Source organism: Amphiura filiformis, chromosome 10, assembly GCF_039555335.1.
Source record: "Amphiura filiformis chromosome 10, Afil_fr2py, whole genome shotgun sequence".
Lineage (NCBI taxonomy): Eukaryota > Metazoa > Echinodermata > Ophiuroidea > Amphilepidida > Amphiuridae > Amphiura > Amphiura filiformis.
The window spans coordinates 31,585,172-31,729,350 of NC_092637.1; positions in this window are offsets into that span (position 1 = coordinate 31,585,172).

Below are 144,179 nucleotides of genomic sequence, written 5' to 3' on the forward strand. Positions count from 1 at the left end.
CCGCAGGCCACGCCGCGCAAGATGTACAAATCAGCTCCCGGCGATACACTGCAGATCGCAGAATTGTGTGCATGGTTTACCACCACTCTGCCTAGCTATATAGTTGTGTACAATACTGTATGAGTTTCTTGTGAGTGCATGTCCATCTTAATAATAAGTCGGTTCGTACTTTTCATAAATTACTTTTTGAATCATAACTATCGTGACCGAGGATATCTTGCAACTACGTGAAGCTCGTCTGGCAAATTCTTAATGACTAAATTCGCTTCACGTAATGAGTAAGTCGTACTTGATTGGTCAGTTTTACCTCCGAGTAATGAAAAACTCTAACATGATTGGTCAATTTGGCTCCACGGAGCAAAAGTCAGCTACGCGTAGCAGCTCCACGTTGTGGCGGTTGCGGCCTACCATATCAGTATCCCATATGATATTTCTATTGTAAGAAAATTTTATTTGTTGTCACGTAAATCACAGGTTTCGTTTAAATTAACTACCTGGAAATTAAATTAACTAATTAGTGAGGACCGGTATTTTGCTGTGGATATGTTTAACTGCAATTTTGATATAAAACATTTGAAATCCGCTGTAAAAATTTTGATAATATTCAACTCTTTGAGAAAATTATTTTATAAAGGAATGCTGGTAAAACCAGGTGCAATACAATGTACATTATTGACACACTATCACTCTCTTTATCTTCGTCAATAATAGAATAATCGATTTCAATCGAATTGAATACATGAGTTTGTAGTTGACTACTGAGCGACCTAAGCGATCGATTGCTAGCCAATCAGATAGAACTCCTTTTCTTGCGTTCAGTGAAATACCACTCGCCTGTCGCTCACTACCACTCGCCCGTCGCTCACCAACGGAGTATTAAATTTATATTTATCGTATACGACGTCGACACTGTGTAGTGCATATTACTGTCTGTTCAATTAGCTTAGATTCTTGAATTTTTAAGATATTTGAAAAAATACAAAATTGCGGTCAAAGTCATCAAAGAAAAGTGTTAGCACAGCCTTAGACCTAACGTGATTTATACTTTTCAAATTCTAAAGTTCAATTTAAAACCCCATTTCTTTTCAATTTTGGTCTTTTCCCGCGATATTTTCAAAACAAGCCGTAGAACGTCGGGTACCATAAACTTTTTTGAATCAATCCATTTAGAGCAATGGGGACGCCGGACGATATGTCACAATGCGCTGAGATAGTATTTATTCGACCATCCGCATCAAGAATTGTCCAGCAAAATAGCTATATTTGTCAGTAGGCCTATTTCAGATTTGTGTTAAAATCCTACTGTTGAAACATTACCTTATTATTTATGAACTACATGTAAGTTTTCTAAAATAGACCCAGCTTATATAAATACATGCCTTGCGTATTTATTTATTTATTTATTTATTTATTTATTTATCTATTTATTTATTTATTTATTTATTTATTTATTTATTTATTTATTTATTTATTTATTTATTTATTTATTTATTTATTTATTTATTTATTTATTTATTTATACTTATTTATTTATTTATTTCCTTTGCGAATTTATTTTGCGAATGGATCTGAGAAGGTGTGGGCATTTAGGCCTATTATAAAACTACACATTTATGTTCAATTAGTTATTTCGTTTTGTTTGTTGAATACAAACTATGAGAAGGACAAAAGAACTTTTGTACAAGAAAATATTATTCAAAATAATCAGGTTACAGAAAGCAATTTTTGAAAAGTCACTGTATCTGAAAATGTCAAGCGAATGCTGATTCTTGGGAAGGAATGATGGTATTAAACAAAACTCAATTTACATTGTAAACCAGTTGAAATAAGATGGAAAAAATGTTTAGGAAAAAATAATGCTCAGAATAATGTTATGCATAAAACGTAATCGCGCCATATAATTTCGTGTAACAAAAACCGGTGGACCATCATCACCTATAGAACCTATCCAATAACCGGAACGGTATAACAATAGAGGCCCTGCATCATTTTATCGACTGGCTCCAAACAAAGGATTTGAACCGGTGTCCTTCACCGTAGTTATGGCGGAGTGCAGTTCATTCAATCAAATGTTGTCATCAACCTATTTGATCGTAGTGCAGGGTTATGTGTGTGAGACGAACTGTCACGGTAGATTGCAATCATGCTTTTGTTGAATGCATTTGAGTAGTCCGCCATATTTACGGGATGATACGTCACATGCAAGGCCTCTATTGAAATGACAGGACAGATTGGTGAACAGGTTGTTTTGCTATATTGGATAGGGTCTATGCCCTAAGTTGAGAATGGACCGTCCCACTCGATTTGTAAAAAGGTCGCGAACCCTTTGGGTGGACCCAAGTAACTGCCTAAAATGAAGCAAAATTGAAAAGAAATCGTGTTTTAAATTGAACTTGGGAATTTGAAAAGTATAAATCACGTTGGGTCTAAGGCTGTGCTAACACTTTTCTTTGATGACTTTGGCAGCATTTTTTAATTTTTTCAAATATCTTAAAAATTCAAGAATCTAAGCTAATTGAACAGACAGTAGTACAGTAATCGAAACCCAAGTCAATTGCTTACGTATTTTATTCTGAGCACATACCTGATACATTTGGGAAATTGAATTCTTAAAAACTTACGTATAACATGAAATGTTGTCCCTTTCAAACATTCATGTAAAAAGAACCCATAAATGTTCCTTGTAAATGTGACTGATTCATTAATAAATATCGGTATTTATATAGCTCCTTACTACAGATCACGGAGTGTTCAAAGCGCTGTAATTTCGCTGCCATGGTGAATCATCACAATCAGATCGCATCATATAGACCACTTGACATCACTGTTTATCAACAAAGGCGAGGGACTCATCTGTCGATATGGTCGAACGAGTCGCTACACTGTTCAATGGCTTTCCTGTACTATATGAAATGTGGCGGGCGATTTAAAATGCACGTGCCCTTAGCAGACTACGATGCGTACGCACACTGCAGGGCAAAGAACAATGGAAATTGCCATGATGCGCGCGCATACTGCCGGGCAATGACGTCACATAGCAAGTGGTCTATAGGCATTGTGCAGCCGGAATAGCGCAAACCTATCCGCACTTAGATTGTAACATGCACAATTTTATCTATGCAGCTCCCCAAATACCATTGGGTGAAGGAAGTTTTTGTTAACCAAACAACTAATCACCGATTTTTTGAAAGCAGGAGGAAACCGGAGATCTCGGAGAAAACCTGCGAGAGTGAGCATGGAATCGGGATAAACGAAGTGCACATGAGTCCTTGGGCCGCGCCGGGGCTTGAACCCGGGACCTCAGTGGTGCAAAGTGAGGGAACTATCGCCCAGTGTCATCGCCCGATATCTTCATGGCAGAAATCGCCATGGTAGGTTGAATCCACCGCCACGAATGGCCATTTTGTTCCGACCTGTTTAATAGGTTTAAGACGCATATTGGCCCGAAGGACATCTGACTAAGGCTACTGACAATAGCCCGGTGTTACTGACCTCGCTGTGTGTGAGGTTTGCACTTCCCTGGTGTGAGTTAGCATGGTACGCCATAGGTCACTGCTTTTAGACTATCTCCACGATTGGCCTATACACTGCGCTATAAGCTGCTGTATAATTCGGCACATATAAAATCAGAATTATTGTCAGTTTTTGAGTTCAAGACGCAAGCTTCTTTCTCAAGACGCTAGCTAACGACTATCATATCTGTTCAACACGTATATTCAAGTTCAAGGAACCACATCTGGCTTCTTCAGACGAAATCATTTACGGGAGATATTTATCATTTTCTACCCCGGTATCCAAAGATTTTCGTCTGAATATCAAAATCGTGCATATCACATTCATGTGTATCGATCCCGGGTATTTATTTTAGTATCTCTGCTGTACCAAGTAATTATTAGCCAGGCGATGTCGGTGTGTAGGGGTGCGCTAACTTGCCCTCCCATTGATTATGGAATTACGGACACGTACACAGTTTGATACTGGTAGTCTATAAGACTTCTACAGTGTTTTATTAATGATCGTGTAATAAATTGATATCAAATGAGAGATCCTACTTTTCTCATTGACATATTGAAATTAAAAGTTCCAAATTACTGTATTTCAAATTAAGATATCTTCAAAAAACTGTTAAATTGTCTCGAGACATCAGGAAAACACAACAAAGCAAGGAATCGACTCAGCATTGCCCTCACGATCATGAGGACCATTTAACATGTTTAATAAGCTATTTATAGCCATTCAACAATATCCATTAAGACATATAAATATAATTGAGATAAATAATGATAGATTTCATAGCACTTTCATAGCATTTAAGACGTGATATAAATAGAGATAACCAATGACAGCAAGAATAATAAAAATTTTATTTTCCAATAAATATTATTAATAATACAATACAAAAATTATTGGAAAAATGTGTACAAGCTAGCCATATACGCTGGACAACATGGTGATAATCAGTGGTGGCGCCAGGATTTATTATTGGGGGGGGGGAGGTTGAGTGATATCAGGGGGGCAAAATCAACAAATCTTACGCAAAATCAAAAATTGCAGCAAAAAGTGGACATTTTCGTAATTGTGGGTTTTTACGGGGGGGTGGGTGAGGGCAAGAGTTCTGACTGAGGGCATTTCCCCAATGCCCCTATCAATATATGTTTTCCAGTTTTTTTTTTTCTTTGTTAGTGACAAAAATTCTAATGCGCAAAATAAGCCGTCAAAAACGTAAAGCGCGCGCTACACACCTTTCTTTGTTCCATAACCATTAAGGTACAGGACATTTTTTGTTTTTGCTATAGCCCCCGAATGAAATGTGTTTAATTATGTTTGTACTCACTCAGGTAGCATTGTGTGTGAATTTATCATCTGAACTAGGTGCTATTCTTTTTTATAGTCATTTTAGTGTCTAAAATGCCCCAAAATGAGGGTTTTTCAATATTGCCGTCCATTTCTAATCGTCACCCCATAGAATTTACATGTAAAATATAAAGGCTCGTAAAAATTGAATAGCACTTAGTTCGGATGTAAAATTCACACAAAATGCTTTTTGAGTAATTACAAAGGTAATTAAATACTTTTCATTCGAGGGCTATGTGGATTTTTTTAATTGTATTAATGACATATAGGTACGTCCTTTCACAATAAAATGTCCATCTGAAACAAAGGTGTACAGGAAACAAACTTTTTTTTTCGGCCTTATCTTTCCTATAGGTAAATTACACTGTGAGTTGTTACTTATAATATTTTATATTATTATTTATATCAGCTTTCTGAGTGGTACAATAAATCTGTGTATCGCAGTGTGTCTTCAAAGAAGCTGGATGACTACAATATTTATAGAAAATTGCATGTGCAGATGATGAGCCTGTAAGCGCCTTCAAACGAGCCCAATCTTAAGTTTACACACCTTCAACCGATGACACACTTCCAACCGTGGACGTCCACGGTTCCTAAGGGGTGCAATATGATGAAAATGACGTTAAAAGGCTATTTAGCGCATGATCATATTGTGACCTCTCTTGTAGGTATAGAGTATGTCCCCGATTGGATAGTACCATGTCACAGTGCGTCCACATTTGTCCTCCAATGTTAATCCAGATTTTGAAATGTTAATGTAAAGTCTCATTGTAAATGAATTTTTATTTTTACTTTTCGGATTTGGTTTTGAACAATAGTGATACATACCATGTTTACAGAACAAATTGAAAATTCTATTATCCCCAGACACTGAAATGACGAAAACGCTCACACCAAAGTTTGGGCCTCTTGTCAGCCATTCAGAAAGAACGCATAATTTATTCAAGCAATGTTTTTAGAAAATTCCCTGGAATCAGCCAAATAATAATGATTTCTGCATCCGTTCTTGCTGAAAACTGACAGAGAATGACCTTAGCCAACAAAATGGCCACCGACGGCCACGAGCAAGGATGCCCGTGATTGGCCCTCCTGATACCAAACAAGGCACCCAATTGGCTCCCCATGAAAACATCGCGTGACCTCACGAGGGCGATCCCATTTCAGCCGCAGGGATAATTTCGTGTTTCATTTGATGTACAAATTAAATTGCATTCCGAACATCGTAAAAATGTCAATCTATTCACTGCAGTTTCTTTATTCAATTACTTGACTAATTTACGATGTATGAATAGAACATTCATTAATATTGAAAACGGCCAAAATTACACATGCCCAATTTACATAATAATAACATGAATACATAATTAGCTGTAATTAAAGAACATGTTTCTGCTGTGCTTATCTTTGATGCGATATGCGATATAGACGAATCTCACGAGCCAAGTTATGGTCGATCAGGATTTGATCGGCCATTACTGGGTCCCAGCTGCACCAAACTGGTGTTTTGACTGCCCAATTGGGCAGGGGCTATTTTAGGCGAAAAAAGTCACTGCACGTTGGCGATGTAAAGTCTCAGTGATCAACCAGCGGCGACGAGCTTGGGGGAGGGGGAGTTGGAGGCAGGGGCGTAGGTAGGGATGTTCCCCCCTCTAATCATCAAAGACCCGAAAAAAAAACTTTGCGAGCGTAGCGAGCGAAAAAACCCATGTTTTTTTAATGGTTTTTCGGTCAAAAAGGTCCAAATTTGCCCAACTGCGAGGGAAAAAATTAGGTTCTTTTTTTTGCTTTTTTGATCAAAAATTTCCAAAAATGTGAGAAATTTTCAAAAAAGGTCCCCCTTTTCAAAATCAGCCACCCCCTCCCAAAAATAAATCCTTAAATAAATCCTTAAATAATTAAAAAAAGGTAAATTGGCCGAAGGGTGGAAATTACTGCAGTCCAACGTTTTGCTGACTTGTAGGGATTATAGGAGTATTTTTATTGGCAATTTGTCAATGCTGGGATCCGCCTTATAATATTAGATCCCCTGCTGGAGCCGAGGGTAAAACCCCTGGTCCAGGGGGTAGAACCCCAAGCTCACAAGTTTTTACATTTAGGCCTTTTCAAGGCATCGGACCGGAGAGTTTTCCCTGCACTCATATTCATGAATTATGTAACTTAGAATTAAAATCTCTGAATTTTGAAGAAGTTCCAGGATAAAAAATTCATTTTCAAAAAGGTAGAAATTACAATGTACCGATGACTGCGCGAAGCGCAAAAAAAAAAAATTGCTATTAAATTGCAAATGTTTGTAAATTTTATCTTGGCATTACGAGCAGGGGTGCAACTTTCCCCTTTCCCCAGGATGTAAGTAGGTCACTGGCGGTGACGAATGGTGAGGTGCGTGTTGCTAATCTTGCATAAGCACGCATTTCTTTTCCATATTGAAGCTAAAATGGTCAATAAAGTGGAACAAATACGCGAGGAGAACGCAAAACTTGGCACTTTTTTTCGATAAAATGGCCAGTGAGTCATTAATGAGTCATAAATTTGTCAGACACCCACATACGGGCGTCGGGGTGTGTGTGTGTGTGTGGGGGGGGGGGTGATTGCATGGACCATCCCCCATATAAAATATTTGGTGGATCACCAGGGATCTACGCCTGTTGTCGCACCACCACCCCATATAGCACGCACGTTAGCAAATTGAAAGCTGCCAGACTTTGTTTAGGTTGTAAACACTGTCGCTAGCAAAGCGTGCAGGGAGTTGATGATACTAGCGAATCGCAAACTATGTGTATAATATGCATGAGGCCCTTTGAAAATTCGGAGTTTTTGAGAAACATGAGGAAAGGGGTGAAGAAGTGTTACGTGCGCACAGCGCGAAAATTTTGAAATTTTACCTGAAAGTGACCATACGGTAGGTGCATCCCTATTGAGTTTGTCAAAATGTATAGAAATATTTTAAGCACGGATTTTTAATTCTCACTGCACGGAATTTTGATCTCACTGCACAAACGTGCCAGGAGGCACGTTAAAATAGTCCCTGCAATTGGGTGAATTAAAGCCGCTTAAAAATCGATATTATTATATTGTGTTACAAACTTTCATCATTCGTTTGTATTCGTGTATAGCACGGGTGATGGAATGCAGTTCAGAATTCCCGCCAAGGCCGAATCATATCACATTTTGGGTGCATTGTAGCCGACGGGGACCCAGTTATGGCTGCCAGTGAGGTGTAGGAATGCGTAAAATGAGATTCGTCTATATACTTCTTTTTAAACCTAATTCCTCACAGTCTTGATAAGTTTGGTAAACTCTAGTTTAAATATTGATGTCATGAAGCTATACACCACAGGGTTAATAGCATGATTCAATCTTGGAAATTTGCCTACAAATATCACAAAAACAAAGAGACTATAGTTGTTTTCATAGAGACTTACCATCATATCATATGATATACTGGATACAACAAGCCCTGGAATCCACAATAGAGTTAAGATAATAGTTCTTAAGAAAAGTGACTTTGTCATGCGCATCAGTGTTGCCTGAAGAAAATTCTTCGGCAATTTTCTAATCTGCCGCTGCTGAACAAATGTATTGATTGAGGTTACTTTTGAGATGCCAGAACTTCCAGTACTAGTAATTGAAAATGGAGTGATGGGTTCATTCTCCTGCCGAGATTCGGTAACAGGGTTTTGCCAACCTCCAGGAAAGAAGGAATTAGAGTCATCAGTTTGAGAGGCTGATGATATTGGGCTTTGCCATGGTGGTGCAATGGTGCTACACGAAGGGGTCACATTGAACACTGGTACGCTGTTTGAAGACAAAGAAGGTGAAGCATTAATACTGGATGGACCATTTATGCTGTGTGTGTTGATAGAGTTTGGTATGTCTAGTTTTACTGGTCTTTTGAGCAATGTGGGCTTTCTGTAGTTAGCATTTTGCTGTTCACGTTTTGGTGTAGGTATGCTGGGCCGGGTTGGTGGAAAGAAGCTAGAGCTGCTCGCTTGTGATATTCCTTGTGTTGGAAGGCTCGATACAGTTGCACTGATTGGAGACACCAAAGAAGGACCAGAGCTGTATATATCTATAGAGGTTGGTGTTTCCACTTTTACAGAACTGCTGGATGGAAATGGAAGCCCAGGTGCAGCTACTCTCCTGAATAAAGGTGATTTTGTGAGGTTAGAATCTTCCTGCTGACTCTGTGCTTTTGGCATGCCTGGGATTGAATTTGGTGCTGGTGGAGCATGGTCCTGATAACAATGTTCATGAAGAGAAAAATCTCCCACTTTGCATTGTTTGCGGACTTTCAGCACCATTTTGATATTGAGGACAACGATTACTGAAAAAGTAGATAGAACAGATGAGATCCAAAAGATCAGCAGAATAACTTTAAAGTGTTGTGTTTCACAGGGTCCAATGATGCTGCTTGGGCTAAAATCACTTGCTGTACCACTGATAACACCGAAGACAAAGCTTATGAAAAAGGTGACTGTCACAAGTAATAATACGCGGCGTTTGGTCAATCTTCTTGAGCGAGTTCTGTGTACTGTGCAGTACTGATTAAAAGCATTCAGGCTATGAAGAAAAAGTGTAAAATACTGGGAGAAAGACCAAATACCTTGTGATGATTGACATAACAAATGAACATCCAGAGATTGAAGTTTTGTGTCATTGCTAGAGTTTAATGGTGCAGAATAGAAAAGAGAAGTTACATCCAATGAAGCAGCGAGTAGACACGTTGCAATATCACTTAGGGCAAGAGTTAATGCCAAGATTACTGTAGGTGACTTCAATACAGATCTTCTTGTGTATGTCAACAGTACTGTAGCATTACTGACGACACCCCAGGTTAAAAGTAAGATGTCATACATGAGAAAGATGATTCCGTATGCCCTCATCTTTGCATATTGCCAAAACACTGTTATTAAAAAATTGTTTGGAAGCATATTACAGATGATGCCATTATTCAAGTAATTTAACATCAAACTCACCAATATTTCGAAGCTCTTTTCGGAGAAAAGTTTCTTATTACCATGGTTACCCGATACACTGCTCAGAATTTAATAGCTGTGTACACTGCGCATACGTGGTGTATGACCCCAAAGCTCAATCACCTACATTCAAGATTTATCATAATTTTTCATTGATGGCTTCAAAATTGTTAATAGGGCTATTCCTGTTAAAATCATATTTCAGATGATGACATTCCAGGTATTCAAACAAAACATCAATTTTCAAACTGAACTCACCAATATTTCTATGCTATTTTCAAAGAAAAGATTCTTATTATTAGGAACACCTAGCACATAATTTGATAGCCGTGTACACTACACATGTGTGTAGGACCCGAAGCTTAATCACCTACATACAAGATTTTACCATAGCAGATGGCTTGATGGGATTGCCTGAATTGGCAATTCCCATTTGAAACCTGCACCCCTGTGTAGGAGATTCAGGTTGTGTCTTCCATAGGGTTGTATCGATTTCAATCGGAATAGCCAATTTCAGAGATAGAACAATAGAGAGTAATTCACCTGCCTAGTGCCAGAAGTGGGTAAGTGCAATTGCTGCCTTGTGAACATTTGGCAACTTACATACAGTATATTGTACTCATCTGACACATGGCAGCTATTGCACTTAAAACCTTAATGTACGATTTCCTTCAAATTTTAAATATGTTATTATATACTCAAAATGCTGAAAAGATGCTAGTAATAATTATCGGGAAGGGCTTTGATCCATTTTGAGATGAAATAACAAGGTGAAGTGAAAAAATCCCTGTTGGTTATTTTGGACGTTTAACACGCAGTTCTATAGGAGGACATAATGTCATAATTCTTTGACTATGACATTATGTCGAACTTTGCTCTGTTGACTTACAACAGGTAAGAGATGATTCATTTTAGTTTATTGTTGAAGTTGCCTGGCAGCATGAACAATCTCTACTGGAATTTCAAGAATAGACATTAATAAGGCCAAAAAAAAGGTCAAAAAAGTCAAATGCGAAATGCGTTTTTTTTATTCCATGCCTTTAAATGACAAAAATACAGTCTAATCAATCCGACAATTATACATACCTCTTAAAGAAAATACTGAAATTAAATAATAATAACTTGTTAATACTCCCTAATTCCTGATGTATTGTCGTTCTAAGGCAGTGGCATACGCAGGTTTTCAAAAGGGGGCACGGGTCTCAATTCCCACGACTGTTCAAAAATTTTTGGTCCACTTTTTTTCCTTAAATAAATAATGTGTGATTTGCATAAAGAATAGACTCCTATTTAAATGTGTGTTTTCACTGATCACATTATCCCCTTTTAATTTCGAGCCAAACAAATGAAGAATAACGCAGAACATTGCGATTTCATTCCAGCCCCTACAATGCGTGTACTACGCTCGTCGATAGTAACATGTAATACTGCACGGGTAAATTGTTTATCAATTTGTAACTGGTAACCGGTGGGATGTGCCCTGAGTAATTTAATTTGATTATCAAATTTAAAATTTAAAATTTAAAATGGTATAATGGAATAACCCCTTGTAAGAATGTGAAATGACATCATATTGCAATTCCCCCCGGAAGTGTTGTAATGTGAAATGTTAATGTTTAGAATTCAGGCTTGGGAATTTCCAGATTACATAATATGTTGTGAAATTAGTAATTGGCTATGCCTTCAAAGGAAGGAAATTGCGAACTAGACAAATCATATGTAATCAATATACTACTATCCAGTAATATTGGAGAAGATTTAAAATACGTCAAAGTACGTACCTTTTCCACGAAATGAATATGTATTCTTCTATCGACTTGCTGAAGTCTGGGTTATGAAACAACACATCTGTCAATGTCAGTGGAAATAGGGCGGATATGGAGGCAGTTCTGTTTTCCTGAAGAAATTGTGTGAAAGGTGAAAAGAGCACCATTTTGGAGATTGTGCGAGGATTTTATATGCAAATAATATAAAACTAAATCTTCACAGGACAAGTGAATCAGGATAATCAAGAACATTTGGAAATATATAGAACATAACAATCTACAACAAGAAGAAGGCTGCTGGATAAGTAACATTAATAAAGAGTGTATTTGATTTATTCTGATTGATTGTATTTGTTTATGTTCACTTACAAAATTCTTGTAATCATACATTTGATTAAAGATACAGATAGTGTTAACTTAATCAAACAGTGCGTTATGCTGTGCATTCTGAAGTGAATATGAGAAAAAGGTGTCTTTGGCCTTGAGTCATTATTAGCGAGTCTTAACAGTATGCTGCAGAGGATGATTTAAGCACTTCCCACCACGCCACTGTGTTGACTTGCGGTTAGCACAGCTGTGTGAGTGAACATGACACCACTGCTCGCACATTGCATTGACGGGCATGGTTAAATTTGAATTTGGACTGATATATTTACAATAAAACGCATTCAAAATGCTAGTCGATTTCACATTTTATGTTACCTACAGAAGGTTTGAATTATCCTTTATGCATACATCACTTTTGTTCTGAAATCAACCAAGTAATAATGACACACGCACAATTCTTAAACAACATCTTTTGCACAGAATTCAATGGGATTTGAAAAGTAAAGTGACAGTTGAAACTCTAGTGATAACACGTTTGCAGTGCATGATGGGGCTTCCTTAAATCATCCTCTGACTATGCTGTAAACTTTTTAGTTTCGTCAGCCTCGTACGTCACGTGTCGCGTGTACTATAAGCACGGATGACTATATGACCAGAATTTTGAATGCTAATCTGTTTTTGATTATAAGCCAGTGGAGCTGTTTGATGAGATTCTGCCTGCAGCTTCTTTATATTCTTACAAGAAAAAAATAACCTAAGCCTTAATATTAAGCGAAGGTGTAGCAACGTAAAAACATGCGGATCACGTAAATGACGTCTAATTGCACATTACATTAGTCTTGAAATACATTATATTACTCTTATTTTTTTATGTCATGATTTACGGAATTTACCGATCGGCTCCTGAAAAGGTCTATTCAGACACATGACATAAAAAAATCAATACATGCAACACGTACGCAGTGCTGTGTCTCTGCTGCAGGTATGCGTACCTTCAAAGTCGGCACAATGTGTGCGTCCGCGTCGATACTTTGTACTTCATAGTAGATAGACTGTAGTGCGCCTTTGTCTGCACTGTTTATAACTTCTTAAGGCATCCGGAATGAGCGTTTTAAGCATTTCGACAGTATTTTTGTGGAACATGAGAGCACATCAGACATATCGAATTGCATTCTGAATACAAAGAATGTCTTTCTGATATCAAATAATTTTCATTTTTTGAATTTCACGATATAATACAAATTTTATGACAAATTATCAAAATTTGTTTTTCAAATATTTGATATATTACAGTCCTCGAAGTTAATTTTATAAATCTAATAATATATTCTTAAAGTGAATGTAGCTGGGGGGAAAAGTCGACGATCAATTGAAAATTGTGAAAATTTTGACCTTTCATATTGAAGATATGGATTTTTTCCCCAAAAGACCTAATTGTTTTTGGTGTTTTGGGAAAAAAAATCCATATCTTCAATACGAAAGGTCAAAATTTTCAATTGATCGTCGGCTTTTCATCCCACCTACATACACTTTAAGTATAAATCAATAATATCAATTTTTAATCATTTGCCATAAAATGTGTATTACATTATGAATTTCAAAAAATCAAAATTATTTGATATTAGAAGGACATTCTTCGTATTCAGAATGCAATTCGATATGTCTGATGTGCTCTAATGTCCCACAATAAATACTGTCCAAACGTTCATACCCCACCCTCAAACGCTCAGTTCTACGACCATACTTATAAACATTACTAATACGACTCCATATGTTTCCCGTGAACAACATTTTGAAATGCATTAATTCATACAAGATTAGTATACGTTTACATACTTCACCACACTTACCGGACAGTGTGCAGCTTTCATTATTTAAAAGGTTATTAGAAAATAAGTTACCTGTTTGTGTTTTTTGAAAGTAGACTAATCCGTATTCTTCTTCGATATACGCTGTATCCCACAATGCACCGCGTGACTTTGACCTTTCAAAAGTCCTTTTTCTCGATTCAACACAAACACCTGCAAGTTTACTCTCAAATCAATACGCGAATTTGTGCCGAAATTCCTTCCCACAATGCAATAAGCGTTTTGCATAACAATATAAAAAAAATGTTGAAATCGGTTTAGACTCAAATTCATACTAATTTTTAGAACGTTCTGTTAAAATATTAGGTAAAAAGCCGTGAGTGCCATATAATAATAATAATAATAATAATAATAATAATAATAATAATAATAATGATAATGATAATAATAATAATAATAATACAAATAATACTAGTAATAACACTAATAATAACACTAATACTACTACTACTACTACTAATAATAATGATAATAATAACTATAATAATAATAATAATAATAATAATAATAATAATAATAATAATACTAATAATAACACTAATAATAATAATAATAACACTAATAATAATAATAATAATAATAATAATAATAATAATAATAATAATAATAATAATAATAATAATAATAACAATAATAATAATAATAGTAATAATAATAATAATAATAATAATAATAATAATAATAATAATAATAATAATAATAATAATTTTGGGACTACCATGATACTCAAACACCCACACACCACCCAATAATACCCCCAATTTTCAGTAGCCCACACAAAATGACCCCTCTTTCGTTAAAAGTTTCACACTGGTGACTGAATGACCCACTATTTTAGACAATTAAAATCCTACACCGGTAGATCCCTAAACTCCGATAGGGGACAGTATGTCATTTTAATACGAGTGCCCTTGTGCACCGCGGTGGTTCAAACAAGTGAATGATTTCGACATCTTGTTCCGGAGTAACCTTAACATCGTTCACTCTCTGTCAAATAAGTTATATCATCGGACATTTATTGAACATAAACATTGATGATGTTATGACTAGCGAACTCAGAGAAATAAATTATTTAAAAATGCTGACAAGATTGTATCCTAATTATTTATATGTTTTCACACATTGTCATAATTATTTGCATGAAATTTTAGGATTAGTTATTTATTGACTAACCCATCAGAGCGAATTGTCAAAATTCTTATTTGACCAATTTTAGTGATTACCAATGCAAGCTGTTACACAACTAAAGGTTGTTTGAGTGCAGGTATTGGTGACGTTATAAAATCATCCTGGAAGCAAGTAGCCTAAGGGGCATGACATGACCTTTATCAAATATTTACTTTTCGCACTAAACTTTCCACTCAGTTTGTTCGTCTTATTATACCCTAAGTTGGCTACTATTCACAAATAGTTCTTACTTTCAAATTTCCAGTGTATAAACGTACAAACTAAACATGCTACTTCCCAGCAAACACAAAAACGTTTTAAAAACATTTTAAATAAGTTATATTTTGGCTGTTGGTTTAGGTTTTATGTTTAATAACATTAAAATGTCGGGTTATATAAAGGTCGATGACGTTTTAAAACGTTTTATATGAAAACACACTACAACAATATTCTTAAATGTTTACAAAAATGTTATTGTAAACTATTTTTGCAAACATTTTTGCCAAATATTGTGTCAATACTTAAATAACATTATGTTAAAATATTTGAACCCAGCAAACACAAAACGTTTTAATAACATTTAAATGTCGGGTTATATAAAGGTCATGAAAACGTTTTTAAAACGTTATTGAAAATATTTTGGGTAAACAGTTTTCGCAAAATATTTTTTCAACCCCAAAATAACATGATGTTTAGAATGCTTTTGTATCAAGTTTTCAAGAATATTTTTGGAATGTTATTAAAACGTTTTTATACTCTTTATATAACATTTAAACGTTTTCTGTAAAACATTTTCGTTTGCTGAGCAGTAGATTATCAAAAAATGTTTTTAAGGTTATGAAAACGTTTTATACTCTTAATATACCCTTTATATAACCCGACATTTAGACGTTTTCTGACAACCTTTTATAACCTTTTGCGAATTATTTCGATTGCTTGTTTGATTTGAGAATCGTGGGTAGTGATTTACTGAAAGAGACGATACAAAGTAGAATTTTGGACTGGGAGCTATACAGCATTGATTTTGCATTCTCCATAGAGTTGTACACATTTTTGATTTCGCATGTATAATGACTTATGTACAACTCTATGGAGAATGCAAACCTACTGATGTGTTGAAGCCATCGAGTCCCAAAGCCAATATCTCTCAGAAATGTTGTCCAAGGACATATTTTCAACATACCTGAAGTTGATGGTGGATCAAAATGCCTGACATTGGTTTTCAGGGGGTCAAAATGTACAAAAATGTACAATTGGGGTTTTGCATGGGTAATATGTCAGCTAAAAATATTCTAATAGTATAGGCTCAATATTGGTTAAGAGTAATGTCCTACCAAAGGGCTCTTACTAGCAAAAAAATGGACAGTAAAATTATTTTTACTTTTGGAGTTTTGACCCCCCCGGTTGGTCCCGGATGGACGAAGTTGCATTTTGAGGGCCCTATATCTTTTAAAGTAAAGGAGTTACAAGTTTTCTGATGCCAGATTTGAATTCTACACAAATAAGTACCCCAGGATACATACTTTTCAAAGTTGTAAATGGTTCCCTTTATACATTTATGGACCTCCAAACGTTGTCTTTCGCGTTGCGACACATTTTTTACGCTGACCCCTCTCAATTTCAAATTGATGCCACGGGAAAACGAAATGGAGTATGAAGCTCAAATTTTCGGGATTTTACTTTCTCATCAATATCTACCACCACACAGAAAAAGAAAAAAATTGAAGAGGTGCTGCGGTGCACATCCCTGGAGTTGACATGGAATGGGCCAGCAAGGAAAAGGAGAAAGGAGAGAAGGGACGTTCAGACGTTGGTCTGGTGTACAGGAGAGCCATAATACTTGTACATGTAGTTCGCAGTCACTCTTAAGAAGAGCAAGGTGTTAACCTCCGACTATTCCCAAACCGTCATAGTCTTTGTCAAGAACTACTTACGATTGAGGGGGCACGAGCCCCATTCGCGACGCCCTTGAATAGCGAGAGAAGCGTGGTTTCCAAGAGAGTGTGGTTCCCAGTAGTTTATCTCCCTATGGGTAATATATCAAGGGTTGTCAGCAATGGCGTATCCAAGATTTTAGTGTGTGGGGGTGTGTGTGTGTGGAAGGGGGGGGGGGTGCAAAGTCCAATTTCCGTCCCCATTTGCATTTGTTGTCCCAATTTTAGTCATTTTAATGACACCTTACTCTTTGTCGTCCCCATGTCATCCCTGAAGTGGGGGGGGGGGGCCCCCCTGATTACGCCACTGGCTGTGAAGACGAGCAAATCAAATACAAACACCCACGGCGTGTCTGATAAAAACAGAAAGCAGTGACAATAGTTTGCTTGCATTGATTTGACTACAATTTGTTTTATATAGCATTACTCGAAACACCCCTTGACGTATCTAGTCCAATGTAATAAGCTGTCTGCACATTCGACAGTCCCTGGTACTAATCCGCCACCTTCAATCATGTTTTTTATGTCGTCTCCGGATTTAACCCGAAGTTTGTACTTGAACAGCAATGACGAGTAATCACATATAACCCAATGATCTATTTCTTATATAAAATAGATCAATATGTTACTCGGACAAAATGGCTTTACTAGCCCTCAGTAAAGTTGCGCGTTGCCTAGGGTATTGAAGTTACTAAGTGAGTTTCCATTAAACAAATGCAGCTCTAAGGCATATCAAACATGTCACAAAATCTGACCAGTCCGAGTGAAGTGCTTATGGGAATTTGAACAGATGCTTCAACCCAAATGCTATGAGCAAAATAATATTTGTAATGTAAGTGGCCTTACTTTCGTTATCCTCTTTCTTTGCTTTCTCTCGTGTTATAAATACGCACGTGATCACCTCCGCGCTGCCATAACAGCTTGTAGACAGTAAGTCTCGAAGTGACCGTCTACCTAGCGAGTGGTCTTCCTATACATTTGAATGCAAAGAATGCGGAACAACATGAGACTACTGTGCAGCAACAGTCTATTTTGTTCAACTTTGTGATGATATTGTAAACGTTTCCGTAGTTGAATATTTTTTTCTGTCATTAAATACTTTCAAAATGTTGTTTTGATAACATATGTGACCGTCCACGGCGAATGAGCCGTAAATTCCTCCCCGGTCAATTTTGTTTTATTTCGTGTTTAAAAATAAACATCATAAACTTAAAAATGGTATATCATTTGACTTCAAACGATATCCAGAAGCGGGGTTATGGTTTGTTAAACTTTGCTCCGTCAACAAAATTATAGCTTTTTACGTTTTTACATGCGTCTCTTTTTCCACATTGTTGGCAATAAATATCAAACAGTCATAATTGGCGGTCATTTCAAATCATCCCCAAGTCAACGAGGTTTAAGAAAGTTCTCTCATTGTTAATTGTTGGTTATGCATACCTGTACAAAATACAATGCCTGGTAACCCACCACTTGAACAGGATTTAGCAATATAAGCAAACAAAGACCAGAGCTATTAAAAGTTCTATAGCCATCTAAGGTAGAAGCTTATTATCCACTTCAACAATAGGATTATTGATTAGTTTTTGACTATCGAAATGAGACGGATGTCGGGCCAGCTTAAGTTACCGATGCATATGACCTTCGTACACATTTTACACCGTAACTCAGAATACAATTTAGGGAATTTACGGCTCATTTGTGCTGCCGGGTCACATATTACAAATTCGGTATCCCTCCGTGTGTAATAATTTTGCTATTCAATTAATACTTAAATTAGATGCTATTTATCTACAGAGTTCCTATCCTTTTCTGTATAGTGTTCAATGCACGAGGATTTGGTCACGCTTGTTGGTCATGGTATGTCGTGCCCATGGGTCATGTGCGTATTTATAAATACGTATTTATAAATATAGTCGAAGCACACTGTTATAATAAACTGACTTTGAGCCTGGTCATATTAGGACTTAAGCGTTTTATTCATACGATCAAAATATTAGTCGAACGCATAAGCGCTAACACTGTACGTTTATGGCGTATGGGATGGTCACAACACAATAACAGGACCATCCCCAGTCACGATATTAGGAGTGGCACGCATTGGCGAAATTTTCTTTGTTTTGCCTCATTTGTTCGGCTCATAATAAATAGAGGACATTTTAAAGAGTGAAAACTAACATTTTGAGCAAAAGTAATACAAATCTATTTCTTATGGAAATGTTGCAACATGGCTTAAGACGAACTCTGCGTGGTACCGAAAGCAAATACTTACGCTAGACGGTAGAATTACGAAGATAAGCTGCTGGTAGCGTGTCTATAAATGTGAACATTTTCTTTCCGGTTTTGCGCTTTGGGAATGTACCCATAACGCGAACAGGAAATTTATATCACGCGAGATGTATCAGTGCTATTCCGTTTTTTAAATACTTTAATCATATCGATGTAGATTTATTTTTTCAAAAGGTATCATTCAACTTGTATAAAAACAAAGCAACATATCTTTTTTACGGGATTTAATAAAACGGAGAGGTTAAAATAAGTAACATAATCTTAATCTTGTATGTATTTGTAAAATTGAGATGTCATACAAAGCAACATATCTTTTAGGAGATTTAATAAACCGGAGAGGTTAAAATAAGTAACATAATCTTAATCTTGTAAGTCAAGAAACGGTTGCAAATGGGAAATGATGCCAACATTGGCGCAATGCAGTAGATAAGACATGTCATGTCAAAGATACCGTATCGTGTATGCGTTCGACTTCTTCTTGCTTATAACTTAAAGAGGTCTGACATCCTACGCAGAAACATTGAAACTTTACAATCTACGTACCACAATTCTTTGTACAAGAATAATAAGGAGAAGAAAGAATCGAGCATCTAATCGCATGCACGCTATGTTTTCTTCAGTTGCAAATTTTGTATGTCGGAAGTTTTAACTGAATTTGTCTTGACTAGTATTGTCTGCAATGCACACGGTTGTTTGATGTGATCGTTTATTGTTTGTTCGAACAAAACGTTATATATAATGTTCAATTCTAGATCTGAATAATACCCATAGCCTTCACACTAACAAACTATTCTGTAGTAACTTTTTTTCTATAAATTGTATATTTGTGTGCAAATTGAGGGCGCTATTTACACATGAGTTACTCATTATATGAGTTATACCTTACATTTCATGATAAAACGTTTTTTGAACGTTCCTTTGTCATTTGTTAGTCTTTTTGATGATGTTCCAATACCATTATACAAGTGTCTACCCCTTGAAAAGATGGAAACAAGATTTAAGATAAATAGCGCCATCATTGTTCAACTTTTCTTATTTTTTAAAAATGTTTTACATACCACCAAACAACCATCCAATAGAGAGAACACAATTTTGTTGTTGTTGAAGACATCGTATATAGACTAAGCAATGATGAATAATAACTGTTGTATTTTTTCATGAAAAGAGCACAATTTCCGGCTGTACAGAGGTGCCTAAAATTTGGGCATAAAAGTCATGTGATTCAAAATTTATATTCAAAGCCATTGTTCCGGAACTATACTAATAGCCCAGAAGTGACATAGCGTGACTCAGAGTGCAAATATGGTGCAGAAAATGGCCCAAAAGAATTGGGGGAAAACCAAAGAGAATAACAGCAATATATAAGCAAATTTTATAGAGCTTTAATGCTTTGCTTGCTTCAACATAAGAAGTCAGAAGTGAGATATTTTCTCAAAATATCAAGAACTATCTAAAGTACCATTAAGCCAATACTAGGCTTGTTTGTACTCAATTTAATGCATTGTTCATGCTATTCCAAATATGGTATACAAATATTGCCTGCTATGAGGGGCCTGGTTAAGATTATAGGCCCAATGTGATCTCAAAACCATGCTATGACCCGAGGCGCAGCCATGGTTTTGAGATCACCGCAGGCCTATAATCTTAACCATGTCCCGAATATAGCAGTCAATATTTGTTTTATAAACCGAATGGATACGTGGATGTTGCGATTGCGCAGTTTGATCGGAACGCACGTGACCGGTCCATAGTTCATTTCCATGGACCGGTCCATAGTTCATTTTGCGGGCATGGTTATTTCAATGACTGCACTTTCAACCAATCAGATGACAGGAATCTATATAATTATGAGGTATATAATTTTGAATATTTACAATTTTTAAACAAAAATTGAAACTTGTCGTCTGTAGTCAACAACCGTGTGCAAAGAGGGGTAATATCCAAAGCTTGAAATCCCTTTCGGGACTATTTTTAGAACATAGATGTTTTTATTTGGCCTCTTGTCTTAGGGAGTGAATTATAGATGATAATAGATGTTCACCATGAATAATAACATACTTTTTTATTAATATCAAATATCGACTATGGCAAAGTCTCCATTGATACGTATTATCGTCTTTTTACATTTGAAACGCGTTTGAAAGCCTTAATAGATTTATAAGATACCTGTTTTAAAATATACATGAGAAAGTACATACGATGAATGAGATGGTGGATGATGACACTGCTAAATGCTGGCGTGAGATACAGTGCCCTTGGCTCAAAATAAATTACAAATAAATAATATGAAATCAAGCACTGTACAGGTACACACAGGTGCCATAATTAAAAGTCCATTTATATTTGTACTGTTTTTGTACTGTTTTTGTACGAATCACTGAAATCCTATTTTGTTCTGGCATGCATAAATTAACTTGACATGTTTTTTTCTTTCTCTCTTTTCATGCCCCCGTCAGACTTTCCTGCCGCTTACCGCTGCGGCAAGCGGCAGGACGTATCAACCAATGACAAGCCTTGGTTGTGTCCGTTTGTCTGCAATGCGCGTGCGCCACACCGCTCAGCGGCAAGCGGCATGGTAGTATGAAACCAGCATTAAAGTCCACGCATTAACCTAAATCGGTTTACAGATAATCTCTTACTCTCCTTCTTCTTATTCATGAAAGTGTTATTAGTCATACTGGACACTTAATAGTCCAGTTCTAGAATTTGCCCCCATATTAACCAGGACAGGAATACGATTGATTTACAAATAACATATTATTTATCTTCTGTTGTTTATCACTTTGTAGCCCGCATTATGGGATTTATAGGACAAAATTGACATTGAAAAACAAAAAACAACAAAACAAATGTATAGGACATAATATGGAGCAAAGTGCATCTTTTAAATTGGCATCTTCCTTGGGTTTTTGAATCGCCGTGTCTTTATTTCTTGAACATTTTTCAACTTAAATTTGAGCTAGAAGATGCAGCTATTAGCTGCTGGTTCCAATTATGACATATCTGTCTTTGTTTAAGAACTGGTACCTTAATTGTTTTGGCTTACTGTATTACTTGATATCGTCAGCCTGCTACGCTAATTGCCTAAGTCATTTTTACATGTTTCGCATTTGAAATTTTGATTTTCGGAGTAATAAACCCATAATTAATCAAATTTCCAGCCGCATTTTTCATTAACTTGTAGAATACATCTCTTTAGAGTTAATCTGTCACATGGTTGGGATCGGGTCAACAAGCAACCTCCTCATCGAATGACCTCGGATGACCCTAAATCATCCACCCAGCTGAAGGTTTTGGCCGCAACGTCGGTGATTCCATCTAGCCAAAAAGTTAGTTTTTCTGGTTGACTAGATTTAATTCAGAGTGCAGTTATGTCCACGGCAAATTCACCGTGACCTTTCCAGCCATAAACCTACTCAGTGAAGTTTAAACCGAGATATGCAGTACTAAACCATTATAGTAATCGATTGTCCAATGCAAATTTTTTACCACGTGATAATATTAATCCAATGAACGATCGAATTGTCCGCTACGGTCGACTAATCCAATCGATAATGACGCTATTGACATTTACGGGCGGAACTCCACTGACTGAGTTTTGGGGTATTTTCACTGGTTTGCTGTCATCAAGGCGCTCCACCGTTATTATAAGGACTATGCTAATGATTTAAAGATTGACATGTAGAGAATAAAACATACTTGATTGACAGAAAGTACTAAATTTGTACCTTTTACAGTTTCGTGGTACCACTCTTGCAAATGCGACCAAGCCAGGGCGGCCCGGTGAAGCAAAATGTGTAATAACACGGGAGTTTGGATATAGATGGTATATTTCTTTCTCGTACAAATGTATGGTCCCCCGTTATTAAAGCTTGTACCGGGTTGAAAATTCAGATATTATGAAAAGAATAAGCAATTGAAATATAGAGCAAGTACTAAAATCATAGCTTTTATACTTTTTCATATATGACGCTAACTAGTTCATCTCCTATATCTACAACACAGCGCTACCAATAGGGGTCAATTGCCTATTGTGAGTGGCCCTGTGTTGTGTGCATACATGTATATAACAATAACTGCATGATGTATACAGTAATTGATCAAATTCCAGATGACTGAAAGTATACACACTCTTATTCATTCAATAATTTGCGTTCGGTATTATGTAGGATCTTCTCTGCTCGCGATCCTTTGATCGTAGATTGTAATCTGGCGCTACGGGGTATTACATCGGCATGTAGGCACCGTAGAGAAAAACCCAAATGGTTGCGATAGTTAGCAACTTTCCTCGATGTTTTCTCGAAATCCTTGGTTAGTTTAAGGCAATCCTTGCCTTATTCCACATTTAGTTAACTTTGAAAAATTGGGAAACGGCTAACTATTTCATCGGGATTTTCTATTTGTCAATGAGGTAACCGAATAATAATAGCCAAAGTTAATAATTTGATTAATGTTATAAACAGGGTTAACTTGGAATCTATAATTCAATAATGTCTAGCTTTCACTTCAGCTATGCACATAGATGTTAAAGAGTTCATAGATATCAAGCAATATTTTTATAACGAAATAATATACCCATTCATTAACAGTAAATTATTTAACTGTGTATTTAACCTAAGCTTTTAAGGAGCTGTACTTTTAAAAGTAATTTTTAAAGTACTCGATGAAATTCTAGAAAATATAGCTTTGTAACATGTCCTAAATGTTTAGCTAATTTAGGTGTTTGGAAATATTCGTACTTTGGTGTTTTAGGAAGTATATGTAAACGACAGATAACACCAAAAATATGAAGATATTATTTTCAAACCGTGTTAAGTCTACAACCATTATGTTTCTCATTTTCAAGTATGCTGGTTAACAATATGCAGACTATTGTCTAAGGCCCACACAGTATTGTTACCTTGCGTTTGCTTTATAATCGTCCACCCGACTGAAACTATAATACCAGTTCATTGCAATATCGCACAGGTAAAACAGAAACATGTGTAGTGTGGATTTAACCAGAGAAGATCTGATTTAACATAGTTGAGCTGTTTTCAATGAGTGTTATCTTGGTTTAATAGCTTTTAATGGGGTTTAAGTCCTGCAAAGGTCGTGGTGAATTCTACTGTAGACCATGACCGCATCATGACATAAGTTTATAACATTTGATCCCAGGGGACCATTCAAACTTTCTGAGTGCGTATCACTTTTAAGAGCCATATTTTTTAAAGCTCCTCCCACTTTCAAAACTGGTAGATCACAGGTGCATTTCAGTTCAGACGAACACTTATTGGCATTCAGGTTCAGTAAAATCGCCTCAAACCCCAATGAATTTGATAATATCAGAATAATGTTTGTCAAATTCAGAAATTTTACCCCCACAAAAATCAAATTCAGTCTCCTTAAATCCGCCATTTTAGGCTAATTCACTACATTATGGGCGCAATAATGTAAACTAATAGAAAGCACGTTTTCTGTCATACAATTATTTTACACCATCTCCCGACACACCCCAATTAATATTTAGCCCGTGCCGTTTATGCAGACCTCTACCAGACCAGTCTTGGAATTTTGCGAAAAAGTATTCCATATTAAATGTCAAGTCTGTAGTACCAAAATTCATACGCACGGCTTCGGTTTTTAGTAAATATTCGCCCTACCTTATTGTAACTTTCAGCTTCGAGGGCGCACTGCCATTTTAATGTGTTTACGGTTCAGTGCGTTAAAACAAGAAAAGTCTCAGGTCAACCTATGTTGAGTTTTTGATCATTTGGCATCTAAATCATATAGTTTCACCTGATATTAGTGGCATTTAACTGTGATAGTTCTGAATATGAGAAACTCCCACCCGAAATTAGCTATTTTCCCATTGAATACATAATTAGTGGTATTTAACCGACAGCATATTTACGCTTCTCCTAGGAGGTAACTGTCAATAAGTGATGAATAGAAAGGTATGTGTTAGCACGACACTTGAGAAAGTGGTACCATTGTTCTTTTATGAGGCCGGTCGATTGCAGATCCGTCGGAACACGCTTTTCAATCAAACCTAACCCTAACCCTAACCTCATCGTGACATCATCCAAGCAACAAAGTTCATTTCCCATTGGAAAAGCGTTATCCGACGGATCTGCAGTCGACCATTCTGCTATGTATCCCAGTGGTGTGTTTGTGCGGTCTCAATCCTATAAATCAGTGCACAGCGTCATCATCCTATATCTTCGTGTCAAAAATTGCCGTGATAGTACGGCGAGTCCACTTTTTCTTCAAAAGCTACGCATGGCGATTTTGTTCGCGATAGGCCGAGCGACTCAGGCTAAGCATATCAATTACACTATATGAGATACCACAGCGTTTCCATTCATACACGTTTATGCAATCTGTGCATGCTCAGTACCTCATATGGTGTTTACTATTACAAGAAAATTTGATTTGTTGTCAGGTAAAACGCAGGATTTGTTTCCAATACACTAACTTGAAATGCAATACACTAATAAGCGGGGATAGCTGTTTGGTGTAGACATATTTGTGACGTGTCATGTCAAAAGGAGACACTTTTGGGCAGCATCGTAAATGTAGAAATAGCCAAAAATCTACCGGTGGATGTTTTTTTTTCCACAATTTGGGTTTGTTGCGAATTTGTGATGTTAACAATGTTAAAATTATTGTCTGATAGATTCAGACCGGAATATAACTGGCATCTTGTATTTTTTGAGACATTTTTCAAGTTAATTCCTACTCTCAACATTGTCAATAATATTTTTAGAGGTCGATATCTCAATTTCCAATTTTATAATACCATAACTTCCGCTTAGGAAAGTCCGATTTCATTGGAAAAAACGGCGTTGTGGAGCAAAATATCTCTATATTTAAGATATGTAAAAACCTCAAAATTCATAACCTGCCCAAAAGTGTCTCCTTTTAACATGAAACGTCACATTTTACTGCATTTTCAGCGTAAAGATTTTAAATCGACCGTAAAAATTGTGATATATTAAACTGTTTGAGAATATTATTTATGAAAAGAACGAAATCAAAGCCCATTCAGCTAAGACCACGGTGCTGTACACTTGCTATAGAATATGATCACAAATCTATAATTCGAGGGCCCCTGTGGAAAGCAGTGCTTGCACTGATCAGGGTTTACCCTCGTTAAAGATGTCATTAAATAAATAAAATAAATAATACAATACAGCACAGTATATAAAACTTTCTTTATCTGCGTCAATAATATAATATTGATTGAAATGGAATTGAATACATGAGTTTGTACACTCGTCATTGAGCGATCTAGCAATATTTTTCTAGCCAATCACATAGGACTCCCTTTCTTGCGTTCGGAAAGGCGAGGTCTCTTATTGGTGAAATACCAATCGCCCGTCGCTCACCAACGGAGTATTAGGACGTGATTCATTTCAGGGAAAAAGTATTTATTTAGACGCTGTCGACACTGTGGTGTTCAGTTGTCGATACACATTTCTTTATCACCCACCTAGGCGCTTCATTTGAATAAATTGAATGACCTTGCTGATCGATTACACATCAGAATCAATTAAGGCTTCCAGGTCCATAATGTCTATAGTACAGAGGGGAGGGGAAATGGAGCGTAAGTAGGCCGGCGCCTGGTGGAAGAGAGAAGAAAAAGAAACGAAGAGGAAGAAATTCAGAGAAAGAAAAAGGTTTTATTAAAAATAATAGCATTGTTATTTAAGTGATATTGATGGAGAAGCTTGTTTTTCTTTTTTGCTGCTGTTATTGAAATTAAGTGGCTGTCAGCGACACTGTAAAGTGTACTTAATAATGACAGATATTTGGTCAGCAAAATGTAGTGAATTGTTAGTTTCAAAACCCTGAGACTTATTCATTGGTTTAGGCATATTTGCATAAAATTATATTAAATTATATCTATGTTTGCAATCCTTTATGGTTTTCATATGGCTAGTTACAACGTTCAAATTTACTACAATTTCCAAGTATTACATACTGACGTCTTGGACATTTTTAACATTTTGAGAAAATTAGTATATTAGTTTGTTATGTGCTACTCTATATATTCACCAAAAACCATGCCTCAAAGTGGCTTAATTAGTAAGATATTAATTGATCTAATTATGTCGTATTTACAAGACCTTGAAATGTCTGCATCACATAACGACGTATTTGCCGATCACGTATACTGCAATTTGACGAATTTGCCGTTTCACATACTGACGTATTTGCGCTACGTATTTGCGCGAATCTCTCATTGAACGGCAAAATTGCTGTTTTGTCCTTTTCACATACTGACGTATTTGCGCAGCTTTTTCACATACTGACGTATTTGCGTGACGTTTGTCATTTGAACGGCGAAATTGACATTAGTCCTTTTCACATAGTGACGTATTTGATATAATATTGAATTTTTGCAGAATAAGTTATGCTCTGATAGTGATCACCCACCTAGGCGCTTCATTTGAATAAATTGAATGACCTTGCTGATCGATTACACATCAGAATCAATTAAGGCTTCCAGGTCCATAATGTCTATAGTACAGAGGGGAGGGGAAATGGAGCGTAAGTAGGCCGGCGCCTGGTGGAAGAGAGAAGAAAAAGAAACGAAGAGGAAGAAATTCAGAGAAAGAAAAAGGTTTTATTAAAAATAATAGCATTGTTATTTAAGTGATATTGATGGAGAAGCTTGTTTTTTCTTTTTTTGCTGCTGTTATTGAAATTAAGTGGCTGTCAGCGACACTGTAAAGTGTACTTAATAATGACAGATATTTGGTCAGCAAAATGTAGTGAATTGTTAGTTTCAAAACCCTGAGACTTATTCATTGGTTTAGGCATATTTGCATAAAATTATATTAAATTATATCTATGTTTGCAATCCTTTATGGTTTTCATATGGCTAGTTACAACGTTCAAATTTACTACAATTTCCAAGTATTACATACTGACGTCTTGGACATTTTTAACATTTTTGAGAAAATTAGTATATTAGTTTGTTATGTGCTACTCTATATATTCACCAAAAACCATGCCTCAAAGTGGCTTAATTAGTAAGATATTAATTGATCTAATTATGTCGTATTTACAAGACCTTGAAATGTCTGCATCACATAACGACGTATTTGCCGATCACGTATACTGCAATTTGACGAATTTGCCGTTTCACATACTGACGTATTTGCGCTACGTATTTGCGCGAATCTGTCATTGCACAGCAAAATTGCTGTTTTGTCCTTTTCACATACTGACGTATTTGCGCAGCTTTTTCACATACTGACGTATTTGCGTGACGTTTGTCATTTGAACGGCGAAATTGACATTAGTCCTTTTCACATAGTGACGTATTTGATCTAATATTGAATTTTTGCAGAATAAGTTATGCTCTGATAGTGATCACCCACCTAGGCGCTTCATTTGAATACATTGAATGACCTTGCTGATCGATTACACATCAGAATCAATTAAGGCTTCCAGGTCCATAATGTCTATAGTACAGAGGGGAGGGGAAATGGAGCGTAAGTAGGCCGGCGCCTGGAGGAAGAGAGAAGAAAAAGAAACGAAGAGGAAGAAATTCAGAGAAAGAAAAAGGTTTTATTAAAAATAAGAGCGTTGTTATTTAAGTGATATTGATGGAGAAGCTTGTTTTTTCTTTTTTTGCTGCTGTTATTGAAATTAAGTGGCTGTCAGCGACACTGTAAAGTGTACTTAATGTAACGGGTATTTTGTGGCCTTTAAATTACTTGTTGTTTAGATTTTACCAAATTTCAACCATGGGACTTTCTCGCGTTGTTGCACGTAAAATGTACTGGGTACTTGTTAACAATAGTAATCAAACGTCAGTTCAATCCAATAATAATGTTCAGATGCATGTACACTACGCTTTATTTTCAGTCCAGGTTTTACTCATAGTCATATACATGTTGTAGGTTAATTTTGCTGAGGTAGGGTACCAGTACCAAGGACAACCTGCAAAGGGAGAGAAGATGGTGGTTAAGTGTGTCCTTGGTGCTGACTATAGAGGTACTGCCCTTAAAGACGAGATTTGGTAAAAATATGAACTGTATTTGAAAAGATTTAATTTACAATAAAGCACGTATACCAAAAGTCAGAAACATAACTAACGCACGAGCAATAATAAAGCTAATCCTGGTTATGGCCAATTAATAAAACACTTCGCCAAAATAAACATAGAAAAGTTTAACTAGATAACTATCTAAACTAAGGATAAGTTGATAATAATAATTTCCACATGATGGAATAGATAAACATAATGTTTCATCAAACTTCTTGGAAATACAAATCAAAAGGAACTTTATGATCAAAAACAAGAAAATCATTTCAGAAATAGCCAAAACAAATTAGTTAAGATCAACAATAATCATTTTGGAAATAGCCAAAACTAATTATTAAGATAAACAATATGCATTGCCAAAACAAATAAACGATGATATGCATTTTATAGCACTCAATCAATAAAAATCATTGAGGTGAAGAGGTGTGCCTTTGTTCACACAAACCTCTAAACATGCACACATGGCTATGGATAGGCAGAGAAACAAAGCAAACATGTCTCTTATCAGTGCACATGGTCCTTATCCAAACATTGGCCAGATAGTTTGAAAGGACTTATCTTAACTTTCTTTAAGGAAAATAATTTATGTATTCCACCCTGTACGCTTCAATGCCAGGTTAAACTTAAAGTGATCAGTTAATTTTATACTATTAGTGACTGGTTTCGCTTGAGCTGCGTAACACAAAATGAATGGCAAAAATAAAACTAACATGACTCTGTCACTTTGTCAATTTTACAAAAACTTAAAATACTGTTAGTAAACTTAAAAGTACCAGGTATGATACTCTCATTCCTAGATAGAATAACAAAATATTTATGTCACATGCCTTTTAGAACACTTTGTTAAATGTCCTAATTTGCCCTGAGTGACACCGAGTATACACCAATTCTATCTATAAAAGTATCATGGACATAATGGGTGACCTGCATGTATATTGTGCTCAAGCACATAGTTCACAAAATAGTAACTCAATTATGAGTTAAATCAAAGATACCAACATTTTGAGAAAATAAGAATAAGAAACATGAATGTGAGTAATTTTGAGAAAATCTCTGGACATCTTTTAATGCACAGGAAAGTTTCATAATTCAGAAGCTTAAACATGTTGAATCAAATCAACTATTAATTCTCAAAATATTACATGCAAATCTTAAATGGTGTTAGTACAATAATATTATGAACATCTAAGTAATACTCTTAACTCAATACCTTTAAAATCAGATATCATCAGGTTTAGGAATAGTTTCCATAATAATAGCTCATCACACAAATTTAAGAAATTTTGTGAATAGGAAAACTTTTGAAGAACTTTTAGACAATAAAAATCAGTCCGAAACTTATTAAGATCTTCACCAAATTCCAGATCATGAAACCTTAGATATGGTAATATCCAAAAATGAGCTTGACTTTCTGAAGAAATCAAACAAAAGCAGTAAAATAAAGACAATAAACTGTTTTGACATACCTGCAAAGGGAGAGAAGATGGTGGTTAAGTGTGTCCTTGGTGCTGACTATAGAGGTACTGCCCAAGGAGCACACCACCAGTAATAAATTGATTGTTATGCAAATTAGCACAGATAGAGGGCAGCTATCCATGTAGGCTAATTTCCATGCAGGTTACACTCTCCCCCGCTACAAGAAAATGGCGTCCCGACATTTAGCGCTCGGAATCGGACTGGGCCAGTTTGATTTCGTGGGCACGTTGAAGCAGCTTCTGGGTGAATTCTTGAAGTCTTGCACTGGTCTTACGTAGAGCCTTACCCCGCGCTTGAAGTTGGAGGGCGTGGGCAACAATGCCTGACTGCACCGTAGTTGTATGGTTGCTTGAGGCATCTGGTGCATCTGGTTGCCGTTGTTGTATTCGTGCTGACCGTCTTGGTGGTGTAGCAGCTTCAGGATCGGTGTCTTTCTCTGTACTTGCAGAAGCTGTAGTAGATGGCAGATGGTTACAAGGCAGCAACATGTTTCGGTGCAAAGTGCGAAGAGGGCCTGAAGCGGTCTCTGGTCTAACATCATACACTGGTAGATCCGGGTTTACACGTCGCACCACAACATATATATCTGCATCCCATCTGTCGCCGATCTTGTGCTTTCCCTGGATGCCAACCTTCTTCACCAACACTCTGTCATCAGGTTGAAGGGCGTTCTCCCTTGACTTAATGTCATATCTGGCCTTGTTCGTGGCTGCTGCATTTGTGACTCCTTTGGACGCCAGATCGTACGCATATTCCAACCGCTCTTGAAGTTTTGCTGCATAGCTGGTTGAAGTCACTGGCTTGGTTGGTGGCGAAATGGGTTTCAGGCCAAACAACACATCAACTGGCAGGCGTGGATGACGGCCGAACATCAAGAAGTAGGGTGCAAAACCGGTGGCCTCATGTTTGGTAGCATTGTATGCATGAACCAGAGGGCGTACATAGGTCTTCCAGTCTGTCTTCTGATCAGATGTCAGTGTCCCAAGCATATTCAGCAATGTGCGGTTAAAACGTTCGCACTGCCCATTGCCTTGAGGATGATAGGGCGTCGTCCTGGTCTTGGTGATGTTGGCGATCCGGCAAAGGTCAGCGATGACTTTGCTCTCAAAATTGCGGCCTTGGTCTGAGTGCAATCTGGTTGGAAACCCATAATGAACTAAAAAGTTGTCCCATAGAGCTTTAGCAGTAGTCTGGGCAGTCTGGTTCTTCGTTGGAACTGCCACGGCATACTTGGTGAAATGATCTGTGATCACCAGTATGTTCTCGATTCCGCCTTTGGACAGTTCCAAGGTCAGATAATCCATGCTGACAAGCTCTAAGGGCGCAGTAGTCAATATGGGAACCAACGGAGCTACATGATGTTGTGTTGGCGCTTTCCGACGTATGCAACGACCACATGTCTTAATTCTGTTGGTCACATCTTGGAACATCCCAGGCCAATAGAAGCGTTGACGGGCCAGCTCCAGAGTGCGTTCCCGGCCAAAGTGACCAACATCATCATGGACGCCACATAGTGCTTGGTCGCGATGAGAGGAAGGGACGACGAGCTGATATGTAGTCTTCCCATCAACTTTCCTCACGCGATGGAGAACATCATGATGAAACTGCAGTTTGTCCCATTGCCGGATGAAACACTTGAAGTCAGGAGACTCATCTCTTGAAGATAAGCGTTTGCCACTTATCTTCATGTCTATGATTCTCTTGATGAGTGGGTCTCCTTCTTGTAAGCGGCGCCATTCTTCCATGGAGGTTGCTGGCAATGCAGGTTGTCCGTCAGATAAGGGAGTCTCAGATTGGTCTGGCACGTCTAGAGATGGAGTAACAACCTGAGGGTTGCAGCAAACAGACTCAATAGGAGGATGGCTAGATTCATCATGGGTGTCTACTAAATGATGGTTGCAGAGAACTCTGATGACTTCACTGGTCACCTCAACTGGCAAGCTCACAGCAGGCTGGGTCTTATCCGCCGATGAAGGATGAGGCCGTCTTGACAGGCCATCAGCATCGCCATTTCTTTTGCCGGGGCGGTAAGACAGACTAAAGTCATAGGCTGATAGGGCTGCCAGCCAGCGATGACCAGTAGCATCTAGTTTGGCAGATGTGGTGACATAAGTAAGTGGATTGTTGTCGGTAACTACTTGAAATGGTCGACCGTATAGGTAATCATGGAACTTGTCTGTGACTGACCATTTCAACGCCAAGAATTCCAGTTTGTGTGCTGGATAGTTCCGTTCACTAGGCTTAAGTCCTCTGCTGGCATAGGCGATGACTCGCTCCTGACCTTCCTGCATTTGATAGAGGGCAGCACCTAAGCCGGCAGTGCTGGCATCGGTGTGCACGATGAAAGGCTGGGAAAAATCAGCAAAGGCCAACACAGGAGGATGACAAAGTTTGTCTTTGATCGTCTCGAATGCTTGCTGGCAGTCACCTGTCCACTTCCACTCTGGTGTTTCTCTGGCAGCAATCTCCTTCTGCTTCTTCCGTCCTTTCCGTTTTGTTCCACCTAGGAGGGCATTCAGAGGCATGGCTATCTTGGAGTAATCTTTCACAAATTTCCTGTAGTACCCAGCGAAGCCGAGAAAAGAACGCAGATCAGTGACTGTCGTAGGCTCTGGCCACTCGCGTAGTGCTTCTGTCTTCTTTGGATCTGTAGAGACTCCTTCTGAAGAGATAACATGGCCAAGATATCCAACTCGAGGTTGAAACAGGGTGCACTTCGTCGGCTTCAACTTGAGGTGATATTGCTGAAGTCGCTCTAGGACTGATGCAAGGCGCTGAAGATGTTCCTCGAAGGTCGCAGAGTATACGATGATGTCATCGAGATATACCAAACACTGCTTCAGGTTAAGATCACCCATGCATCTCTCCATGAGCCGCTGGAATGTGGCTGGAGCGTTGGTTAAACCGAATGGCATCCGATTGCACTCGAAGAAGCCCAATGGCGTTGTGAAAGCAGTTTTCGGCTTGTCTTCTTCGTCCATTTCAATTTGCCAGTAGCCACTCTTCAGATCCAGAGAACTGAACCACTTGGCACCGTAGAGGGCATCTATTGTGTCGTCAATTCTGGGTAATGGAAAGTTGTCCTTGATGGTCTTTTTGTTCAAGGTTCGGAAGTCAATGCAGAGGCGAAGAGTGTTGTCTTTCTTTCTGACTAAGACGATTGGTTGTGCAAATGGACTGTGCGATTCCCTGATGGCACCAGCATCCAACATTTCTTTGAGCAGACACCTGACTTCGTCATACTGCGATGGCGGGATCCGTCGGTGACGCTGTTTGAATGGTGTGTCATCAGTAAGGCGGATTTGGTGGCGCACAGCCGTCACATGTCCAAGGTCATGTTCGGATTGCGAGAAGACATCTTCAAACTTGTGTAGAAGTTCTCGAACTTGTTGTCGTTGATCATTTGTCAAATTGGCATCTTCCAGACCGATGGCTCTACTGCCATACTTTTCTTTTGCTGTGGTAGGAGGAGCGGTAGCATCGTCTGGAAGTTTTGTTGTCATATTTTGGAGTTGAACTGTAGTGGCTGCAGACTGCGTATGAAGTCTATCAGGTGGCCCTACCCAATCTGCAGGCTGAAGACTGCAAAGCACAGACTTCGGATGGATGGTGAGTTGTTTTCTGGATGAGTTGGTTATCTGAACTGGTATATATTGTAGAGGCTCTTTAATAGTCACTGCACTTGGCATGATCGTCAGACTGCTGGAGATACCGGCACGTTGACTCGGTTCAGTGACTGCATCGTAGACACCAATCCCCGGGGTTGACCTCACCATTCCCCACACAACAGTAGTCTGCTGAGCTTCTATAGTCATTGGCTTTTTGTTCATACTCCGGACTTGATTTGGTTGGTCACGCTGTAAGAATCTGCCTCTCTTGACAAGTTGCTGAAAAGCCAAGTTCCAGGCAGTTGAGGATGTTTGTTTTGAGCCAACTTGTTTGTGACATGGTCTGATTAGATTAGTACCAATCACAACTGGAACTTTCTGGTTGTATCTGGTGTCTTCCACCACCAGAACCAAAACACTGAGGGCGACAGGTGGTTGATGTGGAATTATTTTTGCAGCAATCGAGGCTTCAATGTATCCAATATAGGGAACTTTCTGTCCTCCAGCGCCTTCAACTTCTAACAAATCATCTACAGGATATATTGGTAGATCAGACAGCTGGCTCTTCAGAAAAGACTGGCTGATGGTGGTCACCTGAGATCCAGTGTCAATTAGTGCAAGACAGGAAGTCCCTCAATTTCAATTTCATCTTCATTCGCTGCTCCCACAAGTCTGTCTAAGATAGAGGCTTTGCTATATTTGGTTGATGGTCCTACTGCTCGCCTCCTGGCAGAGGAACTTGTCCGTTTAAATCAGCTTGCTGTGAAAAACTGCGTCCCTGATAAGCAGAATGTCGTTGAGGTGGTGGCTGGTTCATTTGTGATTTAGGTGCTGGCTGGTTATCACCATATGGAGCGGAATGGTGTGAACTGGTATTTCTGTATCCACCACGATAGCTACCTCTGGAGTTGTAACCATTATACCCATTGTTACCATGGTAACGAGATCGATACTGGGAGTTCTGGTTCCTTTGCCATGTTTGCGGTTGGTACTTGCCGTTCCAGTGCCCTTTATCATTGTGATGAGAGTTTTGGTTATGAGAGTTGTACTGATGAGAGTTTTGCTGATGAGAGTTTTGCTGATGAGAGTTTTGCTGATGAGAGTTTTGCTGATGAGAGTTTTGCTGATGAGAGTTTTGCTGATGAGAGTTTTGCTGATGAGAGTTTTGCTGATGAGAGTTGTGCTGATGAGAGTTTTGCTGATGAGAGTTGTGCTGATGAGAGTTCGAAACCGGGGAGTGTGATTGATTCTGCATCTTCTGCGGTGGCTGTGGTTGTGGCTGTTGCTCATCACATGTGTTGGCACACACCATAGCAGGGTGCCCTGGCTGCCAGCATAATGCACACGCTAGGATGTATCCAGGTGGCGGTTCATAAATGGACACTGACTTCTTTGGCTGGTCGACCTGAAGCTGTGCCATGCTTTCTACCAACTGGGCCTGGCTTTGTTTTGGTATCTTCTTGAGTCTCTCCTCCTCTTTGGACACCGCCTTCATCAAATCGGCTGCTGGGCATGCGCTATCATACTTGTAGTGAAGCGTAGCTCTCAACTGTGCGTTGTGTAGGCCCTCGTAGAAAACTCGTCTTAAGCTTGATGAGAGTTGTGGTGCCAAGGTTGAATCCACAGTGCAGATTTCCTTCAGTAGGGTCAGAAGTCGCATGTAATATTCCTTAGCTGATTCGGACTTCACTTGTTTGTTTGAGTAAAATTGGGATAATAAGGTGTCCCTGTCAGCTGTGTCATCAAAGAGTTCATCCAGGCGGTAAATAATATCATGTACATTGCGACAGTCTTCCACATGCAGTTGAGGAGTGCCTCGTAGAGAGTTTCGGATGATAGCTACGGGATATGTGGGGTCATCCAGGATTAGTTGACGTACCATCCGCTTCCATTCTTGGTAGGTGACCTCTCCAGACTTGGGGCGATCGCTGCCAGAAAAGTGTGGTGGCCTACAGGGTACTGGAGGGCGCTGCACTATCATAGGTTGACTTGAGAGTGACCCAAATGGTGAGCGGTCTGATAATCTTGCTGATGAAGACATGTCTGGTCGCCGAGGGGTATCCGGAGTTGACATCGGCTGGCATGTAGGCCTATCTGGAATTTGTGGTCTTTGGCGAGGTCTAACTGACTCGGGGTGCTCAGGACTCAAAGTCGGCATGAGTGGTGTGGTGTCGTAGCTACCAGGTGGTGGAGGCTGTTGGGAGTAGTGTGCCATGTTGACCAGCAAATGAAGGATTAGGAAAGTAGAATTGAACAGAGCCAAAGATAAAGCTGCAGGTATGCCAGAACAATTTGAAACCAAAATTCGGAAACAACTGGATTAAGTATAATTTGTTAAAGTGATTAAAAACAAATAAAAATAACAAAAAATCTAGTAAATGTGCAATGTTCTCAATATGCGCATCCAATTAAGCAAAATTAGGGTCAAATAAATATGCAAGTTCAAACTTTCACTTAGTATGGTAAATATACCTTATAAACTTAAACTACACATTTCAAATGCAATTATGAAAGAGTTTTTCAAAAGAGTTCAAAATGCTAATGGTTGTCGCATCCATTGAAAAGTTGCAAGTCGTCAAGTTCAGAATTCTCCCAAGTTCATGCACGGATTCAAATGCAGAAAGTTAGCGAATAGCTAGCAGAAAGTTTGCATGCAAAATTCAGATGTAAAAGCGTTGCAGGAGTAAGAGAAATATGCACATATATGTATGCGGTTGCAGTTGTGAAAGTTTAGGTAAAAAGTGCGAAATTGCAAGTGCAGCAAAAATATGTCTGGATTCTCTTGTGAAGATAATTGGCAAGTCTAAAAGCATGTAGTGTACAGCACAAGGTGACAACTTAAGATGCAGATATGAGCATGCAAATAGTAGAAAGGTTATCAGCTCGGCGATGAGTTGCAGTGCTATCATCAATGCAATTATTATCAGCGTGCATGCATGAAAATGCGGCAAATGTTAAAATGCAGATACATGTATATGAATCATACCAAACAGAAAAGTAGAAGCAGCTTTCCAAATTCACCAATGAGTTGCAATGTTTTCAATATAGGCAGCGTGCATGCAGTGTGCAACAAAATTTAAACAATAAAGTCATTTCTATGCTCCGGCTAGCGTGGGTGCCCAGGCAAAATTTGGAAATCTATACAACAAGGCCTATAATATTATCAAATTAAGAGAAGTATAAATAACTTCAATTTGTAATTTAAAAAAAATATAATAAATCAAATGCTTTGCACCTTAAATAGGCAAATACAAAATAAATATATGGAAATAGATATTTCTTAAAGTAAAACATACAAATATATTATGTGCAAAGCCCCACGTTGGGCGCCAATTATGTAACGGGTATTTTGTGGCCTTTAAATTACTTGTTGTTTAGATTTTACCAAATTTCAACCATGGGACTTTCTCGCGTTGTTGCACGTAAAATGTACTGGGTACTTGTTAACAATAGTAATCAAACGTCAGTTCAATCCAATAATAATGTTCAGATGCATGTACACTACGCTTTATTTTCAGTCCAGGTTTTACTCATAGTCATATACATGTTGTAGGTTAATTTTGCTGAGGTAGGGTACCAGTACCAAGGACAACCTGCAAAGGAGAGAAGATGGTGGTTAAGTGTGTCCTTGGTGCTGACTATAGAGGTACTGCCCTTAAAGACGAGATTTGGTAAAAATATGAACTGTATTTGAAAAGATTTAATTTACAATAAAGCACGTATACCAAAAGTCAGAAACATAACTAACGCACGAGCAATAATAAAGCTAATCCTGGTTATGGCCAATTAATAAAACACTTCGCCAAAATAAACATAGAAAAGTTTAACTAGATAACTATCTAAACTAAGGATAAGTTGATAATAATAATTTCCACATGATGGAATAGATAAACATAATGTTTCATCAAACTTCTTGGAAATACAAATCAAAAGGAACTTTATGATCAAAAACAAGAAAATCATTTCAGAAATAGCCAAAACAAATTAGTTAAGATCAACAATAATCATTTTGGAAATAGCCAAAACTAATTATTAAGATAAACAATATGCATTGCCAAAACAAATAAACGATGATATGCATTTTTATAGCACTCAATCAATAAAAATCATTGAGGTGAAGAGGTGTGCCTTTGTTCACACAAACCTCTAAACATGCACACATGGCTATGGATAGGCAGAGAAACAAAGCAAACATGTCTCTTATCAGTGCACATGGTCCTTATCCAAACATTGGCCAGATAGTTTGAAAGGACTTATCTTAACTTTCTTTAAGGAAAATAATTTATGTATTCCACCCTGTACGCTTCAATGCCAGGTTAAACTTAAAGTGATCAGTTAATTTTATACTATTAGTGACTGGTTTCGCTTGAGCTGCGTAACACAAAATGAATGGCAAAAATAAAACTAACATGACTCTGTCACTTTGTCAATTTTACAAAAACTTAAAATACTGTTAGTAAACTTAAAAGTACAAGGTATGATACTCTCATTCCTAGATAGAATAACAAAATATTTATGTCACATGCCTTTTAGAACACTTTGTTAAATGTCCTAATTTGCCCTGAGTGACACCGAGTATACACCAATTCTATCTATAAAAGTATCATGGACATAATGGGTGACCTGCATGTATATTGTGCTCAAGCACATAGTTCACAAAATAGTAACTCAATTATGAGTTAAATCAAAGATACCAACATTTTGAGAAAATAAGAATAAGAAACATGAATGTGAGTAATTTTGAGAAAATCTCTGGACATCTTTTAATGCACAGGAAAGTTTCATAATTCAGAAGCTTAAACATGTTGAATCAAATCAACTATTAATTCTCAAAATATTACATGCAAATCTTAAATGGTGTTAGTACAATAATATTATGAACATCTAAGTAATACTCTTAACTCAATACCTTTAAAATCAGATATCATCAGGTTTAGGAATAGTTTCCATAATAATAGCTCATCACACAAATTTAAGAAATTTTGTGAATAGGAAAACTTTGAAGAACTTTTAGACAATAAAAATCAGTCCGAAACTTATTAAGATCTTCACCAAATTCCAGATCATGAAACCTTAGATATGGTAATATCCAAAAATGAGCTTGACTTTCTGAAGAAATCAAACAAAAGCAGTAAAATAAAGACAATAAACTGTTTTGACATACCTGCAAAGGGAGAGAAGATGGTGGTTAAGTGTGTCCTTGGTGCTGACTATAGAGGTACTGCCCAAGGAGCACACCACCAGTAATAAATTGATTGTTATGCAAATTAGCACAGATAGAGGGCAGCTATCCATGTAGGCTAATTTCCATGCAGGTTACACTAATAATGACAGATATTTGGTCAGCAAAATGTAGTGAATTGTTAGTTTCAAAACCCTGAGACTTATTCATTGGTTTAGGCATATTTGCATAAAATTATATTAAATTATATCTATGTTTGCAATCCTTTATGGTTTTCATATGGCTAGTTACAACGTTCAAATTTACTACAATTTCCAAGTATTACATACTGACGTCTTGGACATTTTTAACATTTTTGAGAAAATTAGTATATTAGTTTGTTATGTTCTGCTCTATATATTCACCAAAAACCATGCCTCAAAGTGGCTTAATTAGTAAGATATTAATTGATCTAATTATGTCGTATTTACAAGACCTTGAAATGTCTGCATCACATAACGACGTATTTGCCGATCACGTATACTGCAATTTGACGAATTTTGTTTCACATACTGACGTATTTGCGCTACGTATTTGCGCGAATCTCTCATTGAACGGCAAAATTGCTGTTTTGTCCTTTTCACATACTGACGTATTTGCGCAACTTTTTCACATACTGACGTATTTGCGTGACGTTTGTCATTTGAACGGCGAAATTGACATTAGTCCTTTTCACATAGTGACGTATTTGATCTAATATTGAATTTTTGCAGAATAAGTTATGCTCTGATAGTGATAAGTGAATTATATTGAAAATATGGTATATTTGCATTACTGTCAACCTGGTTTTAATCAAAAATAATATTTTAATCAAGATTATGCAGTAAATGAAAATCGCTAGATTTTCAAGTTCGATTTTCTCGAAATGCGTATTTTGCAAAATTAATACGTTAGTATGTGATACGAATGACGATATATTGCATTACGTATATCCCAAGGTAGTGCAGCCTACGTAATCTTGACTGAGTTTAAGGGATTTGTGAAACCTTGTTTGTTTCAATTTTGGACGTATGAAATTGTTGTTTTTAAAAGGACATGGACTCCAAACTTAGTATTTTGATTAGAATACTCAGTTTGTTTCTTATTAGCACAAAAAGTCACATTTTAACACTCAATAGATCATGGCTCATTATACACTAACTTAGAAAAATATCAGATTTATACAAGTTTATATGGACGTAGCATATTCTGTACACAAATATAAATGCGCTTTGAGTAACGGACATATAGTTCGATTATTGGCCCATTCTCCGTTAAAGCGTCCAAGTTTGGTCTCAGGAATGACAAAATGCCAACCACAAAGAATTCATAAAATTCATTCAGAATCGTAAACTCTAATAGTTTAAGAACACAAAACAATGCATGGGTGATTTTTCAACAATATTTCATTTTTGATCAATATTACTTGTACGTATTGGGGGTAACGTATCAGTGGTAACGTATCTGTGAAACCCTTTCCCATCTTTGTCTTAATCGTGCAAGTGTAAAAACTGACCGACTTAATACCCATACTTGATCAGTCATCACCCAATGTACTAAAGTCTGGTATGGTATTTGGCTTAATTTATCACATCGTTTTTTCCGAGAGGAGTAGAATTTAGGTAACGTATCTGTGAAGGCATGAACGTAACGTCAGGACTTTTTGCCATTAATAGACCTGATTTTTTTTACTTTGAAACCATTGTGTTTTGTTCCATATATATAATATAACTATGGAGCCTGCTTGATCCATCACATATGAGAACATTCATCTAGCCAATTATTTTCACAGATTGTTATCCATTAGAAATATGGTAACGTATCTGTGAACAATATTGGCGACATAGTCTGAAAGACCTGGTGGATAAATTTAATAATCTGTGTTGTGATGATTTATACTTTATAATTAGGGCATGATACCAGCTAATGAAAAGTACCTATAATCCATTATGTGCGCGCATGTTTAGAGAGCAGGGACACGTTATACTGAACACACCTTGGCTGGCGACATGAAGGAAAACAATGGACATGCATAATCAGCTTTATTGTTTTATACTTTCTAGGCATGTTACAACCTCTAGCCTCACACATTTAAAAAAGCAACTCCTAAGTATAAGTTATATTAATAAAAGTTATTTCTTTCTGAAGAAACAAGTCTGAATACGACTTGAAACTATGGGCGACACATATTTGGCATTTTGAACACTTTATCGGAGAATGTGCCTATTAAGCCATCACACTAGTGCGTTATGTTATATGCAATGATACCAATGGAAAACCTGTTATAACTCAAGTAGTTTGTTACGACAGTAACTGAACGGATTTATTTGTTAGTTGTTTTGCAAAATATCTACTGTCACTTTTATCAGATGGAGTCTGGAGGGTTTTGGTTAAAGATTCCGTGGTATTTTTTTTGGAAACAAATGAATATCTTCAATACGAAAGGTCAAAATTGTCAAATGATATGGACGGTTTTCCTTCCAGCTACAACCACTTAAAGTGTATGTACATATCATTAGATTTATAAAATTTACTTCGGGGACCGTTAAATATATAAAAAAGGAATTAACAAATTCAAAGTATAGACCTCTGGCAAGGCAACCGTTACTTAAAGTTTCACGGAATTATTTATTTATTTTTAATTTGTATTATATCGCGAATTAAAAAAAAAAATCAAAATTATTTGATATCAGAAGAATGTAATTTGGTGTATCAGATGTGCCCTCAGTCCCCCTCTAAAAATAATGTGTAAACGTTGCTATCTGGTCACTTAACAAACAACCATATTTTTCATATATTATTTTTAAAAGTCAAATTTTTGTTCTCAGAAAAGTGAATCAACTTTTGTTATTCCCGTTTTTGTACACTTACCTACTTCAGATGAACATCCACTGAACATATCAGAAATCAAAAACACCTTTATCAAGAATATCTTTCGCAAACATCTCAAAAAAAGTAACTAACCCCCTTAAATAATGGACTTTATTAAAAAGAGGGCTATTGTATTACAAATCTGTAAAATGCGTCGGAAGCAGAAATTATTTCTGCGCATTTTGACACCTCATTTGATACGATAGCCCAGAAAACAATAAAGCACCGGTCAATTTAACGTAGTAAGGTCCAGATTTGAAAGTTGCACTTAGATACAAATTTTTATAATACAAAAACACTTAGATATTATTACACAGATTTCTTTCCATGTCACTGAATACCATACCAAATCAATACAACTTACTGCAACTTTCAAATCTTTGGTTACATTGCTTTAAATATTTAGTCAATTGCTGCAAATGAGGTGTCAAAATGTACAAAAATAAATTCTGCTTCAAACGCATTTTACAGATTTGTAATATATGTACAATCACCCGTTTTTTAATAATGGTCATTATTTAAGGGGCGATTAGTTACTTTTTTTGAGATGTTTATTATTTTCATCATCATCATTACAGAATCCAAACGCACTTTAAATCTCAAGTTTACAAAATGATTGATTTCGTTTATATTAACACGTAAAGAATTCATGAATAAATGTTATAATGGCATGCATTTTCGCTTCTTCACAACACCCAGTCATGGGCGTTAACTGTGAAATGAGACAAGGGGTGTTTCATTCTTTGCTTTCGTATAAATTTGTATTATTTTGTCTCAGTGATTTGTTTCTAAAACCTCTCTTGTGATAAATCAAGTTGGTTTTCTTCACAAGATAGTGAAAATGAAGTGTTTAAATGACATTTTGAGAAGTCATTCCGACGCGTCGCGACGTGCCGATCACATCAAGGAGACACTTGTGAGAATACGCTTCAGATTATTTCGCATTGTGTATACACTATCTATCAAATGGTTGTTTTTACTATATAAAACACAAAAAGCTGATTGTCATTACAAACTTAGCAACTTTAGTTTAAAATACAGCTTAAAAGCCATTTATAATTTACAAGGGCGAGAAACTGAGAAAGACCCGTTCTGTTCCCTTTTAGCTTTTAAGGGGGAAAGTAGTTCGGGCTCTTTAGGTTAAGCTAACAGATTTACAACTGAACCGGTTCAAAGCGTGATAATAGTTTTAGTAGATTTTCATCACTGTTCGCAAATATAAATAGACGGCAAAAGAAGCTATTTTCGCCCCGTGTATATACTAAACAAAGAGACAGTTATGTCATAATTCCCAAGGAAGTGGGAAATTCTGAAGTTTGATGCCCTGTTGATTTCTACACAAAACATTCTTAAACAAGAAAACTAGCGCCGTGCTTTCAATTGATTGGCACATTATTTAATTCTCAACCGATTTTTAAAAATCAGGTCTTAATTTAGAGGTAAGGTTACAGGTTGTTAAATAAATCAATCTGTATAAACTCAGCAAGCAAAATACATACAAGCAGGTAAAACAACAAAAATTGTATACAAATGCCTTGGTCATGTACCAGCCCAGCAAACAATTTTAAGTTATTACAACGTCGTAAAAAGTACACAATTACACTTTGTTCGGCGCCAAACCTCCCGTACATATTGTTGTCATACGCTACCATCCATTTCTGCTCTACTAATGGCGCCATCTTGGATTTGTTGATGAAAATTATGTCATAACGTCAAACTAATGTTAGAATCGGAATCCTTGTGCACGACATACCCGAAAAAGTGTCATTTACATGATTATAGGTGCTTTGGTTTCTAGCGAAAAATGGCGGGAATTTTACGAGGAACATGGGTATTAATTTCTTTCTAAAGGTCCATATAAGTCAAACTAATCGTCAAACCTCAATAGCCAGAGAATGGTCACAATAAGGTTTTGGGCCTTACTACCATGTTCATTATGTAAAAAAATACCAAGTATAATGATGTTGTGTATAATTTCGACAATGTTTTACACAGGTTAAGTAAACTTTTATCAAAATGTTTTACCAGTTGTTATGTAATTTTAAAATGCACCTATTCGAAAGGCAAAACATACATTGGCCAGATATTTTGCCGAGTTTATGTATTTTTTACCTATTTCAGGTACGAATAAAGCGCCGACCGAAAACAATCATGGCGGACACGACGTGTATGTGATCGTGTAGCGCATGCCTCCTGAAACATCATTCAAATAGGTAGGTTTCGAAGTCATAAGTTGGAACCAAACTGGAGATTCGTTCGATAAGCTCATGTATGGATATCTTTGAGACATTAAAAATTGCTATTTATGGGTTCATTTACTAGATTTATCAACATTGGAATTGACATTGCAGCGTACGTATTGCCGCGATCATGATTACGTGCTACGACATTCATTACAGTACACGATACTGTACGTATGTAAGAGCCCAGTACGTAACAAAATCCCAGTACGTATCAATTTGATACGTATTGGGCTCAACCTCTTCTACCTAGAACAAAAAGTGGCAAAAAATAATTCATCCCGCCCAATACGTAACAAAACTAAAATTTGATTAAAATTACTTTATTCATACTCCCTCCCTCTGTAGTGGTTTTTGTTACGTATTGGGCTCTATACATTTTTTTTTGTTACGTATTGGGCTCCGGTTGTTTTTCAAGCAAATTATGGATATTATGTGCATGTGTTTTTATAGAAGTACTTTATATTGACCCAGTAACTCATTTTGAGTCTTTCTAGAACAAAATATTTGACAGTGTTTTATCTCTAGACTTGGAATTTATTTGTTACGTATTGGCCTCTGGTTATTTTAAAAGGACATTATCATGATTAAATGCATGTTTTTGTTATAGAATTACTTTATATTGACTCAGTAAATCCTTTTGAGTCATTTTGAGTCTTTCTAGAAAAAAAAATTGACAGTGTTTTTTCTCTAGACTTAGAATTTTTTTGTTACGTATTGGGCTCTGGTTATTTTTAAAGCAAATTATGGGTTTTAGGTGCATGTTTTTGTTATAGAATTACTTTATATTGACTCAGTAAATCCTTTTGAGTCATTTTGATTCTTTCTAGAAAAAAAATTTTGACAGTGTTTTTCTCTAGACTTAGAATTTTTTGTTACGTATTGGGCTCTGGTTATTTTTAAAGCAAATTATGGGTTTTAGGTGCATGTTTTTGTTATAGAATTACTTTATATTGACTCAGTAAATCCTTTTGAGTCATTTTGAGTCTTTCTAGAAAAAAAATTTTGACAGTGTTTTTTCTCTAGACTTAGAATTTTTTTGGTTACGTATTGGGCTCTGGTTATTTTTAAAGCAAATTATGGGTTTTAGGTGCATGTTTTTGTTATAGAATTACTTTATATTGACTCAGTAAATCCTTTTGAGTCATTTTGAGTCGTTCTAGAAAATTATTTTTTACAGTGTTTTTTCTCTAGACTTAGAATTGTTTTATTATGTATTGGTCTCTGGTTATTGTGGTGATTAGTTGCATTTTTTGTTTGCTATAAACTTACTTTATATTGACCCGGTAACTCATTTTGAGTCATTTTGAATAATTCTAGAACAAAGCTGATTATGGTTATTAGGTGCATGTTTTTGTTATAGAATTACTTTATATTGACTCAGTAACTCATTTTGAGTCATTTTGAGTCTTCTAGAAAAAAATTTGACAGTGTTTTTTTCTTTAGACATAGAATTGTTCTTGTTACGTATTTGGCTCTGGTTATTTTTAAAGCAAATTATGGTTATTAGTGCGTGTTTTTGTTATAGAATTACTTTATATTGACCCAGTAACTCATTTTGAGTCATTTGTGACTCTTTCTAGAGTCATTTTGAGTATTTTTAGAACAAAATATTTGTCAGTGTTTTTCGATTGGATTTTTTTTTGTTACGTAATTGGGCTCTATACATTTTTATGTGTTTTGGAGGTTACACTGTCGGTAAAGCTCTTTTATCCGGATTTTTTCGCATATATGGAAATGACTTGACCTCCGGTTAATATTTATCGAAGAAAGAAAAAATTCGAGTGGGTCTAATTTTTGTTACGTATTGGGCTCTTTACATTTTTTATGCGTTTTGGAGGTTACACTGTCGGAAAAGCTCTTTTATCCGGATTTTTTCGCATATATGGACATGACCTGACCTCCATTTAATATTTATCGAAGAAAGAAAAAAAAAAAAATCGAGTGGGTCTAATTTTTTGTTACGTATTGGGCTCTATACATTCTTTATGCGTTACACTGTCGGTAAAGCTCTTTTATCCGGATTGTTCGCATATATGGACATGACCTGACCTCCAGTTAATATTTATCGAGCAAAGAAAAAAATTCGAGTGGGTCTAATTTTTTTGTTACGTATTGGGCGGGCTCTTTACATTTTTTATGTGTTTTGGAGGTTACACTGTCGGAAAAGCTCTTTTATCCGGATTTTTTCGCATATATGGAAATGACTTGACCTCCGGTTAATATTTATCGAAGAAAGAAAAAAAATTCGAATGGGTCTAACTTTTTGTTACGTATTGGGCTCTTTACATTTTTTATGCGTTTTGGAGGTTACACTGTCGTAAAAGCTCTTTTATCCGGATTTTTTTGCATATATGGACATGACCTGACCTCCATTTAATATTTATCGAAGAAAGAAAAAAAATTGAGTGGGTCTAATTTTTTGTTACGTATTGGGCTCTATACATTCTGTATGCGTTACACGGTCGGTAAAGCTCTTTTATCCGGATTTTTCGCATATATGGACATGACCTGACCTCCAGTTAATATTTATCGAAGAAAGAAAAAAATTCGAGTGGGTCTGATTTTTTGTTACGTATTGGGCTCTATAAAAATGTGTTATGTGTTTTGGAGGTTACACTGTCGGTAAAGCTCTTTTATCCGGATTTTTTCGCATATATGGACATGAGCTGACCTCCAGTTAATATTTATCGAAGAAAGAAAAAAATTCGAGTGGGTCTAATTTTTTTGCTACGTATTGGGCTCTTTACATTTTTTATGCGTTTTGGAGGTTACACTGTCGGAAAAGCTCTTTTATCCGGATTTTTTCGCATATATGGACATGACCTGATCTCCATTTAATATTTATCGAAGAAAGAAAAAAATTCGAGTGGGTCTAATTTTTTGTTACGTATTGGGCTCTATACATTTTTATTCGTTTTGGAGGTTACACTGTCGGAAAAACTCTTTTATCCGGATTTTTTTGTATATATGGACATGACCTGACCTCCGGTTAATATTTATCAAAGAAAGAAAAAAATTCGAGTGGGTCTAATTTTTTGTTACGTATTGGGCTCTTTACATTTTTATGCGTTTTGGAGGTTACACTGTCGGAAAGCTCTTTTATCCGGATTTTTTCGCATATATGGACATGACTTGACCTCCGGTTAATATTTATCTAAGAAAGAAAAAATTCGAGTGGGTCTAATTTTTTGTTACGTTTTGAGTTTTGGAGGTTACGCTGTCGGAAAAGCTTCCTTTATCCGGATTTTTTCGCATATATGGACATGACCTGACCTCCAGTTAATATTTATCGAAGAAAGAAAAAATTTGAGTGGGTCTAATTTTTGTTACGTATTGGGCTTTTATGCGTTTTAGAGGTTACACCGTCGGAAAAGCTCTTTTATCCGGATTTTTTCGCATATATGGACATGACCTGACCTCCAGTTAATATTTATCGAAGAAAGAAAAAAATTCGAGTGGTTGTAATTTTTTGTTACGTATTGGGCTCAAAACATTTTTTAATGCTTTTTGGTGGTTACACTGTCGGAAAAACTCTTTTATCCGGATTTTTTCGCATATATGGACATGACTTGACCTCCGGTTAATATTTATCGAAGAAAGAAAAAATTCGAGTGGTTCTAATTTTTTTGTTACGTATTGGGCTCTATACATTTTTATGCTTTTTGGTGGTTACACTGTCGGAAAAACTCTTTTATCCGGATTTTTTCGCATATATGGACATGACTTGACCTCCGGTTACTATTTATCGAAGAAAGAAAAAAATTCGAGTGGGTCTAATTTTTTGTTACGTATTGGGCTTTTATGCGTTTTGGAGGTTACACCGTCGGAAAAGCTCTTTTATCCGGATTTTTCGCATAATTATATGGACATGACTTCACCTCCGGTTAATATTTATCGAAGAAAGAAAAAAATTCGAGTGGGTCTAATTTTTTGTTACGTATTGGGCTATTTACATTTTTTATACGTTTTGGAGTTTACACTGTCGGAAAAGCTCTTTTATCCGGATTTTTCTAGCATATATGGACATTACCTGACCTCCAGTTAATATTTATCGAAGAAAGAACAAAATTCGAGTGGTTCTAATTTTTTGTCACGTATTGGGCTCTATACATTTTTTATGCGTTTTGGAGGTTACACTGTCGGAAAAACTCTTTTATCCGGATTTTTTCTCATATATGGACATGACTTGACCTCAGGTTAATATTTATCGAAGAAAGAAAAAAAAATCGAGTGGGTCTAATTTTTTTGTTACGTATTGGGCTCTATACATTTTTATGCGTTTTGGAGGTTACACTGTCGGAAAAGCTCTTTTATCCAGATTTTTTCGCATATATGGACATGACCTGACCTCCAGTTAATATTTATCGAAGAAAGAAAAAAATTCGAGTGGGTCTAATTTCTTGTTACGTTTTGCGTTTTGGAGGTTACGCTGTCGGAAAAGCTTCCTTTATCCGGATTTTTTCGCATATATGGACATGACCTGACCTCCAGTTAATATTTATCGAAGAAAGAAACAAATTCAAGTGGTTCTAATTTTTTGTTACGTATTGGGCTCTAGACATTTTTATGCGTTTTGGAGGTTACACTGTCGGAAAAGCTCTTTTATCCGGATTTTTGCGCATATATGGACATGACCTGACCTCCAGTTAATATCGAAGAAAGAAAAAAAAATCGGGTGGGGGTCTAATTTTTTGTTACGTTATGCGTTTTGGAGGTTACACTGTCGGAAAAGTTCTTTTATCCGGATTTTTTCGCAAGGATTTACTTGATTTGATCTCCAATAAATATTTATTTATTGAAGAAACATGAAGTACCGACTATTTCTTTTATAGGCGCATACCGTATTGGAATGTCATATTTCCCTGGGTAAGATCTGACACCAGGCCAGCCCATGGCCCGAGGGTAACATGAGTATGTTTGTTTTACCTTGAAGGCAAGGATAGTCTTGCAAATATGGGCTAACTTTCCCCTAGGCCATCCAATATGCCATATACATTAGGACTAAAAGTTCACAGATTTTGTTATGGTATGCGATTGGAGGTTTGTGTGTCAAAAAATGGGGTTTATAGGATTTTTTGGTTTCATGGTTCGACTTCATTTGATATCCCATTAATATTAGTTATAGACAAAAAAAAGTGTTATTTTTGATAGGTTATTCCATGTGTAGGTGTTAATGTAAAAAAAATGGTTTTATTCTGATATTTTTAGCGGCGAAGCCAACTGAAGCAATACCCGTGAAACAAATCGCTTGTTAAAACCATAGTGCAGTTATGTCCACGACAAATTCACCGTGACATTTCCAACCATAAACCCGCTTAGTGAAGATTAAACCGAGATATGCAGTACTAAACCATTATAGTAATCGATTGTCCAATGCAAATTTATTACCACGTGATAATATAAATCCAATGAGCGATCGAATTGTCCGCTACGGTCGACTAATCCAATGGATAATGACGTTATTGACATGTACGGGCAGAGCTCCACTGACCGAGTTTTGGGGTATTTTGCAATGGTTTGCTGTCATTTACTCATCAAGGTGGTCCCCCGTTATTTTAAGGACTATGCTATTGATTTAAAGATTGACATGTAGAGAATAAACCATACTTGATTGACAGAAAGTACTAAGTTTGTACCTATTACGGTTTCGTGACACCCCTCTTCCAAATGCGCCCAAGCCAGGGCGGTCCGGTAAAGCAAAATGTGCATTAGAATAACACGGGAGTTTGGATATAGATGGTAGGATTTCTTTCTCATACAAATGTATGGTCCCTCGTTATTGAAGCATGTACCGGGTTGAAAATTCAGAAATTTTGAAAAGAATAAGTAATTGAAACATAGAGCAAGTACTAAAATCATAGCTTTTATTACTTTTGATATATGACGCTAACTAATTCATCTCCTATATCTACAACACAGCGCTACCAGTAGGGGTCAATTGCCTATTGTGAGTGCCCCTGTGTTGTGTGCATACATGTAGGCAACAATAACTGCATGATGCACCGAACAAACTTTGAGATGCGTGTTGTGTGAGATGTGTGCACAGACTGTCCTGGACTGTCCCACAATCTTGGTTCGGTTCCGTCTTTGGATAATGGAATGATACATAATTACGTACGACCTATGAACAAAAAGTTCTGTAACCCCATTAACCCGCCCCAGTTTCCGGTTCTAAAATAGGCCTACTCCATACTCCATTGGTGCTGATTTAGGGTGTGGTGCGGAGCGGTAATCGGACACGCACATATTTTTTCAATCTTGCTAAATTATTACTTCAGTATCTATTTCGTGTAATTGATCTTTTCGGTGAACCCATAAGCCTTTGCGATTACACCTGATATGTCGTCATTTGACTTCAGTACGCGTCAGGCCGATGCGAACATCGTTTAGCAAACATCGTTACTGCGCATTATATATGTCGACGTGACGTCAAGTAACGACATCTCAGGTGTACTCGCAAAGGCTTATGGGATTTACCGAAAATAATTGAATGCTGGGATATGTTTTAAACCTAAAATACATTGTTATAACTGGTATTATTGATGTTTGGTTACACATTTGATGTTGTTTCAGTTATAATATGCTAGCATATTAGGCCAATTGTTGTCTTGCCCTCCCAAGCCTAAAATCTTGGTACAGTCGGCCGGATTTTTTTGTACCAACTCAACCATTTGATACCTACTATTTTACAGTAACATGAGTGAAGAGAGGCAAATGCATAATATCGGCTGTATTTTCTACCCGATGTTTAAATTTTTTATTGAAGTCAATAATATCAAGGTCTTTCACAATTAACTCTTAGTTTACTGATTTATTTATTTTTAAACCCCAAAAACCGGGCCCATAATTATTTTCGCGATTTTGACCCGGCCGCGGAGGGCAATGCAACAACTTTTTTTTTACCTAATCATAACACTTGTATATCGATCTAATCTCCTAAGAGGAATACACACATATTTTCATTTAAATGTTTACGACTTTTTATCGTTTCCGGAATATAAAATCTTACTCTGGTTATGAGTTCACCTACAAAAATATGGAAAATGTATCAAAATACAGTGTAGGTAACATTTAAATGTACAATTATGCTAAGCTTGAAGAAGCTATCATTTTATACAGGACAGAAGTTATAAGAGTGGAGGTAGAACTTTTTGAATGACCCTCGTATATCAAGGAGGCTCAACGCCCCCTCGGAAAAATGCCACAATGAAATAAAATATGAAATATAATCTTCAGTAGATAGCAATGACTTCACAGAACAACCTGCTATCATTTGATAGCACTGTCTTTACATAACCATCAGCTATCTTCAGTAGATAGCAATTACTTCACATCAGCAACCTCAGTAAATATATATGACTTTACATAGCCATCAGCTAATATCAATAGATAACAATGACTTTATATGACCATTTCTAAATTGGCAAATACTGTATCAAGTTGACAATACCCTGACCCTAACCTTTAACCCTAACCCTAAGCCCTATACACAGCAAAAAATGGGAGTAATTTGCTCCCGAGTAAAACATTTTGAGTAAAAAACGAGTAATAATTTACTAAAGAAAGAGCAAACCGCGAAATTTTGATTACTCCTCCCTAAAGTAAAATCTGATAAGTTTTACTTGAGTAAAGTTTACTCGGCAGCGTAGTAATATGCTACAAGTTCGGAGTTCGCTACCGATTTAGGTTGCATTGGAGTAAAGTTTAGTCGGTACAAGTGCGGAGTTCGACGACGCGACGCCATTGCAAGCCTATAGGCCTACGTGTGTTGCGGAAGATAGAAGAAGTACCCCTGGAAAAATATGTGTGGTGTTGAGTGGCGACTGCCTGAGGTTTAGTGGAAATTTTACCCATTCTTGAAGGTAAGAGCTGATTATGCAATAATTGTGTCATTGTGTGATACAATAAACATTTCATGTTTGGCATGAAGTTGGTAAACGTAATGCAAATGAATTTAAGCTTACTCGGTCCAGTATGCTTATGCTCTGAATGTAGTATCCTGCCCTGCAAACGATCATGCTGATATATATATGCAATAAACCAACCTATCACCTGTTTTATTGTGTTTATTTATTATGCGAATTGGTACATCAAGTTATGGAGGACAGAATTTTATTTAAATGATGATGACTCTGTTATGATGAGTGACGTCATACTGCATACCCTCTATAGGCCATGCACATGTGGCAAGGGGATGTGTTGCCCCCCTCCCCCCATGCTTTGATTCTTTGGCAAGCCAATTATGCCCATGTAGTACCTACATGTGTTGGGTTGTGCAATAATTACAGGGGCTGAGAAATGGAGGGGTTTTGATTTTTTTGGCAAACCAAAAAGGAGGGGGAGTGGCAAGCATTTTTTGACCAGTCAAAGGGGAGGGCAAGTAATTTCTCTCAAGAGCCATGTTCTCACAATGAGTTTTTGTTTTATCCTTTTTGATACAGGAAGAGAGTTTTACAACTATAGCTTGGATGAGAGATACTCAAGTTGGACATGAGATCTGAGGGTTAAAGGAACCAAGTGAACTGCCTGGTATCTGTGGTGTAAAGGACATGATGAACATTATCAATTGTATATACTTAAATGAAAAGTAAATAACCAAATTGTACAAAGGTCAGAAAATAAAATTGCTGTAATTTGAATAGAAAATGATGCAAATCGTTCTCTTCCCAAGAGGAAAAAGAAAGAAGGAAAATGTTGAACTATCGATGATGCCTGGTTCATAAGTGTGCTTTATGATCTAAATGTCACATGAGAGCCAATGGCTAATTGATCTTTATCATTTCATATTCTGGTAACTTAATATTGCAGATAATAGTGCTAACTACTTTCCTACCTTAATTCTGATATATGATGAAGAAATATTCGTAACCATTTGTAAGACCGTTTTGGAGCAATTTTATTTTGTACCCTTGACAATAAACATCAGACTGTCAGAGGACTTCTGATTTTTGAAATATTGTGGCATCAGACAACAAACATGTAATGGAGAACATTGAGAAATAGTTGACATAAAACTAAAAGCAGTGGTTTATACCATCTGTAGTTTAATTTAAAACTCCAACTGAGAGGTATGCTGCATTTCTGACCATCCACTACAAACCTGGTGCAAAATTGCTACATTTAACAAATTTTATGTATCTGTTTTTATAATTTTCTTATAATATCCTTTAGGGAGGTTTTTAAACCTTTATGGGTCTTCACTCAACTTGTATTTAACATATTTTAAGTCATATTTCTTTGGGTTAGATTAGATAGGGCTTTATCACTTAAAAGGCCCTACTTTACACCAGGTTTGTTCTGGATGATTTTTGTTGGGTTTAGGAAGCAAAGACAACTTTACATTTGCTTTGCTGATGTAACACTGTACTGATTTTGTGGATTGATTGTACTGTTATAGAGTTAATTGCTGTTAAAACCTTTTTTTTTTTTTAAGTTTGAATAATACTGTTTAAAAAATAATTTTCTTGCCAGTCATTGTTTGATTAATTGGTGTGATGTGTAAATAATGTCATGTTTTTATTAGAACAGAGAGTAAAATTGAATGACAACAGCTTCATTGATTCTGGATATTACAGATGTCACAGTTTCAATCTACTCATTAAACTGAGTAAGACGGTATTTTTGCATCTAATTTGAGCAAAATGTTTACTCACCCTTAGTAGTAACTTTTACTCAATCCATAATGAGTCAAAATATTATACTCCGTGCAGAGTAAATATTGAGTAAAATAATTGCTCAATCTTGTGGTAAATCTTACTCAACCTTAGTTGAGTACAGTTTTACTCTTCTGTTGAGTCAAAAGGGAAAGCGCTTTCCCAGAGTAATTATTGAGTAAAATATTTACTCTGAGAAGTTGAGTAAAAGTCTTACCCAATTCTGAGTAAATTTCTAATCAGCAAGTTGAGTAATTGGTTACTCAACCTTGATGGAGTACAATTTACTCAAAAATGGCGCTTTCCCCTTTTTACTATCAGAAAGAGTAAGATTTTGATCAACTTTGAGCAATTATTTTTTGCTGTGTAACTATAAATCTTAACCCAAGTCCCAAACCAAAACCCTAACCACAAGCAGCGCCCTTACCCTTACGCTCTGAAAACCTTAACCCGAATATCCTAAACCCTAAACCATTACCCTAAGTACAAACCCTAAACCCTAACCATAACTAATTCGGTGGGTTGGCACTGTATTTAGCAGTTCAGCATATAGGGGGCGAAATGTCAGGTAGGCGAAGTGTCCTGTTTCCCTTTAGTAGATACGTGGTGTGTGGGCACTATATCCAGCAGTTCAGCACGTAGGGGGTGAAATGGTAGGGAGGCGAAATGTCCTGTTTCCCTTTGTGAGAATAACTTCAGCTATCTTCAGCAGATAACAAAGACTTCACATAGCCTTCCGCTAATATCAGCCATCAGCCATCTTCAGTAGATAGAAATGACTTCACATATAGTCATCAGCTATCTTTAGTAGATAGCAATGACATCGCCATCAGCTATCTTCAGTAGATTCCCCACGAATACGCTCACACCCGGACCCCAACCTTCTTCTGAAGAAATGTTTTTCCTTGATTATAGCTATACTCAATAAAAGAAATATGAATTATATTTTACCTAACAACGCAAATTTACAAGATTGTAAAAATGCCCAAATTGTTAAAATGTAGTATGCAAATTTATGTAGGTAAGGAACAGCAATGTTTAAAATTTGCTTCATTCCAAGTAAGTGATTATGTGATTATATGTGATTATTAGGCCTACATAATGGTTAAAGTTTGTTGAATTTTCAGATTGCCTGATTAGCAATATACTTGATGACCATGCATGATGACGGTGAGGTGACCATGCAAATTGTATGCAAATTAGCTAATTTTCTATAATTGTTCTTCACTTGCAAAACATTGCAGACTCCACAGTTACAAACTTCAAACTATTCTCTACCTTCACAAGAAATCAGAGGAACTCCAGATACCTCTATCGAATTATATATTTCTTCCACACATGACACATTAGTTTAGTGGTGCTTTGGTCAACTTCAAAGGACCTTTCTAGAGGGCGCAAACATGATTCAACAACGACAGATTCGGAAAAATGAACCCTTTTTATAATTCGGAATAGAGATCACGGTGACTCATTTCGGAATAAAGAACCCTATTTAGATTTCGGAATGAAGAATGTTTTTTTCATATTCCAAATAGAGAACATTTTTTTCATATTCGGAGTAGAGAACACGGTGACTTGTTTCGAAATAAACAACCTTTATTCGATTTCGGAATAGAGAACCCATTTTTCATATTCGGAATAACGAACTTTTTTCATATTCGGAATATAGAACCTTTTTGTTTTCGGAATAGAGAGCCTGTTTGTGTTTTGACAATTTTCGGAATAGATAACCTTCGAAATAGAGAACCGTTTTTCGGAATAGCGAACCTTTAGTAACATTGTACACCCTTGGTCAGTGCACCCGATCTACTTTCGGCCCCAGGCACCCTGACCCAAAGTAAGCAGAGGCGTCGTTAGACCAATCGGATTGGGGGGGGGGTGGTGGGGTATACGGCATAATTTTGCCGACGGAAATATCTTGGTCTGTCTAATACAATTGTGAATTGTAGATCCCAATTTTATTTTTTCGCCAGGGCGCTTAAGGGCTGGGGTATGAACGTTTGGACAGTATTTATTTTGGGACATTAGAGCACATCAGACATATCGAATTGCATTCTGAATACGAAGAATGTCATTCTGATATCAAATAATTTTGATTTTTGAAATTCGCAATTTAATACACATTTTATGGCAAATCATTAAAAATTGATATTTTTGATATTTAACAGTACTTGAAGTAAACTTTATAAATCTGATGATTTATACTTAAAGTGTATGTAGGTGGGATGAAAAGCCGACGATCAATTGAAAATTTTGACCTTTCGTATTGAAGATATGGATTTTTTTTCCCAAAACACAAAAAAAAATTAGGTCTTTTTGGGAAAAAATCCATATCTTCAATTTGAAAGGTCAAAATTTTCAATTGACCGTCGGCTTTTCCTTCCTGCTACATACACTTTAAGAATATATCATTAGATTTATATAATTTACTTCGAGGACTGTTATAGATCAAAAATTTGAAAAATATCAAATTTTTATAATTTGTCATAAAATTTGTATTATATTGTGATTTTCAAAAAATGAAAATTATTTGATATCAGAAAGACATGCTTCGTATTCATAATGCAATTCGATAGGTCCGAGGTGCTCTCATGTCCCACAAAAAATACTGTCGAAACGCAATAAACACTCATTTTAGATCCCTTAAGAATCTAAAAAGTGTGTGTGTGGGGGGGGGTAATTATCAAAATTTTTCCTCAATATTTTTATTTTCATTATTAACTACTTTTACAATAACAATATTGTATAACAACAACTTCCGCACATTGGCTTTTGTAATCTGCCGACAATCCTATATGTTTTGCCGACAACCGTCACTTTTGCCGACAACATTAAGAATTGGAGGAGGGGTGTCTCAACCCATACCACCCCACCCCCTTCTAGCGGCAGCCCGCAAAGTTACGTTACCGCAATCAAAAAGGAATGACTGGGCACCATACTAGCATATATTCCTTCCTTCCTATAGTTTCATGTTTTTGTCCTTTTGGGGCGTCCTCTTTCATGATATATCTTTTAATTTTCTCTGTTTAATGATGAACGTAACATTTATATTAAAAACCATATACAGTTTATTGGTAAATTACCGATTTTGTTTGGAACAGAAATTGCATGTGCTCAAAGTGGTTTGTGGCCGAATTGCCGTGGGACCGAATTGTTTTGGGTGCGAATCGACCTGGCCCTCAGGACGGGTATGGTCGAGGACTCAGGGAAGGTAATATGGATTCTGCTTAAAGGGATATAATACCATGATTTTGATCAGTATCCCTCTTCTTTTTTGTTGTTGCAAATTTATGAAGTACATGTTTCATAACAAACTATAATTTATTCTCTTTAAGTAGAGTAGGCCTACATGAATAGAATACATTAAATCCTTTGTTATACTATCTTTAGAAAACTTATTCAGCAATCACAAAAGTGAAGCTTACGAAAAACTACCTAATATGGTGGTATAGGTGACAAGAATTGCTGTAGTGTGGTTGTGGTAACCTGTTACCTATGGCTTAATTAAGTTTCAGTGAAATAATGTCGCAAGTTAAAAATATAGCTCAAAATTGAAAATAGAAGCATTTAAACCACTTTGTTTTTTGATAGGTGTGGAGCACCAAGTTCATGAAGTCATAAAAGAAATCAGGAAGCGCTTATTTCCATTTTACATATCAACATTATTTCCCTAATGTGTTAGCAACACATATCCAAATTTTAACGAAATCCGTTGATAGTAAGCTTTCCAAAATGAAGTGAATTTAAAACACCAGTGATGTACCACCTTTTGGCTTCTACCTTTAAAAGCATGTAAGTTACATTGATACCGATGCCACCAATAGAACGAGACGATTTGCCCCTTCATTTTGCATACCCCTTAAAAGCCACAATTAATGCACGATTTTTTTACAGATTTTTTTAAAACCTTTTTTTGCAAATTTGTTGTATGTTTACACATGTGCCAAACTTACACTAAACTCATGTTAATTGGTTTCAGACAAATTTGGTGTGATTGCAGGACAACATAATAGAAAATCTATGATTTTCACACATTTCAGATTTTTGCAGTATTTAGGGAGCGGTCATTTAATATCTACGCCAGCAAGGGGGATGGAGGATTTCCATATTTTTCTCGATTTTTACGTTCCCCTTTCAGGTTCCCCCACCAATCAGGTAAAAAAAAATTGATGTTTTAAACTAAAAACAAGTCCTTGGTCTTTTTTGTTTTTGATTTGTTTTCGGTTGACACTTGTACTGGTTCTCACATTATCCAGTCAAAATGTTACAGCACTAAAATCATAGATTTACTTTTAGAGTTAACAAGTCACTGTACAGCTGATTATGTGATGCCGCGATGTAGGCCTACAAAAGTATAAAAACAAGTTAGAAATTACTATGGCGGGGAATGACGTTTCTTGCTTCCCTTTGAACATGAAATTGCTGCAAGAATATCATGGGCGTGCCCAAAGACATCGACAGGGGGTCCAGGGGCTCAATGCTAGGTAGGCCTCTGTCGGGGTCCAGAGCTTCAGTGGGAAAGCCCCCCGGAAAATTGACATTCGACTACTTTGAACTAATTTGATGCTTTCTGGTGTGATTTAGAAAACTAATAATGGTTAAAGGCATATGGCCTATAAAGTTAGGCGCACCGTGTGCATAACAGGAGGCTAGAGGGGGGGGGTGACGGATTCAGAAAATGGATTCTCTTCTTTTAAATTTGATTCTGGTTGACCCACAAAAGTGTTTGTGGGGAGTGAAAATGTTTATCACAAAAGTTTGTATTACACTTTATATTATTGATATACAAGCTTTAATTTTAAGCTATTAGGAGCATTCAAAGTGAAGGCAGTTTCCATGGCAACGGCCATATATACTCATTTTAAAGCAAATTCTCCCAGCAAAATTGAGCAAATTTCTCAGTAAAATAAAAAATGGGAGTAAATGGGGCCACGATCTAGAGAAGGGGCAAGTTTTGAGAAAAATAATAATAATAAAACAATTTAAAATAAAAAAGAAAGAATACAACACATGGTCAACCCTCTTAAGAATGTAAGCATTAAAATAACACATTTTCTGGCCCACCAGGATAATAATTTATAATTTTTTCATAATTTCTCCATTTTTATAACGTGCGTCACCCAATAGGATTTGCACACACGTTTATATAGCTTGTTATCAAATTATATCAGTGACATTAACAAATATCGTATATTGGACATATTTTTTGTATAATTACTCACGATATTCGCCCATACTGAACAGAGCTAGATAATTATTATCTTGTGTAATAAAAATCGATGATCGAATATAACTTTTTCGCAAGGTACCGATACCAATATGAATATCCGATTCATAATAAATTGTAAGTATGGGATAATACTGGACACTTCACCCCGCACACTTTCACCACGTATATTTCCACGCGGCCCGCACATTTTCATCCCAGCACATTCTCATCCCGTACGCATTCGCCCTCTAAATAACAAGCTATTCTATGTTCAAAATTTTTTAAATCCTCACTCGATTTTTTTTTCTTTCTTCGATAAATGTTGGAGGTCAAGACAAAATGCGAAAAAATCCGGATAAAAGAACTTTTCGGACAGTGTCGGAGCCAAAACGCATAACGTAACAAAAAATTAGACCCTCTCGGTTTTGTTTCTTTCTTCGATAAATATTAACCGGAGGTCAAGTCAAGTGCATTTATGCGAAAAAATCCGGAAAAAAGAACTTTTTCGACAGTGTCGGAGCCAAAACGCATAACGTAACAATTTTTTTTCTTTCTTCGATAGGTATTAACCGTAAGTCAGGTCAACTCCATTTATGCAAAAAAAATCCGGATTGAAGAACTTTTCTGAGAGTGTCGGAGTCAAAACGTATAACGTAACAAAACAATTAGACCCCCTTGAATTTTTTTTTCTTTCTTCGATAAATATTAATCGGAGGTGAGGTCAAGTTCATACATGCGAAAAATTCCACATAAAAGAACTTTTCCGACTGTGTAACTTCCAAAACGCATAACGTAACAAAAAATTAGATCCACTCGATCTTGTGTTCTTTCTTCGATAAATATTAACCGGAGGTCAAGTCATGTCCATATATGCGAACAAAATCCGGATAAAAGAGCTTTTCCGACAATGTAACCTCCAAAACGCACAAAAATGTATAGAGCCCAATACGTAACAAAAAATTAGAACCATTCGAATTGTTTGTTCTTTCTACGATAAATATTAACTGGAGGTCAGGTCATGTCCATATATGCGAAAAAAATCCCGATAAAAGAGCTTTTCCAACAGTGTAACCTCTAAAACGCATAGAAAATGTATAAAGCCCAGTACGTAACAAAAAATTAGACCCACTCGAATTGTTTTCTTTCTTCGATAAATATTAACCGGAGGTCAAGTCATTTCCATATATGCGAAAAAATCCGGATAAAAGAGCTTTTCCGACAGTGTAACCTCCAAAACACATAAAAATGTAAAGAGCCCACTACGTAACAAAAAATTAGACCCACTCGAATTATTTTCTTTGTTCGATAAATATTAACTGGAGGTCAGGTCATGTCCATATATGCGAAAAATCCGGATAAAAGAGCTTTACCGACCGTGTAACGCATAAAGAATGTATAGAGCCCAATACGTAACAAAACATTAGACCCACTCGAATTTTTTTCTTTCTTCGATAAATATTAAATGGAGGTCAGGTCATGTCCATATATGCGAAAAAATCCGGATAAAGGAGCTTTTCCGACAGTGTAACCTCCAAAACGCATAAAAAATGTAAAGAGCCCAATACGTAACAAAAATTAGACCCACTCGATTTTTTTCTTTCTTCGATAAATATTAACTGGAGGTCATGCCATGTCCATATATGCGAAAAAATCCGGATAAAGGAGCTTTACCGACAGTGTAACGCATAAAGAATGTATAGAGCCCAATACGTAACAAAAAATTAGACCCACTCGAATTGTTTTCTTTGTTCGATAAATATTAACTGGAGGTCAGGTCATGTCCATATATGCGAAAAAATCCGGATAAAAGAGCTTTACCGACCGTATAACGCATAAAGAATGTATAGAGCCCAATACGTAACAAAAAATTAGACCCACTCGATTTTTTTCTTTCTTCGATAAATATTAAATGGAGGTCAGGTCATGTCCATATATGCAAAAAAAAATCCGGATAAAAGAGCTTTTCCGACAGTGTAACCTCCAAAACGCATAAAAAATGTAAAGAGCCCAATACGTAACAAAAGTTAGACCCACTCGAATTTTTTTTTCTTTCTTCGATAAATATTAACTGGAGGTCAGCTCATGTCCATGTATGCGAAAAAATCCGGATAAAAGAGCTTTACCGACAGTGTAACCTCCAAAACACATACAAAATGTATAGAGCCCAATACGTAACAAAAAATTAGACCCACTCGAATTGTTTTCTTTGTTCGATAAATATTAACTGGAGGTCAGGTCATGTCCATATATGCGAAAAATCCGGATAAAGAGCTTTACCGACCGTGTAACGCATAAAGAATGTATAGAGCCCAATACGTAACAAAAAATTAGACCCACTCGAATTTTTTTTCTTTCTTCGATAAATATTAAATGGAGGTCAGGTCATGTCCATATATGCGAAAAAATCCGGATAAAAGAGCTTTTCCGACAGTGTAACCTCCAAAACGCATAAAAAATGTAAAGAGCCCAATACGTAACAAAAAATTAGACCCACTCGATTTTTTTTTTTCTTCGATATATATTAACTGGAGGTCATGTCATGTCCATATATGCGAAAAAATCCGGATAAAGGAGCTTTACCGACAGTGTAACGCATAAAGAATGTATAGAGCCCAATACGTAACAAAAAATTAGACCCACTCGAATTGTTTTCTTTGTTCGATAAATATTAACTGGAGGTCAGGTCATGTCCATTAATGCGAAAAAATCCGGATAAAAGAGCTTTACCGACCGTGTAACGCATAAAGAATGTATAGAGCCCAATACGTAACAAAAAATTAGACCCACTCGATTTTTTTTCTTTCTTCGATAAATATTAACTGGAGGTCAGCTCATGTCCATGTATGCGAAAAAATCCGGATAAAAGAGCTTTACCGACAGTGTAACCTCCAAAACACATAAAAAATGTATAGAGCCCAACAACGTAACAAAAAATTAGACCCACTCGAATTGTTTTCTTTCTTCGATAAATATTAACTGGAGGTCATGTCATGTCCATATATGCGAAAAATCCGGATAAAAGAGCTTTACCGACCGTGTAACGCATAAAGAATGTATAGAGCCCAATACGTAACAAAAAATTAGACCCACTCGAATTTTTTTCTTTCTTCGATAAATATTAAATGGAGGTCAGGTCATGTCCATATATGCGAAAAAATCCGGATAAAAGAGCTTTTCCGACAGTGTAACCTCCAAAACGCATAAAAAATGTAAAGAGCCCAATACGTAACAAAAAAATTAAACCCACCCGAATTTTTTCTTTCTTCGATAAATATTAAATGGAGGTCAGGTCATGTCCATATATGCGAAAAAATCCGGATAAAAGAACTTTACCGACAGTGTAACCTCAAAAACGCATAAAAAATGCAAAGAGCCCAATACGTAACAAAAAATTAGACCCACTCGAATTTTTTTCTTTGATCGATAAATATTAACTGGAGGTCAGCTCATGTCCATATATGCGAAAAAATCCGGATAAAAGAGCTTTACCGACAGTGTAACCTCCAAAACACATAAAAAATGTATAGAGCCCAATACGTAACAAAAAAAATCCAGCCGAAAAATACTGACAAATATTTTGTTCTAAAAATACTCAAAATGATTCTAGAAAGTCACAAATGACTCAAAATGAGTTACTGGGTCAATATAAAGTAATTCTATAACAAAAACACGCACTAATAACCATAATTTGCTTTAAAAATAACCAGAGCCCAATACGTAACAAGAAAAATTCTATGTCTAAAGAAAAAACACTGTCAAATTTTTTTCTAGAAGACTCAAAATGACTCAAAATGAGTTACTGAGTCAATATAAAGTAATTCTATAACAAAAACATGCACCTAATAACCATAATCAGCTTTGTTCTAGAATTATTCAAAATGACTCAAAATGAGTTACCAGGTCAATATAAAGTAAGTTTATAGCAAACAAAAAATGCAACTAATCACCACAATAACCAGAGACCAATACATAATAAAACAATTCTAAGTCTAGAGAAAAAACACTGTAAAAAATAATTTTCTAGAACGACTCAAAATGACTCAAAAGGATTTACTGAGTCAATATAAAGTAATTCTATAACAAAAACATGCACCTAAAACCCATAATTTGCTTTAAAAATAACCAGAGCCCAATACGTAACAAAAAATTCTAAGTCTAGAGAAAAAACACTGTCAAAATTTTTTTTCTAGAAAGACTCAAAATGACTCAAAAGGATTTACTGAGTCAATATAAAGTAATTCTATTACAAAAACATGCACCTAAAACCCATAATTTGCTTTAAAAATAACCAGAGCCCAATACGTAACAAAAAAATTCTAGGCTAAGTCTAGAGAAAAAACACTGTCAAAATTTTTTTTTTAGAAAGACTCAAAATGACTCAAAAGGATTTACTGAGTCAATATAAAGTAATTCTATAACAAAAACATGCACCTAAAACCCATAATTTGCTTTAAAAATAACCAGAGCCCAATACGTAACAAAAAAATTCTAAGTCCAGAGAAAAAACACTGTCAATTTTTTTTTTTCTAGAAAGACTCAAAATGACTCAAAAGGATTTACTGAGTCAATATAAAGTAATTCTATAACAAAAACATGCATTTAATCATGATAATGTCCTTTTAAAATAACCAGAGGCCAATACGTAACAAATAAATTCCAAGTCTAGAGATAAAACACTGTCAAATATTTTGTTCTAGAAAGACTCAAAATGAGTTACTGGGTCAATATAAAGTACTTCTATAAAAACACATGCACATAATATCCATAATTTGCTTGAAAAACAACCGGAGCCCAATACGTAACAAAAAAATGTATAGAGCCCAATACGTAACAAAAACCACTACAGAGGGAGGGAGTATGAATAAAGTAATTTTAATCAAATTTTAGTTTTGTTACGTATTGGGCGGGATGAATTATTTTTTGCCACTTTTTGTTCTAGGTAGAAGAGGTTGAGCCCAATACGTATCAAATTGATACGTACTGGGATTTTGTTACGTACTGGGCTCTTACATACGTACTGTATACTGCGCCCGGACACTGCGTGTATGTGTGGTATAGCAATGTGTGTGTTGAGATAGATAGCGATGTAAATACGGTGTAGACGTGATAATGCATTGAAATGACTTTGGTAGGTAGTCCTACAGTACCAAATTATGGGAATTAGGCTTGAAGCATTTCAGTGGCTTAGTGAAAGGAAAAAAAAACAAAATAAAATATTTCATGCATGAAATTGTATTGTTGAACGAATCTGACAGTTGACCAAGATCTGATGACTTCAAATCTATCATGAATTATGTTTCAGCGTAAAATAAAACAGAAAGAAAGAAAGAAAGCCCCAATCCTACCTAATAATGAAGTATTTTTTTGCTTAACTGGTATGTTTTTTTACAAATTCAAGGTTGTGTGAAAAATACCTATTTGTTATGGGGTTCATATGCTACATAAATGTTATGTATGTTTTACATAAGTTGTGTAAAAAATACATAACAATTATGTAGTAAAATACCTAATAGCCGCGAGGTAAAAAATTCTACATAAAAGTTATGTAAATATTTTACTTAATAGCCATAGTATTTTTTTACTTATCTGCTATGTTATTTTTACATAATTCATGGTTATGTAAAAAATACCTATTTGTTTGGGAGTTCATATGCTACCTAATATTATGTATATTTTTTACATAACCTGTGTAAACATTTTTCTGTGTGTACCTCAGTAGTATTACTACCTTAGCAGCATGTTTATGAAAAGCACTGGGAAAAATTAATCACATTGTAAGGGCATGTGTAAAACCGCTAAAAACGTAAACAAATACAATGACATGTGCTGACCTATGGTATTTCTCACACATGTTTATTTTTTAGCCATCCATTAACCCTCTCGACTGCAGACGACAAGTTTTAAAAAAATAAAAAAATTCAGAATTGTCATTTTCATGACCATACTTGGAAGCAGTACAAAAAATTCGTTAAAATTAGTGCAAATATTGGTTCAGTGGTTCTTGCGACAGCTCTTGATATTTTAAGAAATTATCTAAAAATTGGATTTTTTTATGTTCAAGCCTATGGCTAGCACGCATAGCATTAAAGTTGAAGCAAGTCTATTTCTTTTCCAATTACCTGATGGGTCTATGATTGCACCAAGGAAGTGTTACTTCAATGATTGCACGGTATAATGACATTGCATCTTTAAAGCTGACCTAATTAAAGCAATTGGAGGAGCGGTTGATCACGTAATTGCGTTCCAACACATTATGTTTGGCCGAATTAGTTTTGAGAGAGTAATTTGCAGTTTAATTATGAGTAAAAAAAATATAATGTGATCAAGCAAAATCAGCCGGAAGTCGGAAATATTGATGTTGAGATATAGCTAAACAAAAGAAGTATTTCCTTTTGTTTCCTGTTGTTTCGAAAACTCTTTAGCTCGTCATATCGTTAGAACTGGTTGTCCAAATTCAATGGGGGTTTTCTGCAAAATGTAGCTTTGCATATTTTGTTTACACTCTAATAAGTTCTGAATATTGAATATGGCCGATTCAGACTGCTTTTGCTTGATCACACCACAAATACATCATTTGATATTCCATGATAGCACAGTGATGACATTCATCTTTGAAGCTGACCTATAATTAAAGACAGAGATAAAAATAATTTATCGCGATCACAGGATAATCAGCGCGTAAAAGGAAGACCGATCTATCTGGTGCTGATCGGAGAAAAGGAATAGCAGCAAATGGCGAAAAATTACGTACTTTGCTATGCCTTGTTGACATGGTGCCTTCGCGAAAGAAAGTTTCCTACTATAAAGACCTAAATTTTGAGATGGTTTGCATGTTTGATGGTGCAAAATTAACAATAAGGCACCCGGTTATACCGCCGCGTTCAGCAAGCCATCATCACGACACTTGTAAACAAATCGTGCTCGAATTTGATTGACAGATGACGTCAGACGCGATAAATTCTTTTTATCTCTGTCTTTAATTATAATTGAAGTATATTACGTCTGACCCTAACAAGCCTTCAAAATGATACTTACGTCTGACCGAGATGGGCCGAATTAGTTCACTTTAAATATAACATGGAACTCAATATTGATATAAAATTGGATGGTTTGAACCCAATACACAAATTTATTGGTCGAGCTATGAGTTTAAAAATATGATTTTTGATCAAAAATGTGATTTTTGGTCAAAAATGTTGAGAATAGGAATTTCCTTGAAAAATGGCCCAAAAATACAAGTTATATTCCGGTCTGAAACTATCAGACAATATTTTTAACATTGATAACATCACAAATTCGCAACAAACACAAATTGTGAAAAAATTACCCCCGGGCAGATTTTTGGCTATTTATCCATTTACGATCCTGCCCAAAAGTGTCTGCTTTTGACATGACACGTCACAAATGTGATTTTTGGTTAAAAATATGATTTTTGATCAAAAATGTGATTTTTGTTCAAAAATGTGATTTTGGTCAAAAATGAGTTTTGGTCAAAAAATTGTAGAAAACAAAATGTTGATTATATTGGACTCTTCAACTCTGTACAAAGTATAGGAAGGAAGATTCTGAGAACATAATAATGATTAAAGGATGTCTCCGGCAATCACAACATTTTGCCTTAATATGATAGAAAATTAATTACCAAGCACGAAACACGTGGTTTTATTCGAAACAAACTCATCTTGACCACAAAAACGAATTAATACAGCCGTCTCTCAACACGCGATATTCAAAATTCCCGGGCGCCGAAATTGGTCCAGTGCAATGACGTCCCATTAATACAATAAAGGCTGACAACAATTGAGCACAAGTAGTCATGACGTCATTGCGCTTGACAATTTCGGCGCGGGAATTTTGAATATCGCGTGTTGAGAGCCAGCTATTTTTATTCGTTTTTATGGTAAATATGAGTTTGTTTTATATAAAACCATGTGATTCGTGATTGATAATTGTTTTACTAACAATAATGCTGTGTTGCCGGAAAATAGAAATGGTAATAGAAAAAGTGGTCTCTTGATTCAACAGATACTTAAGGGAGGTGTAAAGAGCGAACCGTGGTTTAGATTCCAGAGGGAGGGTGTCTGTAAGAGGCACAGCCATCAGAAAATGAATAACTGAGATCGCGCGCCAAATAAACTTACTGCAGTAATTTTCCAAGTCTTTAAAAAAATAAGGCATAGGTGGGAATCGAACCCGGCACCTTTCGGTTATGAATCAACGGATAGTACCACTAAGCCAACTTCCTATCTGCACTAAAACCTGTGATATTAATTCTTGATAATGCTTAACGGAAAAAATCAATACTAATGTACGATGTCATTCAAAATCAAATAGAAGTCACACAACTAAAGTAGCAATCGATAAATCTGCTCACTCAATCATCAAATAATCAATCGAAAAATAAATAAATAAATAAATAAATAAATAAATAAATAAATAAATAAATAAATAAATAAATAAATAAATAAATAAATAAATAAATAAATAAATAAATAAATAAATATTGCAAAAAGAAATTATAATATGTTTTTCTGGAAAAATAAAGCAGCATAAGCAATGTCAAAGAAATATATTAACCTTTAACGTTACGCAATATTGGCACATGACACGGGCACATGTTTGCGGGTAAAGATTCTGCATAATAGAAAGGCGCACAAAGGGTCTATCCCTGAAGTCATACTAACCAAATGGTCATTGACATGTAACCAATTCTTTGCATATCAGCTACAGTCAACATATAGAAAGAAGTATATTATTAGGCGTAGACGCAATCATCAATGTGGAAAGTATAAAACCATAGTCGCCACTCGTGCACTTGTTTGAGTCCACGGCTATTCCGAAAACAGCCTTGAACCCTGAATTCAGAGGTAGATTTTGGGTTGTTACATGCAAATACAAACTAATTATATCATGAAAAAACCCACCGAGAGGACCACGATACTTATTCAGAGCCAATCTACATTCTGTTATTTACAAAAGCCGACGATCAAAGTAAAATTAAAAAAGGAGCAAGACCAGATATCAACGTTAAATCACGGTAAGCCTAAAATCGCATCGAAAACGCCAAAATGCAGTCACAAAATTTATAATATTACTATGGCCAGCATGTAAAGATATTAGAGCACATGACCGATAATGATAATATAGAAAAAGTAGAATTGATGTGACATACAAATCTCATACAACAGCTAATGTACATTGACAGATAGTGGTCACTACTATACAAATATTTCACTTTGCATTTTTATAAGATTATTTTTCTATTTGATTTCTATGTTTTCAAGCCAAGTTAACCTAAGTTTGCATTTTTTTAGTCTTTAGTTTTTAGTATGTCCAAAGGTACATTTAAATGAATCCACGTCCAACAAAACCACTAGGGATGAGCCTCGTAATAATTGCTATAAGATATTAAGGTACAATCAGAATTATAAAAACGCGACACAAAGTTGCCAAGAAGCAGGTGCACGTCAGGAAAACGTACGATTTTTGTGTTTATTTGTTTCTAAACATGCCAAACATATTCTGCATCTCATGTTTACTGTTGCTTGTTTGCATGACACGAAACCGTTTTCAACACTGTATTCAAATTTAAGGGAAACACATGTAAAACTTACTTAAATAAAATTTATTATGGGAGCAACCTGTGATATGTTTTATTAAAAGAGCGTATGCAGCTGATATGCTCTCCCTAGAATTTAATGCAGGCTCCAGTAAAAACAAGTCACTTACATGCGAACTAAATCTCCTCCGTATAAGTCAAAACACCGTTTCGCAAACTGATTTGGTAGTGAATGAGGAAATGTAGACACTATTGTTTTTAAATTGACGCATTTTCGTTCATAGTTTACTGTTACTCTTGATACATGTTCACTTAAACCTCAGAGGCTTTCATGACAGTCGAGAGTTGAATAAATAATCATGTAGACGTTGAAGTTTGTGTTTGGGAAATAGATTTCGCACTCTATTGCTGTTGCTCTAGCCGCAAAAATCTCATTGTAAAGCAATGCATTCATAAGAATGGCCTGTCAGGCTGAAGTTGAATTCAAAGTATATCAAAAAGCTCTATTGCTTAAATTAAAAACACGTTAAGAGTGATATAGTTGACCTGTCTGGGCCCAAGTTGAATTCAAAGTACATACATATCAAAAACCTCTATTGCTTTTTAGACGCCATAAAGACCCCGAGCAATTTGTGTTAAATGTTTTAAATATCGTTCTCTTCAATTACACCAATTCTTTCTCTTCAAAAATCCCCAAATCGTTCTTTTCAAGTGGATGAAGTCTCCCATTCCTTAGCCCTGTACTCTGCCACCCAGGAGAAGTGACTAGAAGGAGGTAAGTTCAGTGGGAGATCTGCGGCTTGCGTTGGAAAGTGTTTTCTAGGAAGACGCTGGTCTACATGGACGGCGAGTGAGGGCACAAGGCTATCATCATGATCACACTTCAGGGCTAGCTTTAAGGTATGCAGACCCCCCCCGGGGGGGGGGGGGCACTTCAATTTGAAATGGATATAAGTGTAGGGCTGGCACTTTCGCACCAAGGGGCATTCGGTGAGAGCAAAATGTAAAAAATATGGGGTCATTGGGTGAGAACATGACCTTTTTTAAATGGAATCTTTGGGTGAGAGCCGAAACAGCGCAACAGAAACCTCAAAAATCTAATTTCTAGCTCTAAATGGCTTCAAAATAAGTGACAAAATCAGTGATAAATGAAAGTTGCTGTTAAAATTGAACAAGTAAGGGTCTTTGGGTGTCAGATCAAATGAAAAAATGAGGGGTCTTCGGGTGACAGAACATGTGTTCGTAAAAAATATGGGGTCTTTGGGTGACAGCGATGCTGAAAAGGGGGTCTTAACAGCCCTACATACGCGTCACCTCCAAAGTTGAGTGCCCCCCCCGGGTGCAGATCTCAACTTTGCTGGAGGGATTCCAGACAGAAGGGGGGGGTTTGATAGGTGTCGCAGTGAGTGTGCCACTAATGATGGCATCGTTGAGGATAATCGACCTTGTCAATGTGGGCGCTGTAGCTCCACGCAGATGCAGCAGCAGATACTGAGCAGTAGTGTATGCAAGTGCGATGGTTGACGCACATGGTGTAAGAAGGTGAGGCTCCGATAATTTAATACCATGACATTTACACTACCTCCTCACCTCGAGTTTTCATGTCAGAAACTCACGTTTCGTAACCGAAATCGAAAATACATTTCTTTCAACTTTTCCGTGACCTACAAAAGACTAGAATAAAAGCGTTTATCACACCATTTTATTCTAGTGATTTGTGGATCACGGAAAGGTTAAAAGAAATGTATTTTTGTTTTCGGTTACGAAACATGAGTTGCGGAGGCTAACGCTTCAAAATAAGACTGAGATCCGAAACCGAAAAAGAAAACTGAAAAGATAAAAAGTACTTAAGTATATTTTTAAGTCCATGAATCACAGCTACCAGAAGCATCATCATTTTCCTGACTATGATATTTATTTGCTGCAGTACTTAAACATTTGGCGTGAAATCGTCAGTCAAAAATTTAGACGGAAAAGATCGCGTTACCTTAAGGGGATTTGAAATGAATATGAACTGGCAACTTTTGTCATTATTAAATGTAAAATATAGAAAACACGCGCGCGCGCAATCAAATAAATCAAATTGATTATAGTCATGTTAACGTTCAACAAATTAACAAAATTCCGTTCCCTCCTACTTCCTCTAATTTCGCCCGGTCCTGATCCCGAATAAAATGTAGCACCTTTTTCATTCTTTCACCAACAGCGACTGTTTTTATCCTCTAATACACGATGCATATTTTGAAGTTCATGCTTACAAGTGTGATCGGCACATCGTAATGGCTTCTCAAAAAGTTACTTAAATACTTCACATGCTTCATCACAAGCGTTTTTATTTTTGAAGCAAACTTGATAAAAAAAAATACCCGTAAACACATAGTGTTTTCATCATAGTTTAAATACAATACAGTTGACGCCCTGACTGGAAACTATCAGGGAGAAACTATAGGGAAATGTATGATTACATGCATTTATAGTATCTTTGGGATATCTTTTCGTGTTAATATTACTGCATGAGATCAATCATTTTGTAAACATGAGAAGAAAAACACGTTATGATTCCCAAATGACGATGACGGAAATAAAACGAAAGCTTTTCTTGTTAAAAGTGCTTTTAATTTGTTGTAGATTCAGCGGATGTTCATCTGAGATAGGTAAGTATATCAAAATGTAAATGCAAAAAAAAAGAAAAAAAGAAGAAGACGAAGAAGAAAAAGAAGAAGAAGAAAAAAACAAGAAAAGAAAAGAAAACGACATTGACGACATCGGCGCTTGTAGTGAATTCCATTTTTCTTTTTCCAAGTAATAAAGTTACTTTCTATTGTATCATTGTTGCGGTTAGTTTTTTTGTTATTATTATTATTATTATTATTATTATTATTATTATTATTATTATTATTATTATTATTATTGTTATGGGCAATTCCATGTTAAAATGACATTTTTTCAAAAATATGAACTTTGCAATTGGCAATGATTGATGATATATTTTGATTATACACCCTTTAAAGTTAACAAAAAAGAAATTTTCAAATGAATATCAGCTGCAGTATTTTTTTCATTGATTTGAAGGATTTAATGTATTTTCCTACATTTTGTTAATAGCAATCCCCAAAAGTAATTTTTTTTCTCATTAATATATGGAACAATAACAATTCTTTTTTGTGATAATATTGTTTGATACATAATTTGTCAAAATAAAAAATAAAAAATTAGGAAGCTGTGTTGGTAATGGTCAGGATGGCACGGCAAGTTGTATAATGTTAAGCATGTAACGCGAGTCACAAAAGAACAATGCAGTAAAAAATCTAAAGGGTTATAAATGTTCCCTTTCATTTTCCTCCTGGTTTGGGTCATAACTCATAATTATTTCATAAGGTTTTTGGTTTGCTACAATTGTACCACCAGAGACAGACTATTCAAAATGGTAACGCGAGTCACAATGTAACGCGAGTCACGATATTGTAACGCGAGTCACACATATTATACAGCTCTCTATACAGTAGGGCTAGAAAATAATCCATAAATAATCACTAAAACTTCTCCCTCCCAATTTTACCCTCCCCAGGACTCATAATTATTGTACGTCACTTAACAAATTGCAGGACTGGAAACCGTTTTTGTCCCCATCTGTGAATTCAAATTCACAATTTGACTTTCCATTATAAACACCCATAAACACCCACTACCACCATTCCACCCCAGTTTCTCCACCTAACCCCAGAACAGAAGGTCATGTTTAAAGTTGAATTCCACAATATAAATTAAATAGAGCATGTTTAGAGCTTTCAAATTGGGCTGTGTTATCAAATAGTGAGTGTAACAGTCACGTAACGTAACGCGAGTCACGCACGAAGTTGGCCATTTTAAAAATACCAAACTCAAATGTACTTAATGTTTGCTTCTGTAGTATAGCTGCAGTAAAAGGTAATTACCTAGTGGTATCAACTTTTGTGTGCAGCTTCTTGTTTGAGGAGAAATATTGAAAAAGTAAAAGCTCAATTTGGAAGGGGTAATTTTAGTAACAAAAGTCACAACCACATTTTGCCAATAAATGTTACATCGTTACATAGAGTTATTCACAAATTACAAGTTTACGTGATTTGATACATGTAAAGAGAAGATGAATAAATCAAGTCTGGGGAATGTGTTCCACATTGATCAGCGGCAGCCTTTTATATTTTGCTACTAGGGGCTCTGCAATAAGCAGACCTCCCCTCTCAGCCTGCCATAAATTGCTTGATCCTCTTCTCAGCCTGCCAAAATATCCTTACCCCTATTTACACATATGGAAATTTTTTAGGAACCGATTTTGCAAACCTTAAATGGTCTATATCAGTTTTGCATATACACCAGGCACAAAAAGAAACTCGTCAGTTATAGTCACCCTTGCTGTTCAACAACTTGATAATTTTGCATTATTCTGAAATATACATTTTGTTAGTTGGATTTTGCTTTCTCGTTTGACATCCTGTTCGTGAAAATCGAGCAAGAATTGACCAAGATATGTGCCTCCAAACCCCCAAACCCCCAAATCGAAAGTTGCAATTTTAACGATTTAATTGTGCCTGTTACACTGTGTGCTTTATTGATCGGCCCGTGGTGCTTGTGTACAACACAACGATGCATCCCATTGAAAATCGTTGAAATTGCAACTTTTAATTTTGGGGTTTGAGAGTTTGGAGGCGCATGTCGTGGTCAATTCTTGTTCAATTTTTACGAACAGGGTGTCAAGTGAGAAAGCAAAGTCCAATTAAAGCCATATTATAACATTTGCTGAGGAGAACGCCCTCAGGAAATTTTTAAATTCTGGTTTTTACACGATTGTAATGTACTTTAGTCTGCAAAAATCAAGACTTAAGGTGCTGTACTTTTGTCAAAATCCGAGATTTTGAATAAAACGATGGAACCGGCGTTTTATTATTACGATGGAAATATTAGTCGAACACGTATGCACAGTACGTACACGGCGTGCGGGATACACATACACCCCGAGGATTGTACCGTATTACAACCGCGGGAGTAACACGCATGGGCGCTAGTAATAAATTCCAATTTTCTATACTTTACCTCACTTGTTCGGCTCAAAATTAAAAGGGGATATACCTGACAGTAAAAGCTAACATTTTATGGAAAATAAATGCTAATCTATTTTTACAGAAATGTTATAATATGGCTTTAACAAAATGTATATTTCAGAATAATCCAAAATGATCAGGTTGTTGAACAGCAAGGATGACTATAACTGACAAGTTTCTTTTTGTGCCTGGTGTATATGAATGTTTCCATACAGTTTTTCAATGCATTTTATGTAATAAATGTATATGAAAATTGTATTCTTATTCAAATTGCCAGTTTTTTTAAATTTCCATAATTAGCCCCCATTACCACCACCCCACCACACCACACCACCACCCCACCCCAGAGGAGAGGGTCCTTTTTAATGCTGAATTACAGTATTTTTATAGTGCTAAAGTAAAACTGACCACAATGGAAATGAAATTGAGCGTGTTTAAAGCTTTCAAAGTGGGACCATGTAATCAAAATAGTGAGCGTAACGCGAGTCACGTAACGCGAGTCACGCACCAATTTAGCTAAAGTTGGCCATTTTAAAAATACCAATCTCAAATATACTTGGTGTTTGTTTCTGTAATACAGCTGAGATATAAGGTAATTACTTAGTGGTATAAACTTTTGTCTGCTGCTGTTTGTTTGAGGAGAAATATTGAACAAGTAAAAGCCTAATTTTGAAGGTGTAATTTTTCGTAACGCGAGTCACAATCACATGTTTTGCTAATAAATGTTTCATCTAGTTATTTACAAAATTAAAGTTTATGTGATTTGATACATTGGGTCAGTAAGTACATGTGGAGAGAAGATGAATAAACCAACTCCTTGTTCAATTGTATTTATATGACATTGAATGTGCTGATTTTATCAAAAATGTAACGCGAGTAACGTGGAATTGCCCTTATGGTTTTTAATACTTGTATTGGATTTTCGGACTAACAATCTTTTTTTGTGAATGAATTCAAGCAAAAAACTGTTTGATTGCTGGGACACATTTGTGGGTTTTAAATAAAACGTTCTAAAAAGCAAAAAAGTACAGAAACGTTCACTGGGCAACTGCTTGGGGAGAGCAATTTTTGGCAGGATGAGGAAGGAGGGGAATGTTAGCAAAATTTAGCAAAAAGAAAATCGTCAATTATAGTCATCCTTTCTGTTCAGCAACCTAATAATTTTGGATTTTTCTGAAATATACATTTTGTTAACTAGACTTTGCTTTCTCATTTGACACTCTGCTTGTAAAAATCCAGCAAAAACTGACCAAGATATGCGTCTCCAAACCCTCAAACCCCAAAATCAAGAGTTGAAATTTTGACGATTTAATTGTGCCTGTTACATTGTGTGCTTTATTGATTGGCCCGTGGTGCTTGTGTGCAATGCAACGATGCGTTCCCATTGAAAATCGTTGAAATTGCAACTTTTAATTTGGGGTTTAAGGATTTGGAGGTACATATCTTGGTCAATTCTTATTCGATTCTCACTTTAAAAATGTTTATTTCAGAATAATCCAAAGGTATCAGGTTGTTGAAGGATGATTATAACTGACGAGTTTTTTTTGTGTCTGGTGTACATCATTGTTAAGATCACTTTGCTGCTTATTTGACAGCCGCTTGGTATCCATGACAACAATAATAGAAACAAACCAAAGTCTTTCAAATCCTCCTTGTAAATCACTTAAGTAACAACGGAGGTTTGAACATGGGTATATAGCTGTATAATGCACAAAAATTAGTTGTTTACTTCATCCTTTTTGGTTAATGTTTTTTGTTATGTATTTCACACCTTCTTCTTTTATGATATCTTCAGTTTACTGCACGCATCCTCAGGTTTTTACAAAGGTTCCATTATAATAAAATTTAATTGGTTTGTTTTAAAATACTGACTTCGCCATCAGCCAATGTCTGATATTAAAGGGGCCTATAAAATTATATTGCATATTTTAAACAAACAATACGTGCAAAACCTTTTATTTCAAGGGATTTGGCAATAAATGTGACTATATTCCCCTCCCAATCTAAAAATCGTAACTTAAGGGAAGGGGTATGAACGTTTGGACAGTATTTATTTTGGGACATTAGAGCACATCAGACATATCGAATTGCATTCTGAATACGAAGAATGTCATTCTGATATCAAATAATTTTGATTTTTGAAATTCGCAATTTAATACACATTTTATGGCAAATCATTAAAAATTGATATTTTTGATATTTAACAGTACTTGAAGTAAACTTTATAAATCTGATGATTTATACTTAAAGTGTATTTAGGTGGGATGAAAAGCCGACGATCAATTGAAAATTTTGACCTTTGGTATTGAAGATATGGATTTTTTCCCCAAAACACCAAAAAAAATTAGGTCTTTTGGGGAAAAAATCCATATCTTCAATATGAAAGGTCAAAATTTTCAATTGACCGTCGGCTTTTCCTCCCTGCTACATACACTTTAAGAATATATCATTAGATTTATATAATTTACTTCGAGGACTGTATTATATCAAAATTTGAAAAATATCAAATTTTTATAATTTGTCATAAAATTTGTATTATATTGTGATTTTCAAAAATGAAAATTATTTGATATCAGAAAGACATGCTTCGTATTCAGAATGCAATTCGATAGGTCTGGGGTGCTCTCAGGTCCCACAAAAAATACTGTCGAAACCCAATAAACGCTCATTTTAGATCCCTTAACAACAAATAAGAAAGCCACTTTTGGGGTAATAATTACAGTATCATCTTATTAGGTCCGACACAGTATAGACACTTATTGTGATGTCCCAACTTCATACCATTTTAGGCTCACGCTTTTTTTTTTTTTTTCACAAATACCATTGTATTGCATATTTAGGTGTCGATAAATTTCATCGTCTTTCACACACTATAAATGTTTTTTAAAAGTGTCATTTTTAAACTAAAAAACTAGCTACATTAGTTTTCTAGACTTTACTGAAACCATTCCAAATGCTAGGTGATTAAAATAGTTAAAAGTAGAATCAAAAAATCTAAATATGGACTACAGTAAGCAAAATAATTAAGGTACCAGTTATGTTCACCCCTGTATATCCTAAACCAATATGTCATAATTGGAACCAGAAGCCAGCAGCTGATTTTTTAAGCTCGAAGTTAAGACCTCATTTGTAAAAATTGTTCAAGAAATAAAGACACGACGATCCAAAAACAAAAGGAAGATACCAATTTAAAAGTTGCACTTTGCTCCATTGCATGCCATATTGATTTGTACACAACACGTTCACTAACAATAGAACTAGCGCCGTGCTTTCATTGATTGGCACGTTAAAACTAGCGTCGTGCTTTCACTGATTAGAACACAAAAGTGCAACTTTCGATTTCATTTCTTCATTAGATTTTAGATCACCGTTTATTTAATTCTCAACCAATTTCATCAATAAGGTCTTAAAGCAGAGCTAATCAATACAGGTATTGGATGTTTGTTTTAATTTAGACATATTTGTCTTTATTTAGGGGTAAACACAAATGGTACCTTAATTTTTTGGCTTACTGTATTGCACTATATCTCGTTGTCGTAAGAAGTTTTTCATTGTTTTATGAAGCAGGTTTGTAACAATTAAGACTTCAAAAAAATCCCTCAAAAATTTGATGTATGTCATTGAACATACGGTACAAGACCTGACATAATGAAGCTCCTTTTTGCTCCTGCCCCCCCCCCCACATTTCCTGACTAACCTTTATGTGATGTGCCACTGTTCATGTAATATTTTCTCCCGTATGTTTGTTATCAATTAGGTGTTTTCCCAAGCCTTCTATTCCTTTAGGCCCAAGTGTCAGTAGAAATAAACACTGTTTAAAAAGTGTACAACTAAGATAATCCAACTTTACATTTTGTTTTGTAATCTTACGTTATTAGTATGTCCACAGGTACCTTTAGTAGAGGAATCTACGTCCAACGCAACCACTGAGGATGAATATCGTAATAATTGCTATAAGATATTCAGGTTCAAGCAGAGTTATGAAAATGCAAAACAAAGTTGCCAAGAAGCAGATGCGCTCTTAGTCGTCATACATGACCATCAGGAAAACGTAAGTGTTTATTTTCTGCTAAAAATATTGTGATGTCGCATGTTTTTCTGTTAGTTTCATTGTCTTATTCAATATAATTTAAAGATACCTAGTAAGTAAACCCTATTAAAACCGTAATCGCCAATTCTGCTTCAGTACATACCTAATCGATAAAACTCGAGTAAATATGCTGACGGATTTGGGTCCAGTAAAAACAAATTGACAGAATTAGTTGTTCCTACGTGGATGCTGTACGCCATGGCTGTAAGGACTTACCATATATTAAGTGACAGAAAGTTCACTATATTGAATTTGATTACGAAGGTAAACAATAATAGTCCTGCTAACATTGCCAATAATGACAACTGATTTAACTGATTGATGAGTGTATTACTCGTTTGCAGGAAATCATTTATCAATTTCTACGGGAAGGTTTCATTTCAAAAGTTTGGATTGGTTTGCGGTATTACGCTCACAATAACACTATGGTTTGGGAAGAGGGAACGTTAATGGGAACAAATATAACGGGTAGAAAATTCACGTAAGTCATTTGCATAGTTTGAATTGAATTCACCATGAGTTTCATTGTCGCAATAGGACTACGTACCATTTCCTAATAAAATATTATCTGCCTCTGCCCAAACATGCCTCATGTGTGTAATACCTTACCATTAGCCCTTAGTTCTATTCCTCACATACCAAAAACAAGAACAACTAGCTCTCACACGCCACCCTACACACACACCCTACACAGAAACAATAAATGAGGCCCGTAGGCCAGGCCAAGATATCAAGGGCGTCCCATCAGCATTGCTAACAACTTTTAAGTTACATCCACAATTGCCCCCTTATCTGAGAAATACCTATTATATTAAAAACAATATTGTCCGCATTCTTGTCCTAAATGCTATTGGAAATATTTTCTGGTGAATATAATTTCTTTTAAAGGTGAAACTCATTGAAAATAAAGGTATATATCAATGGAAAGCTTATGATGTCAGGATACTAAAAACATTTTTTTCCGATTTTTTTTTATGGCCAGTAAAGTTGAAAAATTGAAAAATCAATACATTTTTGGTCTTTTTTAAGGCGCCCAAAAATCAATCGTCTATGACCTTGGGGATGCTCGTGACGTATGCTCAGGGTTCGCAGTCACGTGATCCCACTCGGAAACATGTAACAAGCCTTGCTTCCTGTACTTTGCAAGCTGCCCGGTAAGTCTGCTTTTGTATGCATTTTCGCAATAAAGCTTGAAATTAGAGGAATATCAACTAGTTGCAAATAATAGAATTATTGTCAACACGTAGTTTTCCCGTAAATTTTGGACAAAATCAGTCGAAACAGGCTGGGTATAATTGGGTAATTGAGTTCGAATTTCGCGCTGCGATCAATTCCATGCGCAAATGCTTGCTGCGACCGGCGACCGGTCATGGCATAATAAACATGATCAAATTAAATACTTGTTTGTGACATTCCCTGTTCTGGATTCATTTTAAAATATCTGATTTCTAAAAAATATCATATTAAAGAGAGATTTAATAATAAATCTTGCAGTAAAAAATAATAAAAAACCATCGATTTCATTAAATCCTGCTCATAAAAAGTTTTCATCATGCAGTTATTGTTAACTACATGTATGCACACAACACAGGGGCACTCACAATAGGCAATTGAACCCTACTGGTAGCGCTGTATTGTAGCTATAGGGGATGAACTAGTTAGCATCATATATCAAAAAGTATAAAAGCTATGATTTTAGTACTTGCTCTATGTTTCAATTACTTATTCTTTACCAAATATCTGAATCTTCAACCCGGTACAAGCTTTAATAACGGGGGAACATACATTTTTATTAAAAAGAAATCCTACCATCTATTCAAACTCGCCGTGTTATTCCAATGCACATTTTGCTTCACCGGGTAGGCATTGCTTGGTCGTATTTGGAAGATTGGTGTCATAAAACCATCATAGGTACAAATTTAGTACTTTCTGTTAATCAAGTATGGCTTATTCTCTACATGTCAATCTTTAAATAATTGGCATAGTCCTTATAATAACGGTGGTCCGCCTTGATGAGTAAATTACAGCAAACAGCTGCAAACCAGTGAAAAATACCCCAAAACTCGGTCAGTGGAGCTCCGCTCGTACATGTCAATAGCGTCATTATCGATTGGATTAGTCGTCCGTAGCGGACAATTCGGTTGCTCATTGGATTGATATTATCAGGTGGTAATAAATTTGCATTGGACAATAGATTACTATACAATGGTTTAGTACTGCATATATCGGTTTAATCTTCAATGAGCGGGTTTATGGCTGGAAAGGTCACGGTGAATTTGCCGTGGACGTAACTGCACTATGTCATATAGCGCCGTGATCATTCCCCGGATATCATTCATTGCGGTATAAATTCTTTCCACGCATTCCCGCGATTGGAAGAAACAAATGCTTTATAAATACAATTTAGGCTTGGTAGACCGTTATTGATGGAATTCTGAAATCCAAATTATAATATTGTCATTTCTGTTACTGTTCTTGATGATAGTCCAATTGGTGTACTGAAAAGAAAACATCCATGTAATTGTTGTATGCATATGATGGTAGTAGCGAAGTATTGAAGAAATTGCAGGGTCCGCGATGTACAAACAGCCCCGGACAGCGCTTCGCTTCCGCTGCGTATTTCAGCTGATTTCATCAATCGTTCCTTGATATTTGGAACATTTACAGGAATAAATGTTGCTGATGAAGTAGCAATAAGTTGGAAATATCAGAATGGGAATATCAAATTTATCATAATTTGTCTGCAAGTATGGTACGATCGCTGATTTAGCAAGTGTTAACACACGGCTACTGAGATCATCACGCACGTATCTACGAGTATCATGATGCATGATGGTCAGCTATTTACACCGTTTCCCCGCACCAGCTGTAATGTCAAGAACAATTCTGTACATGTACCTTATTCCATTTCTTCATTCTATTTAATTTTCTTATTGTGATAAGCTCATCTCAACTTGGTGTAACGATCTGAAATATTAGCACAGCAGTTATTTTTTGCAGCCTGTTTTCATCCGGTTCTTCGGCGAATCTTGGATGGCTTGGCATATCATACGGGCTCCGCAATTTCTTCGCAATCGCAATGCGTCACAAATCACCCCAGCATTTAGGTTTCCCATTTTAAATCCACACACTTTATTCAGGAACTTCATTCTTGATTTGATCATGATGTTTTTATTAAAGATATTTTTCATGTAAGGTAAGATATAAGTTATGCATGGACATTTTGTTTACAATCAAACCCGGAAGTAATGTGAACCCTGCGCTGACGTCATCAACGAAAACGCCCAATTTGAACGATTTCGTTCTGTAATTTAAGGGGGGGTGCCAGTATTCAATCTTTGCATTGAGATTGTGTCTAACCTGGTACGTTTGGCAAATAAAACATATTCTTTTCTGCTTCCTGACATCATAAGCTTTCCATTGACATGTAACTTTATTTTCAATGAGTTTCACCTTTAAAATCTAGAAAATAATGTTATCTTAAACCAAGGAAAATAATTTATGTCGGCATTGAACCAGCAGTCGCCCAATAGCGGTATTTTTAGTTCTCATTTAAGACCTCATTTGTTGACATAATTTAGTTGAGAATGAAAGAAACGGTGAAGAAAAAAACAAAGGAAGGAACTAAATCAAAATTGGCACTTTTCTGTTCTTCAATTAAAGCACGACGTTAGTTTTAATGTGATGGAATGCACGGTGCTAGTTCTCTTGTTCAAGAACGCTTTGTGTACAAACCAATAGGGCATGACATGAAGCAAACTGCAATGTTCCCATTAATCTTCCTTGGGTTTTTGGATCATCGTGTCTTGAACGATTACAGCGAATTGGGTCGTAAATCAGAGTTAAAAATGCCAGTATTGGCTTCAGGTTTCAATTGTGACATATCTGTCTTTGTTTAGGATACACTAGGAGACATAAATCTGTGATCGGTTAAAAAATCCGTGAAAAATCTGTGATCCAACACAGATAGATTTTGTCAACCAGTCACAGATTTTTCACACAAAAATGTTTCTAGTGATACACAGGGGTGAACATAACTGGTACCTTAAGGTAAAACTGTTGTGATTTGGTAGTTCACAACATCTTACGAATGGCAGTGAGCTTTGGCAAAAACTGCACTGCTCAATTCATAGCGAATGTGTAGAAGAATTAAAATATCACAGATATACTTTTATAGGTGTTGCGGTTCTTGAGTTATGTTGTAAAGAGGGCTGAAACAACAACACTTTTGTAAAACGTACATAACTCATTAACAACAATAAATTAAGCAAGTTTGCAAAGTATACAATTTGTAAAATGAACTTTTGCAACACACCAAGGTGTTAATGTTCAATAATATATTGATCTAGATAATGAAAATCGATTTTTAGGTTGCTTCGACCAATACCTCGTCTACCCTTAACCTTAACTGTATTACATTTAACAGCAAATTTGAATCTAAATCAATGAGAAGTGAAACACACAACTGCGCATCGATTTCTTCAAATGAAAGTTGGAATTTCGATTCTTGCACTGAACACCAAGGGTTCATTTGCGAATGGTTAAGTAAGTTAAGAAAAATGATTTCCCTCTCAGAAGTAAGCCATTATATATAATTAAAAGCGAGGATTATGAATAGATTTCGACTAAAATGACTTTTTTTTACTACCAAACGTACAGCATAGGATGTGTTTTTAGCAATAGATAATTTAAAATTCACACAAACCAATATCAGGTTGTGTTCTTTAGACATCGTACAGATCTGAGAATACGATTTTTTATAATTGCTCTCCTTAATTAATCTCAGATTACTCGGGGCCTTTATGGCGGCTAAAAGACGGCAGATCCCCGAACGAAGGCCGTCTGGAGTATAAACCAAGCCCGCGAAATTTATCCTGGCATCCAATATGTGGCGAAACACTGGATTCGAAAGCCTCTTTCCGGTTAGACAATTATATTACGAATAAAGAGATAGCTGAACAATTTTGCCGAGAATTGGGCTTCGCGACAATGTTGTCTTTTGCTATTGATGTGACTTTGGGATATGGATTTGGAACTGGAGTTATATACACGGTTAATGACACTACAGTAATACCATCACCAACTTGCGACCGAAGATTGATTGTTAGTTTGCGTTGTTTGGAAGGTAAGTACATTCGGTTCCGATCAGGGTAACGCCCGATTGTCGGATACACTTGCCTGTCCTGTAAAAATACACCGACCAGCTATCTACGGCGATTACCTTCACGAGGTCACACGTGACTGGCCGAAGTTTCGTCAGCGTTATCCCCTAAGTGACCAAAAACAAGAACAACTAGCTCCCACACCACACCCATACACACCCTTCAAAGAAACAATAAATGGGGACCGTAGGCCAAGCCAAGATATCAAGCGTGTCATATCTGCATTGCTAACAACTTTTAAGTTACATCCACAATTGCCCCTTTATCTGAGAAAAAATGACAGCCCTAAGATAGGTACCCAATATATTAAAAAAAGTATTGTCCGCATTTACCTCCTAAATGCTATTGGACATATTTTCTGGTGATCATAACTTCTTTTAAAATCTAGTTTCTAGTGATACACAGAGGTAAACATAACTGGTACCTTAACCTTAACTGTATTACATTTAACAGCAAATTTGAATCTAAATCAATGAGAAGTGAAACACACAACTGCGCATCGATTTCTTCAAATGAAAGTTGGAATTTCGATTCTTGCAACGAACACCAAGGGTTCATTTGCGAATGGTTAAGTAAGTTAAGAAAAATTATTTCCCTCTCAGAAGTAAGGCATTATATATAATTAAAAGCGAGGATTATGAATAGATTTCGACTAAAATGACTTTTTTAGGTAAGTACAGTCGGTTCCGATCACGGTAACGCCAGATTGTTGGATACACTTGCCTGTCCTGTAAAAATACCCCGACCAGCTATCTACGGCGATTCCCTTCACGAAGTCACACGTGACTGGCCGAAGTTTTGGCAGGGTTATCCCCTAAATTTCAGCTGTTAATTGATCGTGCCGGAGAAAAGCAGGCAGTGGCAGGAACATCAAGGTTGACCGAAATTGCCCATATTTGGTGTAGTAGGGGTGTTTGATGAAACATTCTCACTGAAACTTTTTCAGGATTCTGACCCCCCTTGTTAAGGGTTTATAGCCCTTATTTGTTTTGGTACAATATACCCCCTTAAAATGGATGAATTTTTCCTGAATTTAGGACAATTTTGTATTCTCATTTTTTCATAAGTGGTTGAAGTTATTTAGGTAAATTAAGTATGTGTAGGAAACACCTACCCCGGGCATTACAGGGAACAATTGACATTCAACCAACCCCTATCATTTGGCTCTGGGGGGTGTTTAAACATACCCCCCCTCAAAATGTCTTAAAAAATTGAAATTTTAGTCGATGAATTCAAATGCAAATATAAAAAATATACATCAAAATTTTGAATTTTTTTTTGTGTCATTAGAGTGACCCAACATGTGGCTGTGGGAAACAAATTAGAATATCTTGGGGCGGTGTTGCATTTTTCAGAAAATACAGTGTTTCTATATGGTATTTAAGCAATATTACAAAGCTGAAAATATTGTAATATTAATGAAATACGTGATTATTTCAACTACATACTTTATTTAGAGCTGGTTATTAAGTTGAGTAAGGTTTTAAACTTTAATAACATAGATAACAAAACCAAATGTTACTAAAATTTAAGTGTTTCTAGATTTTAGTCGACCTAAAATGAGAAAAACCTAAAATACTTGGTCAAACACTCAGGAATTTTAAAGTTTTTAAAGAACAGGTTGATTGAACAAACCGTTTATGAACAGATTCAAACAAAAGTAATAAATCAACAATTATTTGGTAAGCAGCACTCCCTTAGGATTTAAATCATGATCATACAACATTATTTAGCATAAACATATAAATATGAGTTATTATAGACCTAGCAATTCAGTTTTTTATTAGTGCATAATCATGATGACACTTTGCATCTTACCGTTCTTTTCGACGCCTAATTGTACTAGCTGAGGACAGGCAAGTGTCAAAATGATATTCAAGCTTACACATAAGAAATTGTATGGAACTGAAAGTGCACTTATGTTTACATTGCTTTAAGGAATCACTACAATAAGATCCATGTTTTTTTCACACTGCTTTTGGAAATGTTGATAACGATCAGAGCCTTCTCAAATTGTTACAACGTATACCATGCCAGTAGCGTAGCCAGCAGGGGGGGTGGGGGTGGGGGGGGTAACAAAAAAGGGGGGCAGAGTGCCCCCTAAAAAAAAATGAAAGAAAAAGTGCCCCTCTGACAAAAAATGAAAGAGAAAATCAGGAGGGCAAAAGAAAAGAAAAAGGGCAAGGAGCCCTTTTCTGGCAAAATTCAGGGCCAAAATAGTGTAAAATACAAATTTTTTCCGCGCTACGCGCGCACAGTGTAACAATATAGCCCCTTTTTAGCCGGATAATGGGCGAAAATAGTGTAAAATACCATTTTTTCGCGCTACGCGCGCACATCATCCCTATAAGGCCCTTTTCGAGAAGCTCGAAGACATACAGTCTCTATGTATTGTATGATGCAACTGCAATTTTTTTCGTCTGTGCCCCAAAATTTTTATTTTGCCCCCCCTGACCAAGAAAGCTGGCTACGCCCCTGTACCATGCCCTTATTTGCTTTGCTTTGAACGATTGTAATATACAATATAATTGTAATACAAAAATTATTACCTCATTATACCTCATTCATTCTAGTGAACATTATAGTTAACAAATAATAATTCAAGCAACCCCTATCATTTGTCCTCCTCAGAACTTCTTTAAAATTTTCATTAAATTAATTCACAAGCATATAGAATATGCATCCAAATTTTGTTTTGTTTTCATCTTCCTCCAAATGAACCAACCTTACGCTGTAGGCCTAGACTGTGGGAAACAAATCAGATTATCTTTGGACAGTGTTGCTTGGTTTAATTAGAAAAGTCAGTGTTTCTATATGGTATTTTAGCAAGATCACGAAACTGAAAATCTCCGTTAAAGAAGCACATGTCTTTTAAGGCATTTCTTTATTATAAAGTTGACTAAAGTTACCTAGCTGATAATAAATGGAAAAATACTAAACCTTTAAAATGGAGATATTTCTATATCTTATTCCCTCCAAAATGAGTAAAACAAAATTATCGTATTTTAATCAAATACTGAAGGCTATTAAAGAACATTTGATTAAACCATCAAAAAGCTGAAATATATCGTGTGTCTTTCATGCATAATGCCATGTTGCACGTATACTAAAATCAAATGAGCATGTATGCCAGAATCTTATGTATGCAAGAATAGTATCATAATAATAAATATTCTTATGTAGATTTTGAGGTTCATTCGCTTCAGCAACAAGTGTCAACATTATTTTCGAGTTGACTTGACATCTGAAGATCTTGTTTGGAGCTGAAAGTGTAAAGTTACATTCCTCTAAGCCATCTACAAATTGTCACAAAGTAGATTGGCTGTGCACTTATTTGCTTTGTTTTAAAATATCACAATCAGCCTATAGATAATATAGCAGGATAAAGCAGGATACTCGCAATATTTGGGTATCTCAAATGGAAATCTGTCACTTTTTCAAAAATCCGGACGTGAAACATGGTTTTTATTTTACTTGGCCTTACCTATGTAATGAACCCGACTATGTAAAGTACAGACAATAGTATGATAGGCAGAAATGCAGAGAATAACGGGCTTACTAACAAGAGATGTACCATGTGTCGTCCGGTTCCGCATTCATTGGTATCAATTAAAAATAACAACAATTGAATAAAAATCCTGGTTTGATTTAGTGAATACTTCAGTATTTATAAGGCAGTTGCAGTTCAAGCATGCAGTATAGCATGAAATTGAAGAACATAATTAAAAGACCATATCTGCCCCAGCTATTAGCTAGGCCTACTGGAGCCACATCTTATGGCTAAGATTCTTGGGCACTTGCAGCATAGTGTTTCTAGAATAATTTATTTGTGAATGTAAACTGTGATCCAATTTATTTGTACTGATTAACTTACTCCTTTATAAAACTCTTGTGATTTATGTTAGTAATTAGCTAGTAGCCAACTAATATCCTAGTTTATTACCAGTGGCGTGCGCAAGGGGGCAGGGGGGCTACGGTCTCCCACTTTTGTTGGTCATTCGGGGGAAATCAGTCATTTCCCCCGAAATGACTGATTTCGCCCGCACCTTACACTCCTAATCAGACTCCATTCGGGGAACTGAACAACCTCCCCCCTCCATTTTCAATGTGCTGCGCACAGCACTGTTTCTTACTCATAACATTGAGGGCTTTTAGGCATAATTTTTATTAATATATAAAAACAATATATATGATATAATTTAAAAAATGCAGACACAATAGGCCTACATAATGGACTTACATTTATATTGATATTTTGTTCATCATGGTTTATCACACTTTTACAAGGTAATCTTGTATTCAGTATTTCTGTTTTGCGTTTTACTCGGATAGCTAAATACGAATTATTTTGTGTTTAGAAACACTTCTGCAGACTTGACATGATTCTGTATAGAAAATTCTAAAACAATGTCACCATATGAAAACATTTTTGGCATTTTAAGACTAAAAATAGAATCGTCACATTCAGTTTCCTCCAATTTTTATACTCACAATATCATTTTCAAGAAATTTATTAGGCGAAAATACTGTCTAGAAACACCAATTTTATGCAAATTTGTTACACCGCCCAAATCTACCATTTATTGTTTGGAGTAGACCAATATAGCCTCAAAATGTTGACATTAAAAAAATCAATATTTAAGATGTATATTTTTATAAAAGGGCTTTAAAAATTGCCCTTTTTGTACATTTTTTAAAAATGCTAAAGAGGGGTAACATTGATGACCCCCTCCTGAAAACCCAAGACCCCAATCATTGCAATTTCAAGTTCTATATTACAAATAAACTATGCTCTTGACAAATATTTCAAAATAAAATCCAATCGAGAAGTTGCTGATAGAAAAATAACTTCATAAACTTTGCCATTTTTCAACTGTTTTCACAGCAATTTTCCTGTGTCAAAAGCCCCAAATTAGGGGTACCCATATCTCCCTACCCAGGGGGTCAGGTGGGTCTAGTCTGGCATGTGAAAATATGTCATCCAGTACATCAATCTTACAAAGTATGAACCGATTTGGCCAACCTTCATGTTCCCAGATTTTGTCATATTGCCTGCATCTGTCTGGCATGGATATGCTCGAAACATCACCGGAAACCCATCTCCCGGGTAAGTGGATCAGATGACCATATCAGTCATACCTGATGAAGTCCTCCGATGTGAAGGACGAAATATTGTAGTGAGTAAAAATTCACTTGGTTTTGTCAAGCTAAAATGTCTTTTCGTTTATTTAATCAACAAACCTGATGAACTTATGCAACGAAATTTTCTTTCTAATTTGGTAAATTTAACATGTTTTTTCCTGGAAAGGGGCCTTTTTATCAATTTTGGAGAGCTGCTTCCCATTGGATAACTTTCTTTGTATAAGTGAAACATGATTTTTTCTATTCATTTAAAGGCCCATTCAATGATACAAGTGAAAGTGTAAAAAATAACATTTAAATTTTTTCTTAAAAAGAAGGATAAATCATTACAATTGTCATGAAAACAAGGCAGCAGTAATGACAAAAGCCCCATTCCATTATATTTAGCTAATTTCTATGCTAATTTCTACAGTAGAGTAATAAAAGATTTATGTAATATGTCTTTAATACACGGCTTTCGGCTGACCACTGGCTGGCTATGTTAGCACATTAAAATGAATAATGGTACCAAATCTGAATTGTGATGATTGTTACGATCAGTCGGAATAGCGAATCACTGAATGGGTCTTTAATAAATACTGTATTAAATGCAGCCGCATTTATAAATGTTATTCGGTTTACACTTTGTAGAAAATAAAATGGATGTTCGTCTGATTGGTGATCCAACTAATAAAGGAGCTGTAGTCGAAGTTTATGACGGGATTGGATCATGGGGTAGAGTATGCGCTACTACGCAGTGGTCTCTCACCGAAGCCAATATAGTGTGCCGCCATGTTGGGTACAATAAAGCATTAGCACAAAAGTCGTTCCAATCTAACGACATGAACATTTAAAAAGTGACGTTTTTGTCGTGCTGGCCGAGCAAGAAGACTATAAATGAATGTAATCAAGGCGCGGTTTCAATGGAATGTGCGTGCAGCAATATTGATGCTGCTGTAATCTGTTCTAATGGTAAGGAAAGTGATTCGGGCGACTGTTACATAATAATTACATTAAAAAAAACGCAGTAAGTTGTCGCTGACCATTGCATCCCCATATCATTACACAAACCATTAAACAACAACAACAACAAATTGAAAGAAAATAGCGCCATAACATATGCAAAATGGATGCACTGGGTTTAATCTCTTTCTTATCTTTCTATGTGCTGGACCATGAAATTCACAAGGTCGGCCAAGGTCCGTAGGCCTATATGATCCTTTCTTTCCTTTGATGTGAGCGAGCTCTCAGGTTGGGCTATAATTTGAAATAGACACTGCAAAAATTGTAAAGCTTTATAATAAAAGACGAAAACCATATCTAGTTAATAATTGACCTTTTCGTTAAATCCCATAAGCCTTTGGGAGTAGAACTGAGATGTCGTCATTTGACATCACGCTGATGCGCACATCGTTTAGCGAACCTCGTTACTGCGCATTACAAGTCTGCGTGACGTCAAGTCGTAAGTCTAACCGCAAACAATTATAATTGTAACCTTCAAATAGTGAAAAGGAATGATGTGTAACTTTGTGGTACAGAATTTACCCCGTGCTGTATACTCTATTGAGTCCCTTAAGGTCCGTTCATACTACCACCGCATTTGCGATGCGGTGCGTTGCTGCACTGCATCGTACTGCAAACTACTATATTGCGATATCGCAATAAAGTTAAATACATGAAATGCGACGAGTTGTGTTGAGTTGCGGCAAAAAGCAATCGATATATCGGCATCGCAAAGCAAGACATCGCAAATTCGGTGGTAGTATGAGCGGACCTTTAGTAAATGGGTCAAATTGTTACTTTCAGTTATAATTATGACGTCATTGTGACGTAAATCTTGGAATAATTGTACTTACTTGGTATCAATGGAAAGAACAAACCATTATTATTCTTGTTATTTAATTTCTTTAGTCATGCTAATGTGACTGTGAGAATATTGACGCATATTTTTACATGCTAATTTTTCAATCTTTACAGAAACAGCAGTAAACCTAAGATCGGATGAGTCGCGCCCATTTATTTTAAGTCAGCGGAATACGTACGTCGTTAGAGGGCGTGTAAACACTAGCCAAACATGGCGTAAATTGTGCGTCACACGAGACACGTACCAAAAACCCTGTAAAAGATTTGATGGGCAACAAATGTTCTCCTGCAATGGAAATAATATAACTTTTACCGAGGTTATATCTTTCACAGACGTTTTCTTGGTTCAACTGGGATGGACTTTTAATTTCGAACCGTTGATCGAAATAGAGGCAGAAGTTCAAGGAAATTGCTCATATTTTGGACGTGAAGAACTAGCGTGTACTTGTGGTAATGCATGATGTGGCTAGTTAGCTACATAAACATCTCAAAAAAGTAACTAACTCCCCTTAAATAATGGCCATTATTCAAAATGGGGCTATTGTATTACAAATCCGTAAAATGCGTTGGAAGCAGAATTTATTTCTGCGCATTTTGACACCTCATTTGATGTAGTGAGATCCAGATTTGAAAGTTGCACTTACATACTAATTTTTACAATACAAAAACACTCAGATATCATTACACAGATTTCCTTCCATTACACTGAATGCAAAATCAATATAATTTACTGCAACTTTCAAATCTTGGGTTACATTGATTTGAATGTACGCTGTGACGTCAATATTTAGTTAATTGCTGCAAATGAGGTGTCAAAATGTGCAAAAATTAATTCTGCATCCAACGCATTTTACAGATTTGTAATACAATCACCCGTTTTTGAATAATGGTCATTATTTAAGGGGGTTAGTTACTTTTTTTGAGATGTTTAGTTACAGTTAAGAGGGTTGCACATGCAAATTGCAAATCGGGTAGACGCGGTATTGTTGGTCGAAGCAGCCAAGATATCGATTTTCAATATCTTAATCAATATATTATTGAAAAAAACACCACTTTGATGTTTTGCAAAAGCTCATTCTACAAATCATACACTTTGAAAACTTGCTTGATTCATTGTTGTTAATGATTTTTTTTACAAAAGTGTTGTTGTTTCAGTCCACTTTATAATATAACTCAACAACCATAGGACCTACAAAAGTGTATCTGTGATATTTGAATTCTTCTACACACTCGCTATGAAATGATCAATGCAAGTTTTGCCAAAGCTCATTAACATTCGCAAGATGATGTGAACTACCAAATCGCAACAGTTTCAAATAGTTGATAACCTATAACAATCAAAAGAAACCTCAGAATGGCAACAATTTCAAACAGTTAAATAATAATGTTCATATTTTATAGGCGCATTTTGATTATAATTCCACATGAGATTGTGGGATAGGCTTTTACGACGGGAATTCATAACAATTAGTGAGTTTTTTTAGCGGGTTCGCTGTCTAAACTTGTCCGACGGCGAACCCGCAAAAAAACCCCACTAATCCACATGAGATGTTTTCGGAATTTTGATCTCCCATTTTAATTGCTGTAAATATTACAAGTATGCGTGTAATATAATTTTGAGATATAAGACTTTGAAGATTTGTGTACGTTGAGGGCGCTTGTTATCAAAAAAACCATTTATGTGACTTTCAGTAAATAATGAATTGATATAACTAATGGAAAAATCCTTAAAATTAATTCATTTGATAGTCTGTTTATTAATTTAAGTATCAAAGCACGATTAGAAACAATGAAATACAAAGAAAATCACTCAATGTTATTCAGCATCAACAAGTTTAGTTGATTTTTTAAAATCATAATTGTTCAGTTTTAAAATATTCTCAAATATCACCCCTTGAAAATTATAACGTGTCAAAATATACAAACAGCAACGACTTCGAACACGTTCGTAGTTATGGGAGTGTCCGATTTCAATCGGCTAAAAATATTTCAAAGTTCAAATAATACAGAATCTTACCATGTCATTATCTCATTCAGACCCCCTGTACATACATGATAGAGATTTGAAATCCCAACTGAAATGGGCCATGCAAATTCCCCGATTCTCATCTTATTAACATATTATTATAATCATGTCCTGCTTACATTATTTTTTATAAATCAAGATGGCCGGAGAGAAAAGACAATCTATGAGGTTGTGGACAGAATTGCGTTGCGAAAGGAGTTTCATAACAGCTGCGAAGGTCACTGCAACCATGTCGACGAGATCACGTGCCAATGTGATGTTAATTGCAAAGTTTTTGGAGATTGTTGCATGGATTATGAGGCCCTTTGTCAAGACAATACAACACTTGCAAATCCTCCAAATATTTCGAGGTATGAATGCATCGACGTCTACGGACTAAAACACGTTGACGCAGTTCTACTTGTGACTCAGTGTTCTGCAACATGGAAAGAATCATTCGTTGAATCACGCTGTACATCGAAAGTGAACAATATGCATGTATATGATACAAGTGGCGTTAATTTTTATAACATCTTTTGCGCAATCTGCAACTTCAACCACCCGAAACAGGTTCATATGTGGGGCAGCGAATATACTTCGCAACGTGAGAATGCTTGTTATAAGGTAAATATGCACAGAGGTTCACAGACTCTGTCGTAGATTTGAGGAATGTCCAGAATGGTATGTCAACAACGTTGTAAAGGAATCTTGCAGTTCCTATTTGTATCCTGTGGAAGCGAGCGGCTTTTATATCAAGTACAAAAATCCCCATTGCAGACTTTGCAGAAAGGACATCGATGGGGATACAGATATAGTAGAGGATTGATCTACATTCGCATCATGCAATCCTCCTCCAATTAACGAGCCACTTTTTGATACCCCAGGGTCACCGGCACTCCAAGGAATGTGGCAGTTTCGTGCAAATGCTAAAAAAATCAGAGTCTCAAGCTTTATCGTGTCCAGTTGGAGCAATTCCAGATCTTGGGAACAAAATTGTCTCTCCATTGTTTGTTCCAATGGTTTTATTATTCAAGGAGATAAATGTGTCTTTTATAATAAAACGTTTAGCACAAGCGATGTTTTAAAATCTTGGGACTGTAGTAAATATGGTGTAATTATTATTTTTCGTGCTCGAGTGGTATCTACTTTTTGCTTTCAAAATCAGATAAATGATATTCTTACCGCAGATATTTATCACAAGCAGTTCGAGCAAGCGGCTTCAAATCATCCGGAAGACAACTGGGTTGCATTGTTGTATGAAAATGTCCATAATGTTAGTAATTTTGTTGGAAAGATTCAGCAGATATTTCAAGCTAATATTTGTGACATTAGTGCAATAGAGATAATCGCGTCTTGTATTGGTGATATCTCCGTTGATTTCAACTGTACTGGAAAATGGTACACGACAAGTCCGGCAGGTTTGAATCCGGTAAATAATCCAAACTCTAAGCATGGTTATTTTCAAGACGGCAAATATGTCGTACCCGAGCATATGATGGTTTTTATGAATTATAGCTTAAGAGATGACAAACTGAGTATGTTAGAGGCTGTGTTATTCTGTGGATATGAATTGGAGATCCCGTTTCTTGATTGTGAAATGATTACCGTAATGTCTACAGAATATCTGGTGAATGAAAGTGGTTTGTTTCTGGCTGGTGGGGTTGACGTGATTCCTAATGGCACATATATTTTGTCGTCAGAGTCTGCTCGAATTTGTATCGATTCCTTTCCTAAGAAAGAAAAGAAAACCAAATCAGAATCATACCGGTTTATCTACGGAGTGTTCGGATTTTCTTGTTTGTCGGCAATGGGCAAATTCTGTACAATTATTACTTATTGCAAATTCAAGCAACTGCGTAATTTGTACGGTGTTGGTGTTATGTCCCTTAGTTTTGCTTTGCTACTAGCTCAAGTTTTTACCATTCTAGGGGATAAGATATCATTGTCCAAACACGCATGCGTAGTCCTTGCAGTATTTGCTCATTACTCATGGCTTTCTGCATTTACTTGGTCAACTCTCTTAGCGATAATCCTTGCTAACACATTCGCTTTTAATCCTTTTCAAACCGTATCTTCAAAAGGCACTTACATCATCTACCAGGTCATTGGTTGGGTTAGTCCATTAACAATCGTGTCCGTAACGCTGGCCTTACATTTTTGTAATTGCCTCACTTCTGGTAATATTTACGGAGGAGAGTCTGTTTGCTGGATAGCTAGCACAACGGCAAACCTTTTATTTGTGCATTTGTCATTCCTGTTGCATTGGCGATTTCTATCAATATTACTCTAAACGGTTGTTGCATTGGTGTCTCGTAGGAGAAAGTCGAATCGTTTGCAGAATAAGAGAGCTAACAAAGAGGGCTGGAAGGAAATCATCTTGTTCTTTAAGGTAAGCATTTGAGAGTAATAGCTTTGAATAAGATGTACATTGAATCCTAACATTTCCCTCGCCTCTACTAATATGGCAGTGCTTCGCTTCATTGGTACTATATTTGCAAGCTGCATTCTATAATGTATATATCTACCTCCAGTCACCGGCACTAGTTTTGAAGTTCAGTGTGCTGTCATCATCTTTTGCTCACTTCCACACTATATTACCATGAGCTCACTTCCATACTATAGTATTGAATATTATATACTAATATCGAATGTGTGTAAAACATGGATTTAAGAAAAATATGAATCGCTATTGGGCAGTCTGCTAAACCCATAACAATATTCACGCTTAATAAATAATGCAGCAAATACTGTTTGAACCTTTGAAGTTTCCAAACAGGTCTAATAACAGTTAAAATAAATGTGCTTCTATTATGTAGGTCTCATCTGTGTTGGGGTTTTGCTGGATTCTGATGTTTTTAGCGAGTGCCGCGGATTCTGAGCTCATCTGGTGGATTGCAATCGTCGGGTCATCACTGCAAGGCGTCCACATATTCTTTTGCTTTGGATTCTCTGATAACGTCAGACAATATTGGAAGGACACCATCAAATAATATTATTCATAATTAATTAGAGGTTAATAACTGCGCATCGGTTATTAAAAACTAAACATTTTGCCTTTGGAACCGAGGGATATTCCGAGGTCCAAAGCAAAATGTTTAGATTTTTCACAATGGCCGACATATTACCGATGCAAAGTTATTAACCTCATTCATAACCGTCACTTTAATCTCTTCACCTTACAAAATAACAAATAATTTTGCTCAAAAGTTTATAAAAATAGATGATTTTACATCTTCCCTTTCCAAAAATCGATCAGGCTAAAACAGGACGACCAATAACAAAAGTGCGTATCACAATCTGTGCAAATATGGTAGCGCGCAATCCAAATACGGCAGCCAGCGCGCGCGCAGTTTGTTCGACGCACAACAACACGCAAACTCCGGTCAATTGTGTGCGACATTGGAACAATTGCGCATTTTGCGGTCAATTGTGAGATATTAATGACCTCGATTTGCGTTAGCGTTTTCAGAAATAACTAAATGTAATTGGATCGCACGCATCGCGTTTATTAATGAGGTTATGAATATAATTATAATTTTAAAATGGTCTTCGTAGCTGCGCTAAACGTCTGTCACTAAAATGACACCAATACATAAAATAATCATTGGCACATAATAAGTAGGGCCTACAATTCATGCATTTTGTAGTATAACAGAAACGCGTTTGAAAAACTATGCAAAACAAAATTATTCGCTTGAATGGGTAGGAGTCTTTTAATAATCGTGGGACTTTTGCATGTATATTATAGTTAAGTATATCACTTTTGGAATTTTGACCACACCAAATTTATGTCAGCTTAAAAGAAACGATCGCAACCAGTCTACCTGAAGCTACGTGGTCTAGCCAATATTGATCGCATCACAATAATAGTCTATATCGCACTGAATATACGGCATAAATAGCGTCCTCTGTTGGTCAATGATACATTAATGTTACTGTTGGTCAATGTTACATTAAGGTTACTTTTGGTCATTTTTACATTAAGGTTACTCTTGATTTCGTGTCCTTTGGGGTCCTTATATTGGGGTCCCACTTGGAGTGTTTAGTCGTCGTATGGGAGTCGCCGCAAGATAGCACGAGTAATCTAAAGGTGACGGGCTTTCTTTAGTGGGTTATGGGCTGCCAATAACAAAAATGGTATTTTGTTATAAAAGCATTACAGCACGTCAATCGTTAAAGACAGCCCGTCAACCATTTCATATTTATTTTATTTCTTACTTTTAACCCCATAATAATATTCCCCTCTTTCTTCAAACCCTGCTCTCTATCGAGGGCTAATTTAAAGTTTAAGCTTGTTGCATATCCATATTTCGCGGTTAGTGGTTTTTTGTAGCCTTGCGAGGCAAACTAGTTCAATATCCACATTTCGCGGTTAGTGTCTCTTGTTTTAACGCCCCGTAGCCACCCCTAACCAGCACCACATACCAAAATAGTTTCTATAGTTTAATAATTTCTATATTCTATTGTAACGTTTAATAGCTGAACCCTATAGTTCAGCTTTTTGATGGTGAAATCGTCTAATGACGCTACTAGACCTGACGCATTTGCGCAAAAGGCCTAAATGCCACCAATTATACTTCGTTCGGCATATTTTTGGATTGATATAGAATCATCAAAATGGCGTGCACGTATTTGGACGCAGCACCCACGTAAGTTGCGCCTCGCATAATGCGTGAATGCTTTTGTGCCCTGCTTTTGTGAATTTATGCGAGTCTAAATTAGGACTTTATTGACCGACAAAAACCACTTATTATAAGCAGAATGATTGGGCCATTTCAGTTGACATCCACACTACCCCTGTGAAAGATTTTGGAAATATCTTACACAGAGGGCTGTGTATTATGGCTTTACCTATATCTTCCACAACTGGAGGGAATATTTCAAATGGAAGTTACCTAATTTTCTATTTTATTAAAACCTCGTACTCTCTCTGTGGAAGACTTTAGACATATCCCACAAGGGTAGTGTGGATTTTAAATGGAATAGCCCTATAAACTTGAACAGTACTAAATTGTACATTCTGATATAAAAGTATGCCCAAGTTAATTCGGCATACGGATAAAGTCTTACAAGTTTGTTCAATAAAGGTCTTGATTGTCCTATTATTGGTGTGTTTTTTGTTTGTTTTCGTTATTGCTGAAGGTTAAATACCACTAATTATGTATTACACGGGTTTCAATGGGAAAATGCCTAATTTCGGGTGGAATTTTCTCATATTCAGAACTCTCACAGTTCGATGCCACCAATATCAGGTGAAACTATATGATTTAGATGCCAAATGATCAAAATTCAACATAGGTTGACCTGAGACTTTTCTTGTTTTAACGCACTGAACCGTAAACACCTTAAAATGACAGTGCGCCCTCGAAGCTGAAAGTTACAATATGATAGGGCGACTATTTACTAAAAACCGAAGCCGTGCGTATGAATTTTGGTACTATTACATCAAAAATGTCATATAATGAGAGAAAATGTACCATATTGAAGCATCAAACTCTAAAAAGTACTTTTTTGGCTATATAACTTGATCAATTTCAGCGATTTTAATGCAGTCTTTTCGAATGCCATGAAAACAAATAGTTACTCATCGTATTTCAATGTATCGCCCAGGCCTATTAGTGGTATTTAACCTGAAGTGAGCGGCAGTAATGTTCAAGGGTTTTAGTCCGAGGGCCCGACTGTCTGAGATAAATATCCACTGAATCATGCACTGGATATTTGTCGGAATATAATACGAGCTGATGCAAAGTGACGTATATTAAAGGAATTGAATATCCTTCCGTTCCAAAGACACTTACAAAACTTTGCGCCAAAATTGGCCTGCAAAAAACAACTCGGCTTTGCCTCGTTGTTCTACTTCAAATAACGATGTCACCCGTGTTATATGAGACGATAGATGTACGACAGCGACCATAACAATATCTTTATTCTCTAACTTTGCAATAACATTTTGACGACATTTAAAAACGTTTTCTTGACCTTTATAAACCCCAACATTTAATACTGTAATATTATAAACCATTGCTAAGCCCAACCCCAAAATGTAACAATTAAAACATTTTAAAAACCGTCGCCTCGGCCGTATAACATAGTGACGTATTCGACATTTTTAACATTTTTGAGAAAATTGGAACCTTAGCTTGTTATGTCCTACTCTATATATTCACCAAAAACCAGGCATGTCGTATTTGCAACACCTTGAAATGTCTGTATCACATAACGACGTATTTGGTGATCATCTATACTGCGCAAGCCCAGCATGTCGTATAGATCTGCAATTGGAAGAATTTGCTATTTCATATAGTGACGTATTTACGCGACGTAAATGCGCGACTTTGTCATTGCACGGTACACTTGTGTTTTGTCCTTTTTTCAAAGTGACGTATTTGCGCAACTGTTTCACATAATGAAATAATTCACATATTTGCACGATGTATTTGTCATTTGAAAGATAAAAATGTCATTTGTATTTCTCACATACTATTACTATTTTATTTAATGTTGATCTTTTGCAGAATGATTTAGGCTCTGATAGTGATAATTGAATTATATTGAAAATATGGCATTGCTTTTAACTAGGTTTTAATCGACAATAATGTTTTAATCAATATTATGCAGCAAATGAAAATCGCTAAATTTTCAAATTCGATTTTCTCGAAATGCGTATTTTGCAAAGACGTCAGTATGTGATACGACCGACGATTGTTTTGTGTTTACAGGGCATCTAGAGCCCTTTGGTAATTTGACTGCTTTTTTATCAGATAGAAAGGTAAACAGCAATATAAATATATGAAATGCGGAAAATCATTGCTGCTGAACTAATAGTCTAGATGCTAAATCCCCAGATGAAATGAAAACAGGATTGGCTTGTATTGTGAGAGTGTCTGGATTATCACCAGACAGCAGAAAGCTTTTATTTTTTCATTTGACTAGTCAATCTGTTGTATGAGGACGAAACCTCCACAGTGAGCACAGCTCTTTGGACTAGAATTTTATAGATTTGAACTCGGTTTACGTTTATAAGTTAAATATGTTTGTAAAAGAAAATTTCTAGTCCCAACATGTCTCTCCCAACTGGGCGCATTTCTCTCAGACTGATTGACAAAAGTCACGCAACTTAAAGGTAACAGACGCCGTAAGTATTTATACATGTCTTGGTCACTAATATAATTTACAATACAATTATAAGCTCTTAAAAGCAGAAAAATTTATAAGCATCTGTAGCGTAGAAATGGAACGCTCTTTGTAGTTTGTACCACAGTTGTTTGAGGGCATGTAGAACTGTATTCACTTTCAAATAAAGTTGAGCACTGATGGCGCTATTTATCTTAAATCTTGTTTGCATCCTTACAATGGGTTGTATAACTGCATGAAAACATCATAAAAATTAGTAACATATAGCAGCTTTTAACTAGCTATTGTATTATGTAATGAAAGGAATAACTCATATTATTGGGCTAAATCAAATTCAAAATATTCAAATAGCGCCCTCAATATACACACAACTATACAGTGCATATGTACATATTAGTGATAGCTGTTGGTATTGTAAAGGTCTAGAATTGAATTTTGACAAATGATCACTCCAAATAATCGAAATACAGGACAAGGCAATATTAAAGATACTATCATTTTTTTAATAACATCCTGTTACGAAATTCATTTTGGTTAACATCCTACGGGTAATGAAACGGTTATCATCTATTTTCAGCTATGGCATTTATTGTCTACGTTGAAGCCGAGAGACATTCAGGAGAACGCGAGTGTATGAATTTTGAACAGATAAATTCGTTTTTTATATGGTAGGAAGATGACATTTCAGGCATTCAACTTGATACATTATATTTGATATGACAGTGAAACTCATCATAAATATAGAATTAAATAGAAAATAGTAATAATGATAATGACACGGGAGACGTAGTTGAGCGTATTTGACATACAATAAAATTCTGTTCACCTTAAAATTACTCAGTGTTTTATACAGAATGTTTTATATACCATGAAAAAATACGAAACGTGGATACTGTCCTTTGGGTAGCAACAAGTCCAGCTGATTATAGCATTATCTCTACTCGCGAAAGATTTGAGTTGACTGCTCCATGTAAGTCAATGTAAGACTTCTGATTATTTCAGCAAATCGTCATCTTTAAGCAGACAAGCTTTAAATTCAACGATAGAACAGGTCTCTTATTTTATCCCTTAAAAAAGGAAGTTTTTATTCCCCATTGGATGTTGTGTCATATTTTCCTATTATGCCATTAATCTGGGAAGTTGATCAATGTAGGTAGCAAAGTCCTTTTGGCGCGACTCTGGCAATAAAGGCACTGTTCAATATTAATTCACTAATGATGAAGGTTATAGCAGGTTATATTATGAGAAATTACAGCTGACAATATCAATGTGGGTGTAATACGTTACAATCCATTGGCGTTTCTAATTCAAAACCACAGATTTAATACAAAAGGCGAAATAATTGTCTAAAAACATCAATTTCACATGCCATTACTTACTTATGCGTAAACGATACAGGTAGGCAATGTCACGTTGCATGTATAATAATTTCATTGAGTTCCGTAATATTGGCTGCGCCCAAGTATAAAAATAAAACCTAATGGGATTGGTAGAATAATGATGGAATTGGCCTAAACACGCAAGCTGCCATTGTCATTAAAATCTAAGTTCTGATATACGAAGCGTATCATCCTTTGACAAGCACCTTGCAGGAATCCGCATATAATATCAAATCAGCGTATATAATAACATCACATGCTTAAGATTCATAACAAATTTCAACCATTATTTCTTTTTTTTCAAATCTAAATTCTGATGTATGAACGTATCACATTTTGACAAGCACCTTCCAGGCATACACATTCAAATCAGCGTATATAATAACATCACATGCTTAAGATTCATAACAAATTTCAACCATTATTTATTTTTTTTCAAATCTAAATTCTGATGTATGAACGTATCACATTTTGACAAGCACCTTCCAGGCATACACATTCATTTTCATTATTAAAACATAGTTACATGCTTTTTATAATACATTTCAAAAAAGCCAATTTAACTAAAATATGACCTGTTTGAATGTTTGACTGCCTCTCTAGGGCTCAGCAGTTCCGATAAAATAAAAGTTTCAATATTCCCCAGTACAAATTTTTAAAAAGTTGCCACTTTGTAACATAATTATATATCCTATAAATTTTGTTTGATGAACGAATTCTAGCCCTCATTTGTTTGTACAAGGGGTGGTTCAAAAGTTCGTAGAACAAGGTATGTTACCTTGTCGCATGGTTGGTATCATTTGAAAGCTTATTCCTTCAAAACATTACTGCAAGTATTCGATTTTTACATAACTGTATATGGATAGGACACCCTGTAGAGAAAGTCTACCTCCATGAATTCACAGGTTCTACCAGAAGTGAACAGAGGGTCATCATGAAATTTGCTCCCGACGAATTTGAAAACTCAAATCGATATTAATAATGTACAGTTGAGCACTGTAAATGGTGTTGAAGTCCTTGATATTGAACATCAACTAAATGGTCCTTAGAGTTCAAGGATGGAATGAGCGTCCTTGAAGATAATCCAAGGTCCAAAAGACTTGTTGACGTCACCATTAATGTTAGACGTGTTGGTACAGTACCATTGATAATGAATAAAGAACCAATCATGAAAGATTAGATCTCTCTGATGAAAGTACTTTCAACATAAACCCATAAACATTAGGGTATTCCAGGGTGTCTTCTAGACGGCGTCCCAGAATCTTCGTACAAACATCAGATCAGATCCACACCTCCCATATACTTATCTATATTTGGCTTAAGGTGATAAGACCTGTCCTGTACACTATTCTCAGTTTGTCAAACTGCCATTCACGACAGAGTGATAGGATAGCCAAAGCAACCATATTGTGGTCAAGGCATGGCCACCAGTTCGTGAAACCTATTGTCCTACCTTTATAATATCAGATTTGCTGCATCGCTGGCGAACCACCACTGGCTCATGGAGCAATCGGACGACTTCCATTTTGTTGATATGGTAGGATTCAAGAGACGGGTGCTTTAAGGTATGCAGTAATCATGTTCAAGAGTGAGAGAGAAATGATTTGGCTGGTACTCTTTCAAGTATCTTGTTCTACGAACTTATTGATCGCCCCTAGTAGCGTAGAAATAGAAGGATTTTATGAAATATGTGATCCGATCTGGTCCATGTGGTCCAAAGGAGACAAATTTGAAATTGAGATAAAGGAAAAAAGATGCAGTAAAAAAGAATAAAATACATATGAAAATAGACATCACAAAACTCTAAACTTAAGAACCTAATATGCCAGAACTTTGGTGTTTTCAGTATCATGATAGTCTAAGGTTTGTAAAGGGTAATGATTATAGTAACTCAATTAAAAAAAATGTGGCCTCTGTGGAGCAGATCATGTCACATATTAAACATATTAAACCTAATCTCTTTGTACGAATGGCAAGGTAACACATGGCAAGGTAATACAAGAAAGTACATGAAACGAGACCTAATGGTTAACACCCTGCGGAAAATTTGACGATATCATCTATTTGTAGCCTATTGCACCTTGTCTGCGTCGAAGTCAAGAGACATTCGAGACAACATTAGGGAGTATATGAACTATAAAAAGATAAAAAATTCGTTTGATATGGTAGGGAAAGATGACATTTCAGGCGTTCAAGTTGATATATTATATATCTGACACGAAACATTTTCATGTTCCCACGTACCAGACTAAGTAATGCACTGGGGGCAACACAGTCAGACAGTGGAGCAGATTCCACATGTTGTTGTTGTTTCTCATTCCTTTGGGCACCAAATGGGATATTCCATTTAAATTCCATACTACCCCCGTGAAAGATTTAGCTAAAATCTTCCACAGAGGGAGTATGGGTTTCAAATAGAATAGACAATTGGGTAACTTCCATTTGAAATACTTACTCCAGTTGTGTAAGATACAGGTAAAGCCATAATACAGTGGGAGTATGGGTTTCAATATGATTAAGCCTGACCAATTACATTTGAAAAAACATGCTACCCCTGTGGAAGATATTTCCAAAATCTTCCACAGGGGTAGTGTGGATTTTTTACGATCGTCCGGGTGAACAAATCACTGAATGGGGCTTTAAGTAGGAAACGGTGATATAAGTGATGACATCCAGGTTGCCACGGTGAAAAGCACATTATGACCTGATATGTAGGTGGTGTTAACATTAGAAGGCTACTGAACGGGGCTGATCATCTGTCAGCACAACCGCCAGCAATGAAATGTTCAATCTAATGTTCAATCAAATGTTCAATCACTGTGACTTGTCAAATAGTGATCTGTGAATGCATTTGGGATTCCATTTATCACCAGTAGATAGCAGAATTATAATTGTGGGCCTACCATTATTTTCAGTTCATGCATGACAACTGCTTTCTATATTAGTAATAATTAGAATCTACAAATAATTTATTGTCTTGGGAAACATGTTTTCTAAACTATATTTTCAATCTCTAACATAATATACTATGCTATTTAAATGATCTTATTTTGGGATCTCCCCACGATCAGGGATGTAAATACCATGTGAAATTCTTTTCATCTAAGTGGGTAGCTCCATTGTTGTTGCCCACGCAGTTGAAAAGATCTCAAGTGCTATTTACCTGCCTGCCGCGATTCAGGAAATAGGAATAATTATAGTTTGGGCGCCGAATTAGATATTCCTTTATTTGTTTGAATACAACCACAGACATATAAATTAAATTCTTTGCTCATAATTATGATCTTCAATTTAAAATGATATCGGTAGATCTATGCTCTCTCACCATGACAAAATGGCATGAATTGATATTTGTCTTGACATGAGACGTTCTGGTACGGGACCGAGGCACAGTGTCATTACCCCGATATCTTCATGGCAGAAATCGCCATGATGGTAGGCTGAATCTATGCAGCCATATGGCCATTGTGTTCCGACCTGTTTAAATGTTTTGAGACCATGTGCCGGGGGACTAAGGCTATTTAAAATAGCCTGGTCACTGACCTGGTACGTTATCTGCTTTAGACTACCTCTACCAGTGGTCTACACTGCGCTGGTAACGTGTTAACTCTGCAAGCCGCTACTGGGTTGACGAACAAAGGAAAGCAGTCAGTTTTTTGTTCTGTACATATAAAACCCGAATTTTTGTCACTTTTTGATTTCAAAACGCACGATTGTTTGTCAATACGCACGCTTCCGACTATCATGTTCTTTCAACACATATATTCAAGTGCAAGCCTTACAATTGGCTTCTTTAGAAACCAAAAATGACGGGAGATATTCATCACTTTCTACTCCGGTATAAACAGATCTATTGTCTGAAAATCAATACACGTGTATCAGCGTGCATTTGTTTGTTTGTTTGTTTGTTTTATATCTTCTTTTGCCTGGGTTACTTATTCAGTGAATGTTTTAAGCTATCCTCTGTTCTTCCATGAGGCCCAGGGGAAAGCAGAATACACGTGTATTTAGTTTCCCTGCCTGAACAATATAATTATTTACCAGGCGTTGTCGCTGTGCTAGGATCAATAGTACTATTTTCCTGAAGGGTGCGCTCCTCAGGAAAATATATAGTATCAATTGATCTCAACGAGTCGTATGTGGTTCGAAAAGTTGTTTATTCGCGGTGCCCACTATACGCCACTATGGAAAATAGCCAACGATTTTATTTGTTTGTTTCATAACCAATAAGGTATCAGACATTTTTGGCTATTTATATTGTTTCAACCAATTATAAACCTTTAAAAAGCATTATGTAGAATAACACGTTGTACAATTTCAGTGCTAACTTCGTGCAAATCCATTAATGCTATCAGAAGTTAAACATCGTTTTACCATGTTTGAAAAGTTGCCCTCATTTAAAGCCGGGAAGTCATTTATCTGTGGTACACATGCTTCAATAAATCAATAACTTTGCTGTGGATTTTCAAAATTTAAAAACTTGTTTGTAAAATAACATGTCGTGCACCGCGTGCAAATCAATTGATGCTATCAGATGTTACGAGCAGTTGGACAACATTTGACCAAGTTGAAGCAAATCCTCTTTTACAAAAGAAACTTTTAATTTCAGTATTTTTAGAGTATTGATTCTCTCACCAACGATCATTTGAAAAAATTGACATTTGGTATTGAAGATAAACATTTTTACCCCAAAGGGCCTCAATTTTCTAGGTGTTGGGGAAAAAAATCTAGATCTTCAATACGAAAGATCAATATTTTCAACTGATCGTCGGCTATTCCTCCTAGGAAAATACACATTAAGTAAATATCATATATTTATAAATTTTACTTCGAGGACTGTTAAATGTCAAAAAAATACATTTTTATAATTTGTATTATAACATTTGTATTATATAGCGAATTAAAAAAAAAAATCAAAATTATTTGATATCAGAAGGACATGCTTTGTATTCAGAATGTAATTCGGTATGTCTGATGTGCTCTCATGGCCTACAAAAATACTGTGCAAACGTCCATACCTGAGCTCGTAACAGTTTTGATAAAAAGTCACCAAAATTCATCTGCTGGAAGGCGATTTCCCAACCTACCGGTGTGCTTCTCTCGGGCCCCCAAAATGGAGAGCGCGCTGTTAACATGGTTAATTTGTGCTCTTTACACTTCAGCATGTTCAGAGGTTTACAATTTAAAAAAGTCTCATGTCATCATAAACATCTCAAAAAAGTAACTAACCCCATTAAATAATGGCCATTATTCAAAAAGGGGCTATTGTATTGCAAATCTGTAAAGTGTGTTGGAAGCAGAATTTATTTCTGCGCATTTTGACACCTCATTTTATACGATAGCTCAGAAAACAATAAAAAAAAAAAGCCGGTAAATTTAATACAGTGAGGTCCAGATTTGAAAGTTGCACTTACATACAATACAAAAACACTCAGATATCATTACTCAGATTTCCTACCATTATGAATACAAAATCAATACAATTTACTACAACTTTCAAATCTTGGGTTTAATTGATTTAAATGTACGCTGTGACGTCAATATTTAGCCAATTGCTATAAATGAGGTGTCAGAATGTGCAGAAATTAATTCTACTTCCAACGCATTTTACAGATTTGTAATACATTCGCCCCTTTTTGAATAATGGTCATTATTTAAGGGGGTTAGTTACTTCATTTGATATGTTTATGTTTATCACTGGGTGTTGAAATTGTGGGTTTTTTTCCCGAAATACCCATTAAAAATTGTGTTATATATAAAAAATTAGTGTTATTTAACACATATATAATTGCGTTGTGGTAAAATAAAATAAACTGCAATTAGAATAGTTATTAAATTGCTGGTGAAATCTGAAGCAGACCAAAATAGATTTCAGTTTAATTTAAAAAAAATGCTTATGTTTATTCATTATTTTTGTCACATGCTGAATTTGGATTTACATAATTATAGTGGGGTTATTTAACAGAATATCCTTGAGCAATTTACTTTTAAGTTTACTCAATGTAGGCCGCAATGTTATGTAAATAGTTTTACGTTTATTCACGTGTTTGTTAATCAAGGTTGACTGAATTTAGGTTTCATTGAAACATGAAATTACAAATCCGTTTTTATGTAATATTATAATGGAGTGCAGAGGGGTATAGCACAACCAGCTTTTGGAGATAAGTACTTAGTCATTCGGCCTACATGTCAAAATGGTTTTCACCCGGTTCACCAAACTTAAATATAAAAAATGACATAAATAAATAACATCAAATGAAAATAAATGCATTCACACTCTACTTACGTTGAAATAGAAATGATATATTTAGCAAACCAGTTTTCATCAAATTGAAATTTCCACCAAACATCCGGTGCAGGTGCCCTTGTTGCTCTCTTCTTGACTTATCGACCAACTTAAATCAAAACTAGGGTACAATAATTCAGTTCACATCTCATTTTGTTTGTTACCCCACTCTTTGTAAGCATTCATCATCCTGCGATCACCTTTTATTATAGGTCCTATATCGTGAAACATTAGTAAATCAAATACAGTACCTACATCATGGAAGTAAGAGACACGAATAGACTGTATGTTCGGAAACATTAAGGGCGTACTACACCCATATACTGGTTTGATTGGTCTAAATAAATATTTTTTCATTTATAGCTAGGCGATATATGCACGGATCATGTGAAATTAAAAAAATATGAAAAAAAAAGAAGAAAAAAGTGCTTTTAAACAATTGTAGTAAGTCATTTTAGCCCTATATATATTTTGTTTACTGTATCCTAGTTACTCAGATGCGTGTTTCATAACAAACCATGATTTATTCTATTCAGCATGTTCACGTAGGGTACATGAATAGAATACATTAAATCCTTTGTTATACTCTCTATAGAAAATCTAGTGGTGCATGCAAAATATATAAACACTTACACAATGGATGTATAGTCATTAGTCAATAATATTATAATGTGTTGAGGAGAAGAAAAGGCTATTAGGTCACCGTATGTCAGGTTATAGGACAATTGGTTCAGGTCAAATTTAAGCATCAATTTTGAATACACATGTGAGAGTTTGTGATATCATAATGAGGAATAATTTTGATATTCTGTCTTTAACTGGATATATATCGAGAAGTGCAAGGTGGATATACTAATATACCTTGGGATGTAAATGGTGAGTACAATTTAGAATGCCTAGTTGAGACGGATTTCACAAATAAATATAAAATAGTTACCAAAATCACAAACGTTAAGCTTACGGAAAACTACCCAATATGGTGGTATAGGTGACAAGAAATACATTTTTTTTTCAACATTGCTGTAGTATGGTTGTGGTAACCTGTTACCTGTGGCTTAATTAAGTTTCAGTGAAATAATGTCGCAAGTTAAAAATGCAAAATATAGCTCAACATTGAAAATAGAAGCATTTTAACCAGTTCCTTTTTTGATAGTTGTGGAGCACCAAGTTCATGAAGTCATAAAAGAAATCAGGAACCACTTATTCCCATTTTACATATCAACTTTATTTCCCTAACGTGTTAGCAACACATATCCAAAATTTTAACGAAATCCGTTGATAGTAAGCTTTCCAAAATGAAGTGAATTTAAATCATCAGTGATGTACCACCTTTTGGCTTCTACTTTTAAAAGCATGTAAGCTACGTTGATACCGATGCCACCAATAAAACGAGAAGATTTGCCCCTTCATTTTGCATACCACTTTGTCCAATTTTTTTTGTAATTTCTTCACAAAATGCAAAAAAATGCAAAAAAAAATCGATGGGTGTAGTACCCCCTTAAGTCTTGCCGATTATGGATTATATGCAATCGTTTTTAAAGATTTATGTGCCTTCGAGTTATTTGAAAAATACAGCACATCTTGTATGTGTTTTAATATAAAGTATGCACAAAAAATAACGCAGCTGTTATAAATACGCCTAGAGCTTCAGAACTAATACTTGTTTTCACAATATTTCTACATAGAAAGAAGGATGATTCATTGACGCGCATTTTGATACCCCATTTGTCGAAAATACCCGAATTTAAAAGTTGCGGTTTACAGCGATCAATGGTTATTACGCAAGCATTGTGGCACGTAAAATCCTCCATTTATCTTCGCACTGACTTCAAATCAATACAAATAGCTGCAACTTTTAAATTCGGGCATCTTTCTTTTAAAACACTGCTGTGTTGTTAATATTGAACAAATTGAACAAATGGGGTATCAAAATGCGCGTAAATAAATCATTCTTCTTTCTATGTTAAAATATTGTGAACATAATTATTCGTTCTGACGCTATGGGCGTATTTATAACAGCTGCGTTACTTTTTGTGCAGTCTTTAGTTATATGTATTATTTATTCATGCAACGTGATTTGCTTTCTTAAACTTGTTGAATGTGCGTTTGTGTGTTAACTATGTTGGAATAACCGTATTTGACTGCGCCTTGAAATGCCTGCTAATGTTCGCCATTGGGCATTGAAAACAACATTCTTCCTGACACTTTGTATTTTGAACGTGGCCAATTCCCTGCAGATATGCTATAATGTTCTCTCTAAAGAAGTGGTATACGTGCCTAACATAGAAAGTAGTTTAGAAGAAATTGCACTTGGATGCAACATGATTTGTATTTTACCTGATTACGTACTTGCAACAAGTTGATAATAAAATATTTAAAAAAAAAAAATGTAGATATTTATATAGCGCTTTATGCCGTAAACAGCCTCAAAGCGTTTTACATTTATTCCGCCGTTATTAGAATATGTCGGAACCACGTTTGCTGCCTACAAATGGCGCAGGGTTCATCAGTACAACGACTGTGACTACCCCTAACAGCTTCCCATTGCACCTGGGTGGGGTGAAGCGAGCGAGACAAAGCGCCTTGCCCAAGGGCGCTACACGGTGGCGTGACGGGGACTCGAACCCACGAACGTAAAGCAAGCTCTCAGATTATGAGTCCAAGGCCGTAACCACCGTGCCTCAAATAATAATTATTTGAGTAGGAACTTTACAGGATAACAATTCAAACGACTGCGTCGGGCCTCGAGCTGGTAGCCATAATTCAAGGCTTCTGCCTTTTTCTTCTTCTTTCTTCCTTTTTTCAAATCACTTCCACCCACGGAAGTGAGAGTATACTTTGGTTTGTTGAAGCTGAGCATAAACCCCATGCTGTGGTTTATATAATAGGTCTATATTGCTTGTAGATCAATTTTTTTGTCTGAAGTACAAACATTAAATAATATTTCTGATGTTAGGTCATTCCTGGATATCATTCTATCCATGCATTGAGCATTGGGTTTGGCATCATAGGGTTACCATGGACCCAGAGCTCATGTGTCTGACCCGGAAAACCAGGTAAAAGAGACAGGGTACTCTCAAGCTAAAAGACCATCCCCTTCACTTTATAATCAGAACCATGGCAAGTTCGTAATGAGATTAAATATGTTCCCTATATTAGTGAATAGTAAACTTGTTCATTGCCTTCCAAATGGGAGCTAGCTAATCAGGAACAGCTCTTGGCAGAGGCAAGACTGGATGATCATACAATGTACATGTATGTTGTGTGGCGGTATCTGAATTATCAGAAGGTTTTCTCCAAATTCATTCTCTAATGAAACCAATTTAAAAAAAATATAATCGCCAAATTTGTAAGGGCGTACTCACATTCAGACGTCACGATTTATTGTGGTGTCACTGGATAGAATAGAACTTTTATCTATTCTTTTATGCGCTATGCAATAGGTGTCCAATAAGGGTCTATTGAAGGTAAAATACGTCAACAAGAAACGGGTTAAGTTTTTGATATAGGTCAAGCATTCAGAATATAATCTAGTTGTAAAAAGGCTGCAGGTTACCAAAATACTAACACAATGTTGATCAATATACATCATATTTTGAAAATGTTCTTGTCCGCGCACATAATAATGTTTACACCTTCTTACACCGTGTAAACGTCCAACCTTTATTCTAATTCAGTTGGTGGGTCTTGTCAAGAACGCACACTCAATTTGATTGGTTTTCACCTAATATTATGACACGATAGTGGATAGTGATATAAGACAGCGAAATCACCGAAACGCAACGGCAGCACGCTCAGTGATCGCGTGATAATGCGTTCGCGTAATACACGCGCGAGAAATAAGAACGCGGTTCGGCGGCTCAGATGTTCGTGATGATTTCGTTCATTTAAAACAACGGGGATGTCCTCACAAAAGTAACTTTATTTTTTCTGGAAAAAAGCAGTTTTACTTATAAAAATTATACTTAAACTGAATAAGAATGAGAATAAAAGATTTCGTTTTTTTGCCTATCCAATATCGTGTCATAATGAATTGGCTGGCTAATATTTTTTATTGTAGTTTGCGCCGGCATCCAATACTCAAAATATTGGCCAGCCCATCCATTATGACAGGGTATTGATAGGCAAAAGACAAAATCCTATCTTTTATTCTCTAAATGTTTTTCACAACGCTTTCCCAAATCTGTACATAATAACCACCACTTCTACTCAAGGGGATGCTGTGAGCAATAGTAATGCTTACTTATTAAGCAAAATGTCCCCTTGGAGCAAGTTGTTTAAGTGTTAGCTTTGTACGTGATGATTACAAGCCAATGATACTATGACATTTCTTCTTCTTAAAGTTCGTTAAATAAGAAATAACAAAATTACAGGAGATTGAATGTTCAAGATTTTATGGTATTTCAAATTTGTCTCTGAAGAATGCTGTAAAAACTCACGTGATGTCACGCATATAACTGGTGGTGATAGATTACATGATTGAAAGTTTTAAAACGGTACTCTATGATGTGTGCTAGAAGTGGGTTATCAAGTGAAGCATGTTCTAAAAACCAGGGCGTGGTTACCAAAATCGAATATACTTTGCCTGAAACATCTTTGCCTGAAACATCCGTTATATTGTTCTCTAAACATGCCATATTTACACGGAATACTGTTGTGGGGAAATGCAAACAAAGAGCAGGTAAACAAAATGTTCAAGATGTTCAAAACCCCCCCTTAAACAATGACCGTTATTCAAAAACGGGTGATTGTATTACAAATCTGTAAAATGCGTTGGAAGCAGAATTTATTTCTGCACATTTTGACACCTCATTTGTAGCAATTGACTAAATATTGAAGTCACAGTGTACATTCAAATCAATGTAGCCCAAGATTTGAAAGTTGCAGTAAATTCTATTGATTTTGCATTCAGTGTAATGGAAGGAAATCTGTGTGATGATATCTGAGTGTTTTTGTATTGTAAAAATTTGTATGTAAGTGCAACTTTCAAATCTGGACCTCACTACATTAAATTGACCGATGTTTTATTGTTTTCTGGGCTATCGTATCAAATGAGGTGTCAAAATGCGCAGAAATAAATTCTGCTTCCAACGCATTTTACAGATTTGCAATACAATAACCCCTTTTTGAATAATGGCCATTATTTAAGGGGGGTTAGTTACTTTTTTTGAGATGTTCAAATCGATGTCACAAGAAACATCTTTTTAGTTATAATCATTCGACAATCTATTTATAAGCATGGAAAAGCATTGACAGTTATGAAGAGCAAAAAAACCGCTCTGAAATTCACAAACGTGAGTACACGTTGTGAAGTGAAAGACCAACAATGTTGTGTCTCGCTTTTCCCCTACCACTCCCCCCCCCCCCCCTTGTGGGTAGTGGATAGTGGTAACGGAAGCTAAAAAAGTGGACATTTTGTACAATTTTCCTTCAAAAACGACTAGTTTAAGCTATTAACCCGAAAACGTGGATTTTTAATAAAATTTTCTTTCAAAAAATGGGTGATTTTCAACTTTATTTGAAGAAAAAAGTTGACTTTTTCAGATTAACATTTAGAGGGATTGTCTTATCCCACTCGTGGTTACGGTTTTTAGTACTATCGAGTGCATATGCTAGTAACTTGTCTATACTATATTTTAATTATAACTTTTTTGAACAGAATAATGACATTAGATTGCCATAAGTAGGTTAAGTCAGAAATCAATTTAATCAATATATTCTGCTGCATGAGCTTGGTTTTACAGGTAGCTGAGTTGTTTTAAAGAAAGTGCTTGAGCAGTTAATTTTACTAAATATACATTGCAATTTTATGCAAAGGGTTTTACGTTGATTCCTATATTTATTTATTTGGATTGCGCACTATAAAGAGAGGATTTAACACTTGTTGAATATGACATACATTTTTAGCGAAACATCTTTCCATCAAATTGAAAATTTCCACATGAAATCATTCCCTAAGTTTTTTTCTTGACTCGTCGAGACACTTTATGTTTCTAAAGTAGGTACAAAAAAAAAATGTTGAAAATTATGCACTATACCTTGATAAACTATTGTAGGTAAACAATACATCTAGTTAGAAAATGTTTAGCCCCAAATTTGTAAAAATTGCAGAGTGATGCCATTTTTCTAAAAAATATTGACAATTTACACAAATCAGGCATTACACAATTTCGAGTTGACAGTAAACTATTACATCTAATTCTAAAAGCAAATAATTATATCATAACATTGAATTTTTTACGCAAATCTGGTAATATTTTACTTATTTTAGAGTGTAAAAATGCACCACTTTGTAATTCTACATTCACATGGTGTTGACTCCCATAGTCCGACGAGTAGGTCTTTTTTTAGTTACCAGACTATACTCGCCCCTGACTATGATCACTATCTCACATGAGGCAAGAAAGACGAATCGCGAAACGCGGTCAATCTTTCTTGAGCGATTAGTCTGCACAAAAATCGGTCTAGACTCCCATGGGTGTACATATCACCTGGTGGTAGTGGATACTGATACCTGTATCTTATCTATAGACGAATCCAATTTCATGCAATCCTACACCTCAATTGCAGCCATTAACTGGGTCCCCGTCGGCTCTATCTCACCTAAAATGTGAAATGATGCGGTCTTTAAGGGTATTTTAAACTGCATTCTATCCCCCATGTTATACGTAGACAAAAGAATGATGACAGTTTACAACATAAAAGAATCTAACATTGAATTTTAAGCGGCTTTAATCCACCCAATTGGGCACTCACATCACCTGTTTGGTGCATGCGGGGACCCAATAATGGCCGACCAAATCCTGACCATGACTTGGCTCGTTGGATTCGTCTATAGCCCTTTGGTAAATTGGCTGTTCTACAACGGAGAAGTTTACAGCAATACATGTAAATATAAAGAACGGCTTACTGTTGCCGACTAATAATCTAGACGCTAAATCACCAGACGAAATCGAATTGAAAACACGATTGACTTGTATCGTGATGTGTTCATGGCGGATTAGTACCAGACAGCCGAAATCCTTTTACATTTGACCAGTCAATATGTTGTCTGAGGACGAAACTTCCATAGTGAGTACAGCTTTTTAGACTTGAATCTTGTAGAGTTGGACTCAATATCACTTACAATATTTTGGTAAGAGAAAAATAAATCTTGATAAAACTTGATCGTTCACTCCACCCAAGGCCGGATTTACCATTGGGCCAGATTGGGGGGGGTTGCCCTAAGCATCCTTGTTAGCCCCCAAATAGGGTAAGATTGCAAACTTATAGAAAAAATCCCCTTCATTATCAGTGATATTATGGAATAAAGTAGTCTGAAATTGAAATTTTTTCTCGCGCTTTGGGCACAAATGTCTTAGCAAAATCTATGCTCGTCTGCCTCTAAATTGTAATGCTCCCGCCGCCACTGCACTGTCTATCTTGCGTGCACATGCCTTCCTCATGGTGAGTTTGGGCGCCTCCAAATTTTGGACTGGCCCAGGGCCCCTAAAAAGGTAAATCCGGCCCTGCTACCCAGTACACACATACGTACACGTAACACATTGTGTTCATACGGGTCGTATGGGCACAGGAAATGCAGTGCTGGGATGGATATATTGTATTACAGCATACGTATGCGCACGGTGTACCCTAAGGCACGCCAGAGTAGACAAAACCTAAAAAAATAATAAAAAAACAATTGAGAAAATAAAAACACATTGAGAAAGAAAAAACTCCACCGAAAAAAAAAGCACACTGAGAAAGAAAAAAACATAAATAAAATATTTCAATCAATTGTATATTTAGCTAAACATCTGTTCATTAAATTGAAATAGGTTTATGAAAACATCCGGTATGCTAGTGGTTCTCTTGGTGATTCGTCGAACCACTTGTTTGTAAAGATTTGAACAATGTTGCTGACTGCTCAATCTCAGTTTATGTGCCCGCGTGTCATTCTCGATGCAGATTAATGTAAGCTATGTTCTAAGTAAGATTAACCCACTCCTTACACCATGTAAGCGTCCAACATTTAATGTTTTCCCAAGTCGGTACATAATAACCATCACTTCTACTCAAGGGGATGCTGTGAGTAATAGTAATGCTTACCTATTAAGCAATATGTCTCCGTAGAGGAAGTTGTTTAAGTGTTAGCTTTGTACGTGTTAATTGCAAGCCAATGACACTATGACATTTCATCTTCTTAAATATCGTTAAATAAGAAATTACAACATCACAGGAGATCGAATGTTCAAGGCTTTATGGTATGGTATTACAAATTGAAGTTACTACTATACTCTCTCTGAATACTGCAAAAACAAACTTAATGTTTATGTGAACCCCGCATCAAACCAAGCATATAACTGGTGATAGACATTATATTTAGATAATTGTAGGTTTTAAAACGGTAATTTATGGTGTGAAACACCTACGGCTCTTTTGAGGGCTATGGCATACAAAAACACCCCAAAGTTAAGACGCGTCTCTAATGCCAAGTATCTTGGTATCACATTAAATGAAAATCTAACATGGAAGGTAGCATAATAATGCGATAAGTAAAACATGTTCTAAAAATATGGACGTTTTGAGCGTTTCGACAGCACATCAGATATATAGAATTGCATTCTGAATACGAAGAATGTCTTTCTGATATCAAATAATTTTCATTTTTTGAAATTCACGATATAATACAAATTTTATGACAAATTATTAAAATTTGATATTTTCATATTTTTGATATAACAGTCCTCGAAGTAAATTTTATAAATCTAATGATATATTCTTAAAGTGTATGTAGCTGGGAGGAAAAGCCGACGATCAATTGAAAATTTTGACCATTTCATATTGAAGATATCCCCCCCCCCCCCAAAGACCTAATTTGTTTTTAGTGTTTTGGGAAATAATTCCATATCTTCAATACGAAAGGTCAAAATTTTCAATTGATCGTCGGCTTTTCATCACACCTACGTAAATTTTAAGTATAAATCATCAGATTTATAAAGTTTTCTTCGAGTACCGTTAAATATAAAAAATATTAATTTTTAATCATTTGCCATAAAATGTGTATTATATTGCGAATTTCAAAAATCAAAATTATTTTATATCAGAAGGATATTATTCGTATTCAGAATGCAATTCGATATGTCTGATGTGCTCTAATGTCCCACAATAAATACTGTTCAAACGTTCATACCCCATCCCTTAACAAATCAAACATAACTTATCTCAAACATCTTTGTATCCGTTATATTGTTCTCTAATCATGTCATATTTACACGGGAATAATGCTGTGTGGAAATGCAAACAAGTAGCAATCAAACAGAATTCTCAAGATTCAGAAATAGGGCTCTTAGGGTAGTCTAAAATAGTTCATACAGGGTGTCCCAAAAAAAGAGGCCCCTCATTGCGCCCTCTTTTTCTCCTATTTCTGAGAAGTTGATTAAATATATTTTGATATGTAAAGAAACCTTTAATCGTTAGCTTTAATAAACCAAAACAATTATTTCAATCGGCTCACAACTTTTGAAGATATGCCCTTTTGAATAGAAGTACCCGTTTATCACTCTGTCCACGGATAGCAAACAGAAAGGTTGGGATGGCTCATGCTGTGGAGTGGCCTGCACGATCACCAGACCTCACACCACTTGATTTTTTTTCCTTTGTGGCAAAATCCAAGATCTTCGCAAACGTATTACTGAATGTATTCGCATCAATGAGGACAAGGGCTGACACCTGTTCGCCAAGGAGGCATCCAGGTAGAGGGCAGAGCAGCACAGTAAACTCACTTCAGAAGAATAAAATACAAACCAAACAGCCTTTTAGGGCTACCTTTTATCCTAAAAATAGAAATGACTTATGTTGTAAATAAAAAAAGAAAGCAAGAAACAACAAAGTAAGAAAGTAAGAAACATAAAACAAAAAGGCATAAACAACCAAAAAAGTATTTGAAAGTAAAGCAAAAGAAGTCCCATTCGGCATCCATTTTACCCACAAATTAATGACAATATTTACAAAATCCATTGCCCATAAACCCACTGGTAAAGCCCATTCCATAAATAAAGTTATTTTTATAAAGTTATCATTGAGGAATGTTTGATATTAATGCATGGTATCAATCTTTGAAGTAGCGAAACCTTCTCCGTGGACAGAGTGAAAAACGGGTACATTTCTTTGAAAGAGCATATCTTCAAAAGCCGATTGATATAATTGTTTTGGTTTATTTAAGCTAACAACTCAAGGTTTTTTTACATAGCAAAATATATTTGATCAACTTTTCAGAAATAGGAGAAAAAGAGGGCGCAATGAGGGGCCTCTTTTTTTTTGGGACACCCTGTATCTATGTCACACGAAATATCTTTACCTTGAGTTTTTCTTGACTCATCGAGCCACTTTATGTTCCTAAAAAAGGTACATTTTCGCATTCTAGCATATTGTTCGCTATGTTTAATCAAAAGTCGTCCCATCTTTACCTGTTAGTGTTACAGTACCTACCTACCTACCAGTCAGCATAATGTATTTCTGCACCTGCTGCATGCCGTAGGAGAAACTTCCAAATGGCCCGGTCCTTGGTAGACAAGCTGGTGCCACGTCTATCCAAGTTCCTCTGAATAACATTCATCTTTCTTCTTTTTCCGTGGTTGGGATTCCAGAAGTAGTGTTTTCTTGGAATACGAATCTGATCCATCCTGAGCAGATGACCAAACCACTGTAAGCGGTGCTTTCCAATGATGGTGGTGAGCTGTGTCAAAGATCTTATGAAGTCGTTTCTGTACTTCTATAAATCACTGCACATTATGATAGCATCATGTCTAACCGGTGACAGAATTATATGCAATCGTGTGTAAAGAGTTGAACGAATTACCTGACTGATCATCACTATTTGTGATTTATGTGTCTCATCTAAATGATGTAACCGTTCAAAATCTTGCTGAATGTAGGATAATGTGTACTTAGCATATCAAAAGCGGCCCATACACATTAAATTTTATATAAAAAACGCACAGTGGGCTACGTCAGGCAAGGCCCGCAGAGCTGGCATAGAAATTGCTCGCGGGCAACTCAACCCAAACCTCCACGTGGTGTCGGATGGATAACGCAAACTTGGGCTCTGGGGAAAAGGCTTGGATGCGAGGAAGTCAAGCTAGCGGAGGATCATGCAAAGTATTTTGACCACGTTTTAGCCCTTCCTCGGCTGACTCAGCCTGGTGTGGCTCTGAAGAGACACCGTTTGGTTTTTACCACGTCGACAGAGAAAACATTTGGATTTTATCGTACGAGCATATACAGCAGGAGATATACAACGAGCTAGATAGAAAAAACTAAGATGCAGTGAAGCAGATAATTACGTATTGTGACTGAATGGAGATATACAGGTGCAACTTGACAAAGGAGTGAGTACTGGCGCAAATAACCTCAGTAGTTGAAAGCGCCATACAAATCAACAAAAAACAACAACAACAACAAAAAACAAAAACACATTGGGCTCTGCACAGGCACAACGCCTAGACATTGATCCACAAGCCTCAGTACACTTTACAAGTTGTCGTAAAACCACTACGGCCCCACATCATTCCATAAACCATAACACACACACACCCCACATCCAGCCACACACCCCCACCCAACACCCCCACACAAAAAATACCTACAAAATATATGCACTTTAAACACCATGTGTTAAGGGGCCTTGTGCACTGTTTTTGTATCTAGGGTCTTTGGTATTACCCAATAAAATTGAACGTGTACGTGTATGGGCTGTTGAAATAACCCATATTTGTGACGTGTCATGTCAAAAGGAGACACTTTTGGGCAGGATCGTAAATGAAGAAATAGGCAAAAACCTGCCCGGGTGATTTTTTCACAATTTGGGTTTGTTGCGAATTTGTGATGTTATTAATGTTTAAAATATTGTCTGATAGTTTCAGACCAGAATATAACTGGCATCTTGTATTTTTTGAGAAATTTTTCTAGGTAATTCCTACTCTCAACAATGTCAATAATATTTTTAAAGGCCGATATCTCAATTTCCAATTTTATAATACCATAACTTACGAACTCAATATCTTCGCTTAGGAATGTCCGATATCATTGAGGACAACGGCATTGTGGAGCAAAATATATCTGTATTTATAAGAGATGTAAAAAACCTCAAAATTGATAACCTGCCAACCTTTTGACATGACACGTCACATTTGCATGCGCCTTGTAAAGGCTGTACTCTGTTAACGCTGTCTTGATCTAATGTTTCAACGCAAAATTCATGTCGCAGACGTGAAGTGAAATTGTAATCGAGGTTGAAAATAATAATCTTGCTGACAAGCTATACATATTCCCTGCAGATGTGCGATTATGTTCTTTGTGGTATAATGTTGTCAGACGTGTCTGACATCGATAGTAGTTTATTACGACATTTGCGTCTGGATACTGGCATTGAAGATTAATATTAATTATTGAAGATTATTAAGCTGGTACTACGCCCTTTGATAAATGTGTGATTCGTCGTCGTCGTCGTCGTCCTATGGGTCATGACTGACCCTTTGTGACCCTGTTGATGATGGTATTCCAGCAGCTTCTGTCTTGAGCCAGACGGTGGGCTGCGACTAGAGAAAGGCCTGTTAATTGTTTAATTCCATCAGTCCATCTAAGCTTCTGTCTACCTCTTCTACGACTGCCTTCTATGTGACCTTGCATAATTATCTTCTCAATGCTGTCACCATCTCTTCTAGAAATGTGGCCAAAATACGCCAGTTTAAAACGATCTATTTGCATGGTCTCCAATTTGGTTTCTTACAAATTCGTTGGTCTTATGTTCTTTCCACGATATTCTCAGCATCTTCCGCCAGCACCACATTTCAAACGCCATGATCTTTTTCTTATCTGTCATTCCAACCGCCCACGTTTCACAGCCATACAAGGCAATCGGGAAAACCAGAGCATCCATAATATGAATCTTGGTAGCTTTAGAAATACCTCTGTCTTTCCATATATCTGTCAACGCAATTGCCGATGATCTTGCCATGGCTAGGCTGAACTGCCCCCTGCATTGTCTATAAGTGATCCCAGAAAGTTGAAAGTGTCAACTTGTTCCACATCTTCTCCATTCACCTTCACTTGCTGATTTGTATCTCCTCCACAGATCATTATCTTTGTTTTCTTGACATTGAGATGCAGCCCAAATTCCTCACTACTTGCTTTTACTCTGTCTATAAGGTCCTGAAGCTCATCTGATGACTTTGCAATAAGGGTGGTGATTAATGTGTAATTATTTTTGCATTTTCCTCAAAAATTAATACCACATTTGTAACAAAAGTTATGTATATTATAGGGGCAAGGAATCCAGTTACTACACTGGAATTTCAGTGACTCAAGACAAGCGTTGATAAGAAAAGAGGTACCGCAAGATGTACCTCATTTCTTAACATTATAATGAACCACTTCTCTTGAATCACGGAAATTTCAGTGAAGTAATTGGATTCCTTGCACCTATAATATACAGGGTGTCCCAGAAAAAAATTACCGGGCGAATGAATTTGGACGTAAGTTGAGAAATAGACATCAGAATCCAATTACCTAAAAATCAGCGCGTAGCCCATCTTATTCTACATCATATACGCCAATTTTACTGGAATCGGTTGACTGATTGCGAATAAATGAGCGATTACATAACACATGCGTCAATTCACTTCATTCCAAGTTTGAAAGTAAGATAATTCAACACAATGCGCACTAGTGGTTAACTGTCAATGGGCTTCATATTTTGTTCTTACAAAACATTTAATTAGGGTTTGTTCAAATTTGAAAACCTGCACGATATTAAAAATGAAAGCTTGCATATAAGATGATGCTCGGTACTCGTAAATATTTTTTTCGCTAATGTTGATATAAATGTTGCATAAAGAATTATTACATACAGAATTCCAGCTGGTTAAAAAAATTCTTACACACATTTTAATGTTTTTGGAATATTTCTAAGAAATTCTAATGCAAAGTTTAAATCTTTAAAACTCAGTTCAACATCAATGTTGCATGATATCAAAAATCGCACGTAAAGCTGTAACCCCTGTAAGCCCTTGATCATTGTCATTCTTGGCCCAAATGTTCTTTGGAAAGGTAAAATATAACATAAAATATAATTTTTTTTGCACAACATAAAGAATGAAAGTTGAAAGCTTCCAATTGCAGAAATCAAAGTTTTCTCGAACAAACTGTTATTCATCTTCAGTGAAAGCATGAATAACATAACACCTTCGGATTATAAAATAGATAATGTGGACTAAATTTAATGAGATACACAAACTTTAGGAAGCGGTGAGCGAGTATGAAAAAGCTCCTGTAATCGTTAATATCTTCGCAACCAGTCAACCGAATCAAATACAATGTTTGTATGTGATGCACGATAAATGTCCATTTTTCGACTTACGCTCAATTTTATTCACTTGGTAATTTGTATGGGACACCCTGTACATAACTGTTGTTACCAGTGTGTAGTTATTTTTTGAGAAAAATGCAAAATTAGTTACACAATTTTTCAGGGGTGTAGTATCACCTTAAAAGCTTTCATTATTATTAATTTGTGAAATTTACTTTAAAAACACATTAGTTTGACAATTGGCATCCCTTTTGAGAAGTAAATAAAATGAAAGATAACCGGAATGTCAATTGTCAGCTCAATGTTTTGGTTAAAAGTAAATTTCAAAATAAAAAGAATGTGTTTTTGTATTGTCGTCTTACTGAGGGGTACCAACTGCCGCCAAGAGACCCAATCTAACAAATCTTCTTCAAATAACGCTAGCTAATCGTTTGTCATCCACACTATTCCAAAGCTTACAAAGTAAATAAAGTGAAATCGTCTTGTAAAGTTTTGTTCACAAGAGTTAATATCTTAAAGCAAACCTAAATAGACACGATTCTAACACTTTATAAGCCCCTATCAAGTCTATAAAGACCGGATTTGAGTGCTCCAATTACATTTTGAAATTGGTCAAATATTCAAAATATATTCTAGTTGTGACGGAGCTAGAGGTTACCAAAATACTAACGCAATGTTGTTGAATTTTGTCAATATACAGGGTGTCCCTGAAAGAACTCTATGGTCGGAAAGTTAATTGTTTGGGTATTTTAACGACGCAACTAAACGTTTTACGAAACTCACACATTTTCAAACATTTCAACGGATTCAAATATCAACCGATGAGCTGTATTCGGAGTGCTAATCACTGCGCATCATCAGCGCATGATGCGTCTATTGTCATTGATATGTATTTGACTCCGTAGAACGGATTCAAAATGAGGTAAACTTCTTTTATTAAAAAAACCCAAAAAACTGGAGAGGTTAATTGTCCAAGTTCAATATTCCTCAACCACATCGGTTATTTAGTTATGTTTGGTTTATGCCTCAAAAGCCAAAAACATCAGTTCCCGACGATACAGTTCTTTCAGGGACACCCTGTAAATCACATTTTGATAGTGTGTATGGTCATACATAATTATTAAAATAGAAAATTGACTCTATTAAAGCCATATTATAACATATTCATACAAAATAGATAAGTATTTCTTTGCCATAAAATGTTGGTGTTTAATGTCACATATATCCCCTTTTATTTTTGAGCCGACCAACTACGGCAAAACAAAGAAAATTGGAATTTACTACCAGCGCATATGTCGCCAATACGTACCACTCATTCGGTCATGTTATGGTACGACCCTTTGTTGTGTAGATCACCGTCCCGCACGCCGTGTACGTACTGTGTGTTATGAACATCGTGTATTCGTTCGACTGATAATTCCATCGTAATAATAAAACGCCGGTTCCGTCGTTTTATTCAAAATCTCTGATTTTGACAAAACTACAGCACCTAGAGTCTTGATTTTTGCAGGGTATATTGGTAATAAAGTACAATATAATCGTGTAAAAAATGAATCTAAAAAAAATCAGTCAGGGCGTCCTCCTCAGCAAATGATATAATATGGCTTTAATCTAAACGACAACTGTAATATAAATCTTATGTTCACAGTAACCAAACATATTTATGTGAAATAGCACTTTACCAGTCCTGTACAATGATTTTATAAAGTCGATAATATATTATCAACTTACATCACATAGGCGCAGCCATTTGCAGTTGGCGCCAGGATGTCTGGTATGTGGCTTGAAGCTCTGCGGGTGGTCTTCCTGTAGTTTTCAATGGCAAGATAGGAACTGTGGCCATTTTTCTGCTTAGAAAATTGTATTTTGTGCGAATTTAAAACACTATTACAGAAAATTCTCTCGATAACTTTTTAAATCTCTCGACAAAGATTTTAAAAATATTGTTTTGTGCATTGTATGTGAAATTTAGAATCCCCCAGTGCTCGGAATTTTTGCTGTAAGCGGTTTATCAAAAAGTCATGATTCATTTTCAAAATTCTCCTATTCATGTGTAAGTGCAGCTGAAAATCATCCAGCCATCTGACAATGGGTGGTCTGCTAATGGCTGCCTCCATGAGCTCTACTCGATAATATATATATTATCGACTATATAAAATCATTGTACAGGACTGTTTACACGTCCAATTTCATGATAAATATCACACGAAGCATCATTTTAAATTTCTGCGCATGTTTGCCCACATCTCTGCATCATAAACATGATAAATCATAGTATCGTTTGCTTAAGGGGGATGCTATGAGTAATTTCTATAATAGTAATGTTCTATACCTCAGCAAAATGTCATACGTGTTGATTTTATATTATGCCAATGACACTCTAATAGTTTTCTCAAAAATCTTTGAATAACAAATTGCAACAATAAAGGAGGTGTATAAAGGTTTTATTTTTACTACAAATTGAAGTATTCGAATGACCTTGAGTACAATTAGTCATATCCTTAAAACAATAATCTTCAAGGGTGTCATGACTTATTAAGTGCAGGTGAATCATCGTCTTCAGCACTTTTCTTTATTAAGTCTAATCAGACATGTAAAACTTTCTGGACGAGTCATTTTAATATATAGCAAACATTATCAAAAAGGAAAATAGTGAATATTCTCAGTCATCCAGTCGTTAAATTAAATTTGAATCATTAATCTATTACTGGTACTTACTTTTAAATCGTGCTACGATGCGTCTGATCTGATACCTTCAGACGCAGCGAAGCAAGTTGTAAAAGTAAATTCCAGTAAAAGATCTAATTGGAAACTATGTGATTATCATAAGGTCTTTTTGCATGACCTACGAGACTGTAACTCTATTATTCTAAACGTCAACGCTAATACTAAATCGTCACTATATTGGCCCGCTCCTTACACGTCCCACTTTTTGAAAAATAACACACGAAGCATTATTTTAACCTACTACACAATGTTTTCCCAAGTCAGTGCTATAACCATCACGTTTGCTCAAAGAGACGCTATATATGAGTAAGAAACAGTAATGCTGGTTTCATACTTTCTGCCGCTTACCGCCGAGCGGCATAACGCTTCATCATGCCGCTTGTACTTTTCTACAAGCGGAGCGGCAATGAAAGCCAATGTTGCCGCTCAGCATCGCTCCAAAATCGCATTTTGTTCTCATACGTCAGAGCGGCACCGCTCCGAGTTGACTTGAATTCAACTCCCAGCAATGCGGCTGCTTGGACAAAGTGGTGAAGTGATCGATATATCGGCTTGCCGCTTGTCACCGCTAGCATTTCTGGTGCGACTGCGCAGTGAAGCAAATCATCTTCAGAGCGGCAAAGCGGCAAGCTGTAGAGTGCACACCAGTAAATACAAGTCTCCTACACCCTGGGAGGAAAAAATCAGTGTTTCATGTATTTACGACGAAACGTGCAATACCATTAAATTAAATACATTAGAAAAGGCTTAAAACCCAACTATTAGGCCCTGATTCATATTTAATCCTCATTTAGGCCTGGGAAATAGATTGTCTGTGAAAAATGAGCAGGATCTGAATTTTTATGACAATTTGGCTAAACTTTCAAAATGTGTTACATTTCAGAAACACCAAGCTATTCGTTAGGTGGCGTAAGCTGTGTGGGCTATAGGGTGATCTAGTCAGCATTTTTCTGCGAAAAAATGCGGGACTCCGTATATAATTTCTACAATGGATGTCTTCATCTGACTTTCGACTTGCAGAAAGGGTGAGTTTTGAAGAACTGAGTCGCTCTGGAGTCAAGAAAATGACGTTTTCCCAGACCCTGTTTGTACACAAAGCCAATGGGAGCTATTTACTGGTGTGCACCTGTAGGAAATTATGAAACCAGCATTATGTTTTCTTCAGCAAAATGTTCCCTTGGAGCAAGTTATTAGTTGTTAGCTTCGTACGTGATCAAGCTCAAGTCAATGGCAATATGGTTTTTTCTTAAGGGGGTACTACACCCATTGCATTTTTTTTGCATTTTTTTGCATTTTGTGAAGAAATGAGAAAAAGAAATTGGACAAAGTGGTATGCAAAATGAAGGGGCAAATCTTCTCGTTCAATTGGTGGCATCAGTATCAATGACGCGTACATGCTTCTAATGGTATAAGCCAAAAAGTGATACATCATTGATGTTTTAAATTCACTTCATTTTGGAAAGCTTACTATCAACGGATTTCGTTAAAATTTTGGATATGTGTTGCTAACACATTAGGGAAATAATGTTGATATGTAAAATGGGAATATGTGGTCCCTGATTTCTTTTATGACTTCATGAACTTGGTGCTCCACAACTATCAAAAAACGAACCGGTTAAAATGCTTCTATTTTCAATGTTGAGCTATATTTTGTATTTTGAACTTGCGACACTATGTCACTGAAACTTAATTAAGCCATAGGTAACAGGTTACCACAACCACACTACAGCAATGTTGAAAAAGATTGTATTTTTAGTCACCTATACCACCATATTAGGTAGTTTTCCGTAAGCTTCATTTTTGTGATTTTGGTAACTATTTTATATTTATTTGCCCAATCCATCTCAACTAGGCAATCTAAATTGTACTCACCATTTACATCCCAAGGTATTTTAGTATATCCACCTCACACATTTCCATTATATATCCAGTAACAGACAAAATATCAAAATTGATGCCTCATTATGACATGTATGATATCACAGACTATCACATGTATTCAAAATTGATGCCTGAATTTGACCTAAACCAATTGACCTATAACCTGACCTTTGATGACCTTATAGCCTTTTTTAATCTCTTTTCCTAACAGCACATTATAGAAGATACATACATGGTGTAGTATACAAATACAACATGTTTCATTTCGGGGAAGTAGTCAAAACTACTGGTCCCTCGGTGTTGGATGATTTGACTACTTCCCGACGCGTCAGCGGAGGGAAGTAGTCAAATCATCCAACACCGAGGGACCAGTAGTTTTGACTACTTCCCCGAAATGAAACATGTTGTATTTGTTTTACTATACCTCATAAATATTTTCCCCATCACGGTAAAATCGTAAACAAAAGTCAAAACACACACCAGTCAATGTGCCGGCTGGAATGGTAAATAAGCTTAATATTTTGCTTACCTGATTTTATTGCAGGATTTCTGTTCAATCATTTACATTTTTACCTATGTTATTCAAATTTTCTTTTGAACTTTTCATAAATAACATTTTGTTTCATAAAACGTCAAATTCGCGTGTTATTGTCCATCGGTAATCTCGGCAAAATAACTGCAGCAGACGCCATTTTCACGATAAACGCATCTGCAGAATCGCCGTGTGTAGCATAATGCTACGTCTGAAGGAACGGTGACGCGCGGGGTCGAGACACCGTGTGGTAGTAGGGGTGCGGAAGTTTTTACTACTTCCCCGCGTTCACGTAATTGCACAGGCGCAGGGAAGTAGTCAAAATACCGTACTCGGACGCTGGCGTTATTAACCAATAAGATGTCTGGATTACCTAATAAATATTTATGAGGTATAGTAATATTAAATTGTCTATGTGGAAGAGATTAGGCCTATTTAATTTATTTAGTGTTATAATCAGTGAGTACATTTCTATAGATAGTATAACAAAGGATTTAATGTATTCTATTCATGTATTCTACTTGGACATGTTCAATAGAATAAATTATGGTTTGTTATGAAACACACATCTCAGTTACCAGGATACAGTAAACAAAAAATATATGGGGCTAAAATGATTTTTTTAAATGGTTTAAAACCACTTTGTATGTAGACATATTTTATAAGTTCAGGACATGAGATGATGAGCATATTTATATACTTTATAAATTTGCACAAAAAAAAAAAGAAGATGGGTACTGATGAAAATCAGGGTATTATATCGCCTTAAAGATTGTTAAATAACATATTGCAAGATTACAGGAGATTGAAAGTTCAAACCTTTCATGGTATTATAAATTGAATACAAGGCTTATAACCTTAAACGTTCTCCAAGGGTTTGATGACTTATCAAGAGCTGACAATACACCGTCTTAAGCAGTTCTTTTTACTAAGTCTAATCATACAGGAAGACCGTTCCGACGAGTCTTTTAATAGATGGCAAACATCATAAAGATGTCTTATGGATAACCTTCGAAACTGCGTTGGACATACTCTGTCACATACGCTTACCCCATAGAGACAATTATATACATTCCCATGATGCATTGGTAAAACTGTGATGAAAATAAGCATAGAACCTTGCTATATTTTGCTACATAGGATGATAATTGCTTATTGGACAACTATCAAGTCAAGTGCTCATATTACAAATTATTTTAAACACCAGTCTAGGTAATTGTTTTAATTATTCAACACATGTATTGTTTTACGCTAGTTTGTAGAGGCACTGGAATGGTGCATGATTGAAAATCACGAATCTCTACCGTACTTATCAGAAGAGTGAATGTCTAGAGATTGACAGGCATGACGTATTAACATTTTGATTTAAGCTTAGCGGAAACGAATAAAAATAAAACATTTGAGGATTATTGTAGGTGTGAGCGCAACATCCTTGAACTAACGTGATTAAATTGGCATTTTAAAGACATGTAAAATTCATCTTTATTATTTGTTTGTTTAAACAGTCGGTGTGAGCGGACACACATTTGAGTCCTAAGGGAATCAGGCTCAAGCACACGGTTGTTTGATGGGATCATTTATTAGTTTTTTCAAACAAAACATCATGTACAACCAAATTTTAGGCCTGAACAGCTAAATGTGATATCATGCTAATGTATACAGATGCTTGTGAGTCATTCTCACTACAAAATTATTCACTTTTATAGCATTTTTATAGCTTTTTCGGATATAAAATGTATCTATTAATGACAAAAGTGGTGGGGCTATTTAGTTACTGGAAATTACTCTTTTAAGCTTTTAATACAAACAACTCCTTTTATTGTTTGCTAAAATGTGTTTATAAAATTTCCTTGTTGCCTGTTTCACCTATTCCAGCTGTTTTAATGGCAATATTAATCACCTGCCCCTTGCAAATAAAGAAATATGATTTAGGATAAATAGCGCCATCTATAGTTTGCATTTAGTTAATAATGAAGCCAATTCTATATACATCAAACAACCGTGAGCAACAGCCTTAAGCGAAGCTGAAAAGCATTTGCTTAAAACATGTAAAAAGTATAAGGAAAAGAAAGACCACACGTCAAAAAATCAAGTTCACAACTTGGTCTTAGCCCTTGGTTTGAGAAAATAGAAACTGGGGATTCTTAGACGTCCTGATACATTTAAATAAATAAATAAATAAATAAATAAATAAATAAATAAATAAATAAATAAATAAATAAATAAATAAATAAATAAATAAATAAATAAATAAATAATTTGTCAAACTAGATTAGATCTCTTCAATAATATCAATAATTGGTCTTAGCCCTTGGTTTGAGAAAATAGAAACTGGGGATTCTTAGACGTCCTGATACATTTAAATAAATAAATAAATAAATAAATAAATAAATAAATAAATAAATAAATAAATAAATAAATAAATAAATAAATAAATAAATAATGATTTTATTGTCAAACTAGATTAGATCTCTTCAATAATATCAATAATTGGTCTTAGCCCTTGGTTTGAGAAAATAGAAACTGGGGATTCTTAGACGTCCTGATACATTTAAATAAATAAATAAATAAATAAATAAATAAATAAATAAATAAATAAATAAATAAATAAATAAATAAATAAATAAATAAATAAATAAATAAATAATGATTTTATTGTCAAACTAGATTAGATCTCTTCAATAATATCAATAATATTGAAGATATTATTTTGTATCCAGTCCTGCATCTAGTCCTGCATCATAAGAAATTGTATTGACAAGATAATAATTATAACTCGTATCATGCAATAAGTTATTGTTGTCTGTATTTGGCATTTGAGTGAACCTATTATGGGGGCAATTATGTCCGGGGATTGCTTTTTAACAAGACTAATTCTAAGATTGCGAAAAAGCAATATTATTTTTGTACCGTAAATTAAAACTCAATCCGATTGTATACCCACAAGTGCTACGGGTGTTACTCCACCATGTGAGATGAGGATACAACTATTTGTGCCCATCATCTAGAGGCTATCAATATGGCTGATTTTCATCTATTTTACTGAAAAATGTAGACCTTTGATCGAAAGAAACTGAAAAAAATATAGACACAAAGCTACCGACAACTTTGGCGGGTCCCTTAGCGACGTACTACAATTGAAAACCAAAATCGGGAATTCGGGGAGTATGTATTATGATGTATTTAGATATGAAAACACAGATGCAATTTCAACCTATGGACTAACTAAAATGTTGAAAATGCTTATTCGGTTTCTTATGGTTTATTAATGAGAAACGTGCCAAAAGACGGGGTTTTAATGCCCCAGTTGCATTTAGATGTAGGTCAACAATTCAAAATATATTCTAGTTGTGAAGAAGCTGGAGGTTACCATAATACTAGCAAAATGTTATTCTTGTTCACTTTTGTTAATACACATCACATTTTAATGTGTCTTGCCACACATGATTATTTAAGCAAGCAGCGAGACTCTATTATTCTAAACGACAACGGTAATAAATCTCAATGTTCACTGTAACCAAACATGTTTATGTGAAATAGCACTTCATACACGCCCCACTTCTTGATGAATACAACCACTATTTTAACACGTTTAATGTTCTGCACAATGTTTTCCCAAGTCGCTGCATCATAACCATCACGTTTGCACAAGGAGATGCAATGCGTATTGGTAATGTTTAAATCAGCAAAATGGTCCCTTGGTTTGGAGTAAGTTGTTACGTGTCAGCTTTGTACTTGACGACTTGAGCGCAAGAAGACCGTAAGTCCACTTGGCCCCTCAACATGTATACACTAAAGTTACGTATATTTACTTAGGGTTTTATAATGTTTAATACATGTTCGGGGGTGAAAACATCATGAAAGGTTGTGAAAGATTTGTTTTGGCCCATGAACATGTATAAAACATTACCAAACTATACGAAACTATACGCAACTTTAGTGTATACATGTTGAGGGGCCTAGAGGACTTACGGTCTTCCTCCGCTCAGGTCTTCACTTGTTGATTTCAAGCCAATGGTAAATATATATCTTTTTTTTGGAGATCTTTGAATAACAAATTAGAAAATTAAATGTTCAAACTTTTAGGGTATTACATATTGAAGTATTCGAATTACCTTGAGTACAATGGCGCATATCCTTAACAGTCCTTCAAGAGATTCATGACTTGAGTACTGATAAAACCTGTTCTTAAACACCTGAGGATGTTCCTGCAATCTGATTGGATCTTAGCCGTGTGATATGACACGATATAACACGGTTCAGCGTGTGCGAGTCGACTCAGTACTCGTACTCGTTATGTGAACCAATCGGAGGTGCATAACAAGACTGATTTTTAGCCTTGGGTAATTACTTATATAAAATGCAGGATTTAATTTGCTTAAAAGTTGCTATACTTATGATATTATATAAGACAACTCAGCTACGCCTTGTTATTTTACTTGTAATAATTATGATGTCGCCCGTGTTATATGAGACGACAGATGCACCAAAGCGGCTAAAAACAATCCTTTTTGCTCTAATTAAAAACGAGGCGCTGCATAATTCAATTGCTAAAAACTAAAACGATAATTTGAAAATAAGTTATTTTAATCTTTCTAATACAGCAAAATTACTATCGCTTCATTAAACCTTTCAGGTATTTTACCAGTGTACATTCTTTTTTATTAAAAATTAATAATCTAAAGTGGTTTTACTATCGTGGGAGCAACTTTTTTTTAAATTATGAACGAATTTTAATGGTATTACAAGTTGAAGTATACGATAACCTTGACTACAATGGTCTTTCATATCCTTAAAAGCTATGGTTTCATGACTTAATAGGTGTATATAAAACATTGTCTTCAGCTCTTTTCTTTGTTAAGTCTAACCAGTCATGTAAAGCTGTCTGGACGAGTTATTTTAATATATTGCAATTATTATCAAGATGTTTTATAGATAACCTTTAAGACTGCGTTGGACGTACTCTGTCAATAATAAATGATACACTTATTAACTTGTTGATGCTGTTTAAGGATAAGTTTGTTTCCCGTAAGTGGGCCTTTTGTAAATTGATTGAATGAAAATTATGGGGGTGTTACATCCCCACGCCCTGTCATTCGATAACATTCTAGGTTATTTATAGTAGGGATAACCATCAAAATTTCATGTTGCCCCTATTGCTACAAAAGATTGTTTTCTGGATAGAACTCGTCAATAGAAGTATTTTGGTGGTTAAATGGTCAAAATCGGTCACAAATTTTTCGAATTATGAATTTTCAAAGTTTCCCATTCTGACCGGTCATTGGAACGAAATAAAATGACAAGGTCCAAAAATATCAATTGGGAGCAAAATTGGCAAAAGCATATATTTACCTTTATATATTTCTTTATTTTAACATATATGCAAACATGAAACAAGCATATTGTGAAAGTATCAAAGGGTTTCTTATGAAATGGCACTTTACTAGTCAATGGCATAAATTATTTTTTCAAACCGAGGCATTGAAATCATGCATTTAGCGAACCTTTGCTAAAAATCTTCTAAGATAGCCGATATGGCACAAAATCAAAATTGCACTAAGTCCAGGTAAACTTTTTTTTTTAACAACCAAAAATTTCGATGTTATTGGGTTTAATATGACCAATTAGTAGGTGTATGCAAATTAAATCTTAAGTGTCATTGAAGGTCATTGACTCATTCACAACAATAGAGGTTATCCACTTCACTCATCATGCTCATGTGTGACTTCTTACAAAAGGTGCTGGCTCCCGTAGTAATCCCCATTCAAAACAATTCAATGCATGACCTCGGAGTTACCTGCATGACTTTCGCGGGCTATTTTGAAACAGTTATGGTTGCACATTCAGGTACTTCTTTTGAAAGTTCTAAATAAGGTATAGCCAGCAGCAAGTTGTAGATGGTATGGGCCTAAATATAAGAAAACGTTTAGGATTGAAATCAGGTGAAAAATACATCAAATGAGCATGAAACTTCACATTTATGTTCAGAAAGGTGTCTTCTTAACATGATTCGAAAGGAGTATGGAAATTCCAAAGGGAAGCTGGTGATTTAATTTGTAACTCGACATCTACTTGTTCAATATTTTAACCTTTTTACAAAGGGTATGATAGAGGTATTACTGGCAACTCTGCCAAATTTCAGTTCAGTAGGCCACGTTTTTCACCTGAAATTATTGACATGAATATTTTGTTCCATTCTTGAGCAGTGCTGAACTCAGCCACTGGCAATTAAGCGCACTGTGGCGATGGACCAATTTTGACTCGCACTTACAGGAAAATGAAATAAGTTATGTTGCTGTAATTTGCAAGATAGTTACTAAATATAATTGGCATTAACTTCCCCAATCTTTACAGAAAAATATTGAAAAATAAAAGAATGAGATCAATTTAGAAATGTCTGTGCCCGGTGTCTGTGCAAGCAGTGCACAGTTGAGCTCCCTGCATGTCTATGGGAGTGTTCTAATCAAGTTGATGGTTCATTGGTCATCCCTATTTATAGTTATGTTCATTCATTCATTCATTCCTTCATTCCTTCATTCATTCCTTCATTCATTCATTCATTCATTCATTCATTCATTCATTCATTCATTCATTCATTCATTCATTCCGACCAATTCAAGCGTTCTGAATCTTGATTTATAGCATAGTAAGCAAAGAAAGATTAAGAAATGTAAAGCATTATTTAGTGCAGTGAGAGAGGTGTAAAATCATACTGCATGAGATGAAAGATTGGTTTCAAATAAAAAGGAATAAAGATCTTACCATTTCGGTTACTATTGTTAGGAAATTATGTTGTGGAGGGTTGTTGGAGCAGAATTAGGTTTGCACATTTAATTCTGAAGAATTGTTTTCCAAGTGGACATATGATATAACTGTCGGTTGTAATACCTGACAATCATGCCTGGTGATTTAACGGAAAGTCGCCGCGGATAGCCCGGTGTAAGTTCCTCCTTGCAGCATAGTCACTTCATTCCCCGCATGGTTATACTATAATAGACGATTACAATACAATTCCCAATATTTTTATGTCGTAACATGTGTTTAGAGTGTTGATTTTATCATGCTTATACAACCAGCTTCATGTTTATACAAGTAAAGCCGCCACTTGAAAGACTGTCATTTTTTGCCATTGCATTTAGAGTTTGTGACCCTTTCTAACAAATCTTTTCAAATAACAGCTTATCGGTTGACATTTATATAATTCCAGAGCTTACAAAAGAAATAAAGTGCAATTATATTACAAGAGACAGGTAAGGCTGCTGTGAATCCGCGTCTTGTGCAATTCAAGTTTTCACCCCGGGGGTTTCACTTAAGGGGGTACTGTGGTAAATTTGTGACTATTTTTAAATTTTTCTCAAAAATAATAACACACTGGTAACAAAAGTTATGTATATTATTGGGGCAAGGAATCCAATTACTACACTGAAATTTCAGTGACTCAAGACAAGCGGTTCAGTATAATATGATAGGAAATGAGGTATATACTAGCGGTACATTATTTCTTATCATAAATAACGAACCGCTTGTCTTGTACCTAAATTTTGTTACCACTGTGTTATTAGTTTATGAGAAAATGCAAAAATAGACACACATTTATCGAGGGTGTAGTACCCCCTTAAACTATCGAAAGTTCTCTACGTACTTTCTGTGTACAATTAATAAAAAAAGAGGAAATTTGACGCTTGTTTCATGAGAATTATGCACACAATTAATATGTACAAGGTGGAACGTATGAAACAAGTTCAAAGTAGGCGATTTTTGCTGGAAGTGATATGGTACCAGCCTATATTTGTGTATGTTACTAGCTTACTAGGGCGATTTTTAAAATTTGATTGGCCTATACAGTGGCCTTTTAAATCAGATTGCACACACTAAAAGACATAAAATATATAAAACAACAAAAAGGATAATAATCTTAAAATTCCAAAGAGTATCAAGGATAATCCCAAAAGCCTCTAATAACAGGGGCTTATTTCTGCTGGAGTCATATATTAGATAGATTGCGATTTCCAAACGTATGCATCGAACGCCCGCGCAAACTATTCAAAATCACGTCACAGGAGAGTGATTTTGAATAGACTGCAAGGGCGTTCGGTACGTACGTTTGAAAATCGCAATCTCGGCAATTTTCTTATAACGAATGTTTAGAAAGTACAGCCCTCCGAACGTTATACAAAACAGGGGTGTATGTACAATGTATTAGAAACAAATCTAGAATACATGTAATAAAACATCACATCAAAACAAAATGGCATTTCAAGTTGTATGTTTCTAGCATAGCCTATTATGGTAAAGGTCGTTTTTGTTTGTATTTCAAGCGTAAATTCCTGCTGTATATTGAGCTAATTTACTTGCATTCAGTACATTTTAGTAAACAGTAATAAAATCAAAACCAAGTAAGTAATAAAATCGAACCCAAATCAATACGTAAATAAATCATATAAACAACTATTTAAGTGGTTCTTCTTTCACAGAGAAATAAAATAAAGTTGTAACTGGCTGCTTCCTCTGCTCGCAAATTCTGCACTATAAAGTTTAAAGGCGTCTTTTTCCGAAGTTCAGACAATCACATACAAAACTGAAACAAACCATCGACTACAACCTTTGTAGGGAGCTGAGCTGCTACAATGAGAAACCATGTGATCAAAAACAAAACCAACATCAAAGCAGGGGACTTTAGGTAAGCATTATGATGTCTTCAGATATGAAAACACAGATGCAATTTCAACCTATGGACTGAATAAAATGTTGAAAATGCTCAAGAATATATTTAGTTTCATATGGTTTATCAATGAGAAACGTTACAAAAGATGGGATATTAGTGCCCCAATTGCATCTAGATATAGGTCAACCATTCAAAATGATAGTTGTTTATTTTAAAGTAGTCCTCTCCTTACACGACCCACTTTTGGCATTTATCACACGAAGCATTATTTTAAAGCTCTGCACAATATTTTCCCAAAGCGTTGCACCGTAACCATCACGTTTTCCCTCGGAGATGTCATATGAATAACAGCTACCTTACCAAATGTCCACTTGGATCCCTCTTAGGTATTAGCTTCGTATGTGTTGATTTTAAGCCAACGACAGTTCTTTCTTAAAGATCGTTAAATAAGAAATCACAAAAATGCAGGAGATTGTTCAATTTTAATAGATGGCAAACATATCAAGATGTCTTATGGATAACCTTCGAGCCTGCGTTGGACCATGGTTGGACGTACTCTGTCAAACAGTGGCGTAGCCAGCGGGGGGCCAGGGGCGGTGCCCCCCGCTCGTCATGGCCGTCGGTTCATGTAAGGCCGTCGGTAGACGGAAGGCGTTGTTTAAAAAAAAATTGGGTTAACAATAGACTATTTTTCACCCAGGGTGACAGGAAAAAGGGGAGAATTGTAAAGAACATGATGAAAAATTGTGAATTACACATAAAAATTATGTGTTTTTATGTTAAAGTACCGCCTATTATCCCTTTTTTTTGCTCTTCACTTTTTCAAACCATGCAAAAAAATTTGGGTCAACAAATCACAACTTCTGTCGGTAAAAATATTTCCGTCGGTACATTTACAAGTTGTGCCCCCCTCGGTGCCAAAATCCTGACTACGCCACTGCTGTCAAAATACGCTTACGCCATAGAGACAATTATATACACATTCCCATAATGCATTGGTGAAATTGGAATAAAAACACATTATGAAACCTTCTATACTTTACATACACACCCCAGCTACAAGTTGTATCAAAATGATTGGTACCCATTAGTTTTCATTTATAATGGACGAATCTTACGCATCAAAATTCAACATAATGATCCAAATAATTTGTAGATACGTACATTACTATACATTCTGGACATATCAAGCGGATCCTATGTTGCATTTGGAAGAGACAGGCATTTCAATAAACCATGTACATACATACAATGCCAAATAGTTGCACAGGCACTGTTACGGCTTCAAATTTGATGGAAGCCGGGGATGGAAGCAACCTTTACTACCTTATAAACAATCTTAAATGCTATACTTCTCGTATCAACAATAGAGTAGATTAGATTATAAGAAATGCATATCTTTAGTTAACGGTTTAAACGAATATCTTCAGTTAAAATTTCAAATTTTATGTTCCAATTATCGAATTTGATCTGAAATATAACACATGTTGTTTAAATTGTTTTGTACTAGTATATCATGATGTAACAGGTGATAAAAATGGGTTATTCCAAGTAAAAATACAACCTGAAGACATGACCTTGATCCCGCACACAGCTTCGGTGTAGATTTCAAATCTTTTGTAGATATTATTTCCCAAAACATCGTCAATACGGAGTGGTTGAGATCAAAAGCGTTATGCTTGGTGTCTAACATGTATGGTAAAACTAGTGTGTTGTGTGTAATGAATTTTATCGTTGCAAGTGTTCTGAGAATCCTGATGTTTTTAATAGGCATTTGGTTTGTACATTTAGAAATGTGATCTTTTCAGCCTGTACATTTCAAGACACATATTTTGTCTACTCAACCGTGTAGGGTTACAGACAGGGCACGTGGAATACGCGCTCTCCTCTCCCGCCTCCCATCGAAATCAAAAGTTGATAAATTCCATAGAAAATATGCCAAAAAACTACCTTGTCCAGTGGGGGCCGGTTTGACTGGATGACTCACGGTACACCACTGTGCGTACTGATCACTGTAAATGATTAAATTGATGAGAGCTGAGACGAATATAACTAAATTATATTCGTCTCAGGATGAGACCGACCACGAAAATGAATTGCAGGTGATGATGATGGCGTTAATTTTTGTCTCTTGACAGACATAATTGAATTACAAATTGTCTTTGTCAAGTGACCGAATTTGCAGAAAGGTTAAGCGCTATACATTATATTATATGAGTTACAGACATTTTCTATGGAATTTTTCATTTCATATCATGCACATAATCAATGGTCTTTCTTGGCTTTTGTGTTAAAAATCGCCTGAAAAAAATGAGACTGTGCAATTTAGGGGTCTTTAGAACTGAAATGATCAAAATCTAGGGTCTTTAGGAGCTCTATTTTTGTTACATATGGAAAGGTTTCTATACAAAAATTATTCTCTTATAAACCATCTATGCACAGTTTCCACCTCGATACACCTGAGCACACATTTTCGTCCAAGAGCTTGCAAGCAAGCAGTGAATTGTCTCCACCCAGTCTTTGATTACACTACACGGTTGAGTGCATAGCATCGTAAGAGCTGCGGAGCTTCTAGCAGGAAAACGGGCTTCTGTGACAGGTTTTTGTCGAAACCTCAAGTCGTCGGCAGAGTGCTACACTATCGTAAGTGCAGTGACAGTTTTACAGGAGGAGCATTTTTGTGTTTAGCGTAGCCGTTTGTTTCCAAGTAGCCATAAAATGACATGGGAATGTAAAGCAATGTGATTTTAATAATATAAACTATATAGATGGTGGTAAAGTTAATAAATCGATGAATTATTTACTGATTTAGATGTCGTAAGTGCCACATACGATAGTGTTACACTCAAATAGAAATGAGTGTAGAGTGCAACACTATCGTATGTGCCACATACGATAGTGCTGCACTCAAATAGAAATAAGTGTAGAGTGCAACACTATCGTATGTGCCACATACGATAGTGTCCCAGCAAACACAAAAACGTTTTAAAAACGTTTTAAATAAGATATATTTTGGCGTTTGGTTAAGGTAAAAACCTTTTAATAACATTAAAATGTCGGGTTATATTAAGGTCATGATAACGTTTTAAAACATTTTGTATGAAAACACACTACAACAATATTTTAAAATGTTTAAAAAAAATGTTATTGTAAACTATTTTTGCAAACATTTTGCTAAATATTGTGTCAATACTTAAATAACATTATGTTAAAATATTTAACCCAGCAAACACAGAAATGTTCTTAAAATGTTTTTTTCAAAACATTTTAATAACATTTAAATGTCGGGTTATATAAAGGTCATGAAAACGTTTTTAAAACGTTATTGAAAACATTTTGGGCAAACATTTTTCGCAAAATATCTTTTCAACTCCAAAATAACATTCTGTTTAGAATGTTTTGTATCAAGTTTTCAAGAATGTTTTTGGAATGTTATTAAAACGTTTTCTGTAAAACATTTTTGTTTGCTAAGCAGTAGATTATCAAAAAAATGTTTTTTAAGGTTATGAAAACGTTTTTTACTCTTAATATACCCTTTATATAACCCGACATTTAAACGTTTTCTGACAACCTTTTATATCCTTTTGCGAATGATGTCGAAAACGTTTTGTGTTTGCTGGGGTAGCATGCATTGCTAAATTAGGATATGCGTAATATCGGCTCAAATATCCAATATTTTGTCATTTTATGTTTCTTAACAAGTGTTAATTTATTTTGGCACATAATATTTACAATAGCAAGACACCTTTTGCCGTAATGTTATCTCTCAAGATTTATTACTGAATCTAAAATTAAAAACACCGGATTTATCGTCTCTATTACCAGTCATGGGAGCTATGAACTTAGCCAGCATGATGACAACGCATACAGCCGTCAGCGTCAAAACCAGTGATGTGTTAGAGACTGTTTTGCACTTACGATGGTGTAGCATTCCATGATTTTGTTGTTTAGGCCCAATAAAGTAGCGTATGTGACACATACGATGGTCTTGCAGGAAATGAAAAACACAATTAGCGTGCAAGACTACCGTAATTGGCACATACGATAGTCTTGCATGCATTAATTAAAATTGCATTGCACTTACGATATTTTATTTTATTAAATAAAAAATTATTAAGCAATTTTGAAACTTAAAACCTGGTTTAAAATGTGCGTTTTTATATGGCCTTCCATAATTCGTCAAAATCTCATTTTGGCCAAAAATGTCACTTACGATAGTGTAGCACTCTGGCGACGAAGTGTTCCCTTCATCCAATCAGAATATTCCCCCTAAATTACAATATTTTTCAAATTGTATGTCATTAAATGAAAAAGCACACTTATATTGTCCATACACTTTACACATTAGAATGAGCAATGGCCAATTCTCTTTAAATTGCAAATCTTGTGCAAAAAGTTACTATGTTCGCCTGTTTTATCATACGGTTGTAAATTCAATGAACTATGACTTTCCTAAAGAGCGCTTACAAATTGATATGAATTTAGGAGGCCTTTTGGAGCTACGAAACAGCTGCAAAAGCTGCGACCCCTCTCCCCCGGATATCGATACCACCCCAACAGCAGAAAAATTACAGCGATTTCAACATGTGAATGCATTTGTTAGATGTAAAATAAGGCAATATAAAACGGTAAGTTAATTTCATATTGAATTTTGTAATAGTTCCGGAAGCGTCTTTGCATATAAGACCGCAGATTACCAGTACGACGGCAACTTCGTGACCTCTTTTGTTCGATAGAAATTTTTTACGGGTTGGTGAACACGGGTTACGTAACTAAATGTTGAAAATTTGGCCGGCAAACATGTTTTAGCGAAATAGCTCCAGAAATGGGAGACACGGGTCGTTTTTTGCTTAAATTGTGTACCATGATCACGGATAAGATACCAAACATTTATGCAAAGAACAAAAAACGAGTAAAAGTTGAATAATATTGTAAATAAAGAAGCTTGAACATGTCCAAAGTGGCCGGGAAAATGAGAAAAATTGCATGTCACGAGCACCAAAATGGTTATATCTACAACTATGAGCAAACGCCGGTCTTATGCTTTTCTGTAATGATAGATATTAACTAACTTGAGCTTGTATTAAATTTTCAGCGAAAATGATTGGTGGAACAATCGAGTCGTAGGTTGTAAAGTTACTCTCAAAACGGCCCGAGTCTCAATCGTGCGTGTCCCGTTAGTGACAAGTGTCACTAGCAAAATAGCAGCCGGCCTTGTCATTATATCGAATAATAATCGTCAGAATCGTCCAGTTGACTCCAGTGATATTTCTTTATTCAAGTAAAATACTGCAATGACTTACAAAATATTGAAGTCAATATAAAAAGTAATATCACCTCATTTGACTGAACTTAAAAGCAGTTTTAAAAATATTATTGTTGATCGAGTCCCTGAATGAGAAATAAGGTTGCAAAAGATACGAGTATGTATGATCAATTAAAAATATTTCTATGCAACACCTTTGCAATGTTTTTCTTTATGCGTAGGCCTACATATTAAAAAATAAGATAGCGTCAGCCATAATTTACGAATTTCAAACCTGATATTTTGGCATAATATTATTTGTAATTTTTACACCGTTCTTACACCATACCCAGACATACACATAATTGGAATCAGCGTTTCGTTGTCTAGAGTAACTTTAATTATCTTCAATAGAACACCACAAGCGGTCAAGATAAAAAAAAAATGCTTTCTTTCATTTTACCTCATTATTTCTGCTTCAAATGATCAGAAACCCTTCCTGAAAGTTGTTTACTAATATCATAAATATTTTCAACAAAAAAAAACCCGCTACGGTAGGGTTCGAACTTCCAACCTCACGCACTTCAGGCACGGACTTAGCCACTAGACCATCACAACCTGCTAACTTATTCTCGTACCTTTTGCAATCTTATTTCTAATTCAGTGTCTCGTTCAACAATAATCTTTTATAAACTGTTTGTAAGTTCAGTCAAATGGCTTGAAATTACGTTTTATATTGACTTCGATATTTTGTATGACAGGGCACACACCGACACCGCCTGGCTAATAATTATTTGGTGCAGAAGGGACACTAAAATGAATACACGGGGTCGATACACGTGAATTGCTATGCACGATTTTGATATCAGACGAAAATCTTCTGATACCGGGTTAGAAAATGATGAATATCTCCCGTCATGATTTTTTTCTCAAGAAACCAGATTTGGTCTCATAAACTTGGAAATACGTGTTGAACAGATATGATAGTCGCTAGAATGCGCTTTGAAAATTGGCCGTGCGCTTTGAACTCAAAATTTGACCATTTTATTGGTCCTGTTATGGACTACAGCGTGCAGCGTGTAGTACAGCTGCACTCACTGTAGGCAGTATAAAAGTCGATGACCATTGACCTCAATGGGGTATACAAGCTTAATCACGCACAACCAAGATCGATTACCCGGCTATTGTGAGTAGCCTTAGTTATGTCCCTCGACTAATTATTAGTTTAAAAGAGCTTTAAAGGTTTGAACCAAATGGCTAATCGTGGCTGTGGATTTAACCTACCATGGCGATTCCTGCCATGAAGATATAGGGTCGAAGACACTGTGGGGCAGTATTTTGTATGAATAAATAAATATCACTGTAGTCAACTGGACGATCCTGACAATTATTAATCGATTATATGGACAAGGCCGGCTGTTAATTTTCCTGCTGACACTGGTCACTTATGGTCACGCACGATTGCGAGGGGAAGCCGTTTTGAAAGCAACTTTCCAACCTACGACTCGATTGTTCCACCAATCATTTTCGCTGAAAATTTAATACAAGCTCAAGTTAGCTAATGTCTATCATTACAGAAAAGCATACGACCGGCGTTGGCGCATAGTTGCAGATATAACCATTTTGGTGATCGTGACATGCATTTTTCTCATTTTTAGGCTACTTCGCGCACAATAAACATTCATTTTCTCCACAATAATTGGACTTTTACACGTTACTGTTTGCCTTATACTCATGTTTCATATCTTATCTATGGGCTCAATATGGAAATGAAGGGAGAAACCACTCATGTATTCCATTTTTTTTTTTTTTTTTGAAAAACTGTATTTGCCACCTGATTTACAACATTACGTTACGTAACAGCAAAGGTCACGCCGGCAACTGGTTTTGGTCTGCATGATTTTGTTTTTGATGGATTTTGCTTCTCAACACCATAAACTTCAAAATGAGTTTACTGAAACTCAGTCAGCATAAATTATTTTAAGATATGGAGGGTCAAAGTTCATACAGCTCAGAGGTCAAAATTAAAAACTTCTGAAATGTCGGTAAATGACTCTAACTCTAACTCTAACCCTAACCCCCGTAACCCCTGACCTTAATTAGCATTAATGTGTACTACGCGCAGTGCTTTCGCACGCGTTAGGATTGATTCATTTTTCGGGCGGGTTGATGCATGTATATTTGGTTATATTTTCCAACACTTTTAGTGACAATTATCATAATTATAAACTAACAAAAATCATGGATTTTTTTCACGCATACGAAATATGTTAATTAGAGAATAAAGGTATTGTTTTTAACCGCTGGAGTGCATCTATCGTCTCATATAACACGGGGACATCATTATTTTAAGTAAAACAACGAGGCGAAGCCGAGTTGTTTTACGCCAAAAATAATGATGTCGCCCGTGTTATATGAGACGACAGATGCACGACAGTGGCTAAAAACAATACCTTTATTCTCATTCTTAAACACTTCAATTCAAATAAAAATTTCATAAGTATTACAAATTTTAATCAAATTAAATCCTACAAGAATTATACCTAGGGCTTAAAATCGATCAGTCCCGTTGTTGCTATGCGCCTCCGATTGGTTCAAATACCGAGTAGGCGTATCGCGTCGATGCACACGCGCTGACCCGTGTGATATCGTGTCATATCACACGGGTAAGAACCAATAAGATTGCAGGAACATTCTCAAGTGTTTAAGAATAAATGCGTATCACTTGTTGCTCGAAAAATTGTACAAAATAATGCACTTGTACTGAGATGTTGATGCGTCAAAAATATGCACAACCCCTTCTGTTTTTTCTTAAAAAAATAAACGGCGGCTTAGTCAGGAGGCAGTGTGATTAGAAGTTCCTTGCACATAACCTTCAGCACCTAAGCATCTCAATATTCACATGTAATACCCTTTTCTAAAATTTCATGACCTCGAGGCTTTTATTATACAAATATTTACTGATCATGAGGGATCTGGTGGAATCTATTGACTCCCGAGGTGAAATTAATGACAGACCCATGTTGCAAATATGGAACGCATATTGTTTGCTCTAAAAACAAAATACATTTAGTTTTTATTAGCCCATTCTTGATACGTTCTAGATAATAGACATTTTATAAATATTACACGAACCAATTTTGCCGTGTTTTGTTTTACACATTTTTTCCCAAGTCATTTAGTTCATACCTCCCTTTCTTTCCCCAAGGATAATACGAATAAAGCCACTTCAGCAAAACATCCCCTTAGAGCAAGTATAGGTGTTAGCTCTGTACTTCAAGCCAATGGCATTTTAGAATCAAGATTGTTGAAATAAAGCAAAAATGACGAGTTCTTTTAAATTAAGGATTCGTCACATTATGTCTCATTTCTGTAAGATTTGAGAACTTCTATGTTGTGTTAACAAAAATATCTTTGCCATAAAATGTGTATTATATCGCTAAATTAAAATAATTGTATTCGAAATGCAATTCGATATGTCTGATGTGATCTCAGGTCGCACTAAAAATACTTGAAAACATCGCTATCCGCGCCCTGAAAGAAGAAATGAATAACGTAAGACTTGATCCTTTTTATAGTTTTATTAGAAACCTCCGGCGAATTTAAGTCGATGTTTAGTCAA